The sequence below is a fragment of the Giraffa tippelskirchi genome, chromosome 12 (genome assembly GCF_054371585.1).
Source record: "Giraffa tippelskirchi isolate mGirTip1 chromosome 12, T2T-mGirTip1v1.2.pri, whole genome shotgun sequence".
In the NCBI taxonomy this organism is placed as follows: domain Eukaryota; kingdom Metazoa; phylum Chordata; class Mammalia; order Artiodactyla; family Giraffidae; genus Giraffa; species Giraffa tippelskirchi.
The window spans coordinates 110,709,892-110,854,070 of NC_137286.1; positions in this window are offsets into that span (position 1 = coordinate 110,709,892).

Consider the following 144,179-nt stretch of genomic DNA (forward strand, 5'->3'; position numbering starts at 1 on the left):
ATTCTTTTCTATTAGGAGGATAGATCAAGATCAAAGAATAGTCTTAAGTGGATCTTAACGGACAAGTTTAAAGTGAAGCTTATTGTAACATACAATTTGAAATTCTATCAACTTTCATGTCAGTGTAAAATTCTTCATAAATGGGACAGAAATTGTTACATTATTGAGTTCCTCTTCCACTAAATTTAATTCCACAAATCCCAGCTAGTCCCAGTGAAAGAAACCTCAATCCTCACCAGATTAATATTTCCTCATCACACTACTTCAAATAGCTTGAATGGAAAATAGGTTTGAGAATGAAGTTAAATTAGTTACTTTCAGGCTCATTAATTTCCTGTTGCTGCTCTGACAAATTAACACAAATTTAATGACAACACAGATTTATTATTTTGCAGTTCTGGAAATCAGAACTCTAAAATCAAATTTACTAGTTTAAAGTCAAGGTGTAGAGTAGGGTCAATCCCTTTTGGAGTTTCTGAAAGGGTGAATCTATTTTCTTGGCTGTTTTCGGCTTCTAGGTGAGTTCTTGAATTTTGAGTTGTCTCTACCACGCTCCTCACTTCATCCTGAGCTCTCGCCTGCAGAGATTTTAACATCCATATTCCTACCAACAGTGTATGATGATGATTTTTTTTGCTCTTAGTATCTCAAAACTCTACCACTTTCTACTCATTTTATGATTCCAAAAACACTTCTACATTTTAAAAATATTTTTACATCAGTACTCCACTTTCAGGGGCCAAAGTTTCTTATTGCTGCTATAATAATGATCACAAACATAGTGATTAATAACTTTATAAATTTATTCTCTTGAAGTTCTAGAGGTCAGAAGATTAAAATAAAAATGTCTGCAGGGCTGCATTCTTTCTAGAGGTTTTGGGGAAAAGTTACTTCCTTACTTTTTTCAGTTTCTACAACAGGATCTGCACTACTTAGGTTATGACTTCTTGCCTCCCTCCAGCTTTTTTATTCTATCATCACCTCTTTCACTATTGACTGGTGTTCTTGTCTTTCTGTCATCAGACTTTTGTGATTACACTGGGCCCAGCTGGGGATTATTCCAGGGTAATCTCCCCAGGTCAAGATCTCTAACTTAATTAAATCTGTAACATCCCACTGACCATACAAATTATATACAAAAGTTTCAGGGATTAAGATGTGAGCATTTTGGAGGGACCATTATTTGACCTACCACCAATCTCATGTGAAGAAGATTTTTCAAATTTAGGTAAACTAAGGCAATAGAATTCAATAGTAGTTTTCTGGAACTAGATTGATATATTGGATTAATGAAACATATTAGTGCCTCAAATTAAGAAGCTTAAGCCATACAAAAGGAAAAGATACAATGAGGCAACAGAGAGTAAACAATTTAATATTTAGAACAGATAAAAACAGGAAGTGTGTTAGCAAGGTGAGTAAGAATGGAGAGACTATTTTTATGATTATATGAAGGGAATTGATAATACTTTGGCCCAGAGACCCATGATGAAATAGGATGTCAACAATAAACTGAATGTAAAATTGAGATAATAATACTAATACCTACACTTGTGTTTTCTTGGACTCCACAATCATTGTGAATGATAACTGCAGCCATGAAATTAAGTGCTTGCTTCTTGGAAGGAAAGCTATGACAAACCTAGACAGTGTATTAAAAGGCAGAGATGTCATTTTGCCAACAAAGGTCCATGTAGTCAAGGCTATGGCTTTTCCACTAGTCATGTACAGATGTGAGAGATGGACTATAAAGAAGGCTGAGCACCGAAGACTCTTGAGAGTCCTTTGGACTGAAAGGAGATCGAATGAGTAAATCCAAAAGGAAGTCAACTCTGAATATTCATTGGAAGGACTGATGTTGAAGCTGAAGCTCCAGTACTTTGGCCACCTGATATGAAGAGGTAATTCACTGGAAAAGACCCTGATGCTGAGAAAGATTAAAGGCAAAAGGAGAAGGGGATGGCAGAGGACGAGATGGTTAGATAGCATCATTGACTCAATGGACATGAATCTGAGCAAACTCTGGAAGATAATAAAGGACTACTACTACCATAGTCCATGGGATCACAAAGAGCCAGACATGACTTAGCAACAGAACAAAAACAACTATGTATACATATATGCTAAATGAATTGATACTGTCCCATAGAAATATAAGACTGGATTTTTTTTTAAGTGTTTTCTTCATTCTTAAGATCCAGTTATATTTCCAGGTGTTTACTCAAATTCACTAAACATTTCTGCTGTCCTCCTGAGTCATTATAGCTATTTGCTTAAAGTTTTATTTCAATTACTATAATTTTTAATTTTAAAATTTCCAATTAGTTCACAAAAATCTATACATGAGTATTTAATAACTGAAACCAACCAAGATGTCTCTAAGTAGGTGAATCAATAAATAAGCTGTGTATGTTACATGCAATAGAACATTATTTAGTGAAAAAATGCATGAGCTATCTAGCCACAGAAAGACATGAAGGACCAAAAATTCGTATTGCTAAGTGAAAGAAGCCAGTCTGAAAATAGAACATAATGTATAACTTCATTTATACAACATTCTAGAAAAGCACATACTACAGAGACAGCAAAAATATCAGTGGTTGCCGGGGGTTTGGAGATGTAGTGGAGAAGGCATGAACAGGTCTAATATAGTACAAGGAATTTTAGGGCAGTGAAACTATGCTCTATAAGACTTCAATGGTGGATAGGTTAAATCACATATTTATCAAGAACTGTAATACAAAAAAGGCAAATCTTAATGTAACCAATATATTGTAGTAAAAATAGTGTATCAATATTGATTCAACATTTTTATCAAGTGTACTAAAACAATGCAACACATTGGAAATAAGGAAAACTATGAGAGAGGAGAGGGAGTATATGGAAACTTGGTGTACTATATGCTCAAGTCTTCTACTCTAAATATGTCTGTTAGTAATATAAAAATATTTTCATGTTTTTTATTTAGAGTTTTCATTTTTGTATTGAGTCTAAATGTTTGTTATGAACATAATACACAAGTATTTCTGTATATTTATGGTAGTTTAAATTCATATCAATTTCAGCATTTGGATTATTATGCCATCAGGCTTTTTTTTTTTTTTTACCTTTTCTTTGTCTGTGGGCTTTGATTTGGACATGTCTAATATTTCATTTTATATAAATTATTGAGAATGATGTTCTGTAGAAACACTGGATTTTGTTATCTTCTTCTGAAGAATGTTTTTACTGGCTAAAATGAAACTTATCTTCCTCATGATGGGCGGCAGCTGAAACTGTTCAGTTCTTCCAAAATTCTGACTGTTGCTCTTTTGCCCACATGATTGAAATCTTGCCTATGAATGCACATTTCAGGAGTGTACATTCATCCACATTTAACTAATGGCTATAGAAATGTTTGAATGCAAAGTTCAGAGCATATTCTCTGTGCCTCATTTTCTTGCTGAATTAATTTTCTCAGTTTCTAGGCTGTGACAGTGCCAAATCCCATATTCTGAATCTTCAGTTCTGAATCTTCAAACAAGTAATAATTTGCAGTTTTCTATATCTACTCATCCTATACTACTTGATCTGGAGCATGTCCCTAGGCAAAACATTAAACAAAAAAAAGTTGTAAGAATTTTACTTGGTGTAATTTTTTTTTTTAACTCTTTAAGGTGTGCAAGTGAAAGTGAAAGTCATTTAGTCATGTCCAGCTCTTTGCAACCCTATCAACTATACAGTTCATGGAATTCTCCAGGCCAGAATGCTAGAGTGGGTAGCCTTTCCCTTCTCCAGGGGATCTTTCCAACCCAGAGATCAAACCCAGGTCTCCCGCATTGCAAGCAGATTCTTTACCACCTGAGCCACAGGGGAAGCCATTTATGGTGTACTTCCTTTTGATTTCGCCTGTGTTTATTCACTTAGTTCCTTCCAATAGTTGTTCCTATATTCTATCCAGAACTACAATTGTTTTCTACAGAAGGGTTAGTCAATACAAAATATGCCTCTATTAATAGATGGGGAAACAATGGAAACAGTGGCAGACTTTATTTGGGGGGCTCCAAAATCACTGCAGATGGTGATTGTAGCCATGAAATTAAAACATACTTACTCCTTGGAAAAAAAGCTATGACCAACCTAGACAACATATTAAAAAGCAGAGACATTACTTTACCAACAAAGGTTCATCTAATTAAAGCTGCGGTTTTTCCAGTAGTTATGTATGGATGTGAGAGCTGGACAATAAAGAAAGCTGAATGCTGAAAAATTGATGCTTTTGAACTGTGGTGTTGGAGAAGATTCTTGAGAGTCCCTTGGACTGCAAGGAGATCCAAAAAGTTCATCCTAAAGGAAATTAGTCCTGAATATTCATTGGAAGGACTTATGCTTAAGCCGAAACTTTAATACTTTGGCCACCTGATGCAAAGAACTGACTCATTTGAAAAGACCCTATTGTTGGGGAAGATTGAAGGCAGGAGGAGAAGGACACCACAGAGGATGAGATGGTTGGATGGCATCACTGACTCAATGGACATGAGTTTGAGTAAACTCTGGGAGTTGGTGATGGACAGGGAGGCCTGGCGTGCTACAGTCCATGAGGTCACAAAGAGTTGGACGTGACTGAGTGACTGACCTGAAGTGAACTGAACTGAAGAAATTGAGAGGAGGCAGATGCAAATCCATCTACAAATAATTTAGAGATTAAAATCACAAGTGACATAAAAATGTAGCCTATCAAATCTGCCTCAAAATCATATATTTGAACCCAGATATAATTAAGTTACAACAACTTCACTCCTCAAAGTTTATTTTTTAGTCTTTGAATTTTAACCTGCTACAAATACATCAGTTATGATATGAAAGATGATACCAATGGCTCCATTAGAAGAGATGAAAATATCAACATACTACCTTCTGTTGTGAGAATTTGCTTACTACTTTCTTCATTTAAGTTTTTGGTAACTTCACAATGAAAAGTTTGAGGAAAGCAGAAGTGGGTTTAATAGCAATTATTTCACTAGCTAGCCTCATGATCTTAGAAATATTGATTCCTGTACATCTCAATTTCTTTTGATCAGGAACTTTATGAGAGTAATGTAATATAATTTAAATAAATTCTAAAAAAATATGTGATTAGTCAATAAAGTTTATAGCTTTTTAAGTATTTTGAGTAGTTTCTCACACATAGTAGAAAATATTTACTCTTTTTCTTTCTTCAAAGTGGCAACTGTAAGCAATCCTATACCTTGGAGACTATATTTTTTTCCTATTAACAAAAAATAGAGAACATTGTCAAATAATAGATTTTGCTGAGGACTTGAAATAACTAACGTCATCTTATTTGTACTGCTGTATCCCTTTTCTTTACTAATTTTGGAGAATATAATCTCATAATCTCTTTTTACTGCTTATTTTATTTTAAATTCACTGCCCATAAGCCATTCTGCATCAGCCCTGTAGCGTACACTTTTAGAGCACTGTCTGAGTCTCTGAAACCAGTCTTTGAAGAGATTACTTAAGGGACAGAGTGCAAGAAGACAAGGTAAATAAAGAATACCCAAAAGATCTTCGTGTTAGTCCTTGCTGTTGTTCAGTCGTCCAGTCATGTCTGACTCTTTGTGACCCCACAGAATACAGCACACCAGGCCTCCCTGTCCCTCACCATCTCCTGAAGTTTGCCCAAGTTCAAGTCCTTATCCATTCCTAACTTATATGTTGAACTTTGAAAACTAATTTAACCCTAGTTTGACATCTTTAAAACTTGTCATAAAAGCATCTGTCTCAGATGGTTTACCCATGGTAAAGGAGAATTTACAAACCAGTAAAATTACTGGATCTTTTCTCTTGTGGATGCAAGAAATCATCAAGTATTTTGAGGAAACATCTATCTCATTATCATCGCTTCTCTAATCTTAATATTTTAATGAGTAGTGAATAATATTTAGTTCTATATTGGCAACATAAAATGTTACAATTTTTACAAACCACTCAGTTTTTGGGTTAAGTTTATTTCAATATAATGAAGATATACTAAGAGACGGGCGATAACAGCATTAAAATTTGCAACTGTTTTTTATTTAACCCTGGACAATTTTCATCAGAACAATTAGTTTATATATTTAATTCTGGAAGGAAATAAAGATTATGGAGGATGTAAAATTTTGAAAAAGAGATAAACTAAGAAATCTGGTCAAGATATTATTATTCAATAATCAACACAGGTTAAAATGACTTTCATGTAAGTCAAAAGTAATATTCACAATGTTAAAATGACTGAATTACATTTTAATCCACCTAATTTATTTTCTTCTTCTTTCTCAACTGCCTCAAAATATTTAGATAAATATTCATATCAAATATGGGGGTGTGAACTTGGTTAAACCCAATAATTTCAGAAGACAAATACCATGCTTAATTGATTTTATTCTAATATACTTTTAGTTCATTGTGATGTTATGACCTTCAAATATAGTCTTGTGGCTGCTCCCTATTATCGGTTTGAGGCACTAGATTAAAACATGACCTTTAACAATTACCGAAAGAGATCATCTGTGTTTTCTCTCTTCAAAGAGTTATGGTTTCTTTTAACCTTTTGAATAGAACTTTTATTCATCCGGCGTTATTTAAAAACCCAAATGACTTTTTGTGACCCCTTTAATTCTAAAACTGGGAGATATTTAAAGAAGGACAAGGTAAGTATTCAAATTAAACATTTGGTAATCTGTGTATAGACTCTTGCCTGTGATGTATTCAAAAGTATGTGAATATTCAGTGTTACTGCAAATTAGAGAATCAAAAGCCCTGCAAATCTGCTGAGCTTCTGAATATTACTGAAGAAGCCTCTGGTGAAATGTTCAAATCACAGTCTGTCATAGCGCATAAAAGCAAAATATTTGAAGTTTTACTTTTCACATAAATAATCAGAGACTTTTATTCAACATTTCCAATAGATTAATAAATGGTGAGAGAAAAAATTAGAATACTGAGAACTTGGATTTCATTAGAAATTAAACGAAGAGAATTGTATAACTTTAGTAAGGAGTTAGTCTATGTGGTGGTGATTTAGTTGCTAAGCGATGTCCTACTCTTGTGACCCCATGGGCTGTAGCCTGCCAGGCTCCTCTGCCCATGGGATTCTCCAGGCAAGAATACTGGAGTGGGTAGTCTATATATTTGGGTAAATTTTATCTTGACTGCAATTTAAAGTAGAAAAGGACTGCAGTTTAACAGATAGGAGATGAGTTTCCTATAATAAGATGAAGTATATAAGAAGTATCTTAAAGACCTGGGAGGGAAAATTGTATGAGAAATTACTCCTTATTTTTGCCAACATGTAACACATGAAAGAAACTGTATTAGCTGCCCTAAGTAACATAGCAAAATAAGATTAAGGAATACATTAACATGAAATGAATACAGTTTTAAAATACGTGGATGAGCAAGTTATACAATATTTTGTGAATACAGGAAGAATAACAATATAAGATGTGATGAATTTAATGATAAAAACACTAAATAGTAAAAAAAAAAAAAAATCACTATGCTTTGATAAGAGGTGCAGATTTTGAGGAAATTAAAATGCAAGAAGAAGAGTATATATGAAATGGCAATGAAACTAAATATATAAGATAAAATTAGAAATGCAAGAAAATTTTGGCAAACATTTCTAAAAATTTAAGTGACCCAGCATCCAAAAAGAATTCAACAGTATAATAAAATAATTGTTTTTTTAGTTGCTTTAGAAGAAGTCATTATTGAACAGAAATTTCAACTTGTTTAAAAATACATGGAAGATTTATAATAAATTAATCAGATAATTGTTGTTCAGTCACTCAGTTGTATCCAACACTTTGCAACCGAATGGACTGCAGAACACCAGGCTTTCCTGTCCTTCATCATCTCCCGGAACTTGTTCACATTCATACCCATAGACTCAGGGATGCCATCCAACCATCTCATCCTCTGTCATCATTATCCCCTTATCCTCTTGCCTTCAATCATTTCCAGCATCATGGTCTTTTTCAGTGAGTCAGCTCTTCTCATCAGGTGGTCAAAGTATTGGATCTTTAGTCTCAGCATCAGTCCCTCCAAAGAATATTCAGAATTGATTTCCTCTAGGATTGATTGGTTTGGTATCCTTGCAGTCCAAGGGACTCTCAAGAGTCTTCTCCAACATCTAATCAGATTATTAGATTCCCCCAAAACAAAACAAACTCCACAAGTAGAAAAAATAAAAGGCAATAAAAGAGGAAGAACATTTTTGTCAATAATCTGATGAAAATTCAACAAAAAATTTAAATAACCAAATATAATAGATATCTATAAAAGATACTGACAGAATTCGCCAGAGATAATAGATTTTTAAGAAATCATAAAGTGTGACAATTGGATAGATATGTGGGAGAGAAAATGTACCTTCATTCCACTTCATGCAATATGCACATACACACAAAATAAGATATATAGCCCCCAATATAAAAACAAAACTCTAAACATCTAGAGCAAAATACGTGAGGGAATGTTCACTACCTTGGAGTAGACAAAGAATATTTAGACAGATTAAACATTAACATATAGTAATAATCAATCGAATTATCTTCAAAATGAAAACCACCTCCTCTTCAAAAAGGTACGATTATCAAAAAACAGAAATGCAGGTCACAGACAGGGAGGAACACTCCCAATACATGTATCTATTAAAGGACTTATGTTCCAAATATATAGAAAGAAAGTGAAGTTGCTCAGTCATGTCCGACTCTTTGCAACTCTATGGACCATAGCCTACCAGGCTCCTCTGTCCATGGAATTTTCCAGGCAAGAGTACTGGAGTGGGTTGTCATTTCCTTCGCCAAATATATAAGGAAGTTCTATAACTAAATACAAAGAAATTTAGAAATCTAAGAATGAGTGAAAGACTTGAGTAAACATTATATATATATAGTGTGACACCAGATAGACATGTGGGAAAGAAAATGTACATTCACTCCACTTCACACCACATACACATACACAAAAATTAAGCTATATAGTCCCCAATATAACAACAAAAAACTCTCTTTTTATATATGGACTATATATATATATATATATATATATATATATATATATATATATATATGTATGTATATATATAGAGAGAGACAGAGAACCTGGTGGTATACAGTCCATAGGGTCATAATGAGTCAGCCACAACTGAAGCAACTTAGCACACACACATATTATATATATATATATACAAACACTATATATGAATGACCAACAAGCAAATGAATAAATGTTAAAGATAAAATATCATTTTGGATATTAAAAAGCAATGACGTACCACCCTACTGAGAGAGTGAAGTTGCTCAGTCATGTCCGACTCTTTGCGACCCCATGGACTGTAGCCTACCAGGCTCCTCCTGTCCGTGGGGTTTTCCAGGCAAGTATACTGGAGTGGGTTGCCGTTTCCTCCAGGAGATCTTCCCGACCCAAGGATTGAACCAGGGTCTCCTGCATTATAGGCACACGGTTTACCGTCTGAGCCACCAGGGAGGTTTATCACAGGGGAAATAAAAAGCAATGAGGTACAACCCCACTAGATAGCTAAAATTAAATATATTGATGGTATCGATAGTTTGTCTAGATATGGAACCATTAGAACTTGTCATTGCAAAAAAAAAACAAAACAAAAACAGAAAAGTACAAAATGATATATCTACTTGGGAAAACAGTTTGGCAGATATTACTTAAGAATTATCCTTCTAAGTATTTATTGAAGGAAATGAAAGCTTCTGTCCAAAATATACTTTTTTATAATTATAACAATATTATTTTTTAATAGTAGGACTGATGCTAAAGCTGAAGCTCCAATACTTTGGCCACCTGATATGAAGAGCTGCCTCATTAGAAAAGAACCTGATGCTGGGAAAGATCTAAGGCAGGATGAGAAGGGGATGAAAGAGGATGAGATGGTTTGATGGCATCATGAACTCAATGGACATGAGTTTGAGCAAGCTCTGGGAGTTGGTGAAGGACAGGGAACCAGGCATGCTGCAGTCCATGGGGTCGCAAAGAGTCAGACACGACTGAGCGACTGAACGGCAATAACAATTAAAAAAAAAAATCAAAACAGCAAATACCCATTGAGAGTCAAAGGGATATATACCCTGTTTATTTATAGGATGGAATTGTAATCAGCAAAAAAATATATATAAACTACTGACACATGAAACTGTCTAAAATCAAAAGCAGTATGCTGAGCAAAATAAGCCAAGATGGCTACCATGGGATTCTTTTTACATGAATTTCTGAAAGTAGATATAATTTTATATGGTAGAAATCAGATCAGTGATGAAAAAGCCATGAATTTGTAGACAATAATTCACTACAAAAGAGCACCAAAAACTTTATGGGATAATAGAATACTTTTAAACTTTATTGACAGCTATTCTGATGCATAAATTTTTCCAAAGCCTTTGAACTATTGGGTTCGCCATAAAGTTCATTTGGGTTTTACTGTAAATTGGTACAAAAAGCCAAATGAACTTTTAGCCAACCCAGTACATTGTTGTTGTTTTCAGCTGATAAGTCATGTCCACACCTTTGCGAGTTTGTTCTCAAGTCCATTGTGTTGATGATGCCATCCAACCATCTCATTCTCTGTTGTCCCCTTCTCCTCCTGCCCTCAGTCTTTCCCAGCATCAAGGTCTTTGCCGCTGAGTCAGCTCTTTGTATCAGATGGCCATAATACTGGAGCTTCAGCTTCAACATCAGTCCTTCCTGTGAACATTCAGGAATGATTTCTTTTAGGATTGATTGATTTCATCTTCTTGCTGTCCAAGGGATTCTCAAAAGTCTTCTCCAGCACCCAATTCAAAAGCATCAATTCTTTGGCCATCAGCCTTCTTTACGGTTCAACTCTCATATCTGTACATGACTATTGGAAAAATCATAGTTTTGACTAGACAGATCTTTGTCATCAAAGTGATGTTTCTGCATCTTAATGTGTTTGTCTAGGTTTGTCAAAGATTTCCTTTCAAGGAGCGAGCATCTTTTAATATTATGTCTGCAGTCACTCTTTGCAGTGATTTTGGAGCCCCCAAAAATAAAATCTGTCACTGTTTCCACTTTTTTCCCCATTTATTTTCCATAAATGGTGACCCACTCCAGTAGTCTTGCCTGGAGAATTCCATGTATGGAGGTCATAAAGAGTTGGACACAACTGAGCAACTAATCCAATATACATTATACCTAAAATGTGCAAAGTTTACTTTAGGTAAATTATGACTCTAGAAAGTCAATTAAAATAAATCAAAGTAAATGTAATTTCCTGAATATTATGAAACATTCACATTGTTACAAAGCAGGATATAATTAACTAATATCAAACAGAATTTATTATCAAGGTATAATTTCATTACATAGCTACATATCAGAATATCTATGACTTCAACAAATGAAGATGAAAATTCATGTTAATTGCAATAAACTCTGTAGTATTATTTAAGAAAAATCAACTATCCTAATTATTATCTATGAAAAATATGAATAGAAAACAGAATATTACCTTTTCTAAGATTCAAAAATAGTCATCCTAAAAAGCAAAACTGTAATATGATTGCAAAAATTAGAACTTTAGGAGAATACTTCTAGTCATACTGTTAGTAAACAGTGTCTCAGATATTCTAGAAAATTCAGACAAACTGGAAAAAAATTACCTTGTGCACAAATTAGAAGAAATCATTATTTATACTGACACAATTATGTAAGTAGAAACATATGCACACAATCTTTAGAAGAATATAACAGAACCTTGTGTTTCTACAAGGTATCCTAAACAAAATCCAGACGCTATTGGCAGAACTCAAGTTGCAAACTGCCTTCCTGTGAAGTGGTGGCAGGTGAAATCTGTGTTCAGTTATATTAGCTTTAGCCTTATCTGGGCTTCTTGAAAACTGCCATAAACATATGTGATACTTCCAGATACCTGGGCTGAATTTACCCTTAGATTTTGAGCTGTTCCACTCTCTGTTGCTCCTTTCTGGAATTTTTCCCTCACTTTCTAGCTTCTCCTAGTCTCTTTGGGATACTATAACACAATACCACAAACAGGATAGCTTATAAAAAACAGACTTATTTCTCATAGTTCTGGAGGATGGAGAGTCTAAGATTAGGAGGTCAACAGATTCAGTGTTTTCTGAAGACCCATTTCCTGGACCATGCCTTTTCAATGTATCCTCACATGGTGGAGGGAGCTAGGAAGCTCTGTGGGGTCTCTTTTATAACAGCATTAATACAATCAATCCAAGAGAGCTTCATTCTCATTCCAAAATATCCACCTCCTAATACCACTATATCAGGGAATAGGATTTTGGGGGAGACATACACATTCAGGGGCTTCCCTGATAGCTCAGTTGGTAAAGAATTCACCTGCAATGAGAGGACCCTGGTTCACTTCCTGGGTCAGGAAGATCCGCTGGCAAAGGAATAGGCTACCCACTCCAGTATTCTAGGTCTTCCCTTTTGGCTCAGCTGGTAAAGAATCCACCTGCAACGTGGGGGACCTGGGTTCTATCCCTGAGTTGGGTAGATCCCCTGGAGAAGGGAAAGGTTACACACTCCAGTATTCTGGCCTAGAGAATTCCACGGACTGTATAGTCCATGGGATCGCAAGAAGTCAGCCACAACTGAGTGACTTTCAGTTTCACTTTTCATACACATTGAGATCACAACATTCGATCCCTGGATCACTAAAATTCATGTCCTTCTCACGTGAAAAATATATTCATTCTCTTCCAACAGCCCGGAAGTCTTAATCATGCCCAAATCAACTGAAAAGCTAAAGTCCAAAGTCTCATCTAAATATCAATTCATTTTGAGGCAAATTGTTCTTTAGTAAGAACCTGTGACATTAAATGCTATGTGCTTCTAAAATGCAATGGTAGGATAGACATGGGGTAAATACTTCCATTCCAAATGGGAGAAATAGGAAAGCAAGGGGAGACAGACCGCAAGCAAGTCCAAAACCCAACAGGGAAAACATTAAACCTTAAAACTTCGCTTTTCCTGTTCCTTTCACAGGGGCAGGGATCTTGCCTTATGGACACACTGGGGCATCCTCACCACCAAGTTTTGGCTGGGCACAGTCCATGCATCAACTCTCATGAGTTGGAGTCCCATGCTGTTTTGGGCTGAATTGTATGCTGGTGGCTTTACCTGTTTAAGGTCTCAGGGCAGCCCTACCTCCATTGCTCCACAGAGCATTTTCCTATAGGTAGCCTGGCCCTTATTGTTAAAACTTTCTGCCATATCTCCATAATGCTCCATCCTTCAAAACCTAGGTGGAAGTGGCCATGCCTCCATAGGTCTGCTGGGTAAAGAGTCAGACTCTCATGGCTTTTGGTGATGGTCATTAGATTTGTTGAAACCCAGGCAAAGGCCTCTTTTTTTAAACTAAGGAGGTAGTCCTAATGATCTCTGAATTACTCTTGGGGTCCTTCTTCCCTTAATTTTGAAGAATATCATACATTCTTAACCAAATAACTCTATGGTCACATCCTATAGAACATAAGAAGTCTACAGCCATCTTTCATTCTTTCCTGTATCCTTCCCCTTTGGTTCAAACTGGCTGCTCTTCTGCTAGGGAGATTGATTTAGCCCATGGATCACAAAAAGACTAATCCATTCAGGCTGCTTTAAAACATACACTAGAATAGATAGTTTATAAATAACAAAAACCTAGTTCCCTCACTTCTGAAGGATGGGAAGCAAAGACTGTGAGGCCAGCAGATTTCATGCTTAATGAGGACCCACTTCATAGAACTTCTAGCTGTATTCTCATATGGTGAAACAGCCTAGAGAGTGTTACATTATCTCTTTGTAAGAGGGTTAATCTCATTCATGAGGGATCCATCTTAAGATCTACCTACTTCTCAAATGCTCCACCTCTTAATACTATTGTACTGAACATTAAGATTTCAACATGAACATTCAGACCATACATCTATGATTGCTTCAACTTTGTCTCTAATATTTAAGAAAGACAACAATACATTTTCTATGTAAGATTTAGCCACTCACATGACACACACTGGGACTTGTCCCAAGGGAAAACAGCCATTAACACACACACACACACACACACACACACACACAAATTTATCCAGTGAAATCCCTTTTTTCCAAGTTTCAACTTTCTTCCTTCACCTTATGGCCGTTATTCAGTGCCTTTAGATAGCTGACTTTTTTTTAACCCAGAGTTTCAAGCTGTTATCTACAAAAGGAATAAAGTTGTTTTATTTTGGTGAAGTTTTAATACTACTGACTGGCCAATTTTGGGCATATTAAAGATAAAAAAAAATTGTATAATTATGCATGGTATGCTAAATAATATTTCCTAACCATTTTATGCACCTTGATTTACGTTTGACAATTGTATTTCCTTACTCATTTGTTTTACTCTATTATATTTAACAAAGATAGGAATTGAAAGTTTTAGTTATAACTAAAAAAATCAAAATAAGACTCATAAGAGTGACATGTGTCATGAATATAAATATGTATTTTCTGAATAGTGAGTCAAGCTCTACTAGGGAGGCAGTTTTAAAGTAAATCTATGAGCTGAGAATGCCAGTTATAAGATTAATGTCTCAGTAGGTAGTAATCAGGGATTCCCTGATAGCTCAGTTGGTAAAGAATCCACCTGCAATGCAGGAGACTCCGGTTTGATTCCTGAGTCAGTAAGGCCACTGGAGAAGGGATAGGCTACCCACTCCAGAATTCTTGGGCTTCCCTTGTGGCTCAGCTGATAAAAAAAATATGTCTGCAATGCGGGAGACCTGAGTTTGATCCCTGGATTGGGAAGACTCCCTAGAGAAGGAAAAGGCCACCCACTCCTGTATTCTTTCCTGGAGAATTCCATGGACTGTATAGCCCATGTGGTTGCAAAGAGTTGGGCACAACTGAGTGACTTTCACTTACATGAAGTAATCAAATGTCTTTACATAGTCTCTAAAAAGGTTTAATTTTAAAGAGTAATATATATATGTATATTATATATATATTATTATTATATATATATTATTGACTGTATATTACTTTATCATTTAAAATTTGAATTGTTATGACATTGTACTACAGAGGATAATATAAGAAATAGTGAATATATTGCCTACTGAAAAGAGCAAAATGTTTTGCAGCAAGATCTCAGTGTCCACCTCCTACCTTGTTAAAAAGAAGGTTTAGCCAATGTACAGGCATAGCACCTTGCTTGTGTTGTGGTCAAAAGCACAAAAGATGCTGAATTTGATTTTTTTAAGTTTTAGTTAACTTTGTTGAGGTGATAAAATTTATTGAATGTTGGATGGATTAAATCTTTAAATTTTCTTTTCACATATAACTTTCCTGCAACTTTTCCCACTAGAGGATGGTTGTCTTTTGATTTTAATACCATATAAAATAAGAATATAAGTAGAGATGAGCAGATATCACTTACAGTTGTGTAGACCATGTAATTTATCAGCTAAACTGGGACACTTGAGAAGGAGGCTGTTATTATCAGTCATTGCTCTGGGACACAGGAAAAAGCTAGAGCTATAAGTAAAACAAAGACTCTTGGGCCTGCAGCCATGAAGGCATAAGTATAACTGATTTAAGGATTCTCTAAGTGAGGTACCATTTCTTAATATTACTATCTAAAAGAAATGAGTTTGTTTTTTTTTTTTCATTTAATTATTTTATCCCTTTTTTCCCTCAGTCCAGTCAGAGATAAAAACCCATATAGATTCCAAAATGCACTCTGTTCAAGGACATTCTTTTGGTCTAACTCGCACACTGTGAATATAATGCAGATTTTCTTCAGCTTTTACTGGCATTATTGTTACATGTTCCAAACTTGTCTCCCACTCTTGACCTCTAATGCAATCTCTACACTCTTAAAACTTTTAAATACTTTATTAAAATGCACAGAAAAAGCTCTAGTTACCATGAAATATAAAGCCTTTCCTAGTTTTAATTTTGTCTCTTTTTTTTTTTCATTTCCCTCTTTGGGTTCATGCTTTTGCACTTTGTTCTCCAGAAAAAAACACTCCCCCCATTGTTTCATGTTAAATTTCTGTGTATCACTTGTTTTGCTAGGAATATACTTGCTCTCCTTATTACCTGGTAAACATATATGTCTATTCAAAAGTGTAGTTCAAACTGTGATCCCTCAAACATGATTTTCTTAACTCTTCATGTATGACATGTTTATTCATGGATAAATAAACACTGTATGTTTATTAATGTTTCTTTGATTAACCGTAACACACATAAACATAGCTTTTGAACAGTATTTATATTTATGAATTAGAATCACAAAAACATAAACTTGATATGAAGCATATCTTCATTATTTTGTAAACCTATTATCATTTCCAATACCATTTACTATTTTAAAACATTTATTCTTCCAATTTTATTGAGATATAATTGACATGCAGCATTGTATAAATTTAAGCTGCATGGCATAATGATTTTATTTATACAATCATGAAATGTTCACATCATTTGTAAAATGTTAACATCATGAAGTGTTCACAAATTTAGTGAACATTAATTACCTCATATATGAAAGAAAGTGAAGTATTAGCCACTCAGTTATGTCTGATTCTTTGCAACCCATGGACTGTAGCCCACCAGGCTCTTCTGTCCATGGAATTCTCCAAGCAAGAATACTGAAGTGCCGTTTCTTCTCCAGGGAATGTTCCCGACCCAAGAACTGAACTTGGGTCTCCTGCATTGCAGGCAGATTTTTTTTTTTTCCAGGACTTTTGTACCTCTTAATTTCTGTCACCTAATTCTCTTATCTCCTCACCCACCCTCCCCTCTGGCAACCACCTAAATGTTCTCTGTATCTATGACTGTTTCTATTTGTCCATTGTTTTGATTTATATATCCCACATATAAATGTGTCTGACTTATTTCACTTCACATAATTTCTTCTAGGTGCATCCATGTTGTCGCAAAGGGTGAGATTTTATTCTCTTTTATGGATCAGCAATATTTCATTGCATATATTATACCACATCTTCTTTATTGTTTCATTTATCAATGGGTACCTCGTATGCTTCCATATCTTGGATATTGTAAATAATACTGTAGTGAACATAGGGTTATGCAAATCTTTTCAAAACATCTACTACTGCTTAAGACAACTACCAGAAAAACATCTACTTCTACTTCATTGACTACACTAAAGCTTTGGACTGTGTGGATCACTATTGTGATAACAGTTTAATAACTGCAAATTCTTAAAGAGATGGGAGTACCAGACCACCTTACCTGCCTCCTGTAAAACCTGTATGCAGGTCAAGAAGCAAGTTAGAACAGGACATGGAAAAATGGGCTGGTTCCAAGTTGAGTTAAGAATACATCAAGGCTGTATATTGTCACCCTGCTTATTTATCTTATATGCAGAGTACATCATGTGAAATGCTGAGCTGGATGAAGCACAAGCTGGAATCAAGGTTGCCAGGAGAAATATCAGTAACCTCAGATATTCAGATGACACCACCCTTATGGCAGAAAGCAAAGAGGATCTAAAGAGCCTCTTGATGAAGGTGAAAGAGGAGAATGAAAAAGCTGGCTTAAAACTCAACATTCAAAAGATGAAGGTCATGGCATCCAGTCCCATTACTTCATGACAAATAGATGGGGAAACAATAGAAACAGTGACAGACTTTACTTTGTTGGGCTCCAAAATCACTGCAGATGGTGACTGCAGCCATGAAATTAAAAGATACTTGCTCCTTGGAAGAAAAGCTATGATAAACCTAGACAGTGTATTATAATGCAGAGACATTACTTTGCTCAAAGGTCTGTATGGTCAAAGCTATGGTTTTTCCATTAGTCATGTGTGGATATGAGAGTTGGACCATAAAGAAGGGTGAGTGTCAAAGAATTGATGATTTTGAACTGTGGTGTTAGAGAAGACTCTTTAAAGTCTCTTGGACTGCAAGGAAATGAAACCGGTCAATCCTAAAGGAAATCTGTCCTGAATATTCATTGGAAGGACTGATGCTGAAGCTAAAGCTCCAATACTTTGACCACCTTAAGTGAAGAGCTGACTCATTAGACAATATCCTGATTCTGGGAAAGATTTAAGGCAGGAGGAGAAGGAGATAATAAGGGATGAGATGGTTGGATGGCATCACTGACTCAATGAACATGAGTTTGAGCAAGCTCCAGGAGATAGTGAAGGACAGGAAAGCCTGGCATGTTGCAGTCCAGGGGATCACAAAGAGTCAGACATGACTGAGAGACTGAGCAACAAACATCTTTTCAAATCAGTGTTTTCATTTTCTTCTTAAAATGCCTAGGCGTAGAATTGCTAGATTTTGTGGTGGCTCTATTTTTAATTTTCTGGTAAAGCTTGATATCATTTTCTGTAGTGGCTGTGCCATTTTATATTCCCACCAACAGTGCCTGAGTTTCTATTTTCTCCATAATCTCACAGACATTTGTTAGTTATTGTCTTTGTTTATAATAGTCATTATGATGGGTGTGAGGTGATATCTCAGTGTGGTTTTGTTTTCCATTTCCCTGATGCCTAGTGATGTTGAGCATCTTTTCAAGTGCCAATGTAAATCTTTGGACAAAATGTCAACTTAAGTTCTCTGTTCAATTTTTACTATTATTATTTTTTTGATGTCTGGTTTTAGGCATTCTCTGATTATTTTGACTACAACATCTTATCAAATCTATAAGTTGAAAATATTCAAATATTTTAAATATTCAGAAGTGGCTTTTTTGTTTTATTGATAGTTTCCTTGGCCGTGCAAAAAGTTTTTAATTTTTTGTAGTCTCATTTCCTTAGTTTTACCCTTATTTCCCTTCTATGAATATATATATCCACAAAATATTAATATTTATATCAAAGTGTATGCTGCTTAAGTTTTCTTCCAGATGTTTCATGATTTCAGGGCTTACATTTAATTTTTTAATTCATTTTGAGTTTATGATTTATATGTTGTGGGAAAATAGTCCAGGTTGATTCTTTTGCAAATAGCTGTCCAGTTTTCTCTACACTATTTATTGAAAAAGCTGGTTTCTTTTTTTCTTATTGTATATTCTTGCACTCTTTGTCATAGATTATTTGACTGTATAATCATAAGTTCCTTTCTGGACTCTATTTTGTTCCATCGATCTATCTGTCCACTTTTGCGTCAGTACCATACTCTTTTGGTCATTGTGTCTTTGTAGTACAGTTTGAAATCAGCAGAGTGATACTACTAGCTTTTTTTACTTTCCCAAGACTGTTTTAACTATCTAGGGTCTCTAGTTTTCCATACATATTTTAGAATTATTTATAATGGTTAGTTAAATTTATTCCTAGGTATTTTATTCTTTTAGTCACAATTGTAAATAAAATTGCTTTCTTAATGTCTCTTTTTGTTAGTTCATCATTCGTGCATACAGACATAACAGATTTCTATTATTAATTTTTCATCTTGCAACTTGTCAGAATTTACTGATGAGCTCTAGTAGTTTTCTAGTAGTTTATTCAGAATTTTCTATGTATAGTATCACGTCATCTGCAAACAAGATGGTTTTACTTCTTTCTTTCCAATTGGATTCCTTTTATTTCTTTCTCTTGCCTGATTGATGTGACTAGGACTTCCACAACTTGTTGAATAAATGTGGTGAAATTGGACATCCTTGTATTATTCCTAATCTTAGAGGAAATGCTTTCAGGTTTTTAACATTGACCATGATGTTAGTTTTGGGCTTGTCATTGATGACCTTTATTTTGTTTAGGTACGTTTTCTCCATATCCACTTTATAGAGAGTTTTCAACATGAATAGTTGTTGAGTTTGTTCAAAAGATTTTTTATTGAGATGATTACATTTTTTTATTCTTCAATTTGTTAACTTGGTGCATCACATTGACTGATTTGCAGATATTGCATAAGTGCCACTTGATCATGTTGTCTGATACTTTCAATGTACTGTTAAATTCTGTTTGCTAATATTTTGTTGAGAATTTTTATATATACGTTTATCAGTGATATTGGCCTGTGTGTATTTTTGTGACATCTTTATCTAGTTTTGTTATCAGGATAATGCTGGTCTCATAAAATGAGTTCTGAGGCACTTCTTCCTCTGCAACATTTTGCAATAGTTTGAGAAGAATGGATGTGAACTCTTCTATAAATGATTCATAGAATTCACATGTGAAGCACTGTGGTTGGCTTGGATTCTGTTTGCTGAAAGTTATTTTTATTTCTGATTGAATTTCATTACTGATAATTTGTCTTTTCATATTTCTTATATCTTCTTGATACTGTCTTGGAAGATTGCATATATTTCTAGGAATCATCTATTTTTATAGGTTTTCTATTTTATTGGTGTATAATTATTCAAAATAATCTTCTAGTGTCTGGTGTAAATGTTCCTTTCTTGCTTCTGAGTATATTTATTTGGGACCTATCTCTTTTCTTGATGAATCTAGTTAAAATAATAAAATGCATATAATAAATATATGTATATATATATGTTTTACATATAGCTGTATATATATATATATCTCCATAGCCTAAAATATAGATGTGTTTTATATACATATTTACATATATATGCATATACATTTATATTAAGTTTCTCATCACTCAAGCTTGAATGCATTTCAAGAAACATTCATTCTACTCCCCCACACATGTTAATATTTTTGACATTATAATTTCCATTTTTGTTTTATCTATCCCTATTTATTGTGGATATAAATTATTTTATTACTTTTGTCTTTTAACCTTTCTGCTAGCTTTATGTGTGATTGATCTACTGCTACTGCTGCTGCTGCTGCTGCTGCTGCTGCTTCTAAGCTGCTTCAGTCGTGTCTGACTCTGTGTGACCTCATAGACAGCAGTCCACCAGGCTCCCCTGTCCCTGGGATTCTCCAGGCAAGAACACTGGAGTGCATTGCCATTTTCTTCTCCAATGCATGAAAGTGAAAAGTAAAAGTGAAGTCGCTCAGTCGTGTCCTACTCTTAGTGACCCCATGGACTGCAGCCTACCAGGCTCCTCCGTCCATGGGATTTTCCCAGCAAGAGTACTGGAGTGGGTTGCCACTGCCTTCTCCGGATTGATCTCCTACTTTTATTTTATATTTACCTTTCTCAGGGAAATCATTTTCCTATTGTAATTTTCATATTTCTAGCTGTAGCCTTTTCTGCTTATAAAAATTCTTTTAACATTTCTTATAAAGATCTTATTGTGGTGCTATTTTTTCTTTTTTTTAATCTTTTGAGTTTATGTAAGACTATCTCTCCTCAAATCTGAATGATGGCCTTGATGGTATAGTATTCTTCATAGTAGGTATTTTCCTTTTATCACTTTAAATATATACTACCACTCTCTTCAAAATTGCAGAGTTTCTGCTGAAAAGTCACCTAGGAGACTTATGGAAATGTCCTTGCATATAGCTTGCTGCTTTTCCTTTGTTAATTTTAATATTCTCTCTTCATTTTTAATTGTTCCCATTTTATTTACAGTGTGTCTTGGTGTGGTCCTCTTTGGGTTGGCTATATTTGGGATTCTGTGCTCCTTTGACTTGGATGCCTGTTTCCTTTACCAGGTTGGGAAAGTTTTCTGCTATTATATCTTCAAAAATGTTCTCTGTCCCATTCACTTGGTCTTCTTTTGGGATCCCCCTATAACATGAATGCTAGTACAATTGATATTTTCCAGGAGACTTCTTAAACTGTTCTCATTTAAAATTTTTTTTCTTCTTTTAGCTCATTTTCAGTGATTTCTACTACTCTTTCTTCCAGTTTGCTAATTTGTTTCTTTGTATCATCTAATTTATTCTCAGTTGTTTCTAGTGTATTTTTTTTTTAATTTCAGCTACTGTATTCTTCAGCTTTCTTTCATTCTTCTTTATATTTTCTAGCTTATTGTTAGAAACTTCTAACCTCATCTATTCTTCTCCCAAGTTCTTTGAGCATCATTATGACCATTACCTTTAACTATTTATTAAATAGATTGCTTGTCTCCACTTTACTTAGTTTTTCCTCTGCGATCGTATCTTGTTCCTTCTTTTAGAAAAAATTTGTCAGTCATTTCATGTTGCCTAATTCTTTGTTTTTATTTATAGATATTTGGTAGGTTAATTACATTTCTTTGCCATACTATTTGACATATTGTGAAATCCAGCAGTGCATTAGTTGTAGTTACAAAGGTTCTATATTCTAAGGGTGGCCTCCATGTGGACTGTTTGGGCCCTTCTCTTGTGTTGGGTGGACTAAAGTGAGTGTGTTATTGGATGTAATTAGCCCCTGATCTGGCTTGTGGTCAAGCCCTACTTATTCTAGAGGCTGCCAGTCACTACTGGGTGGAGTTGAGCCTTGACACAGTTGGCACTATGGCGTAGGAAGTCCAAGTCCTGGTACAGACCTGCTGGTGAGCATGGTTTAATAATGAGGAAAGTGGCTACAGAGCCCCAGGAGTTCCTGAGTTAATGCTGGTCCACTTATGGGCAGAATTGTGTCCTGGGGTGACTGGCTACAAGACTACTGGTCTTTGAGTTAGTGCTAACCCACTGGTCACTTGAGCCAAGTCCTGAGCTCTCTGGTGAGTGGAGCAAGGTCCTGGGGCAATCAGTAGTCAAGGGGCTCTTAGGGCAAGTGGTCTACTAGCAAGTGGAACTGTGTCTTTGCCTGGCTAGCCACTTGGCCTGGGGTGTACCAAGACTGATTTTGACGAGTTAGTGGGTAGGGTCAGGTCTTAACACTTAAAAGCTAGCAGAATAATTTCAAAATGGCAATTTCCAGCACCAGTGCCCTTACGACAGCTGCTGTTAGCATTTACTCAGAGTGAGTCCCAGTGCCTTCCTACTTCTCCAGGAAGCTCTCCAAGACCAGAAGGTGTATCTAATCCAGGGTCCTTTCAGATTTCTAACTCTTCTCTGGATCTCAAACATGTAAAATTTTGTGTACTTAATAGTAGGATTTCTATTTATTATAGTCCTTTGACTCTCTTGAAGGTGAGTCCCCTGTGCCTTCAGAAACTGCTTTTATGTAGGCTCATTTCCCAGATGCAGGGCCCTCAGAATAGGGAAACTGATGTGGGGATCAGAGCCCTCACTCTCTGGGAAGAATCGTTACAATGGTAATCATCCTCCTGCTTGTGGATCACCATTCCAAGGGTATGAATCTTGACCTCACTGGGTTTCCACCCACCTACTTGTCTCATTATAGTTCCTTCTTTGTATTTTTATTTGTAGAAGATCTTTTCTGTTAGTCTTCAGGTTGTTCTCATTGATGGTTGCTCTATAAATAGTTGTACTGTGTGCCTGTGGGAGGGGTGAGATCAGTCTTCCTATTCAGTCATTTTGACCACTCCTCTATACTGTACCTTTTAGTAACTGATAATCAACATTTAATGAAATAAGAAACACTGTTGTAAAACTTTATTTCCTTAGTTGCTTATGACTAAATTACCTGTGGTTTTACTTCTTGTCTGTTGTAAAATTTCCAATTCCAAAAAAATTAATTTTGTTATTGAATTTGGTAATTTTGCCTGATACTTCATAAAATTTTGGTGATAATACCTTGGATTTTTCAAATTAGATTTTTTTAATTTTATATGAGCTTTAAAAATTTGTTTAAAATTTTTTTAAGTGTCTGTACTAGTTGCAAATCTGAAATACGTTATTATTTTTTCATCAAAGCCAAAGAATGCAAGTTGCTAAAATTCCTATTATAAAATATGATAATTTTAAAATGCATGATTTTAATGCATATATTAAAGAAGAAAGCAAAACTTTCTTTAATACATGGATTAACTGATTGGTATAATTAACTAATAATGAAAGGATAAATTGCTCTGTGACCTCTCATTATAGTTTTACTTTGAATTTATATAAGATTGCATACAAAGCATTAACCAAAAAAGTTTTTATGAAATGAGATGAAAACAATCCAAAAATAAAATAAGATATTCCTCTTATAAGCAGACACCTCTTGGTTATTTACTTGAATTTTGGCCCATTTGAGTCCTAGAAAAAAAAAAAATAGACACAATTTAAATGGAAATATACATAAGAAAATAGCCAATCAACAAATTTAACAAGAGGATATGTCAAATTACCTAAAAATTATGCTACCCTTTTGCAAGTGCTATCCTAAATGATTTGAGAGCAGAGATGGCATTTAAAAGTAAGGGAGAAATGGAAAGAGAAAACTGTAGGAAGAAAGATGCATTTCCTTTGATGATATTTAACACTACCATTTTTCATAATTACTCTTGACATTTCCCCCATTTCACCCATTATACCATGAGGTCCGTTAAAGCATAATTTTTTTAAAATAGGGAAACTATTTTTCAGAACAAATTGTCCATTGTTGTATTTTAATAAAGTCAAAATATTAATCTTGATCCTACCCATATATAAGCTGATAGCACCAACTCTCTTATAAGCACATGTGTTTATTGCAGTGATGTCTGTAGATGTCAATGCACATTATTGAAGGTACAATTAGTTTCTTAGATTACATGAGGCAGTGAGGCACTTAAAATTACATACTGTTTAGATGCTTATATTATAAATTTTGAATTTTAAAGAACATTAAAATTTATCCAAATTATTGATTAATGTTGAAAAGAGTAAAAATGTCTCACATTACAAGTGTAAAGAGCCTAGTTATAGTCTCCTGTTGCTATTCTCCAAGGAAAACAGTCACTTTTATTACTTTGCTCCTTGTATTTTGTCCTTCATTTGCATGTGCTAATACCAGTCTCTGTATACTCCTAACTGTTCACTGTAATGTCATAGATTTTATATGTGCATTTGATTATATAATAAGCAAAACTGCCTGTGTAATGTAAGCAGAAACTTTACCTTATTCTCTTTTATATACCTTATGTTATAAAGGTATTTTGATTTAAATTGTTCTAACTTAATATGCATAGTCCTATCTAGTACTATATCACCCTTACTAAAGAAAAAAAAAATTAAAATTAAAGTCAAGTAGTTCTTTTGTATATTTAGAAAGCTATGCTTTTTGAAAACTTACTAAGATTTTATAAAACAAACTGATACCGGATTAAGCTGCTATCTAGCTATCTGGGCAAAAAAAAAAAAATGACATACAGATACCTGTCAACACATCTCAAATTTTCACAAGAATAAGGCATAATAGAATGTCTGGAGAAAAGAAATCAACTTTTACCAACTTATTACCAATGCTTATACACTAACACTGCTGAAAGACTAATACCTTTATTTAGGACACAGAAATTAAGATTCTAGCCTAGAGCTAAAAGAGTTACTCTGAGTAATATATTATGTGTCTATCAAACACAAAATAAAAACAAAAAAACTAAAAAAAAAATCTGTAAGTATTAAAAGAAAAATGTCCATTTTTTTTCTAAGATTTTTTCTATATATAGGAAAACCTACTTTTTATTAATTAATAGCTAGTCTTTAAATATCTTTACTCAAACTCATGTCCATTGAGACGGTGATGCCATCCAAACGTCTCATCCTCTTGTCATCCCCTTCTCCTCCCACCTTCAATCTTTCCCAGTATCAGGGTCTTTTCAAATGAGTCAGCTCTTTGCATCAAGTGGCCAAACTACTGGAGATTCAGCTTCAACATCAGTCCTTCCAATGAATATTTAGGACTGATCTCCTTTAGGATGGACTGGTTGGAGCTCCTTGTAGTCCAAGGGACTCTCAAGTGTCTTCTCCAACACCACAGTTCAAAAGCAACAATTCTTTGGTGCTCAGCTTTCTTTATAGTCCAACTCTCACATCCATACGTGACTACTGGAAAAACCATAGCTTTGCCTAGACGGACATTTGATGGCAAAATAATGTCTCTGCTTTTTAATATGCCATCCATGTTGGTCATAACTTTTCTTCCAAGGAGCAAGCATCTTTTAATGTCATGGCTGCAGTATAAGGAAAATACTAACTACTGGAATTGTAATGTTGTTCAGTGGCTCAGTCATGCATGATTCTTTGTGACCCATTGGACTGCAGCACGCCAGACTTCCCTGTCCTTCACCATCTCCAGGAGCTTTCTCAAACTCATGTCCATAGAGTTGGTGATGCCATCCAACCATCTCATCCTCTGTTGTCTGCTTCTCCTCCTGCCTTCAGTCTTTCCCAGCATCAGGGTCTTTTCTAAAGAGTCAACTTTTTGCATCAGGTGATCAAAATATTGGAGCTTCAGCTTCAGCATCAGTCCATAATGGACCTATATAAAACATACAAAACTTTAGAGGAAAATTTGTAAACTTTAAGACTAATACTACTAAAGGAAGAATGAAAATTACTAAGCTATGCATCCATCCAAGAATTTACTTTTAAAAAACAGCAAACTAAATGTTCAAAAAATGTAAGAGGGGGTAATAAAAACAGCCAAAAAATTAATGCATTAAAAATTGGATACAATTGACCTAATCAAAATAATAATTTGATCTTTGGCAAAACCTAGAATTAATTCAACTATAGAAATGCTGATTTTTTTTAATTGGAATATAATCACTTTACAATATTGTGTTAGTTTCTGCTGCCCAATGAAGTGAATCAGCTATGTGCATACATATATCTGCTCCCTCTTGAACTTCTCTCCCACTCATCCTATCCCAATTGCCCCATCCCACCCATCTAGGTCATCATGGAGCACAAAGGTGAGCTCTCTCTTCCCACTAGCTATCTCTTTTACATATGGTAGTGTATATATATGGCAATCCTAATCTCCCAGTTCATCCCACCCTCCTCTACCCACTGTATCTATATGTTCATTCTCTTATGTCTGTGACTCGATCCCTGCCCTGCAAAGAGGTTCACCTAAAAAACCCAGCTGAGAATTACAACTAGCTGTTGAACAACCATTGACAGGAGAACACTAGAACCAACCAAAAAAGATACTCCACATTCAAAGACAAAGAAGAAGCTGTAATGAGATAGAAGGAGGGATCAATCACAATAAAATCAAATACCGTACCCTCTGGATGGGTGGCCCACAAACTGGAGAGCAATAATACCAAAGAAGTTCTCCTGCTGTTGTGAAGCCTTTGAGCCCCAGATTTCTCAGCTTGGGGATCAAACAAAGAGACTGGGAATCCCCAGGAAATCTGACGTTGAAGGCCAGTGGGGTTTGATTATAAGACTTCCACAGGACTTGGGGAAACAGATTCCATTCATAGAGGGCACAAACAAAATCTCACACGCACCAAGACCCAGGGGAAAGGAGAAGTGACCACACAGGGACTGAATCAGACCTACCTGCTAGTGTTGAAGTCTCCTGTCGAAGCATGGATCAGCAGTGGCTTACTGCAGGGATGGGGTCACTGGCAGCAGCAGGCCTGGAAAGGACCCTTTGGAGTAAGTCTTCTTGGAGGTTGCCCCTAACTCTACTATAGAGTCCATAGAAGCCAGAGTTGGGTCATGTCAAGCTAAACAACTAACAGGGAGGGAGCAGAACCTCACCCATCAGCAAACAATTGGATTCAAGTTTTACTGAGCACGAATCTGTCCACCAGAGCAGGACCCAATTTTTCCCATCCCCAGTCCCTCCCATTCAGAAGATTACACAAGACTCATATCCTCCTTCTTCAGAGGGCAGACAGAAGAGCCAAGAAGAAACACCATCCCACAGCAGCTAGACCAAAAACCAGAAAGTTAATCAGGGTGAAAAGGTAGAAAATTATGTCTTAATGAAAGGACAAGATTAAACCCCAGCAAAGCAACTAAATGAAGTGGTTTAGGAAACCTTTCAGAAAAAGAATTCAGAATAATGGTAGTGAAGGATCTCAGGAAAACAATGGAGAAGATGCAAGAAACATTTACAAAAGACCTGAAAGAGCTGAAGAACAAACAAACAGAGATAAATGATATACTAGAAGGAATCAATAGCTGAGTAACTGAGGCAGAAGAAATGATAAACGACCTGGAGGAAAGAACAGTGGAAATCACTACTACAGAACAGAATATAGAAAAAAGAATTAAAAAAAAAAAAAAAAGGAAGAGAGCCTAAGAGACCTCTGAGACAACATTAATCACACCAAAATTCACATTATAGGGGTCCCAGAGGAGGAGAGAGAAAGTACCTGAAAAGAATATCTGAAGAGATAATAGCTGAAAACTTCCCTAACATGGGAAAGCATGGGAAAGGAAATAATCAGCCAAGTCCAGGAAGCACAGAGTCCTAGGCAGGAAAAAACTCAAAGATGAACATGCTGAGACACACAGTAATCAAACTGACAAAAATTAAAGATGAAGATGGAATATTAAAAGCAACAAGGGAAAATAATGAATAACATACAAGGGAACTCCCATAAGGTTCAAGGAAACTCCCATAAGATTATCAGCTGACTTCTCAACAGAAACTCAAGTCATAAGGGAATGGCATGATATTTTAAAGTGATGGAAGAGAATAACCTACAATCAAACATACTCTACCTAACAAAACTCTTGTTCAGATTTGATAGAAATCAAAAGTTTTCCAGACAAGCAAATATTAAGCTTCAGAGCAAATGATAAGGAACTTCTCTAAGCAGGAAACACAAAAGAAGAAAAGAACTACACACAATAAACCAAACACAATTAAGTAAATGGTGATAGCAACATACTTATCAATAATTACTTTAAATATAAATGGATTAAATGCACAAACCAAAAGACAGAATGGCAGGGCAGATAAAAAAACATGTGCATATATGCATTTCCACTTACCATGTCACTCTACATAATTCCTAAAATTGCATGTAATTATTTTATATTGTTAAGTTAATCACATTCCCATCATGATTTGCAATTGTAATGATCTTTTACTTTTTGCCTATTGATTGTGAAAACTGATAAATTCTTATACTCTTGTGGATTTTGCTTAATACAGTAATTGCATCATGATTGATCAACAGAAAATGATAGAATTCTATATTACTAAAGCTGTCATTTAATAGAAAACCCTGTGATCATCTTTTAAAATCCAGATGCATATCAAAATTATCTTGGAAATTTTTGAGATATACAAATGCATTTCATTTTTTTTTTCTTTCTCCAAAGCTCCAGATGGGTTTCTTATGACCAGTCATGTTTAAAAACAACTGGACTACACAATGATCTTTTACTTTTATCTAGTTTGCTTCACTTTTTCTACTTCATATTCAATGCTCTCATTTCATTTAGCTTATGTTTTCCAGTTTCTCCATCTGTCTTTTTGCTGTTGTTGTTGTGCTTTCTCAAGCTTTTATCAAGCATAGTAGAAAATAATATATATATATTATATATATATAATATATATTTTACAAAACTTACAAATTTTGGCTAGCTAAAAAATTTATAGCATTTTAATTCCACTTGTTATACTTAGTATGAATAGAATATTATATTTCTAATATATAGTCACTCAAAATTTCGTTATATTTACATGTATTTTGTCATCTAGCATTACTGCTAAAAGTCTAGAAAGTTTATTATCATAGTGTTTAAAAAAATTGAATGAGGTTGAAACTTCAAATCCAATTTTGAGAATATAAAGAAATATGTTGTTAAAAAAACATATTAGGAAATTAGCATGTGATACAGTATTATTAACTGATACAGTATTATTAACAGTACAGATTTTGTAAAAAACTCACAAAATTTTATGCTAGTGTTCATTACTTGTTTTCATGCCTTATTAAACACTCCACATTGTATTTAATTGTATTGAGCAGCTTCAGCTGCATACAACAGATTCTGGTTAATTCTCTTTTCATTTTTATCTATTACAAATATTTTCTCATTTGTCTGATTATGGCCTTTTAGATACACCCTTCACTTAAAAGTGGACATTTAATTTCCAAATATGTGGGATTTTTTTAATATTAATTTCTCATTTTGATATTATCATTTGAATATTTTCTTCTCTGCAATAACCCTCAGTGTTTTTTCAATCTTTTTACTTTATTGAGGCTTTCAAAGGCTAAGTCAAAGATCTTTCTTGGTAAATGTCATACTGCACTTGAAAATATGTGGGTTATTCAAATGTCTTTTGATATTGATCACTAACATAACTCCACAGTAATAAGAGAACAGACTATGATTTCAATAACTTTAGACCATGAAATTTCTCCACCTGGTCTTATGTCTCTGGATACATCCCAGAGTCTCTTAGTTTTTAACCTGTGGGAACTTGAATAGAATTTTGTATCCTATGGTTGTGTCAAAATTATATAAATCTTAGTCATGTCAAATTTGTTCATAATGCTTTTCAGATCTACTATATTCTACTTTTCTGTACATCCATTCTATTAATTTCTGAGAGTTTGATATTAAAAGTCCAACCAAAATTCTTAATTTATTTACTTAGCATGAACAATTGTAATATATAATGGAACTGTATGTAACTTTGTGCTGTATTTTCCAAGTCTCCTATAAATGTGTTATCATATTTTTGTAATTAAAAAAAAAAAGAAAGTTAAGAAAATAAAAAGACCAGCTGACCAACATCAGTCATAAAAAGAGTTATAGATGCCATAGACACTGAAATATAATAATAATTACAAAAGAACTGCATGTAGTTACATTTGAACTATTAAGTGGCAATGAACAAATTTCTAGAAATAATTATTTTTTGCAAAATTAAATACAGAATGGGTAGCAGAAGTAATTATATAAACAACAATTAAAATACTCCCAGTAAGACTTTAGATCAGGACTACACAATGACTTTTCAATGAATTATTATAAACATAAAAAGCAATAATTAAGTAATAGTAATTTATCAATATTTTATTAATAATATAAAATGTATAATAATGAAATATCACACTCTTCCAAAGAACACAAAAAGAGAGTAATCCTACAGCTCACTTTATAAGTTTAAAAATACCTAGATCTCAAATCTAACAAAGATAATTTTTGTAAGACAATTAACAGGCCAGTTTTGCAAAGGAAACTTGATACAAATGTCTTAAATATTAGTAAACAAAGTCTGATGCATGAAAAATTGGGTTTATTTGTAGTTAACAAAATTGAGTTTGCTGTAAATTAATTGTGGGTTTTTTGTTAATTTGACTTAGTATCAAAGTAATCAACTATCTTAAGAATTTAGAAAAAAAAAAATCCCACAGAATTATTCGGGGTGGAATTCACCAGGAAGCCAAATTTGAGGCAAAGTTGTGTTACAGTGGAAGCCTATTGGCAGCCTTGAAAAATTCTAAATTGTCCTGGATTATACCTCTGCATCAATTCATTACTTGATATGGATTGTGTGCCCTCGGGGGAGGAGCTAAGAATGAGGCCTAGGGGAAGTAGATTTCTGAAGCTGAGGCATCTATGAAGGAGCTGACAGATTAATATTGCTTGCTGACAGGTGCCCACACTTGGTTTTTCCATCAGAGTTGTTCATAAACTACACAGAATATTTTGCTGTTACTTATATTTTTAATATGACAATTACTGTTAGAGTTTAGGAGTTAAGCATCAGTGCGGCTTTTACTGTTGCCTGGACCTATGCAGAGCTTCCCAGGTGGCTCAGTTGTAAAGAATCCACCAACCAATGCAGGAAGCTCAGGAGATGCAGGTTCAATCCCTGGATCAGGAAGATTCCCTGGAGGAGGAAATGACAATCCACTCCAGTATCCTTGTCTGGAGAATTCCATGGACAGAGGGGCCTGGTGGGCTACAGTCCATGGTATTGCAAAGAGTCAGACACAAATGAACAACCGAGCATACATGCACAGGCCTGATGTAGAGTTCTTTCTTTCTCTGGAACTCACACAATGCCAGTAGCTTTTTTTATGGCTCAAAATATTATTTGGAGCAGTATTTCTGGGTGTGGATGTGCCACCTCCAGAACCTAAAGAAGACTATGAGGCATTGTGCTTCCTTTTCACGGTAAGAAGTACAAAATACGCTGGTTTTTTTTGTTTGCTTTTTTGAGGGATGTGTCAACATGCCTCTGACTGCTGATTTCCTAAAAAAAATTACTGATATTTTAAGTGAATCTGCATAGGGTTTATCTCCCATTATCTTTAACTTGTACATAGAGAGGGTCAATGTGATAGTCTATGGGATGACTAGGCAGTTCAGATCCCTTTGGATTTGATTAATACAGAGGGTGAAATAGGATACTTTTAGTATTCTTATATACTATATATTGTGGTCTATTCCATGTGAACATAAAATATTTATGATCTTTTTTTGTTGATAAAGATAGATAAACAAAGAAAACATATTCAACAAAGCTGTGCCAATCTTTTCTAGCAAAGGCTCCATATACTGGCTGCAATTTGAGATACTACTTGGTTATGCTTGTGGCAATCTACTGTTATTCTCCCAGATCTGTCTGGAGAATGAAATAAGATATGACCAAACTGTAACTTTATATTCTGAAAAATGACTATGTATTCTATAATCTCCTGAGAGAAAGATAATAATTTTATTTATTTATTTGCTTCTTAAATTTACTCTCCTGGCTAGGCTGGGGGAACAAATTATAGAGGCTTCCACTTTACCTTTGCCATGATGATAACCCTAATTCCACAGGCCAAGAACCTTGTGCCAGCAAACAGTTATGTCTATTCTAACTACACTATGACTATGGAATGGATTACAGAACTAATGTAGACTGTAGGCATTAGACCTTGGACACAATGCCATTTGTTACATGCACTCCATGTTGAAGGGCTTCCCTGGTGGCTCAGAAGGTGAAGAATCTGCCTGCAATGCAGGAGACCTGGGTTTAATCTCTGGGTGGGGAAGATCCCCTGGAGAAGAGAATGGGTGCATAGTTTAGTATTCTTGCTTGGAGAATTCCGTGGACAAAAGAGCCTGGTGGGCTACAGTCCATGATGTTGCAAAGAGTCAGACATGACTGAGTGACTAACACTTTCTTTCACTTTCAACATACCGAAACTAAGATCCCCCCTAAAATCCAGTTCCCTTCACTGAATTTATAATTAATCTTTTAATACAAAACTTTATTCCCCTTCTTGTCCTCTCTGATCTCAATTCGGTGCTAACTAAACACAAATCAACCAGAGTCAGATGACTAAAATTAGTATCCTTGATAACTTTATTAATGTACTAAAATTGGTATTATAAATATCACCATTATCAGAAAAACTCAGGTTGCTTTCTCCAAACCAGGATGAGCTAAGAGACCTCAGAGCCGTAGATCACCTATCTAGAGAATTGTAAACCAGAAACTTTCTAACTCCAAAAATTATGGTTAAAAAATGTCACAGAAAAGTCATAAGAGGAAGAAACAAACAATGCTTCTTTATTCTTCCCACTTACAAAAAAATATCTAACTCAGAGACAAAGTTTGAATGGATCTGAGGCTTGTCTTTCACTCCCTTGCCTGATACCCTTCAACAGACATTGTATTTTTTTTTTTCCCCACCACAGCCTGGTGCCACCACTTTGGCTTTGCTTTGTGTCCGGTGAGTGGCCTGAGTTTGGTTCAGTAACATGTGTCCAGTTGAAAAAGGGTGCCATTATGATTCTCCGTATCCTTAGATATCAAGGAATTTGGCCCTGTGTCCAGGAATCTTCAAAATATTTGAACCTTTCCCTTTCTCCAGCATCTAACTAACTATCTGATTTGTACACTTACATTAGTATTGTAGGATCCTTCCTGAGATTCAAACTCTTAAAGAATCTAAGTCTAAAAACAGTCTCAAGGCCCAAGAACCTGGAAAGAGATGCTTATTTTTATTAGGCTTATGTCACTTAGCCTCTGGGTTACTCTTTTTTTTTTTTTTTAATGAATGTTAAAAAATGAGTAAGATACTTGTTGTCAGTTAAGTCCCTCAGACGTGTCTGACTCTTTGTGACCCCATGGACTTCAGCACGCCAGGGTCTCCTGTCCATCACCAAATCCCAGAGCTTGCTAAAACTCATGTCCATCAAGTCAGTGATGCCATGCAACCATCTCATCCTCTATCGTCCCCTTCTCCTCCTGCCTTCAATCTTTCCCAGCATCAGGGTCTTTTCCAGTGAGTCAGTCCTTTGCATCAGGTGGCCAAAGTATTGGAACTTCACCTTCAGTATCAGTCCTTCCAATGAATATTCAGGGCTGATTTCATTGAGGATTGACTGGTTTGATCTCCTCGCAGTGCGAGGACTCTCAAGAGTCTTCTCCAGTACAGTTTTTAGGCACTCAGCTTTCTTTATAGTCCAACTCTCACATCCATACATGACTACTGGAAAAACCATAGCCTTAATTAGATGGACCTTTGTTGCCAAAGTAATGTATCAGCTTTTTAGTGTGCTGTCTAGGTTGGTCATAACTTTTCTTCCAAGGAGCAGGCATCTTTTAATTTCATGGCTGCAGTCACCATCTGCCGTGATTTTGGAGCCCCCCAAAATAAAGTCTGCCGCTGTTTCCACTGTTTCCCCATCTATTTACCATGAAGTTATGGGACAGGACCATGATCTTTGTTTTCTGAATGTTGAGCTTTAAGCCAGCTTTTCACTCTCCTCTTTCACTTTAATCAAGAAGCACTTTAGTTCTTCTTCACTTTCTGCCATAAGGGTGATGTCATCTGCATTTCTGAGGTTATTGATATTTCTCGTGGCAATCTTAATTCCAGCTTGTGCTTCCTCCAGCCCAACGTTTCTCATGATGTACTCTGCGTATAAGTTAAATAAGCAGGGTGACAATATACAGCCTTGACATACTCCTTTACCTATTTAGAACCAGTCTGTTGTTCCAAGTCGAGTTCTAACTGTTGTTTTCTGACCTGCATACAGGTTTCTCAAGAGGCACGTCAAGTGGTCTGGTATTCTCAATTCTTTCAGAATTTTCCACAGTTTTTTTGTCATCCACACAGTCAAGGGCTTTGGCATAGTCAATAAAGCAGAAGTATATATTTTGCTGGAAATTTCTTGCTTTTTAGATGATCCATTGGACGTTGGCAATTTGATCTCTGGCTCCTCTGCCTTTTCTAAAACCGGTTTAAACATCTGGAAGTTCACGGTTCACGTATTGTTGAAGCCTGACTTGGAGAATTTTGAGCATTACTTTACTAGTGTGTGAGATGAGTGCAATTGTGCAGTAGATTGAGCATTCTTTAGCATTGCCTTTCATAGGGATTGAAATGAAAACTGAGCTTTTCCAGTCCTGTGGTCACTACTGAATTTTCCAAATTTGCTGGCATGTTGAGTGTCGCTTTTTCATAATGTCATCTTTTAGGATTTGAAATAGCTCAACTGGAATGCCATCTCATCCATTAGCTTTGTTTGTAATGATGCTTCCTAAGGCCCACTTGACTTCACATTGCAAGATGTCTGGCTCTAGGTGAGTGATCACACCATCATAATTATCTGAGTCATGAAGATCTTTTTTGTACAGTTCTTCTGTGTATTCTTGCCACCTCTTCTTAATATCTTCTGCTTCTGTTAAGTCCATACCAGTTTTGTCCTGTATTGAGCCCATCTTTGCATGAAATGTTCCCTTGGTATCTCTAATTTTCTTGAAGAGATCTCTCATCTTTTCTATTCTATTGTTTTCCTGTATTTGTTTGCACTGATCACTGAGGAAGGCTTTCTTCTCTCTCCTTGCTATTCTTTGGAACTCTGCATTCAAATGGGTTTATATTTCTTTTCTTCTTTGCTTTTTTCTTCTCTTCTTTCCCCAGCTATTTGTAAGGCCTCCTCAGAGAGCCATTTTCCTTTTTTTTTTCATTTCTTTTTCTTGGAGATGATCTTGATCCCTGTCTCCTGTACAATGTCATGGACCTCCGTCCATAGTTCATCAGGCACTCTATCAGATCTAATCCCTTAAATATATTTCTCACTTCCACTCTTTAACCTTAAGGGATTTGATTTATGTCATACCTGAATGATCTAGTGGTTTTCCCTACTTTCTTCAACTGAAATCTGAATTTGGCAATAAGGAGTTCATGATCTGAGCCACAGTCAGCTCCTGGTCTTGTTTTTGCTGACTGTATAGAGCTTCTCCATCTTTGGCTGCAAAGATTATAATCAATCTGATTTCGGTGTTGACCATCTGGTGATGTCCATGTGTATAGTCTTCTCTTGTGTTGTTGGAAGAGGGTGTTTGCTATGACCAGTGTATTCTCTTGGCAAAACTCTATTAACCTTTGTCCTGCTTCATTCTGTACTCCAAGGCCAAATTTGACTCTTACTCCAGGTGTTTCTTGACTTCCTACTTTTGCATTCCAGTCCCCTCTAATGAAAAGGATATCTTTTTTAGATGTTAAATCTAGAATAATCATAATCGTCATGGTCATAACTGGCATTTATCGAACACTTGTTGTTGTTTTTGTTCAGTGCTGTGTTGCCAGCTCTTTGTGACCCCATTGAGTGCAGCACACCAGGCTTTTCTGTCCTTTGCTATATCCTGGAGTTTGCTCACACTCATGTCCATTGAGTCTGTGATGTTATCCAACTATTTAATCCTCTGTCATCCCTTTCTCGTCCTGTTCTCAATTTTTCCCAGCATCAGAGTCTTACCATATGACAGCCAAAGCCACAAGTATTTTAAACATAGCAAAAGTTAATTCTCACCAAAAAATTAACTTTATTTAATTATTTACCTTTTGACAAAGTTCCAGAAAATAAATTACATTTTCATATTTTACCTACTGCCCATTCCTTTTGCTACTGCATGATAGAATTGAGAATGTGAAGTGAAGAGGAAAAGCAGTCTTTGAAGAAAGGGATTAATAACAGATATAGTTTTAGATGTCCACTTATCAATAAGTGAAGATACAAAGGATACATAGAATTGCAAAAAATTGTATTTACACATTTCACTACTCATAGTAATATTTATTAATTTGTATTCCTTGACTAAGAAGCTAACTATTCAGAAACAATAGGACTAAAATATAACATACACTATAAAAATAGGTATGTATATTTTGAAATTATTTAAATTTTGACATCATAAACTATTATTTTTAATGCAGTCATCAAGTTATGCAAATAACATATATTTAAGATATATTATCTAAAAGATTTTAGTTAATAACTCTTGTTTTCAATAAATGAGAATCATGAATTTTATATTTGCATAAACATGCACATACTCACATGTAGCTTTCTACAATTCTAACTTTGTCACTAGTTCAAAATTGAGTAAAATTTATTCATGGAATATTCAATATGTTTTTACTTGTAAACAGAGAATATAGACAGAATTTTATAATAACTATAAACTCAGTATGTGTGTGTGGGATCTATAAAAATTTTGCATCACTATGTTTTACACCTGAAACTAATGTAATATTGCAAATCAACTGTACCTTAATTAAAAAAACAAAATAGTTGACTTCTGTAGAGAGTTTCATGGAATATTTAACATATATTTACTTATAAACCAAACATTGGAAGAATTTATAGAGTACTAAGGGATTCTGTATTAATTTGGGGGAAAATTGGATCTTTCTGTTTCACTACTCATTAGAATAAATCTATGTGCAGCTTTTAAAATTTACCTTATTCCTTCATTATTCCCATTCAAGTGTATCAGGCCTGTTAGTTACACTGTAACTTTGTTAGCAAATATAAATGATTATTGGATGTGATTTCCAAATTAAAAAAATATATATATATATACTGTTTTCTCACTCTGCTCTAAAGGAGTTCCTTTAAAATACATTTTGATGCTAATATTATTTCAATTAAAAAATGAAAAGCTGGTAGCTATTATATAGCTAATATAATTTGAGTTTTTTGTGAGTTACTTTTTGAGTTATGAGTTGGGACTAACAGATATTCTAAATAGTAACATACAACCCTGAATACAATTGATCAATTCACTAAACTCAATATATGATAGGATAACGCATTACTTTTTGTGTGTATATGGGTATATAGGAAAACAGAATGAAAAAGCTCAGACACACACACAAGAATATTCTTCATGAGACTCTTTAATCATTATTATAATTTCCTCAATTTATATCAACCACTGCCTTGAAAGAAAAGATGCTTAATTCATTTATTATCCATCATGTTGAAATACAATCAAGTTAAACATTGTATTTCTCATAAGTATGGTTTATTCTTTGGTTGCATGACAGATAACTCAGTGAAGCCATTCAGGAAATAAAGCAATTGTACTAATCATTCACAAAATTTTGGCCAACACTAAGAGTAGAGGATACGAATAAAGAAAAATCAGTTTTGCTTCTGATTAGTGGAAATAAGCTCAAAACCACAATTTTGAAAGCCAACTGTTATGTCAAAATGTAGAAGACATTTGACCACATCGCCTAGAGCCCATTTTTTTTTTTTTTTTGCACTCAGCACTGACCCCAAAGTGCTAAGGTGAGTTAGATAGAAATACCTGATGTCAGTCAAGGGGAATAGCTTGATTGCTCAGCCATCCTTTACAATCTCCCATTGAAACAGGTTGAGGTGAAATGGTGTGTATAGCAAAGTCATGAAGATTGATGGTGCCCGCTGCTTCCAAATGGACCCTATCTGCATGCAAACCACTTGACACATGAACTGATGGAAAACAGAGTGTTTGCCCAGGAAAAATGCTTCAGCAAGCTTAATTTCCATAGCCATTTGCACAGTAAAAGCAAGATCTAATAGGTCCCAGAGAAATCACTAAAGCCATGATAAGAATTCAAAGACACAAACTAAATAAAAAGAGATTATTAGCTACATTGCAGTGAGCAAACAGTAAAGTCTTAAGTGATCAATACTTGACAAGAGACATGCCACAAACTTCATGTATAGGTCAGGCTCACACACCGTTTTTTAAATAAATCGACTGACTCCCGGACAAGGCACATAAAATGTCACTTTTTATCTTTCAGTTGATATTTTCCTCCAAGAGGAAAAATCCTATCTATTCACCTCCCTGAGAGACTTGATCGAAAAGATAGTCACTCCTGATATAAGGTTTAAAGGGGAAAACTGCAATCAAGTGGAAATTTTTGTCAGTACCTTAATCTCTGATTTGTAGAAGGTTTTGCTTTGGGATATTTGGTATGTCTGAGGATTGCCACCAAAGAGCCCTTCTGTTCTTTAATGGCTGCACTAAATCTTAACAAACGTGAGCATGAAAACTATTGTGCTGCACTTGTGAGGTATATATCAAAGTTATATTTTTTTAAAGCTTGGGAAGGCAGTTGAATCATGCATGCTCTTTATGGAGCTCTGATCAGGCTGATAAAGGCAGTTCAGCTTCAATAAATGCTTTTTAAGTGAATGTTTTGGAAAGTGAATAGGAAATTCAAAGCTCAAACTGTTGCCAAACTGCTCCCACAGCACTTTGATCACTTTGGTTCTGACATTTTGTTGAAAATGTCTTGTTTTTATTAAAATGTTGGCATCTGGAGACCAAGGAAGTTAACTGTAGTCACTGAAAATATAATATACAGTAAATCATGGAATGATATGACTTATTAAGTACTTTGTACACATTTCTTAAAAAGAAAGCAATTTCCCTGTGGGGTCACACACAGCATTGCACTTGTCTGAGAAAAAGTACATATTGCTAACAGAAAGACAAGTACAGAAGATAAACCAAATACTAGCACTTCGTCTCAGGTAAAAAGTAAAAGAAGTTATACAGCTTTACTATCCAAAAGAATAGGAATATTATCATATAAAATTAATCAAATTAAATAATCAAGTGTCATGAATTTGTATGCTACTTTCAAATTATGATCACAGAAAATATCGTTAACTTGAAGGACAGAGGAGATAGGATATGGCCCCTTCACATTTTACATGCCAGGAAAGTGCTTCTATAATTAAGATGCAGTTTTCTCTGATCACAGCATCACAGTTTAAAATGTATGCCTTCTGCAGTTTAGGGGTTGAGTTTATCTGAGTAGTAGGTTACTTATGTAAGCCAAGAACAGTGAGTTGAAAGTTACTTAAATAGAGATACACACGTTAGTGTGAAATCAGGAGTATAATTTCTTCATACATTTAGATATATATAAAACACATAGAATAACATTAACTGTTACCATTACTAGCAAAATAATAATGAGAACTTGGAGAGGAATAAGTAGTATTTTTCTTTCTTTCTTATTCTAGTTACAAATATGATATCTTTAACATTTACCTTGTTAGCACTAGCTGCAATTTTGAATAAACTTTTGTTCAAAATTTTCATTCCACTTACTTTTAACTAATAATGTATTCCCCAATCCACTGCATTAATTTGTGTTAATTTTCATAGTTGTCATGTGCTCTGCAGTATCAGGAAACATGAAGTAAGATGATATTTCTGAATAACTGGAGACAAAAAAATATAGGTTAAAGTTTAATCTGTCAAGGAAGTACCAAAGGGGCAATACCAAAGCTTCCCATTAAAAATATCAGAGTATCAGACTGGTGCAAAAATAATTGTCATTAGGCTCAAACACATGTTTATTAATCAAAATATGAGCCATTACAATCAACATATTTTTGGCAATGAAAATAAGTCTGTTTATTTCTGTAACATAAAAATTGGTTCTTCAGGATTTGACAAATTCTTGGAAATAATTTTTTGCCTCCTGCTGATTGTGAAAGTATTTTCCTTGCAAAAATTGTTGCGATGCTAGAAGAAGTGGTAGTCAATTGGCAAAAGGTCAGGTAAATATGGCAGATGAGGCAAAATTTCATACCCAATTTCTTCAACTTTGGAAGCATTGATTGTGGCACATGCAATTGGGAGTTGTCATGGAGAAGAGTGGGCTCTTTTTGTTGATCAGTGATGCCTTCAGGTCTTACTATTTTCAGTACATCAATTTGTTGAATATACTTCTCAGATATAATCTTTTGCTGGGATGCAGAAAGCTGTAGTGGATCAGATGGACAGCAGATTACCAAACAGTCACCATGACCTTTTTTTGGTGCAAAATTGCTTTGGGAATTGATTTGGAGCTTCTTCTGGTCCAAAGACTGAGCTGAGTGTCTCCATTGGGTATAAAATCCACTTTCCACAATCCAATCAAGAAATAGTTTTTTGTTCCTCTTTAGAATAAGAAACTGTCAAATTGAGGCTTAAATTGAAGAAAGTAGGGAAAACCACTAGATCATTCAGATATTATCTAGATCAAATCCCTTATGATTACACAGTGAAAGTGACAAATAGATTCAAAGGATTAGATCTGATAGAGTGCCGGAAGAACTATGGGCAAAGGTTCGTGATATTGTACAGGAGGCATGGATCAAACCATCCTCAAGGGAAAAAAAAAAAAAACTCAAAAAGGCAAAACGGTTCTCTGACAAGGCTTTACAAAGAGCTGAGAAAAGAAGAGAAGCTAAAGGTAACAGAGAAAAGGAGAGATATACCCATTTGAATGCAGAGATCTAAAGAATAGCAAGGAGAGATAAGAAAAGCCTTTCTCAGTGATCAGTGCAAAGAAATAGAGGAAAACAATAGAATGGAAAAGACTAGAGATCTCTTCAAGCAAATTAGAGATACCAAGGAAACAGTTCATGTAAAGATGGGCTCAATAAAGGAAGAAATAATATAGACCTAACAGAAGCAGAAGATATTAAGAAGAGGTGGCAAGAATACACAGAAGAACTATACAAAAAAGACCTTCATGACCAAATAACCATGATGGTGTGATCACTCACCTAGAGCCAGACATCCTGAAACACTAGGTCAAGTGGGCCTTAGGAAGAATCACTACAGACAAAGCTAGTGGAGGGGATGGAATTCCAGTTGAGCTGTTTCAAATCCTAAAAGATGATGCTGTGAAAGTGCTACAATTGATATGCCAGCAAATATGGAAAACTCAGCAGTGGCCACAGGACTGGAAAAGGTCAGTTTTCATTCCAATGTCAAAGAAAGACAATGCAAAAGAATGTTCATACTACCTCACAATTGCGCTCATCTCACAAGCTAGCAAAGCAATGGTCAAAAATCTCCAAACCAGGCTTCAAGAGTATATGTTTTTCTGGAACTCTCTTGCTTTTTCGATGATCCATCGGATGTTGGCAATTTGATCTCTGGTTCCTCTGCCTTTTCTAAAACCAGCTTGAACATCTGGAAGTTCATGGTTCATGTATTGCTGAAGCCTGGCTTGGAGAATTTTAAGCATTGCTTTACTAGCGTGTGAGATGAGTGCAATTGTGCAGTAGTGTGAGCATTCTTTGGCATTGCTTTTCTTTGGGATTGGAATGAAAACTGAACTTTTCCAGTCCTGTGGTCACTGCTGAGTTTCCTATTTGCTGGCATATCGAGTGAAGCAGTTTACCGTAACATCTTTCAGGATTTGAAATAGCTCAACTGGAATTCTATCACCTCCACTAGCTTTGTTCGTAGTGATGCTTCCTAAGGCCCACTTTACTTCACATTCCGGGATGTCTGCTCTAGGTGAGTGATCACACCATCGTGACTGTCTGGGTCATGAAGAACTTTCTGTACAGTTCTTCTGTGTATTCTTGCCACCTCTTCTTAATATCTTCTGCTTATTAGGTCCCTACCTTTTCTGTCTTTTACTGAGCCCATCTTTGCATGAAATGTTCCCTTGGTATCTCTAATTTTCTTGAAAAGATCTCTAGTCTTTCCCATTCTATTTTTTCCTCTATTTCCTCTATTTCTTTGCATTGATCACTGAGGAACACTTTCTTATCTCTCCTTGCTATTCTTTGGAACTCTGCATTCAAATGGATATATGTTTCCTTTCTCCTTTGATTTTCACTTCCCATCTTTTCACAGCTATTTGTAGGGCCTCCTCAGACAGCCATTTTGCTTTTTTGCATTTCTTTTTCTTGGGGGTGGTCTTAATCCCTGTCTCCTGTACAAATTCACAGACCTCCATCCATAGTTCATCAGGCATTCTGTCTATCAGATCTAGTCCTTAAATCTATTTTTCATTTTTACTGTATAATCATAAGGGATTTGATTAGGTCATTCCTGAATTGTCTAGTGGCTTTCTCCACTTTCTTCTATTTCAGTCTGAATTTGGAAATAAGGAGTTCATGATCTGATCCACAGTCAACCCCCAGTCTTGTTTTTGCTGACTGTATAGAGCTTCTCCATCTTTGGCTGCAAATGATATAATCAATCTGATTTCGCTGTCGACCATCTGGTGATGTCCATGTGTAGAGTCTTCTCTTGTGTTGTTGGAAGAGGGTGTTTGCTATGACCAGTGCATTCTCTTGGCAGAACTCTATTAGCCTTTCCCCTGCTTCATTCTGTACTCTAAGGCCAAATTTGCCTGTTACTCCAGGTGTTTCTTGACTTCCTTCTTTTGCATTCCAGTGCCCTATAATGAAAAAGACATCTTTTTTGGGTTTTAGTTCTTGAAGCTCTTGTAGGTCTTCCAAGAATTGTTCGACTTCAGCTTCATCAGCGTTGCTGGTCGGGGCATAGACTTGAATTACCATGGTATTGAATGGTTTGCCTTGGAAACGAACAGAGATCATTCTGTCGTTTTTGAGATTGCATCCAAGTACTGCATTTCAGATTCTTTTGTTGACTATGGTGGCTACTCCATTTCTTCTAAGGGAATCCTGCCCACAGTAGTATATATAATGGTCATCTGAGTTAAATTCACCCAATTCCAGTCCATCTTATTTCACTGATTCCTAGAATGTCGATATTCACTCTTGTCATCTCATTTTTGACCACTTCTAATTTGCCTTGATTCATGGACCTAACATTCCAGGTTCCTCTTTATAGCATCGAACCTTGCTTCTATCACCAGTCTCATTCATAACTGGGTATTGTTTTTGCTTTGGCTCCATCCCTTCATTCTTTCTGGAGTTATTTCTTCACTGATATCCAGTAGCATAGTGGGCATCTACTAACCTGGCGAGTTCATTTTTCAGTGTCCTATCTTTTTGCTTTTTTATACTGTTCATGGGGTTCTCAAGGCAAGAATACTGAAGTGGTTTGCCATGCCCTTCTCCAGTGGACCACATTCTGTCAGACCTCTCCACCATGACCTGTCAGTCTTGGGTGGCCCCACACGGCATGGCTTAGTTTCACTGCATTAGACAAGGCTGTGGTCCATGTGATCAGATTGGCTAGTTGTCTGTGACTGTACTTTCAGCCTGTCTGCCCCTGATCCCCTCTCTCAGTGCCCACCGTCTTGCCTGGGTTTCTCTTACCTTGGATGTGGGGTCTCTCTTCACGGCTGTGCCAACAAAGCGCAGCCACCGCCCCTTACCTCGGACACATGGTAGCTTCTCTCAGCCGTGAAAAATTAAGGACATAAATAAATGAAAGGAAATACTAGATTCATGCATTGGAAGAATTATATTACCCATTGTGATCTACAAATTCAATGAAATTCCCATCAAAATCTCAATTACAAATTTTTTCAAAAAGAGAAAAATTATACCAAAATTTATCGTCGGTTTAGTCAGTATCGACTGCTATAACATAATATCATATACTGGTGGTTTTAACAGCAAATATTTATTTTTCACATCCTAGACTCTGTGTGGAAGGAAGAAATCAGAGTGCCAGCATAATCAATGTCTTGGTAAGAAACCTCTTCCAGATCATGTCCTGACTTGGCTTTCCTTGGTATATGCATTCAGAGAGAGAGCGAAAGACAGACAGACAGAGATTTCAAGTCTCTTCCTTTTTTTATATAAAATCATTAATCCTATCCTGAGGGCCCAACCCTCATGACCTAATCCAGCCAAAATTACCTTCTGATTTCCACAAAATTGAGAATTAGAGAGTCACCATATGGATTTGGAGAAGACATAAACATTTAGTTCACAGCCATATAGAATCTCATGGGACCACAAGTAGCAACTCTCTGTATAGATAAAGTTGAAAGATATACATTTTCTGATTCAAAACTAGCTACAAAGCTAGCATAATCAAAGTCATGTGATAGTAGAATATGCATCAATGGTATAGGGAGAAGGCAATGGCAACCCACTCCAGTACTCTTGCTCGGAAAGTCCCATGGACTGAGGAGCCTGGTGGGCTGCAGTCCATGGGGTCGCTGAGTCTGACTCGACTGAGCGACTTCACTTTCACTTTTCACTTCATTCATTGGAGAAGGAAATGGCAACCCACTCCAGTGTTCTTGCCAGGAGAATCCCAGGGATGGGGGAGCCTGGTGGGCTGCCTTCTATGGGGTCACACAGAGTCAGACACAACTGAAGTGACTTAGCAGCAGCAGCAGCAGCAATGGTATAGAACAGACATTTCTCCCAATAAGATAAATGACCACTAAGCATATGAAAAGATATTAAACATGATGAGTCGTTAGAAAAATGCAAGTCATAATCATGATGGGATGCCACTTCACGTCCATTAGGATGGCTATCATTAAATTTAAAAACAGGAAAGGAACAAATGTCATGGGGCCATTGTGGAAAATAATTATGTGGTTCCTCCAAAAGTTAAACATAGTTAAGCAATTAAACATAATATGGGAGACATTCATATATATATGTGTGTGTGTGTGTGTGTGTGTGTGTGTGTGTGTGTGTGTGTGTGTGTATACACGCAAAGAATTGAGAACAGGGACTGACTTTCATGCCAGAATTATCCACAATAACCAGAGAATGAAAACAACCCAGCTGTCCATTAACAGATAAATAGATAAGCAATGTAATATTCTTCAGCCTTAAAATGAAATAGATATCTAATATATGCTATAACCTAGATGAACTTTGAAAACATGCTATACAAAAAGGTAAATGTTATGCATAATTCCACAGAGAGCTTCATAAAGAATGTGGAATGGGAAAATCCATAAAGACAGAAAGAAGAACTGTGCTTTCAAGATTTTAAAATAGGAGTGGAGTGAAGTGAAGTGAACTGAAGTCGCTCAGTGGTGTCTGACTCTTTGAGATCCCATGGACTGTAGCCTACGAGACTCCTCCGTCCACGAGATTTTCCAGGAAAGAGTACTGGAGTGGGTTACATTTCCTTCTCCAGGGGATCTTCCCAACCCAGAGATCAAACCTGGTCTCCCACATTGCAGAAAGACGCTTTACCATCTGAACCACCAAGGAAGTCCAAAATAGGAGTAATTGGAAATTATTGGTTAATGGTTATGAAGTTTCTGTTTAGATTGATGAAAACATTTTGAAATTAGAAAGTGGTGATGGATACATAAAATTGTATGTACTTAATGCCTCTGAATTGTACATTTCAAAATGGTGCATATGGTAAACTTAATTTCATGTATATTTTACCATATTAAAAAATAAGAACTTTTCTCTAGTTATTTTTTCCATTTGGATTATACTCTGCCTAATATTTGAGGATTCCTAGTGGATTACGTGGTGAAGAATCTACCTTTACCTCTAAATGCAGGAGACCTGGATTTAATCCCTGGGTGGTGGAGATGGGAATGGTTACCCACTCTAGCATTCTTTCCTGGAGAATTTCATAAACAGAGGAGCCTGATGGGCTACAGTCCAAGGGTTGCAAAGAGTCAGAAACAATTGAGCGACTAATACTTTTGCCTAATATTTACTTGGCTAATTCTCTGATGTTTTTCAAGTCTTTGTTAAAACTTTCTTTTTGAAGCCTGTACTTACCACCCTATGTTCAATCTTGAACTCCAACACAACCACATTTCTGATACTCCTTTCATTATTCTATGTTTCCTTTTTTACAAAAATTATTTTCTAATACATATTTTAATCTGATTTTGATGTTTGCTGTTAACCCCACTAGAAATTAAATTTCCCAAGTTAGTAATATTTGTTTTATTCAAATGCAAGCAACAATGCCTAAACATAGATCATGCTCCACAAATATTTGTTAACTTAATGAATTATTTAAGTGTTCTACTAAACAGCAATTTTTAGAAGTATATGAATACAGGTTTTCACTCAGAAATCAAACATGATTATGATAATATAACTGGTTGAGTTTTTTTGCTATTATTCATAATGAAGACATTTTTCATACTAAACTATTGTTAATCATTGCTTGTGTTATCATTACATGATTGACTAACGTAGTAAGTCTTTGAAGTATATACTGTAGTTTCCTTCATTGGAACACTCTTGGAAATGTGTATTATATAAACATATTAGACCAAAGACATTTTATTCTTCATTGCTTTTCTTGTCTTATATTGTCTGTCAGTCCAGCCATGTGGGTTGAAAAACACGAACAGTGATCCAGTTATCTATAGAGTAATCACACATGTTCCACATGTTCAGTAACTTTGGGAATCTGTATTTTTATATATCAGAGGAACCAATATTGTATCAAGGTTAACCTTAAGAAAAGAGACTTGTTTACTGAATCAAAATTAGTCTCTCTGGGTGTTGAATTGAAATCAAATTTCTGTTAAATAGGGCCCCAAGAAATCAATTGTAACCAGCAATTAATGACCAGTTTGCTAACAGCTTGAGGCAAAGCCAAGGGCACTTAACACTCCAACAAATTAGTTGTTAACTGTGCTAATGACAGATTTTGCAGGGATTATTGCTATTATAAACAGCCATCAATCCAGCTTTACCACTGAGTTTAGAAAAGTTTGCAGCCAAAAAATGATTTTCTTGCCCTCAGTTTGAAACTCTGGATTCTAGTTAATATGATAATCTAAAATCATATAATACTAGATTTCTTGCTTTAGCAGGTGTAAAAGTAATCAAAGTTCTTTTGCATTTTCTGTATTTGTAATATAGTTAAATGTATATGTAGATTTCTTATAATCTCTTATGACAATAACAAAATATGATAATAGAAACACGAAATAGATGCTTTCTCACTTTCAGCATATATTCATCATCAATTTGATAAAATATGCATAAGATTATATGCATAATATAAAAGCAATGCTAGTTTCTCATTTATAGCAAAATTTCCAATCAAAAATGAAAAGTAGGAAAAATAAATATATCATATTTATATAGGATCAAACTAAGTTTCAGGAAAGTAAGTCTGATAGTATTTTAATAACAAGATATATAACCTTTTATAAATCAATATCATGGATCCAGTCCCATCACTTCATGGCAAATAGATGGGGAAACAGTGTCAGATTTTATTTTTTTGGGCTCCAAAATCACTGCAGGTGGTGATTGCAGCCATGAAATTAAAACATGTTTACTCTTTGGAAGGAAAGTTATGACAGAATGTTAAAAAGCAGAGACATTACTTTGTCAACAAAAGTCCATCTAGTCAAGGCTATGGTTTTTCCAGTGGTCATGTATGGATGTGAGAGTTGGACTATAAAGAAAGGTGAGCGCAGAAGAACTGATGCTTTTGAACTGTGGTGTTGGAGAAGACTCTTGAGAGCCCCTTGGACTGCTAGGAGATTCAACCAGTCCATCCTAAAGGAGATCAGTCCTGGGTGTTCATTGGAAGGACTGATGTTGAAGCTGAAACTCCAATACTTTGACCACCTGATGCAAAGAGCTGACTCATTTGAAAAGACCCTGATGCTGGGAGAAGGGGATGACAGAGGATGAGATGGTTGGATGGCATCACCGACTCAATGGACATGGGGTTGGGTGGACTTCGGGAGTTGGTGATGGACAGGGAGGCCTGGCTTGCTATGGTTCGTGGGGTTGCAAAGAGTCGGACACGACTGAACAACTGAAATGAACTGAAATCAATATTAATCCTAAATTGTGAATATTATTTTGAAGCAAATTCCTCTTTACTTACTAATAAAAGTAAATGAGATTATCCTTATATTCTGAATGTTTAATGGAAAACATATTAGACTGATTTCTCCTTAAGTTTTACAGTATTTTGAAAACATTTGATAGTATTTTTTTCATTTTGATTAATTGCTTATATTCCTATTTTTTATAAAATATATTTTACCATATGGGTGAATAACATGGTTTAGTCTGTTTTTAATTGTTGATTTTAATTTTAAGTGCAACTGCAGAAGTGTCTTCATGTAAATGTTTTAATATAGTTTCCTTTAAATATTTCACAAATAAGGATATATCCACAGGCAATGACAACAGTATGGTCTTTTTTTGTGTGTTTTAAATATATATTTTATGTAGAGTGCCATATTGACAAGTTGCTAGTAGTTTCACTAGCAACTTGTCAACTTGTAGTTTCACTACAATACTCTCCATAGTCTATGGTTAAAGTTGCATTTCAAACTAAATAATTATTTGGAAAATAAAAACACATTAATCTATTTTTCTTAAATTATGCTAAAAAGAGAATGTGATTACTTTTGTTATCATATACCCTGCATTTCAAAAGATACTTTTCCGTTGAAAGTGAAAGTCACTCAGTCCTGTCTGACTCTTTGCAACTGTATAGTCCATGGGATTCTCCAGGCCAGAATACTGGAATGTGTAGACTTTCCCTTCTCCTAGGATCTTCCCAACCCAGAGATTGAACCCAGGTCTCCCACATTGCAGGAGGATTCTTTACCAAATGAGCTATCAGGGAAACCCATTGGACATTTTCCATTGGACAAAATTAAATACTAAAACTAAATTGATTATATAGAAAGAATGCCTAGGGGTAATCTGTGATATTAAAAAAATAAAAATAAAAAGATCATATCTAATATCCACATAATTAAAAATAATAATAGAATTTATTGAGCAATTATCTTACTCTAATTTTCACATGTGCAAAAAATAAGGGAAATAATATTCACCTTGAATGAATCTATTTTGATTTATTGCTTTTAAATCTGATCTATTTTTTTCTATAATAAAATTGAAACCCAATTTTAAAAGTCATCTGAAGTGTTTTTACAAAGTTTTCATTTATTTCAACATTGCCTCATGTTTTAGGTATATTTCAACATTTCAAGCACTTTTGTGACCTATAAAGCTGCTTGATAGTATGTACATATTGCCCCAAACTCTAAATTTAGTAAGTCTCAACATATTCTTAACTCAATTAATTTTGTAATCTTTGAAGAAAGGAACTTTATTCATTTTATATCCTCAATAAAAAATACTCTAATATCCTTTGCACATGATTAGTTTTTCTTCCAGCTATACTGAGATATAACTAACCCATAAAATTTTGTGAGTTTAAGTTGCACAATGTGATGAATTGATAAATATATATATCATTAAATATTTACCATAATAAAGTTGGTTAACACATTCTTCACCTCACATAATTACCATTTTGCTCTTGTTATGGCAAGAGCATCAAAGCTGTCGTCTCTTAGCAACTTTCAAGTATACAATAGAGTATGGTTACCTATAGTCACTAAACTGTATATTCAGTTCAGTTCAGTCGTTCAGACGCGTCTGACTCTTTGTGACCCCATGAACCGCAGCATGCCAGGCCTCCCTGTCCATCACCAACTCCTGGAGTCCACCCAACCCATGTCCATTGAGTCAGTGATGCCATCCAACCATCTCATCCTCTGTCATCCCCTCCTCCTCCTGCCCTCAATCTTACCCAGCATCAGGGTCTTTTCAAATGAGTCAGCTCTTCGCATCAGGTGGCCAAAGTATTGGAGTTTCAGCTTCAACATCAGTCCTACCAATGACTACCCAGGACTGATCTCCTTTAGGATGAACTGGTTGGATCTCCTTTTAGTCCAAAGGACTCTCAAGAGTCTTCTCTAACAGCCACCTTGGATGGCCTCACACGGCATGGCTTAGTTTCACTGAGTTAGACAAGGCTGTGGTCCATATGATCAGATTGGCTAGTTGTCTGTGATTGTGGTTTCAGTCTGTCTGCCCTCTGATGCCCTCTCTCAGTGCCTACCATCTTACTTGGGTTTCTCTTACCTTGGACGTGGCGTAGCTCTTCTCTGCTGCCGCCCCTGACCTTGGACCTGGGGTAGCTTTTCTCGGCTGCCGCCCCTTAGACTCTTAAAATTTATTAATTTATAACTGAAAGTTTGTACCTTTTGATTATACAGTATTTTTCTTTCTCTGTCTGACTTATTTCCTTTAGCATAATGGCCTCAAGTTCCAGCCACATTATCACAAATGGAAGAATTTCCTGCTTTTATGATTGATTAGTATTCCATTGTATAAATATACACCATATATTCTTTATTCACAGAGAAGACAATGGCAACCCACTCCAGTACTCTTGCCTGGAAAATCACATGGACAGAGGAGCCTTGTAGGCTGCAGTCCATGGGGTTGCGAAGAGTCGGACAGGACTGAAGCGACTTAGCAGCAGCAGCAGCAGCAGCATTCTTTATTCATTCATCCAATTATGGGCATTTAGGTTGTTTCCATGTCTTAGCCAGTGTAACATCACTGCAATGAACATAGGAATGCAGATACCTCTTTGAGACAGTGATTTCTAATTTTGGGGATACATACCCAGTAGTGGGACTGCTGTATTATATGATAATTCTATTTTTAATTGTTTTGAGGAAATATGTAATGTTTTCTGTAGTGGCTGTGCCAATTTCCATTTCCACCAGCAATGAACATACGTTCCTTTTTCTCCATATCTATACCAGCATTTCTGATTTCTTGTCTTTTGGATAATTGTCATTTTAACTGGCATGAGATGGTATTTCATTGTAGTTTTGATTTTCATTTTCTTGATGATTTGTGGTCAACAGCATCTTTTCATTTTATTTTTTTGGCAATTTGTATGTCTTTTTTGGAAAAATATCTTTTCAGTTTTTCTGACCATTTTTATGTTAGATTGTTTGTTCTTTACCTATTAAGTTCATAGATTCCTATGTATTCTTGATATTAAGCTTTTATTAGACACATAGTTTTCAAATATTTTCTTTCATTGCATGAGTGACCTTTTCATATTGTTGATTGTTTCCTTTGCCTTGCAGAAGTTTTTTTTAGTTTGATATAGTATGAACACTAATTTATGCTTTTGCTGCTTTTACATTTGCTTTTGGCTATTATACAGGTAATATCCAAAAAAATTATTGCCAAGGAGAATTCCCAAGAAGGAGATTTGCCTCCATGTTTTCTTCTAGAACTTTTAAAATTTTGAGTCATGACATTTAATTGCTTATTCTAGTTCTAGCTTTTTTTTTTTTTTGTGAGTGATATAAGAAAAGGTTCTACAAATAGCCCAATTTCATCCCTTTTTATGGCTGAGTAATATTCTATTGTTTGGATCATAAAGAAGGCTGAGCACCGAAGAATTGATGTTTTCAAATTGTGGTGCTGGAGAAGACTTTTGAGAATCCCTTGGACTGCAAGGAGATTAAACCAGTCACTCCTGAAGGAAACCAACCCTGAATTCTCATTGGAAGGACTGATTCTGAAGCAGAAGCTCCAATACATTGGCCACCTGATGCAAAGAGGTGACTCATTGGAAAAGACCCTGATGCTGGGAAAGATTGAAGACAAAAGAAGAGGCAGGCAGATGAAGAGATGGTTGGATAGCATCACCAACTCAATGGACATGAACCTTGGCAAACTCCAGGAGATAGTGAGGGACCGGAAGGTCTGGCATGCTGCAGTCCATGGAGTCACAAAGAGTTGGACATGACAAGTGGCTGAACAACAACAACAATATTCTATTGTGTATATGCACCACATATTCTTTGTCCATCCATCTGTCAATAGACATTTAGGTTGCTTCCAGGCCTTGGATATGATAGTGTTGCAATGAACATTAAGTTTTCTCAAGGTATATACTCAGTAGTGGGAATGCTGAGTCATACAGTAGTTCTAATTTTAGTTTTTTAAGAAACCTCCATACTGTTTTCCATAGTTCAGTTCAGTTCAGTCGCTCAGTTGTGTCTGACTCTTTGCAACCCCATGAACCGCAGCACCAGGCCTCCCTGTCCATCACCAACTCCCTGAGTCCACCCAAACCCATGTCCATGGAGTCGGTAATGCCATCCAGCCATCTCATCCTCTGTCGTTTTTCATAGTGGCTGTATCAATTTACATTCCCACTAACAGTGCAAGAGGATTCCCTTTTCTCAATGCCCTCTCAACACCTAGCATTTATTGTTTGTATATTTTTGTTGATGGCCTTTCTGACTGGTGTGAGATGATACCTCATTGTAGTGTGTATTTGTATTTCTCTAATAATTAGTGATGTTGAGCATCTTTTCATGTGCCTCTTGGTCTTCTGTATGTCTTTGGAGAAATGTCTATTTAGGTCTTCTGACCATTTTTTTGATTGGATTGTTGTTTTTGTTTTTGATATTGAGTTGTGTGAGTTGTTTGTATATTTTGGAGATTAATCCTTTGTTCATTGCTTTGTATATAGATATGTAGATCTATATACATAGATCCAGAGTCTGCCATACAGAGTGAAGTAACTCAGAAAGAGAAAAACAAATATTGTATATAATGTGTATATGTGGAATATAGAAAAAAAATGTTACAGTTGAACTTATTTGCAGGGAGGGAATAGAGCCACGGATATAGAGAATGGACATGTTGATATGGAGATGGGAAAGGGGAGGATGGGATGAATTGGAAGATTAGGATTGACATATATACACTATCATGTGTAAAAGAGACAGCTAGTGGGAAGCTGCTGTATAGCACAGGGAGTTTAGCTTGGTTCTCTGTAAATTGGTGGAATGGTGGTGGGGGATGGGAGGAAGTTTCAAGGAGGGGGCATATGTATATATATGGCTGATTCACTTCATTGTACTGAAGAAACTAACATGATGTAAAACAATTATACAAAAAAAAAAACCACCTGGTTTAGTAAAACATCGATGAGCGAGAGGGAAAGAAAACAGTTCTAATTTTATTATTTTACATGTGAATATATGGTTTCACCAGTTATTAAAGAGATGATCGTCTCCACATTGAGTGTTCTTGGCTCCTTTGTCAAATATCATTTGGTTATATACATGTGGATTTATTTCTGGGCTCTCAGTTTATGTTTCATTTTTTTTTCTTTTTATTCTGGTTCTATACTTTTTTGATTATTATAATTTTGTGAAGTAGTTTGAAACTATGAAATATAATGTCTCTTGCTTTGTTCTTTCTCAAGTTTGCTTTTCAGGGTCTTTTGAGGTTCCATAGAATTTTAGTACTGCTTCGATTTATTTGAGAAAAGTTATTGGCATTTTATAGGGAATGCATTGAACACTTTATATGGACATTTTCACAACATTAAATCTACTGATCCATAAACATGACATATCCTTCCATTTATTTGTTCTTCAGATTCTTAAAGTGATATTTTATGGTTTTTGGTTTATAGATCTTTTACTTCTCTGGTCAAATTTATTCTTAAGTATCCTATTATTTTTGATATTACTGTAAATGAGGTTGTTTTCTTTATATCTTTTTCAGATAATTCCATGTTGATGTATAGAACATCAACTGATTTCTGCTTGTTGATTTTGTATCCCCAAAGCTTTACTATATTAGTTTATTAGGTGCAAATTTTTTTGCTGAGGTCTTTAGAACTTTCTATATATATATGGATATTTCAATTTTTTTATGTTCCACTGTATTGCTAAAATTTCTTTAATTGACTCCAGAGTTTTTCCACAGCTGTTTTTCTTTTTTTTTTTTAATAGATTTCTATTTAATTGTTGATCTTTATTTAGGTATGGAGACTGGAGTCTCCTACTCCACCATATTGGTGATGTCATCCCACAGAATGATCAGTTTTACTGCTTAATTCTATTGTTCCCTTTCCTGTTTCACTTTAGTATATGGATAGCTGTTTTCACATTTGGATTTTTCAACACCTATATAGGAAGTAGAAAATATATATGTAACTCTTAAACTCAAAGTTTGTCTTAATATAAAAATTCAAAGCAGCTTTTCTTATCTGGATTTTTGGCTAGCTGCTTTACTCTGGCCTTTAATAATTGCAAAATTTTGTTTTTACTTTGTGCTGTTTAACTCTGATGTTTTAGCTACCTTTTTTTCTCTTTAGACCTCTTGATTTATTATTTTATTCTAATGAAACTTGTTTGCCCTTACCTTCCCACACCTAAATCTCTTAGAACTATTATGTCTTTAGATTGGTTACTTACAGTGCTACTTGTTGCCTATATATAGTTCTTGATACTGAGTTTATGACCTCTCACATGCTCTGTAAATATATATGAGTAAAAAATAAATAATCAGAATAACCTGGCAATGCATGAAGATTTCATAAGCTATTACGGTTTTCTTTTTTTAGTTAAAGAGGCAGTCAAGTTACAGCTTTTATCTCTTCTCATCTGTGATGGCTTAAAAACAACTAGAGGCTTTAAATAAAATTATCTTAATTCCTATATGGGTTTATTTGTGCCCCAGAAGTTATCACTGGGCTTCCCGTGTGGCTCAGCTGGTGAAGAATCAGCCTGCAATGCGGGAGACCTGGGTTTGATTCCTGGGTTGGGAAGATCTCCTGGAGAAGGGAAAGGCTACCCACTTCATTATTCTGGCCTGGAGAATTCCACGGGGTTGTAAAGAGTTGGACACGACTGAGCAACTTACACTTTCACAAATTATCACCGCCAAATGCTATTTATTAAACTTCTCTTTTTTTATTTTGCTTCATTTGCTTTCTTAACTAGTTTTTAAATTTTTGAATATGAGAAATTATTTCATATTTTTTGTATGTCATAGTTTCATTTTGAATATTTTATTTAGTAGAACCTACTTATCTACAGTATAAAATATCATGGATTAAAGGAAAACTCTTACACATATTTTAAGCTACTAAAATTAAATATATAATAAAAATTCTCAAATTGGGGTTTAGAAATTCATGAGAGATTGTCTTTCCCACTCTAACAATGAGTTTTGATAACTTGCAAATTTTCTGAAAACATATTAGCAAGTTAAGAACCTCTAACAAACCTAAATAAACTAAAATCTAGAAAGTGACTGGGCATTCCCAGTGGATACATGATCCATAACTGATTTCCTCCATGGATGACCAGCAGTTTCAAGATGGTCACATATCAATAGGGGTAAGAAAGAATAAGGGCTTCACAGGTGGTGCTAGTGGTAAAGTGCTAGTCTCCTGTCAATGCAAGAGACACAAGAGATGCAAATGTCTTGCATACTAGTTTGGGATCCGTGGGTTGCTATAATCCCCTGGAGGAGGCCATGGCAACCAATTCCAGTATTCTTGCCTGGAGAATCCCATGGAAGAAGGAGACTGGCAGGCTACAGTCCACAGGGTTGCAAAGAGTTGGGCATGACTGAAGTGACTTAACATGCACGTATGCAAGAAGGAATAACCTGGTGTTTTAAATAACTTTAATGAACACATATGAACTAGTGCTGAGTATGAGAAACTTGTGTGGTCCTACTCACACCCCACTAACTCTGTCCCACATTTCTTTACTAAGTTTATGAGGATAGTATATCAAAAGGACCAAAGAGTTCATTTATATCCATACCTATATCTTATCTCTGGAATTCACAAAGTATAAGATTTTAGCTTCTGAAGATGAAGATAGGCAGGTATATGCTGAGTCTCATGTTTTCTCTGTGCAAAACAGTGGTCCACAGAATACAGGGACAATGGTAAGAGAGTTAAAATAAATCATATATATATCATATTTACTATGCAATTGCATTTATTTTATATATGTATAGTACCAGTAGCCTTTAGGCCAGTTTAATGCAAATTATCCAAAATGAACACAAAGATAAAAAACAAACAAAAAAAAAGAGACAAAGAAAAAAAAAAATTAAAAAAGAGACAAAAAAAAAAAAGACAAAAAAGAGACACCCCCCCCTCAAAAAAGACAAAAAAAGAGACAAAGGAAAAGAAAAAAGGGGACAAAGAAATTTGGAGAGATAGTATCCAATAATACTCCCTAAAAGATATCAACTTAATTATATTTTATCTATGTACATGCCTACATGTATATGTGTGTGAAAGTGAAAGTGAAAGTGAAGTCGCTCAGTCGTGTCCAACTCTTTGCCTGCACTGTAGCCTGCACCAGGATCCTCCATCCATGGGATTTTCCAGCCAAGTGTACTGCAGTGGGTTACCATTTCCTCCTCCAGGGGATCTGATCTTACCAACCCAGGGATTGAACCTGGTTCTCCTGCACTGCAGGCAGACGCTTTATCCTCTGAGCCACCAGGGAAGTGCATATATGTGTGTATATATGTTATGCATAAATATAATTCAGTATATATTGTATAATTTTTTTAAAACTTCAAAAAGCATCTGTTCCCAACCTTCCAGAAATTCACTTTATTGCCCCTGTGCTGTGTGCTGTGCTTAGTCGCTCAGTCATGTCTGACTCTTTGCAACTCCATAGACTACAACCTGCAAGCTCCTCTGTCCACGGGGATTCTCCAGGCAAGAGTATTGGAGTGGGCTGCTATGCCCTTCTCCAGGGGATCTTCTCCACCCACAGATCGAACCCAGGTCTCCCACACTGCAGATGAATGCTTTACTGTCTGAGCCACCAGGGAAGCCCCTTAATGCCCCTAAACTAGGTCAACTACTATAGGGACGCTGAGGTACCAACTACTCCTTTTTTATCTGCTCATAACTATTCAGATTTGTGATATTAATTTATATAAAGTACTACTGCCTTTACAATTGTAATTATGTCCATCATTTAGTAGTATTTCTGCAGGAAGGAGCCTCTTAACATGTTAACATGTTCATTTGCTGTGAATATGTGAGATACTATATCATATTGTATAATAATACAGGGACCCCTCCAAGTACATAAATTATTTGACATAATAAACAGAAATTGAATGTGGCTGCACTCTACATTTTTTGAAGATATCTTTTATATCAATCACATTCTCATCAAAGGCATTGAAGATGTACTTTGAGGAAAAGATAAAAGATATCATTGTCTTATTTATTATAAATATATTAAAATAAGAATATGACTTCCTCATTGTCATGTCATCTAATTGTATAAGAGGGATCATTGTCTTCTGTGTATTAAATCTGTTATCTTACTAAAGATTCATTCATGGTATCTTTTTAAAACTTGTCATTTCAGGTACTAATGCATAGATTTGAGCATCTAACATCATATCTTGAAAGGAGCACTGCTGAAATATCAGAACAGATCGGCACTATGGAAAAACGGATTATCTAACCATGTAATACTGACATTCATCTAGATTAGAGGCCTCTTCAGGTGTTCATGAAATAAGAACTAATATTTTCTCCCCGAGACATCAAATATCTAGATTCAGTCAGTTCAGTCGTTCAGTTGTATCCGACTCTTTACGACCCAATGAATCGCAGCACGCCAGGCCTCCCTGTCCATCATCAACTCCCGGAGTTTACACAAAATCATGTCCATCCAGTCAGTGATGCCATCCAGCTATCACATCTTCTGTCGTCCCCTTCTCCTCCTGCCCTCAATCCTTTCCAGCATCAGGGTCTTTTGCAAGGAGTCAACTCTTCGTTTGAGGTGGCCAAAGTATTGGAGTTGCAGCTTCAACATCAGACCTTCCAATGAACACCCAGGGTTGATCTCCTTTAGGATGGACTGGCTGGATCTCCTTGCAGTCCAAGGGACTCTCAAGAGTCTTCTCCAACACCACAGTTCAAAAGCCTCAATTCTTCGGTGCTCAGCCTTCTTGACAGTCCAACTCTCACATCCATACATGACCAAAGGAAAAACCATAGCCTTGACTAGATGGACTTTTCCTGGCAAAATAATGTCTCTGATTTTTAATATGCTATCTAGCTTGGTCATAAGTTTACTTCCAAGGGGTAAACGTCTTTTAATTTCATGGTGGCAGTCACCATCTACAGTGATGTTGAAGCCCCCAAAAATAAAGGCAGCCACTGTTTCTACTGTTTCTTCATCCATTTCTGATGAAGTGATGGGACAAGGTGCCATGATCTTAGTTTTCCGAATGTTGAGCTTTAAGTAACTTTTTCACTCTCCTCTCTCACTTTCTTCAAAAGGCTTTTTAGTTCCTCTTCACTTTCTGCCATAAGGGTGGTGTCATCTGCATATCTGAGGTTGTTGATATTTCTCCCAGCAATCTTGATTCCACCTTGTGCTTCTTCCAGCCCAATGTTTCTCATGATGTACTCTCCATATAAGTTAAATAAGCACGGTGACAATATACAGCCTTGACGTACTCCTTGTCCTATTTGGAACAAGTCTGTTGTTCCATGTCCAGTTCTACCTGTTGCTTCATAACCTGAATACAGGTTTCTCAAGAGACAGGTCAGGTGGTCTGGTATGCCCATCTCTTTCAGAATTCTCCACAGTTTATTGTGATCCACACAGTCAAAGGCTTTGGTATAGTCAATAAAGCAGAAATAGATGTTTTTCTGAACTCTCTTGTTTTTTCAATGATCCATCGGATGTTGGCAATTTGATCTCTGGTTCCTCTGCCTTTTCTAAAACCAGCTGGAACATCTGGAAGTTCACGGTTGATGTATTGCTGAAGCCTGGCTTGGAGAATTTTGAGCAGTACTTTACTAGTATGTGAGATGGGTGCAATTGTGTGGTAGTTTGAGCATTCTTTGGCATTGCCTTTCTTTGGGATTGGAATGAAAACTGACCTTTTCCAGTCCTTTGGCCACTGCTGAGTTTTCCAAATTTGCTGGCATATTGAGTGCAGCACTTTCACAGTGTCATCTTTCAGGATTTGAAATAGCTCAACTGGAATTCCATCACCTCCACTAGCTTTGTTCACAGAGATGCTTCCTAAGGCCCACTTGACTTTGCCTTCCAGGATATCTGGCTCTAGGTGAGTGATCACACCATTATGATTATCTGGGTCCTGGAGATCTTTTTTGTACAGTTCTTCTGTGTATTCTTGCCACTTCTTCTTAGTATCTTCTGCTTCTGTTAGGTCCATACCATTTCTGTCCTTTTTTGAGCCCATCTTTGCATGAAACCTTCCCTTGAAATCTCTAATTTTCTTGAAGAGATCTCTAGTCTGTCCCATTCTGTTGTTTCCCTCTATTTATTTGCATTAATTGCTGAGGAACGCTTTCTTATTTCTCCTCTTCTTTGGAACTCTGCATTCAAATGGGAATATCTTTCCTTTCCTCCTTTGCTTTTCATTTCTCTTCTTTTCACGGATTTTTGTAAGCCATCCTCAGACAGCGATTTTGCTTTTTTGCATTGTTTTTCCATAGGGATGGTCTTGATCCCTGTCTCCTGTATAATGTCAGGAACCTCCGTCCATAGTTCATCAGGCACTCTGTCTATCAGATCTAGTCCCTTAAATCTATTTCTCACTTCCACTGTATAATCATAAGGGATTTGATTTATGTAACACTTCAGGGCAAATAGTTGGGGAAACAGTGGCTGACTTTATTTTTCTGGGATCCAAAATCACTGCAGATGGTGATTGCTATGAAATTAAAAGATGCTTACTCTTTGGAAGGAAAGTTATGAACAACCTAGACAGCATATTAAAAAGCAGAGACATTACTTTGCCAACAAAGGTCCATCTAGTCAAGGCTATGGTTTTTCCAGTGGTCATGTAGGATGTGAGAGTTGTACTATAAAGAAAGCTCAGCACTGAAGAATTGATGCTTTTGAACTGCAGTGTTGGAGAACACTCTTTCGAGTCCATTGTGCTGCAAGGAGATCCAACCAGTCCATCCTAAAAGAGATCAGTTCTGCGTGTTCGTTGGAAGGTCTGATGTTGCAGCTGAAACTCCAATATTTTGGCCACCTGATGCGAAGAGCTGACTCATTTGAAAAGACCCTGATGCTGGGAAAGATTGAGGGCAAGGGGAAAAGGGGACAACGGAGGATGAGATGGTTGGATGGCATCATCAATTCGAAGGACATGGGTTGGGTGGACTCCAGGAGTTTGTGATGGACAGGGAGGCCTGGCATGCGGCAGTTCAGGGGTCACAAAGAGTCAGACATGACTGAGTGACTGGACTGAACTGAACTGAACTGAATGGTCTAGTGGTTTTCACTACAGATATTCCCTGACATTATGTGGTCCGCTTGAGAAGGGAATGGCAAACCACTTCAATATTCTTGCCTTGAGTACCCCATGAACAGTACGAAATGGCAAAATGATAGTATACTGAAAGAGGAACTCCTCAGGTCGGTAGGTGCCCAATATGCTACTGGAGAACAGTGGAGAAATAACTCCAGAAAGAATGAAGAGATGGAGCCAAAGCAAAAACAATACCCAGTTGTGGATGTGACTGGTGACAGAAGCAAGGTCTGATGCTGTAAAGAGCAATATTGCATAGGAACCAGTAATGTTAGGTCCATGAATCAAAGCAAGTTGGAAGTGGTCGAACAAGAGATGGCAAGAATGAACGTCGACATTCTAGGAATCAGCAAGCTAAAATGGACTGGAATGGGTGAATTTAACTCAGATGACCATTATATCTACTACTGTGGGCCAGAATCCCTTAGAAGAAATGGAGTAGCCATCATGGTCAACAAAAGTGTCCGAAATGCAGTACTTGAATGTAATCTCAAAAATGACAGAATGACCTCTGTTCGTTTTCAAAGCAAACCATTCAGTATCACAGTAATCCAAGCCTATGCCTCAACCAATAATGCTGAAGAAGCTGAAGTTGAACAGTTGTATGAAGACCTACAAGACCTTCTAGAACTAACACCCAAAAAAGATGTCCTTTTCATTATAGGGGGCTGAAATGCAAAAGTAGGAAGTCCAGAAACATCTGTAGTAAGAGTCAAATTTTGCCTTCGAGTACAGAATGAAGCAGGACAAATGCTAATGGAGTTCTGCAGAGAGAACACACTGGTCATAGCACACACCCTCTTGCAACAACACAAGAGAAGACTCTACACATGGACGTCACCAGATGGTCGACACTGAAATCAGATTGATTATATTCTTCCCAGCCAAAGATGGAGAAGCCCTATACAGTCAGCAAAACAAGACTGAGAGTTGACTGTGGCTCAGATCATGAAGTCCTTATTGCCAAATTCAGACTTAAATTGAAGAAACATCTAGGTTAAAATGAGGTAAAAAATGACCACTGACTCAGATGCATTTAAAAGTAGATGATTGTAAAAGTTTTACAAAATGCAATATTTCTCCTTGACCAAGAATATTTGTGTTTTTTAAAAATGATTTTATGTTTAGGTTAACTGAGAATTTATCTTTTTATTGATCGTTTTGAATGTTAAGGAATTAAAGTACTATACATTAAGCTGAAATAAAACAATTTTGTTGAAAATAATTGAAGACATATTGAATTATATGCTGCTAAGGACTGATGTTGAAGCTGAAACTCCAATACTTTGGCCACCTCTTGTGAAGAGTTGACTCATTGGAAAAGACCCTAATGCTGGGTAGGATTGGGGGCAGGAGGAGAAGGGGATGACAGCAGATGAGATGGTTGGATGGCATCACCGACTCGATGGACATGAGTTTGGGTAAACTCCGGGAGTTGGTGATGGACAGGGAGGCCTGGCGTGCTGCGATTCACGGGGTTGCAAAGAGTCGGACACGACTGAGCGACTGAACTGAACTGAAGGACACAATACATCATATTCCTCAATATATCATTCCTTATGGCTTCCTTTTGGGTTAATTTTGGATTAAAAATATGGGGTATCAATTTAAAATTGAATGATAATAGATTTGTAAATGATAGCTCAGTATTATCAAACAATATAATATTTGGTATAAAATTGGTATCAGACAAGTGCTTTTAGAGAATACATGAGATTATCAATCAGAATTATTTTGTTTCATTTAGAAAAATAGTTTGATTATCTCAGAAATATTTTTACATACAAGTATCAATTTTATTAATTTTAATTTTCAAAGAAGCTTCTGTAAGTCCAGTCATTTTTTTCAATATCAAATTTTTATGCTCAATATTGTTCAGACATTTTTTGATCAAATTGAGAATTTGTTTCAACCTTTTGTGGTAAAATTGAGATTGGTTTGTACTATTTAACCTCTATATAACTGGTTCCTGGAAGGTAAGACACTGATTTTTCTAAATGTTTAGAATTGGCATTAGTAGGAAAACAGAATATTTTAGTATGTGTAGTTCTTTTTGACCATGCTGTTTGGCATGCAGTATCTTAATTGCCTGAGCAGGGTTCAAACCCTTGTCCCTGGCTGTCTTACCCACTGGACAGCCAAAGAAGTCCCAAGCAGGATATTTCAAAAGTCAGAAATATAAAATCTTTGATCTTTCAGAGCACAACAGCTTAGTTTTATAGAAAACAGATTCACACATATAATGTTTAACCCAGTGTCAATCACCTAGCAGGGGCTCAATAAATATTGATTATTAACTGTTAGTTATTTGCTGTCCTTAACTGATAATTTTCATATGTTAAGAGCATATGTAAAACACTGTGCTAGGAATTCCTGGTGCTGCACACATATCAAGATGATATGTACTCTTCACAAAGAAAAAAGTGTTCTATGTATTTAGTGTTATATCTATATAAATATTGGATTTTCTCTAAACTTACTGTGATTTTCATTGATGATGTGTGTAAGTCAAATAATTATGCTTTAGAATCTAAACTTATACAGTGCTATGTCATTTATATCTCAATAAACCTGGAAACAAAGGGAATACATACAGGGATTGTGTTTTTCTCGATATTGAAACAAAAATAGCTGTTTAATAAAATTTAATGAGTCATGTGAAAATTTTTGAATGTCATATAAAGAGACCAAAAAAGTGAGAAAAATAACATTTCAAGGCATCTTGTCTTAATGATACATGCGTTATTTATTTTTATGCACTATATGTCTACTTTATATTCACTATAGTACTATAGTCTCGAAGTAGTTCAGTATATTAAACTTATGTCCTATAAACAATATAATTAGATAATAAATAACTTGAGCCCTACTTGCATTTTACCCTCTCCTTTTCTCTCACATGGTTTTTCTCCTTGTTCCTTCTTTTCCCTTTCTTCATTTTTTTCTTTAGTGCCATTATGTATTCTCATTACTTCAACATAAGAAAGAAATGTTTGTCTTTTACCACCAGAAAGAATACAAATAAATAATTGTAGGAATTGAAAATACAACCTGTGTTGCACTAGGAAATATTTCAAACGCTCTTGGGAATACTCCTCTTTTAACAATTGAAATCACTTTCTATATGTAATACAATTAGTTCTTATTATTAATATTCAACTAGAAAAGTAGTTTGGGAAACACTATCAATGTTCTAGCATCTAAGTATTGTGCTTTATGTATGTGATTTGGTCAGTGTCATGTATGTATACCACAGTAACAAATTCATCTCTCTTACAAATTATTTATGTGTATGTTTTCCTGTTATCAATATAGTATCATTTTTTCTCAGCATGATCGTATACAGGAGAGTCAGAAATAAAAGAACATTTTACTTTGATTTAGTTTAATTGCTGTTACTTTAGGTGATATTGTGAGATATATTTCTCCCTTTTCTCTATGGTTATATTATACGATCTGATGAAAAGTTATGCATCTCTAGGCACCTATCATTACCAATTATGGGAATGTTATTAATTACAGTCACAAGAAAATCACAGTAATGTATGAACATTTTATTTTGCTTTTCAGATATTGACAATTAACCAAAAAGATAAAAGAGAACTGTATCTCAGTTTTAAAAAAAGTAAAACTCCAATCTGTGATAATATAATATAATTTGATTTATATTATTTATTTCTTTACTTTATTGTAGTTTCAGTAATAGAATTATAAGTCATTAAAATATAAATATATTAAAGTAAATGCATACAATAGCACAAATAGTATTATCTTTTAACCTCCTACTTCTATAACTCGGTGGGAAACAACACTGGGTTGTTGAAACTAAGACATCTATTATTTCCTGTTGAATATAGAATTTTAGAGAAAATCCAAATTTGGTCTCCTAGATCTCCTTACAATATATCTTTGTAAGATTCCTTACAATATATCTTTCCTACCTGCCACTTGCCTTGCTGTTTTGGTTAGATGGTTGTCAGTATTTTTAAAAGAAAAACAAACAAAAAAAAGAGAACGAGAGAAACAAAAATAAATAGCTTACTAACTTTGGTTTAAAAAATATGCCTTGAGAGAACACAATAAAATTCCTTTTAGCAGTACTGTTCTAAAAATATACTAGTTAATTACAAAAAGCACATGCATAAACATTCAGCAGTGACTCTAAACTACTCGGTGTTTCAAAGACAGCCAATTATTTGTTTATGTGCTTTAGAAACCTATTTCTTAATAAATTAAAAAATCTCAATTATCACAAATTGAAGTGAACTGAGCTTAGATTAAAATAATAAGGTAGGATAAAAGTCATCTTATCTGAAAAGACAGCATCCTATGCAAAGGAAGTTGCTGAACCTATGAAGACCTAATCCAAGCAGCATTGGAGCATGACTGCCAGCAGAATCCCCAGCATTGCAGTGATGATTTTTAGATTAATGTCAAGCTCAAGCAGCATACATTTTAGCAACTACCAAATTTAAATTAATTTACTGTATAGTTGAAAATATTTTGTCTATTTATTATCTGTCTATATAATACTTTTATAAACACATTCACATGTAAGTGTGTACAAGAGAGAAAGAAAAATGAAGGTAGCATAATGTCTCATGCTTCTCAAACAATGCTAATAGCTGTAAAACATAACATCAACTTGCTCTAGGAAATAACTGTTCCTAGAAGATAGGCATACAAAATAAATAATATCTTATTTGTCAAGTTTAACAATCTGTTCAAGACTCAAAATGAACCAAGATTCACATCTAGGTTCTTTCTTCTCTGTGATCCTCTATTCAAAGATATTTGGTCAAACTGACCACCTCAAACAATTAATTTCCCTTCATGACTCTCCTTAAAATCATCCAGCATTTAACCTAAAATCCCATAAAGGCTTTTCACTAATTTTCCTATTTTGAAACATTTCCAAAATTGTGTGATAGATGTGATGTGTGCTTCATTTATATATATATACATATATATATATGTATATAGACAAAATGCTCTTTTGAACTATAACTATAAATAAGAGCTGAAAACTATGTCATGTATAGAACGTTTATAAACTGCCACAAAATGTGCCAGGTACATTTGTCCCTTCATTCTGTCATAAAACCTATCAAGGAAGCAATAATGTTACAAATATCTTATAGGTGAGAAAAATCTGAACTTACAGAGGTGAAGTCATGTGCTTACTATACCATAAGTATGTGTAGGAATTTGTGCCCAAGCTTCACAACTCCAGAATCCAATATGCCAAACCACACTTTCAGTGCCATGCAGAGGCATACAGTACCCCAACGCAAAATTTGATTGGAAAATTCAATGTATATCTTTATCTAAAATTTTGATGTTTTGTTAATTGTGCATATTTCATATTAATTTTTACTTTTAAAAATGTTGCATTAAGATATTGATTACTGAGAATTTATTATCCCATTAGAGTTTTTACCCATGGCAACTGTCTCACTCACTTTACTTGCCTGGCTCTATTCCTACCTCTGTGACATATCTATGGGAAAATGAAGAGTTCATTTGAAATTTTTGATTCACTACTCTGATTTAATAAACATGAGAAACATGTAATTTATTCCTCCATCCATGAAATGCAAATTGAATATATGATGCTTTTATGGATATTCAACTAGTGATTTATGAAGATTATTCAAGTGTCATTGTCTTTATTTCAAGGAGATTTACTATAAAATAAAAGATCAATGAAAAAAGGTGGAACTCAGAATCATCAGCCTTTACCTATGAACATTATACTAGAGTTTATAAGCATCTCCAATATGTCAATGAGACAATTTTCATCCTCCAAACAATCATGTTAAGGATACTTGGCAAGCAAATTTATACACAATTTATTACCGAGGAAAACAGAACATCCAAAAGGAATGAAGTTAAGAATGAAATCTTCTCTTTGTCCATTGCTGAATTCTGTCCTTCTTGCTGCTGAGTCCATTATCCAATGAAAATACTGAGATATCTTAAAGGTAAATTGAAATAAACTGGCAACATACTCTGGTCATATAAGATCTTATCATTGAAGGTTGCTAGGTGTAGGATATAAACAAAGTATCTACTACACTTGTGACTTATGTTGAGTTTTAAGCATTTCAGGATTATTTAAAAATATTTTTTAAAAAAATTCTGGAAAATAAACAAAATTAAACAAGTGGGACTTAATTAAACTTAAAAGCTATTGTGTAGCAAAGGATACAATAAATAAGATTAAAAGACAACACTCAGAATGGGAGAAAATCATTACAAATGAAATAACTGGCAAAGAATTATTCTCTAAAAATATAAGCAGCTCAAGCAATTCAATAACAGAAAAACAAAAAACCCAACAAAATAGCAGGCAGAAGGCCTAAATAGACATTTCTCCAAAGAAGACATAAGATGGCCAAAAAATACATGAAAAGATGCTCAACATCATTCATTACTAAAGAAATGCAAATCAAAACTACAGTGAGGTATCATCTCACACCAGTCAGAATGACCATCATTAAAAAAATCTACAAACAATAAATGCTAAAGAGATTGTGCAGATAAAGGAACCCTCTTGCACTATTATGGGAATGTAAATATATATAACCCCTATGGAGAACAATATGAAGATTCCTTTAAAAATTAGAAATAGAATTGCCATATGACCCAACAATCCCTCTACTGGATATAGACCCTGAGAAAACCATAATTGAAAGAGATGCATGTACCCCAGTGTTCATTGCAGAACTTTTTTCAGTAGCTAGGACATGGAAGCAACCTAGATTTCCATCAACAGGTGAATGGATAAAGAAGATATGGTATATATATATATACAATGGAATATTACTCAGCTATAAGAAAGAACACATTTGAGTCAGTCCTGATGAGATGGATAAACCTAGAGCCTACCTTACAGGGTGAAGTAAGTCAGAAAGAGAAATACAAGTGTTTAGCATCTAGAAAGATGGTACTGACGAACCTATTTTCAGGGTAGCAATGGAGACACAGACAGACTTGTGGACAGTCAGGGAAGGAGAGGGTGGGATGAATGGAGAAAGTAGCATACACATTACCCTACATAAAATAGATAACCAGTGGGAATTTACTGTGTGACACAAGGAGCTCAACCCAGTGCTCTGCGACAACCTAGAGGGTGGGATGAGGTGGGCGATGGGAAGGAAGTTCAAGAGGGAGGAACATATGTATACCTGTGACTGATTAATGTTGATCTATGGCAGAAACCAGCATGATATTGTAAAGCAATTATCCACCAGTTAAATAAAAAACTGGGAAAGAACATGGGAGAAAACTACATAGGGAGAGGCAAATGTCACAAACTTCTTCAAATGATTTAAAAAGTATAAAACCTTCATGCACTTATTTGTTCATTTCTCTATTTGAATGATATGAGTTGGGTTTTTGGAGAGCAGGCATCCTTAAAACCTCTTAGAAGGACTCTTCTTCAGAAGAGTAATGAGAATGAAATTAGTTTTTAAAAAGAAGTTTACTGTAGGATAAATGTAATCTACAAGTGGCTACTTAATGCTATATATAATAGAAATTACATTATTATTGATGTCATACTGAGTTATGTACACTTCTTCATGACACCTCAGATTATCTATCCAAATCCATTGTTGTTCAGAAGCTCAGTCATATCCATCTCTTTGCAACCCCATAGACTGCAACACACCAGACTTCCCTGTCCTTCAAACTCTCCTAAAGCTTTCTCAAACTCATGTACATTGAATAGGTGATGCCATCTAACCAACTCATCCTCTGTTGTCCCCAACTCCTCCTGCCTTCAATCTTTCCCAGGATCAGGGTCTTTTCTAATGAGTCTGCTTTTCACATCAGGTGGTCAAAGTACTGGAGCTTCAGCTTGAGCATCAGTCCTTCCAATGAATTTTCAGGGTTGATTTCTGTTAGGATTGACTGGTTTGATCTCCTTGCAATCCAAGGGACTCTCAAGAGCCTTTTCCAATGCTACAGGTCAAAAGCATCAATTCTTCAGTGCTCAGCCTTCTTTATGGTCCAATTCTCACATCCATATATGACTACTGGAAAAACCATAGCTTTGACTAGACAGACCTTTGTTGGCAAAATAATGTCTCTGCTTTTTAATACGCTTTCTAGGTTTGTCATAGCTTTACTTTCTGCCTAAGGGTGGTATCATCTGCATATGCAAGGTTATTGATATTTCTCCTGGCAATCTTGATTCCAGCTTGTGCTTCATGCATCCTGGCATTTTGCATGATGCACTCTGCATATAAGTTAAATAAATGAGGTGACAATATACAGCCTTGACATACTCCTTTCCCAATTTGGAACTAGTTCATTGTTCTACGTCTGGTATTAACTGTTGCTTCTTGACCTGCATACAGTTTTCTCAGGATGCAGGTAAAGAGGTCTGGCATTCCCATCTCTTGAAGAATTTTCCACAGTTTGCTGTGATCCACACAACCAAAGGCTTTGGCATAGTCAATGAAGTAGAAGTTGTTATCTTTCTGGAATCTCTTTGCTTTTTCTATGTTCCAATGAATGTTAGCAAATTGATCTCTGGCTCCTCTTCCTTTTCTACATCCAAGTTGAACATCTGGAAGTTCTTGGTTCATGTAATTTTGAAACCTAGCTTGGAGAATTTTGACCATTACTTTGATAGTGTGTGAAATGAGTGCAAGGGGGCCTTAGAAAGCATCACTACAAACAAAGCTAGTGGAGGTGATGGAATTCCAGTTGAGCTATTTCAAATCCTGAAAGATGACTCTGTGAAAGTGCTGCACTCGATATGCCAGCAAATTTGGAAAACTCAGCAGTGGCCACAGGACTGGAAAATGTCAGTTTTCGTTCCAATCCCAAAGAAAGGCAATGCCAAAGAATGTTCAAACTACCACACAATTGCACTCATCTCACCTGCTAGTAAAGTAATGCTCAAAATTCTCCAAGCCAGGCTTCAGCAATACGTGAACCGTGAAGTTCCAGATGTTCAAGCTGGATTTAGAAAAGGCAGAGGAACCAGAGATCAAATTGCCAATATCTGCTGGATCATCGAAAAAGCAAGAGAGTTCCAGAAAAACATCTATTTCTGCTTTATTGACTATGCCAAAGCCTTTGACTGTGTGGATCACAATAAACTGTGGAAAATTCTGAAAGAGATGAGAAGTTTGTAAGGGTCAGAAGCTGGATTCTCCTCCAGCACCTCCAGAGAAACTCGGCCCTGGACACTTGATTTTAACCCAGTGAGACCCATGGTGAACTTCTGACCTACTAGACAGCAAGATAATAAACTTGTATTGTTTTAAGCCATTAGTGAAAGTGTTAGTCGTTCAGTCTTGTCCAACTCTTTGTGACCCCATGGATTGTGAACCACCAGGCTCCTCTGTCTCTGGAATTCTCTAGGCAAAATTACTGGAGTGTGTAACCATTTCTTTCTCCAGGAGATCTTCCTGACCCAGGTATCAAACCTGGGTTTCCTGCATTGCAGGCAGATTCTTTACCGTTTGAACCACCAGGGAAGCTTTTTAAGCCATTAGGTGTGTGGTATTTGTTACAGCAGCAATAGGAAAATGATACAGTTAAGTTTTGTAGATGTTAATTGTCTTGCTTGATGAAATATGTTTATTTTTAAATAAAACACATTCTGTTTTTAATTTAGTTAATTGTCTTAAGAGAAACTGGCATGTAATATAAGTAAATGATTACAAAGCGTAAAAACAGGTAGAGTTCTAACTCTTCTAAGGGGTCTGACAGCCCTGGGAATGCATGACACATCAGTCAAATAATTTTTTAAAACTGACTATAATCAATAAAAATATACTTATCACTGAGTGGTAAGTCCTAAAGAGTTAGACTCGTCAAAGTATATTTTCCAAAAAGTTAAAAGCATGAGTATCATAGGAATATAGGATAAACATATCCCAAGTATTTTTTCAGCTTGTTGATAATGAGTCAAAAGAAATTTGCAAGATCAGATAATGTATAACTTTACAAACAAATATTAGAAAGAGATTATTAAGTTACATACAAAACTGTTGGTAACACCCTACAGAGCAATACAGCTAAAACTTTTGCTGTTGTTCAGTCGTCCAGTCATGTCCTCGTAACCCCATGGACTGCAGCACACCAGGCTTGTCTGTCCTTCAACATCTCCCAGAGCTTGCTCAAACTCATGTCCACTGAGTCTATGATGGCATCAAACAGTCTCATCCTCTGTCATCTCCTTCTCCTCATGTTTTCAATCTTTCCCAGCATCAGGGTCTTTTCCAGTGAGTTGGCTCTTTGCATCACGTGGTAAGGCATTGAAGCTTCAGCTTCAGCATCAGTCCTTCCAATGAATATTCAGAGTTGATTTCTGTTAGGGTTGACTGGGTTTGATCTCCTTGCAGTCCAAGGGACTCTCAAGAGACTTCTCCAACACCACAGTTCAAAAGCATCAATTCTTTGGTGCTCAACCTTCTTTTATGGTCCAATTCTCGCATGCATACATGATTATTAGAAAAACCATAGCTTTGGCTATGCTGGTCTTTGTTGGCAAAGCGATGTCTCTGATGCTTAATATGCTATCTGGGTTGGTCATAGCTTTTCTTCCATAGAGCAAGTGTCTTTTAATTTCATAGCTGCAGTCACCCTCTGCAGTGATTTTAGAGCCCAAGAAAATAAATTCTGTCACTGGTTTCCTTTGTTTCCCCATCTATTTGCCATGAAGTTATGGGACCAGATCCCATGATCTTTGTTTTTTGAATGTTGAGTTTTAAGCCAGCTTTTTCATTCTCCTCTTTCACTTTCATCAAGAGGCTCTTTAGTTCCTCTTCACTTTCTGCCATAAGGATGGCATCATCAGTATATCTGAGGTTATTGATATTTCTCCTGGTAATCCTGATTCCAGGTTGTGTTTCATCCATCCTGGCATTTTAAATGATGTACTCTGCATATAAGTTAAATAAGCAGGGTGACAATATACAGCCTTGACTCACCCCTTTCCCAATTTTGAACTAGTTGTTGTTCCATGTCTGGTATTAACTGTTGCTTCTTGACCTGCATACAGATTTCTCAGGAGGCCACTAAGGTGGTATGGTAGTCTCACCTCTTTAAGAATTTTCCACAGTTTCTTGTGATCCACACAAAGCCTTTAACATAGTCAATGAAGCAGAAGAAGGTGTTTTTCTGGAATTCTCTTTCTTTTTCTATGATGGATGTTGGCAATTTGATCTCTGGTTCCTTTGCTTTTTCTAAATCCAGCTTGAACATCTGAAAATTCTCAGTTCATGTACTGTTGAAGCCTAGCTTGGAGGATTTTGAGCATTACTTTGCTAACTACAATCTTGAGACTATCTTTTTAAATGAACAGAAATTATCTGTACCTACACCTTTCTACATCTTTTAGTTGGCATGTAAATTCACAGAGTGCTGTTAGTTAATAGGAAATATCAATTTCAAACACAGAACATTCTCCATCCCCTCCAAAAATAAAACAATCAATGAACAGGCTTTTAACAATGATCATAGGGTTCCCTGAAAAGCTTCATACTGTGTTTCAACGTACCATGGAGTATCTTGAAAAGTCTCATTCCTTATATCCAACTTTTGGTTCATTTTTAAATGACAGAGCACCAATTCTCATCATAAAAATGTCCTAAAATTATTCCTGATGACAAAATGCTCATTTTATTATATATTGCCCTGACTATTTACCTAGATGTTACAAGTGATGCCCATTAAATGTGCAAACCCTCCTTGAATGTACAATTCAGACATACCTACTCAACTTTTCCTGAAATGAGTTTTGGCTTAGTGATGAGCTTGTTTTTCATAATTGCAAGTGAATGAACACCTCTCAAATGTCATACTAAATGGAATAACATTTGTTACACAATTGCACACTGCATGTTTCTTATTTTCCCTGTTCAAATAACTATATTGTCAGGAAAACTTACTTGATTTATTAAAAATATTTGATTTTAAATTCTGAATTTTGATGGTAATTAGATTCCATTTAAAAATGTTTTATTTCTATTTGTAAAATGATTGTCCACTACCTTAAGGGTTAAGGACAAAGTAAGAAGAAAGATTGAAGTACTCATATAAATGTGAAAAATTAAAATATTAAGAAATACCAAAACCATTCTAACAACTGCAGTTAAATTTCATTAATAAATGATCCTTACTCCTTTAAGTCTGGCTTCACCAATCAGCTTTCACATAGTTGCCTGCTTCTGAAATGGAGTCCTTGATTTTGTTTTTAAGTACACTCATTAAGAGCTGTCTCAGCGATGTCAGTTTTAAGCTCTCAAACTTGTGTTAATAAATCAATTTCTCGAAGTAGCATTAGTTAAAATTACCTGATATCACTTTTTCCATGAGGGTCAAGACTGTTTTTCTCTGTTGAAAACACAAAATTTAGCCTGTAGTTTGTACAGCTAAGCCTTCAGGTAATCATTAGAAGAAAATGGAAACTTCTTATTTAGTAATTTGGCTAGATGATTGTGATTAATTTGTTTGTTATTGTTTCTCTTTGTTTTTCTTTCATTTGTTTTTCCCAGCTTTATTGACAAATAATTGAAATATAACTTTGTGTTACATTAAAGTGTACAATGTGATGACTCAATGCATGTATATATTGTGAAGTGATCAGACTGTGGTTAATTTTCATCAGTTCAGTTCAGTTCAATCGTTCAGTTGTGTCTGACTCTTTGCCACCCCCATGGACTGCAGCATGCCAGGCTTCCCTGTCCATCACCAGCTCCTGGAGCCTACTCAAACTCACATCCATTGCGTCAGTATTGCCATCCAACCGTCTCATCCTCTGTCGTCCCTTTCTCCTCCCATCTTTCCCAGCATCAGGGTCTTTTCCAATAAGTTGGTTCTTTGCATCAGGTGGCCATAGTATTGGAGTTTCATCTTCAGCATCAGTCCTTCCAATGAATATTCAGGACTGATTTCCTTTAGGATTGCCTGGTTAATTCTTATAGTGTCTAACAATATCTGAATGTAGGATAGTAAAACTTTCTTTTGGATACAGTGATAGTTATTGTATACCAATTTGATTAAATCTTACTTTAAGATAAGAAGTTTTTCTTTATACTGAAGACATTAAGACCTTTTATGAGGTATTTTAATCCAATTTGCCAAGTGCACAATCCCTGAAACATTTATGCTAAAGTATTTTACAGAACTGTCCTTTGATGTGAAAACTCTTCTCATGAAGGGATCACAATTGTGTTGGATTTAGTTGAAAAATATGAAGAATCAAAATAAATCACATAATTTAGAATACTTCTCTTTATACACTGAGAAAATAATTCTTTGAAATTGCCTCAAAGGGTCTCTGAGAGAATTCAAAGAAATTTAAGAGTAAAAGATAATTTTTTTTTTTTTAATTTAGAGCTTGATCTCGGGAGAAAAAATCAAAAGAATTATCAATAGAGACTTGGTCACTTGATTAAGCATAATTACAATCAACAAGAAGCAATAGTTTGATTATTTCTAATCAAAGTGGCAATGCAATATTTTAAGAAAACACAAAAAGTAATACAATGTAGAAAAACTTAGCTTTTTCTCAGTCAGGGACATGGCAAAGTCAGCAGAAAACCAACAATTATTCTTGTTAGACATGAAATCTTCTAACTAAAATGATTGTACAGATGATAGCAACTACATTTTTACTACCACTTGTTAAGATAGAATTAATGAACTCAGATCAATTTATCATTTCTCAGAAAGAAAACTTAATTTTGGTTTTCAATTAATATAATATTTGTCAGTAAAGAATTCACAAGCTCCCTCCTGATTTTTCAATTATCTTGTGAATAAAGGCATGAAACTATGTATAAAAAATGAACACATTATGCTGCTTTTTAGACTTATTATTTGCATTTATAAAAATAAAGGCAAATAATTTCTGAAGCCTATAATTTTCTGTTTATTTAAATATTGTATTTCTCTTTTCTCTCTTATAGTCTAGAAAAAAAAGCAGGCACTACCTTAGGAAAATATTAGGTTTTAGTTGGACAAGGGAGAGGTGTGATATTCATAAAAAATATATATTAACAAAACTCAGAATTTAAAATGAATTGTTTAAAAAATATAATCCAAATAAAGTAGTTTTGTATATTCTTATCCTTAAGTTGTCTTTGGAGTTTGTGTTTCTCTTTGGAAAGCAAATGAGTAATATATAAGTCAAACATGTCCATGGTTAATTGTTACCAATAACTACAGAGTTTCCAATAACTAACAGTTACAATAAACAAACTAATAATAGTTTGTTACCAATAACTACAAAGCAAAAGTCATTAAAATTCTGAACGACATCCATGATTTGTGTTTTGTATGGATAATCCCCCTAAATTTATTATGAAACAGCATCTTCCATATACATATTTTATTTATGTTGTGATTTTGGTGGTAATGGTTCTTTCTTTCTTTTTTTTTTTGCTGTAATTCAAATTAACTTCTTAGTGATAACTAGAAAAACACGCTACTGAAATAAAGCATTTTAGATTTTCTTTTTTCACTATTGCTCTAATTTTGGCCTAAAAAATAGTTTAGAATGCATTAATGCTTGGGTATAATTCTTGGGTAAATGGAATGTCCCTGTCATTCTATTCGTGTTTTTGATATAACCACTTAACTCTCTTACCAAAGTTGATCTATCCTCATTTCTCTCTTTGATTTATGTAGTTGCTGTCTACATTTGATTTCAGTTTTTTAACTATCTATGCTCTATTTGTTAATAGAGCATACTGGTAAAAAGTTATATATATATAATTTTTAATCCATGCCCTGGGTTTAAATCTTGCCTTCATCATGTGACTTAAATTTCTATTCATCAGTTTTCTCATGAGTAAAAAGAGCATTAATAGTAGAAGCTAAGCATGTGAACGTAGAGTTCCAAAGAATAGTAAGGAGAGATAAGAAAGCCTTCTTCAGTGATCAGTGTAAAGAAATACAGGAAAACAATAGAATGGGAAAGACTAGAGATCTCTTCAAGAAAATTGGAGACATCAAGGGAACATTTCATGCAAAGATGAGCTCAATAAAGGACAAAAATGGTATGGACCTAACAGAAGCAGAAGATATTAAGAAGAGGTGGCAAGAATACACAGAAGAGCTATACAAAAAAAGATCTTCATGACTCAGATAATTATGATGGTGTGATCCCTCAGCTAGAGCCAGACATCTTGGAATGTGAAGTCAAGTGGGCCTTAGGAAGTATCACTATGTACAAAGTGTAGGTGATGGAATTCCAGTTGAGCTAATTCAAATCCTAAAAGATGACACTATGAAAGTGCTACACTCAACATGCCAGCAAATATGGAAAACTCAGCTGTGGCCATAGGACTGAAAAGGTTAGTTTTCATTCCAATCTCTACGAAAGACAATGCCAAGGAATGCTCAAACTACCACACAATTGCACTCATCTCACACACTAGTAAAGTAATGCTCAAAATTCTCCAAGCCAGACTTCAAAAGTACATGAAACGTGAACTTCCAGATGTTCAAGTTGGATTTTGAAAAGGCAGAGGAAACAAAGGTCAAATTGCCAACATCGGTTGGATCATTGAAAAAGAAGAGTTCCAGAAAAACATCTACTTCTTCTTTATTGACTCTGCCAAAACATTTGACTGTGTGGATCACAACAAACTGTGGAAAGTTCATAAAGATATGGGAATAACAGACCACCTGACCTGCCTCCTGAAAAATCTGTATGCAGATCAAGAAGGAATAGTTAGAACTGGACGTGGAACAACAGACTGGTTCCAAACTGGGAAAGGAATATGACAAGGCTGTATATTGTCATCGTGCTTATTTAACTTATATGAAGAGTACATCATGAGAAACGTTAGGCTGAATGAATCACAAGCTGGAATCAAGCTTGCCAGGAGAAATATCAATAACCTCAGTTATGCAGAGGACACCACCCATATGGCAGAAAGTGAAGAAGAACTAAAGAGCCCCTTGATGAAAGTGAAAGAGGAGAGTGAAAAAGTTGGCTTAAAGTTCAACATTCAGAAAACTTAGATCATGGCATCCAGTCCCATCACTTCATGACAAATGGATGGGGAAACAGTGCAAATAGTGTCAGACTTTATTTTTTGGGGCTCCAAAATCACTGCAGATGGTGATTGCAGCCAGGAAATTAAAAGACAGTTTCTCCTTGGTAGAAAAGTTATGACCAACCTCGGCAGCATATTAAAAAACAGAGACATTACTTTGCCAAAAAGTGCCCGTCTAGACAAAGCTATGGTTTACCAGTGGTCATGCAAGGATGTGAAAGTTGTATTGTAAAGAAAGCTGAGCACCAAAGAATTGATGCTTTTAAACTTGGTGTTGGAAAAGACTCTTGAGAGTCCCTTGGACTTCAAGGAGATCCAACCAATCATTCCTAAAGGAAATCAGTCCTGAATATTCATTGGAAGGACTGATGTTGAAGCAGAAACTCTAATACTTTGGCCACCTGACGCGAAGAGCTGACTGATTTGAAAAGACCCTGATCCTGAGAAAGATAGAAGGCAGGAGGACAAGGGGATGACAGAGTATGAGATGGTTGCATGGCATTACCTACCCAATGGACATGAGTTTGCGTAAAACCCAGGAGCTGATGATGGATAGGAAGGCCTGGCTTACTGCAGTCCATGGGGTTGCAAAGAATTGGACACAACTGAATTGAACTGAACTTAATAAGGATGCAATAAAAATTAGTTTGTAGTGCACGACATTTAGTAAGAACTTTACTAAGTGTTAGCTACTATTAAGCCGGTATCTTCGAAAGGCTGAACAATGCTCAGTTCAGTTCAGTCGTTCAGTCGTGTCCGACTCTTTGTGACCCCGGAACCACAGCACGCCAGGCCTCCCTGTCCATCACCAACTCCCGGAGTCTACCCAAACCCATGTCAATCGAGTCAGTGATGCCATCCAAGCATCTCATCCTCTGTCATCCCCTTCACCGCCTGCCCTCAATCTTTCCCAGCATCAGGGTCTTTTCAAATGAGTCAGCTCTTCACACCAGGTGGCCAAAGTATTGGAGTTTCAGCTTCAGCATCAGTCCTTCCAATGAATACCTAGGACTGATCTCCTTTAGGATGGGCTGGTTGAATCTCCTTGCAGTCCAAGGGACTTTCAAGAGTCTTCTCCAACATCACAGTTCAAAAGCATCAATTCTTTGGAGCATAGCTTTCTTTATATTCCAGCTCTCACATCCATACATGACCACTGGGAAAACCATAGCCTCAACTAGACAGACCATTGTTGGAAAAGTAATGTCTCTGTTTTTTAATATGCTATCTGGTTGCTCATAACTTTTCTTCCAAGGAGTAAGTGTCTTTTAATCTCATGGCTGCAATCACCACCTGCAGTGATTTTGGAGCCCCCTAAAATAAATTCAGCCACTGTTTCCCCACCTATTTCCCATGAAGTGATGGGACGAGATGCCATGATCTTAGTTTTCTGAGTATTGAGCTTTAGGCCAACTTTTTCACTCTCCTCTTTCACTTCCATCAAGAGGCTCTTTAGTTTTTCTACACTTTCTGCCATATAGGTGGTGTCGTCTGCATATCTGAGGTTATTGATATTCCTCCCGGCAATCTTGATTCCAGCTTGTTCTTCTTCCAGCTCAGCATTCTCATGATGTACTCTGCATATAAGTTAAATAAGCAGGGTGACAATATACAGCTTTGACGTACTCCTTTTTCTATTTGGAACCAGTCTGTTGTTCCATGTCCAGTTCTAACTGTTGCTTCATGAACTGCATACAGGTTTCTCAAAAAGCAGGTCAGATTGTCTGGTATGTCCATCGCTTTCAGAATTTTCCACAGTTTCTTGTGATCCACACAGTCAAAGGCTTTGACATAGTCAATAAAGCAGAAATAGATGTTTTTCTGGAACTCCCTTGTTTTTTCAATGCGCCAGCGGATGTTGGCAATTTGATCTCTCGTTCCTTTGCCTTTTCTAAAACCAACTTGAACATCTGGAATTTCTCAGTTCAGGTATTACTGAAGCCTACATGGAGCATTTTGAGCATTACTTTACTAGCATGTGAGATGAGTACAATTGTGCAATAGTTTGAGCATTCTTTGGCATTGCCTTTCTTTGGGATTGGAATGAAAACTGACGTTTTCCAGTCCTGTGGCCACTGCTGAGTTTTCCAAATTTGCTGGCATATTGAGTGAAGGACTTTCATAATGTCATCTTTCAGGATTTGAAATAGCTCAGTGGAATTCCATCACTTCCACTAACTTTTTTCGTAGTGATGCTTCCTAAGGCGCACTTGTCTTTGCATTCCAGGATGTCTGGCTCTAGGTGAGTGATCACACCATTGTGATTATCTGGGTCGTGAAGATCTTTGTTGTACAGTTCTTCTATGTATTCTTTCCACCTCTTCTTAATATCTTCTGCTTCTGTTAGGTTCCTACCATTTATGCCCTTTGTTGAGCCCATCTTTGCATGAAATATTCCCTCGGTATCTCTAATTTTCTTGAAGAGATCTTTTGTCTTTCCCATTTTATTGTTTTCCTCTTTTTCTTTGCTTTGGTCACTGAGGAAGGCTTTCTTATCTCTCCTTGCTATTCTTTGGAACTCTGCATTCAAATGCATATATCTTTCCTTTTCTCCTTTGCTTTTTACTTCCCTTCTTTTCACAGCTATTTGTAAGGTCTCCTCAGACAGCCATTTTGCTTTTTTGCATTGCTTTTCCATGGGGATATTCTTTTTTTTTTTTCATGGGGATAGTCTTGATTCCTGTCTCCTGTACAATGTCAGGAACCTCCATCCATAGTTCATCAGGCACTCTGTCTATCAGATCTAGTCCCTTAAATCTATCTCTCACTTCCACTGTATAGTCTAAAGGGATTTGATTTAGGTCATACCTGAATGGTCTAGTGGCTTTCTCCACTTTCTTCAATTTCAGTCTGAATTTGGCAATAAGGAGTTCATGATCCGAGCCACAGTCAGCTCCCGCTCTTGTTTTTGCTGACTGTATAGAGTTTCTCCATCTTAGGCTGTAAAGAATATAGCCAATCTGATTTCGGTGTTGGCTGTCTGGTGATGTCCATGTGTAGAGTCTTCTCTTGTGTTGTTGGAAGAGAGTGTTTGCTATGTCCAGTGTGTTCTCTTGGCAGAACTCTGTTAGCCTTTGCCCTGCTTCATTCTGTACTCCAAGGCCAAATTTGCCTGTTACTCCAGGTGTTCCTTGACTTCCTACTTTTGCATTCCAGACCCCTCTAATGAAAAGGACATCTTTTTTGGCTGTTAGTTCTAGAATGTCTTGTAGGTCTTAATACAACTGTTCAACTTCAGCTTCTTCAGCGTTACTAGTCAGGACATAGACTTGGATTACCGTGATATTCAATGACTTGCTTTGGAAACAAACAGAGGTCATTCTGTCTCTTTTGAGATTGCATCCAATTACTGCATTACAGATCTTTTGTTGACTGTGATGGCTACTTCATTTCTTCTAAGGGAGTCCTGCCCGCAGTAGTAGATATAATGGTCATCTGAGTTAAATTCATCCATTCCAGTCCATTTTAATTTGATGATTCCTAGAATGTCGATGTTCACTCTTGTCATCTCCTGTTTGACCACTTCCAATTTGCCTTGATTCATGGACCTAACATTCCAGGTTCCTATGCAATATTGCTCTTTACAGCATCAATCCTTGCTTCTATCACCAGTCCTATCCACTTTGGCTCCATATCCTCATTCTTTTGGAGTTATTTCTCCACTGATCTCCAGCAGCATATTGGGCACCTACCAACCTGGGGAGTTCATCTTTCAGTGTTCTATCTTTTTCCTTTTCATAATGTTCATGGGGTTCTCAAGGCCAGAATATTGAAGTGGTTTGCCATTCCCTTCTCTAGTGGACCACATTCTGTCAGAACTCTCCAAGATATCCCTTACACTATTCTCACACATTGCCCTAAACCCCTTCTTTTACTGATATTTGGCTATTCTGGGATGCTGCTGTTTCCCCAGTGACACACAAGAGCAAGAGATGTTTACTTTTCTGACACAATATCATTTTGGGAAAACGCACAAGAGACCTGCTATCCTTCTCAGAAATACTTATTCCTGGTTTGCAGTCTTCCTATAAAGAAAGCTGAGCGCCGAAGAATTGATGCTTTTGAACTATGGTGTTGGAGAAGACTCTTGAGAGTCCCTTGGACTGCAAGGAGATCCAACCAGTCCATCTTAAAGGAAATCATTCTTGAATATTCATTGGAAGGACTGATGCTGAAGTGAAACTCCAATACTTTGGCCACCTGATGTGAAGAACTGACTCATTTGAAAAGACCCTGATGCTGGGAAACATTGAGGGCAGGAGGAGAAGGGGACGACAGAGGATGAGATGTTTGGATGGCATCACTGATGCATTAGACATGAGTTTGGGTAAACTCTGGGAGTTCATGATGGACAGAGAATACTGGCGTGCTGCAGTCCATAGCGTCACAAAGAGTCGGACACAACTGAGCGACTGAACTGAACTGACCTGGAGTAGGAAATGGAAACTCACTCCAGAATTCTTGCCTGCACAATTCCAAGAACAGAAGAGCCTGACAGGCTATAGTCAATGGGTTTGCAAAGAGCCAGACACTACTGAACAACTAAGCACACGCACAAACACACACACACACACATAAAGCAAGTTCAGTTAGAGCAAAAAATCCCTACATCTTGCTCACCATTCTGTTGCTAGCTAATACCTGATACAGAATCAGAACTTAAGTGATATTTGGAAGTGAATGCATACATGTATCATTTCTGTCTCTTCCAATTTTTGTCTTTCAGATTTTATCTTGCAATCCAAATATCATTCCTCTACAAGTTTCATTTCAAAAATTATTTGATTCAGAAGGTCTTCTTGGCTTTTCTATTCTGAACCATCTTTATTGTTTGCTACATGCTGTGGCATTAATTTACACACAGTGTTTATTTACTCTGTTACTACCCTTGAATGAATGAAATTTCTTAAACGGTTATCTTTATTATGAGATTATTAAGACAAGTGTTATCTGTCACTCTTGTTTTCCTATAGAGTTGCAGTGCTGTTCCCACCTTTCGCCAGTTCTTCAAGATCTTTTACCATCACAGGGATATATATATATATGCATATATATATATATACACATTATTTTTTAAAACAATAACTACTGATATTTCATATTCCTTTCCTGCTTGTGATTTTCTTCACTGCAATTTTTTCATGTAAGAGCAGTTGATTATATTTATCTCTAATATATCTAAATATCAAGTGGATTTTCATTTAGTTACAATATTTAGATAATGATGAAGAGCCTATGTTCCCCAAAATCATTATAGACCCCTTGACTTAACATTTATGTTAGAGATGGTTATTAGTGTCAGAAAGATTATTCTAAATTCAGAAATCAGTAAAGGAGAATACTATGTGTTTTAGCACAATTTTGGAAATGATATGTTATTGTCTATGATTCTATAGTGACAGAAGTTGACTTGTAGACTTGCCATTAGAGATGGAAGTATTTTTCATCCATTGGGATCAATAACAATCTAAAGACAGTGGCTTATGGCCCTGTTGAACATGAATTGATTTTGAAAATAATCCAAAATATTTTTCCAATATTTGCTTGTTAAATTGACTAAGCTTTCAAGTATTTTTTTGGACAAGTTTTAACATCATATTGGTTCTCTCACTAATTGATCAGTTCAATAAAATCATTGACTATCTTTATTTTATAGATTTGCCTAAAGTCATACTATTACATTTATTGAAATTATACTGTAGTATTAGGTACTTTTATTGTAATCATTGTTGATATTAGTGTTTTATTCAAGTTTAAATTAAGTTTAAATACAAGTTTGAATACATGAAAGATCATGAATTTTTTTTAGCAGAAATACAGTGAACAGTAATATAATTTAATAATGGTGCTAAACAGATTTTTTTTTTTCCACAAAATTTGGAAGAGAAAGAAAACCTCCTATTTCAAAAACTGCCAGTAGCATGAGAACATTCACTAAGAAAATCATGCAACTTATCTTTGGGAGTGAATAACTCCTTTGCTTGTAAAAAACTTCATTAAAATCTTTTCATGAAAAATATGCAAAGTATAAATCTTTTGTTGGGAATATTTCAGATGATTCTCTCCCATTTTCCAAATTTTAATATGAAGAAGTTCACTTTGGCACTGTCTGCAATACACAGATTTTTGGTTCTAATTCCAGAAAGCTTGATTAAGTAGTTTTGCCTGAAATAACTTTCATTCAGCATTTTAAGAAAATGGTACCCGATGCTGATTATTCTCCTTTGGCACCTCTCAATTCATATGCTTCATCCTCCTCTCACTTTCTCTGAACCCTGGGAGACTGAGTGCTGTACAGATTGCATAATCTTGGTTTCCCTTCTCTCTGGATACTGGTTAGCTTCAAGCAATGAGGGCATCTAACAGGAGGTCAAATGAAGAAAAACATTGAGATCAGGTTAGCAACCCCCTTACAACTCGGTTTTCATGCAGTTCTGAAATAGCTGCATCCCTTTTGAACTACAACTCCTGACAAGGGACAAAATTCACACTGAGATTCTGTGTTGGAAATGGTTTCTGGTTGTTACTAGTCCTGGAGTTGCTTGAAATCCCCTATAAAACCACTTAATTCCATCTGCTGCTGCTGCTGCTGCTGCTAAGTCGCTTCAGTCGTGTCGGACTCTGTGCGACCCCGTAGACGACAGCCCACCAGGCTCCATCGTCCCTGGGATTCTGCAGGCAAGAACACTGGAGTGGCTTGCCATTTCCTTCTCCAATGCATGAAAGTGAAAAGTGAAAGTGAAGTCGCTCAGTTGTATCCGACTCTTAGCGACCCCATGGACTGCAGCCCACCAGGCCCCTCCGTCCATGGGATTTTCCACGCAAGAGTACTGGAGTGGGGTGCCATTGCCTTCTCCGTAATTCCATCTACAACCCTATAAATAGTTACTTTAATTAAAGTTTTTAAAAATAGAGGTAGAGTGTATTGTATTTTGAGGGAACTATGGTTGATATGAAGATCTGGGCTGCAGGTTGCCCTTGCATTCTTATTCCTAGGAGTGATGCTCTAAAATACCTGTGCATACTTCAGCCAATTTAAAAGAGTTCTTGTCTCTTCACATCCATGTGCTAGAAAGGATTATTGATTAATTTTGAAACCAAGGCTCTATAACCAAAAATTATTTTACATATTACTGGTTCTAGACTTTTGGGGCTTACTATCTTTTATAAGACAATAACCATATATCTTCTCCTCTACTACTGCACACATACAAACAACACAAAGTTTTACATGAAATTCTTAAAGCTGTAGGTACTTCAGATTAAATAGGACTCTTGCCCAGAATACAGACATTCAATCCAGCAGAAAAAAATTTTGGCAGAGCAATGAAACTTTAGATCAATTTTTACATGTGTATATATGAGTTCATTTAATCCCATCAGATTCCTGACATATTTCAATAACTATATTAAAACAAACTTTCATGAACATGCATGATAAGCACTTAGTATATTTCTCGATAAATTGAAAAAGAGATCATAGTACCCATATTTTCAAATTTGTGATTTCTTTTTTAACGAAGATTTTTATGTGTCAGTTCCCTAAAGTTGTCATTCTTACTAAGTTAATATAGCATGAATATTTCATAAGTTCTTTTAAGGCAATAAAACGACATAAGACATTATTGTATAGACATTTCCCTTTTCCTCTGAACTATCAAATCTATATTCAATCACAAAAATACAATAGAAACCAAGAAAACAATATTTTTGTTTCTCTCTTTGCATAAAGTTACTAAACAATTTAAAGTTTTCCTTTTTTGTTTTTAAACAAAACATAATGGTAGTGTTTTGGCTCTGTCTACTCATTTACTTCCTGGGGGCTGTCCCTGGTATACTCTTGGCTGGCATATCTTCCATGCTCACAAAAAAACACAGCACCAATATACTTCAATGCTCCTATATTCACAACTTAAGAAAATTCTTTACTAGCAATTTAAATTAATCTGTTATGTTCCATCCCTGTTGATACAAATATAAAAGTCACTTAGAAAGTATTACTCAATTGTGAAGTAAGACTGGTATCTTGCATATTGTAAAGCAGTCTTAACTGGGAAAAGATGAGACTGGGGATCCAGGTAGCAAATTAGATTGATGTGCAGTCCTCGATATAATGGCATTTTCATTTCAGAGAACCATACCGAGTCCAAAACAAAACCATTTTTTATAGTTGCTCAAAATCTCAAGAGAAATGTGTTCAGGTGTCTCAACTTAGTTTCTCATGTACAAAGGGACACATCAAAAAGCTGTCATAGACTGATAGTAATTTACCACTTTCTCTTTTAAGAAGCCATGGGATTACAAGCATGAAGCAAATAACAGCAAAAGAAGTATTTCTAGAAGCATTTTTTTTTTCCTTTTCCCCTCAGCTAAAAATTTCTATTTTATCAAAGAATGGTCTTACAAAACAAATAAAAATTACACATTTGGTCCTGATATATTGATTGAAATTTTAATTAAATAATCAGCCATTAACATTTAACATAGAAAATTCATGTCATTTCTAAAAATTGTTTACAAATTTTGTAACAGCTAAATAGTGTTATCATACACTTTAGAAACAATATAAATGATACAGACAAATAAAACCTAAATCTAGCTTTTATTTTGAATTATTTTTATTCAGATGGAAGATAGAGATCTCTTTAAATATACAATATTTGCAGATTTGTTCCAAAGATTTTTAATTGTATGTTTCAATAGTTATTGTTAATATAAATAATTACATAAAATTCTACTGATTTTGATGCCTTCAGAAGGGCAATAATGTGACATACAATGGGGGTAAATTATTTTAGATGTTTGCTGTGAGTATTCATCTTTTCATTTACCCTTTAGTGTCTTGTGACACATTGATCTCACCGAAATCTGAAATGTCAACAGTGTGACGGTCAGGAGAAGTCTATCAGTATTTGAATCATTACTGATATGTGGGTCACAGTGTAATTTATTCAGACAGAACACAATGTAATTTATTCAAGTATTATTTGTGTCCTTTCTCAGCTATTGACTGACCAAGAATTATTAAATCAGACAAAAAGTCAGAAGTAGTTTTGATAATTTAAAATCTAAAAGTTAGTACGTTTATTACAGTGATTTTCATTTTGAATACAAGAAATGGAGGGACATAGTCAGATGTCCTTTAAAACAAATTAGAAGAAAGATGGAAAATGTCAGGGCTTGTTAAGAAGCAACATCTATCCTATGATATTGGAAATGTCATAAAAAAGATAATGCAGAAATTAACCCTTGCTAGCTGATATTGAAATAGAAAATTTGAGCAGAGATTCATTATGATTATCAAGCTGATGGAAGTAAATTCCTTTGATCAACAATTGCTATTGTCTTATTAGGAAAAAAAAAGGTATATTAGAGCCAAACTGCAAAATTTGATATTTTATGATATTTTACTTTTTACAAAGCTTTGAGAAATCATTTGGCTAAATGGTTGAACTTGTGTAAAATAAATGAAGTATTAATTCTTCATCTAATAAATATACATTAGAATTAATGTAATATTTCTTTATCCATTATGGAAATTTTATGAATTTTGAATTTTTATCATGTTTTGTTAAGGAATTGTGTTATTTTTATTATTTTTCTCTATGGATAAGTAGCTTTCACACTTTCTGACTGAGAAAATAAACAATTATTTCCATAAGAATATGAACAAAAAAGAGAGTGATGAGCAGATCCAATCTTTTGTTTAAAAATTAGATTAAAAAATTTCCATTTTAATCAACAATCACAAAAATATAGGAAAACTCAAATTCAAGGCAATGAGATAACTTTTTAAATGATTTTTAATATTTGCCAAGTGAAGTTAATAAAACCCCTTTTCATTAAGATGATACACAACTAATATGTTTAAATTGACTTCCCTCACAGTTCAGATGGTAAAAAATCCTCCTGCAATGCTGGGGACCTGGGTTTGATTCCTGAGTTGGGAAGATGTCCTGGAGAAGGGAATGGCAACCCACTCCAGTATTCTTACCTGGGAAATCCCATGGACAGAGGAGCTTGGCAGGCTACCAGTCCATGGGGTCTAAGAATTGGACATGACTTAGTGACTGAACCACCACCACCATGTTCAAACTTCCCTTAACAAGTCTGTGATTGTGAAAAGAACCTCTTCATGAATCCCAGAGAACTAGATGTTGTTGTTGACCCCGGGAAAACTAACTTTTAAAGTCCTGTATAGCCAATATTTTATAGTAATTTTACTTTATATTGCACAATAGCTTATTTATATGTAATATAATCTATAAAAAAATTGAATCAACATGTTGTATACCTGAAACTAGTTTAATAATGTGAGTCAACTATACTTCAATTTCTTAAAAAGGCAATAAAATATAAAATAAAATTCAGTAAAATATTTTCATTTTTAAAACTGATGCCAGAAGTATAAACAAGCACATTATTAAATTTAATATTGTATATGAATTCTTTCTCAAAGTGTCTAAGATGCTTCATTCACTCCATATTTGTCTTTAGATATTATCCCCATCATGATCCAAGCATCTTATGATTATTTTCAAATCTCATTACTTTACCATTTTTGTCCAACTCTTTTAGTCTTAGTATTATAGTCAAGTTTATTTGTCTTGTGTTAAATAAATACAAATTAATTTAGTTGTGAAAATAATTTTGTATGAAATGTAAGGAAGTGTACTGAAGTCAAATCCACATTATTTGACTATCGAGGATCAGAAGCTAACATGGTTTCAATAGTCTCAGTCCAACTCAGCAGGTTGCCACTTTCCAAAGTTTTATTGTAGGAAACAATAGTTTTCAGATAGTACAATTTTGTCTACAGTTTCTGTCCTACCTATACCTTTATCATGTTCTTATTTTAATAGTTTCTATAAGTCATGGCTGAACAAAAAGCCAGTCTTAATGAAATAATTATATGATTTTAATACAGTTATTGACTTTTTGTAAAACTATTCATGAAAGTAACTTTTCAAAAATATGAAACTTAATTGAACTAACCTGTTTTTGTTTTATCGACTATGCCAAAGCCTTTGACTGTGTGGATCACAATAAACTGTGGAAAATTCTGAAAGAGATGGGAATACCAGACCACCTGACCTGCCTCTTGAGAAACCTGTATGCAGGTCAGGAAGCAACAGTGAGAACTGGACATGGAACAACAGACTGGTTCCAAATAGGAAAAGGTGAACGTCAAGGCTGTGTATTGTCACCCTGCTTATTTAACTATATCCAGAGTACATCATGAGAAATGCTGGGCTGGAAGAAACACAAGTGGAATCAAGATTGCTGGGAGAAATGTCAATAACCTCAAAAATGCAGATAACACCTCCCATATGGCAGAAAGTGAAGAGGAACTAAAGAGCCCCTTGATGGAAGTGAAAGAGGAGAGTGAAAAAGTTACTTAAAGCTCAACATTCAGAAAACTAAGATCATGGCATCTGGTTCCATCACTTCATGGCAAATAGATGGGGAAACAGTGGAAACAGTGGCTGACTTTATTTCTCTGGGCTCCAAAATCACTGCAGATGGTGATTGCAGCAATGAAATTAAGACACTTACTCTTTGGAAGGAAAGTTATGACCAATCTAGACAACATATTTAAAAGCAGAGACATTACTTTGTCAACAAAGGTCTGTCTAGTCAAAGCTATGGTTTTTCGATTGGTCATGTGTAGATGTGAGAGTTGGACTATAAAGAAAGCTTAGTGCCAAAGAATTGATGCTTTGGACTGTGGTGTTGGAGAGGACTCTTGAGAGTCCCTTGGACTGGAAGGAAATCCAACCAGTTCATCCTAAAGGAGATCAGTCCTGGGTGTTCATTGGTAGGATTGAGGTTGAAGCTGAAACTCCAATACTTTGGCCACCTGATGTGAAGAGCTGACTTATTTGAAGAGACCCTGATGCTGGGAACAATTGAGGGCAGGAGGAGAAGGGGACGACAGAGGATGAAATGGTTGGGTGGCATCTCCGACTCAATGGACATGGGTTTGAGCAAACTCCGGGAGTTGATGATGGACAGGGAGGCCTGGAGTGCTGCGGTTCACGGGGTCGCAAATAGTCCCACATGACTGAGTGACTGAACTGAACTGAACCTGTTTTTGATTACTTGGTTAATCTGAACCAAAAGAAGATCACATTTATCAATTGTATATTTAGAAACAAAATTATATTAAGTTGTATACAGGATACAGAGGCACATAGGAAAAAAATATTAAGTGCAGTAATATGTCGTTATGAAAGGCTAAAGGTAAGTTCATAGTTGATAATATATAACAAATTAATGATGAAACTGATACTGCTTACAGTAATATAACATAATTGCTTTGAGAAAACTGATATCTACTTTGTCATTAACAGCTATATGCTCCAGGAAATTCTTGCCCAGGGCAATAGAATACAAAGTACAGTATCTTTGCTGTTTGCTTCAGGAAATTTTTACAGACAGTTTATCTTAGCAAAAAAAAAAAAAAAAAATGCTCATTGGACAAGTCGTTTTCTCACAAGACAAATGTTTTTTCACCTGGACGATAAACTCAATTATCAGAACAGTTGTCTTATCTAACTTCGTCTTAAGATCTGCATCTTTCCATGTGAACTAATTCTAATTTATTCTATTGCAAACTTTGCTGACAAATCCCCTGTTTTGGATGACATGTTGAATCCGTCAAACTAATATGCCCCAAGCTCATTAATGCTGCTAAGTCGCTTCAGTCGTGTCCGACTCTGTGCGACCTCATAGACGGCAGCCCACCAGGCTCCGCCGTCCCTGGGATTCTCCAGGCAAGAACACTGGAGTGGGTTGCCATTTCCTTCTCCAATGCACGAAAGGGAAAAGTGGAAGTGAAGTCGCTCAGTCGTGTCCGACTCTTAGCGACCCTATGGACTGAAGCCTACCAGGCTCCTCCGTCCATGGGATTTTCCAGGCAAGAGTACTGGAGTGGGTTGCCATTGCCTTCTCCAAAAACTCATTAATATCTTACCCTTATTTCCTATTTTGAATTATTAAGACTCTACTAAGGTGTAGTTTCCCTGAAAGCTGTAAATTTTTACATTCAGCACCACTTGATCAGTAGGCTTTTTTTGTTTGTGAGTGCTAATTGAAATACTATTGGGTATTCAACAGTGGATGACCTTGAAGATCTTACAAAAAATGACCTTTAAGGCTTATGACTTACAAAAAACTGCATAAACTGAAGCTTCATGAGTCTGTTGCTTGGAATGATTTTCTAACCATGAGGGTGAAGTAGGTCCCACTTTCATGAGTCTGAGCATATATTTCTTTCATCAAGCTCCCAAATTCTAAGATAATTTTGTCTCCTGGAAATAAAAGAATCATTTTAATATAATAGGCAGTGGAAACAGTGGCTGACTTTATTTTTCTGGGCTCCAAAATCACTGCAGATGGTGATTGCAGCAATGAAATTAAAAGACGCTTACTCCTTGGAAGGAAAGTTATGACCAACCTAGACAACATATTGAAAAGCAGAGGCATTACTTTGTCAACAAAGGTCCATCTAGTCAAGGCTGTGGTTTTTCCAGTAGTCATGTATGAATGTGAGAGTTGGACTAAAAGAAGGCTGAACACAGAAGAATTGATGCTTTTGAACTGTGGTGTTGGAGAAGACTCTTGAGAGTCCCTTGGACTGCAAGGAGATCCAACCAGTCCATCCTAAAGGAAAACAGTCCTGAATATTCATTGGAAGGACTGATGCTGAAGCTGAAACTCCAATACTTTGGCCACCTGGTGCGAAGAGCTGACTCATTTGAAAAGACCCTGATGCTGGGAAAGATTTAGGGCGGGAGGAGAAGGGGATAACAGAGGATGAGATGGTTGGATAGCATCACTGACTCAATGGACATGGGTTTGAGTGGACTCTGGGAGTTGGTGATGGACAGGGAGGCCTGGCATACTGCGGTTCATGGGGTCGCAAAGAGTCGGACAGGACTGAGAAACTGAACTGAACTGAACTTCATAAATTTAACAAAGCCTTTTCCTTGGTCTTGTGCAGTGCTTAGGCACTCAGTCATGTTTGACCTTTTGTGGCCCCCAAGAACCATAGCCAAGCTCCTCTGCCCATGAAATTTTCTGGGCAAGAATACTGGAGTAGACTGCCATTTCCTTCACCAGGGAATCTTCCCAACCCAGGTATCAAACCCACATCTCTTATGTCTCCTGCATTGGCCAGGAAGTTTGTTTATCAGTAATGCCACCTGAGAATCCCTTTCCTTGGTGTCAGGTCAGTAAAAATCTGTCATATAACATCACCGTTTATTTCTTGGACTGTCCTTTCCAATTTGTTTCGTTTTCCAGAGAAAGTTCATAAACAAAAGCTAAAAATAGACACAATAAATTTGCCTCAGTCCCAAGGACCAACAAGTCCCAAAGGTCAGACTGGCATCTTTATACTGCAAGTTTTGCCTTTGGCTAACTATCTTTTTAAATAACCACATTTCTCCAAATTACAATGGCTTCTTGGGGAAACTTTTGATCACAGCACGATTATTCATTGATAAATGTCTTAGGGGGAAAATGGACAAAATTTAAGACATCAAATAGTTTATCTTTTTAAAAAAATAAAGAAATTTCTAAAAGAAATTGAAATTACACATTTACTTTTGCAAAGATGTCTTGAAAAAAGAAATTTTAAAAAGTACAAAAGTTAATAGACTTAGTCTTTTATATGTTGTCATTGTTAATTTTATTTGTTAACTTGCCTGGGCCATGGTGGTCAAACATCACTCTGAATATTTCTGCTGCAGTGTTGAGATCAATATTTAAATTGAAGGACTTCAACTAGAATAGGCTGTTCTACATAGTGTGTGTGGGTCACATTCTATTAGCTGAAGTCTTAAATAGAACAACAACAACAAAATATTACTTCCCTTGAGCAAGAGAAAATTCTTCAGTAGACAGCTTTCGTACAGAACTGTAACACTGGCTCTTCCCTGGGTCTCCAACCTGCTGACCACACTGCAGATTTTGAATTCGCTGGCTTTCATAATTACATGAGCCAATCCTTATAGTTAATCTCTTTGTCTATGTAAACACATCCTATATGTTCTGGTTCTCTGTAGAACCCTGACTTATGCAGTTCCTCACAGTTTGAAATTTTTCTATGCCCGATAAGAAGTGGAAAGACAAAAAAAGATAATGTGGATAGAAATGCAGGCACTCTGAGAGGGAATCAAGCACTTAATCCTATTTCTCTCGAACTCTCCAGAAGAACTTTCTCTAAATATGAAAACGCAAACAGAATATTTTTATTGATATACATTCTGCAATGTTAACCTTAAATTCTGGCATTATCAGAGAAACTTAATCTTGTAAAGAATGACGACTCAGGTGATCAGAACTGGTATATTAATAGCAACTTCAGACATTACCATTTATCAGCCAATAAATATCACCAGTGTCTCTTCAATCAAAGAATATTATTTTTTTCTCTTCTGAAACTACACCAGTGAACTTAATAGAAATGCTTTTAGTTTGTGAATAGTTGTTTATGTTCAGTCACTCAGTCTTGTCTGACTCTTTACAACCCCACGGACTGCAGCACACCAGCCTTCCCTGCCATTCAATATCTTCCAGAGTTGGTTCATATTCATCTCCATTGAGTCAGTGATACCATCCAACCAACTCATCTTCTGTTATCACTTTCTCCTCCTGCCTTCAACCTTTCCCAGCATCAGAGTCTTTTCCAATGAGTCAGCTCTTTGCATTGGGTGGTCAAAGTATTGGAGCTTCAACTTCAGCATCATTTCTGCCAATGAATCTTCAGTACTGATTTCCTTTAGGATTTACTGGTTTCATCCCCTTGTCCAAGTGACTCTCAAGAGTCTTCTCCAGCACAATATTTCAAAGGCATCAGTTCTTCAGTGTTCAGCCTTTTTTATTGTCCAGCTCTCACATCCATACATGACTATTGGAAAAAGCCATAGTTTTGACTATACGGACCTTATAGGCAAAGTAATGACTCTGCTTTTTAATATGTTGTTTAGGTTTGCCATTTTCTTTCTTCCAAGGAGCAAGTGTCTTTTAATTTCATGTATGCAGTCACCATCCACCATGATTTTGGAGCCTGAGAAAATAAAATCTGTCATTGTTTCCACATCTATTTGCCATGAAGTGATGGGAACAGATGCCATGATCTCAGTTTTCTGAATGTTGAGTTTTAAGCCAGCTTTTTCACTCTCTTCTTTCACCTTCATCAAGAGGTTCTTTAATTCCTCTTTGTTTTCTGCTGTAATGGTGATGTCATTTGCATCTCCAAGGTTATTGATTTTCTCCTGGCAATCTTAATTTCAGCTTGTGCTTCATCCAGCCCAGCATTTCACATAAAGTACTCTCTGCATATAAGTTAAATAAGCAGGGTGACAATTTTCAGCCTTCACTTACTCCTTTCCCAATTTTGAACAGTTCATTGTTTGTAAATAGAATTACTTCTTAATGTTCTCCTGGAGACTATCTTTCTTCATATAATCAAAGATTCTCTTATTTGTAATCAAGACATAGGTAATTCAAATCCTGATCTATTATTTTGTTTGTGTCTAAATAAAGCCCCAATTGAAGATTTCCAAGAGTTCATGGACTTTTTATGGGCTAAATGTTCTACTGATATTAACAGACTTTTTGTTGTTGTTCAGACACTTAGTCATGTCCAACTCTTTGCAACCCCATGGACTACAGCATGCCAGGCTTCCCTGTCTTTCACTATCTCCTGGAGTTTGTTCAAACTCATGTCCTTTGAATCAGTGATGCCATCCAACCATCTCATCCTCTGTTGCCCTTTTCTCCTTATGCCTTCTATCTTTCCCAGCATCAGGGTCTTTTCCAGTGAGTTAGCTCCTTGTATCAGGTGGCCAAAGTATCACTGATGTTGAATATAATGAAGTTTAGATTGTCTTATATATATATTTACCTAAATTGTAGATTTTCCTCTAAAACAAGAAGATAAAGAAGGACTAAAACTAATCATTTAAAGTTTGGTAGAAAAAGGAATCATACTTTTACCAATCACTGTAATACTCATCTTCCAAGTCACAAAGCATGAAAGAAAAAAGACATTGATTTGTTCAATACCCTAGGGCCATAAAGGAAAGTAGTAATCCTTTGCTTTCTGTGATACTGAATCCAAGTAATATTTTATCTTCAGTGCCACTTAAGCCTGCACATTTTCCAATTTTATATCTGTACTCAGTTTTATATTTTAGTGCTCCCTTCATTAAGCTAATTAAGTACTTATTGGCCTTTTTCTTGGAAAACTGAAATATACCTGCAGAATCATGCCTCAGAATTTTACTAAGACACTTCATTTTTCATGAGACCTTAGTTATGGTAAATTTTCCCATGATTTTCTTGTCCAATATATGAATCCATTTTCATTATGTTCTGTTGATAATATGGTGCGAAGGTTGATTTTACGTATGTAATCAGGTCACAAAGAACATAACTTTTTTAAGAAAAACCTACACTTTGTCAAACAAAAGGTATGACTTATCTAAAGACCTAATATATTCTAAGAATGAAAATCTTTCCCTTATGATAGCTTTGATACCATTAAATTTTTTTTCATTCTGGTCCAGAAGTGATTAGAAGATTCCTTGGTCACATGGATCCAATATAAGCAGGAGGTTCATACTTTTTGAAATCACTATGTATGTGTATAATTTAACCAAGCTTTCAATAACTAAAACTCCAAAGCAGGAGAATACATTTTATGATTTAAAATAAGCCCTTCAATAATTTCTCATCAATTCATAAATAAATAATCTGGACAAGCCTGTGGTGTTCTGACTTGACTTTTGGGGAATGATCAGTTCAGTTCAGTCGCTCAGTTGTGTCCAACTCTTTGAGACCCCATGAACTGCAGCACACCAGGTCTCCCTGTCCATCACCAACTCCCAGAGTCCACTCAAACCCATGTCCATTGAGTCGGTGATGACATCCAACCATCTCATCCTCTGTCATCCCCTTCTCCTCCTGCCCTCAATCTTTCCCAGCATTAGGGTCTTTTGAAATGAGTCAGCCCTTCGCACCAGGTGGCCAAAGTATTGGCATTTCAGCTTCAGCATCAGTCCTTCCAATGAATATGCAGGACTGTTTTCCTTTAGGATGGACTGGCTGAATCTCCTTGCAGTCCAAGGGACTCTCAAGAGTCTTTTCCAACACCACAGTTTAAAAGCATCAATTCTTATGTGTTCAGCCTTCTTTATAGTCCAACTCTCACATCTACACATGACCAGTGGAAAAACCATAGCCTTGACTAGATGGACCTTAGTTGACAAAGTAATGTCTCTGCTTTTCAGTATGTTGTCTAGGTTGGTCATAACTTTCCTTCCAAGGAGTAAGTGTCTTTTAATTTCATTGCTGCAATCACCATCTGTAGTGATTTTGGAGCCCAGAAAACTAAAATCAGCCACTGTTTCCACATCTATTTACACCAATAGTTTATTTCATCATTCTTTTTACTCTGTGGCAAAAGCCTACCTACCCTGTTTCACAGCAATACTAGCTTTTTCTCAAATAATGGAAGCTTCTATGAAGTGGGGTTTAGATAGTCTCTTAAACTTGATGGATCCCCATTCTGAACAATCTTTGTTCTCATCTAAAAGCTCAATATTTATCAGTGAATAAGTATATCACCTATAAAATTCTTATTACTCCTTCACATATTTCCAAGCATCAGTGAAATTTTTCAAATCATGGCACCTTATTTCCATATCTGAATTACAGGAAACAAATAACTGACTGGAATCTGCCAAGAATTATCATTCACACTCTAAACATAGTTATTTTTTTTTAATTCTTATAGAAAATTCATATATAATATTTTTTGTTAATGAGTCTAGTCTTAATCTAGAACAGTAAATTTTCAAGTTTTATTAAAACAGAAGTCAACTTATCCACAGTGTATGACCTTTTACTGGAGACTAAATCAGCCTAGATGGTAGAATATACTGCACAGTCTGGATCTTGACAAATGGCTAGAGATCAGAGAGCTAACATTTATTGTAATAGCAGACATTTTTTGCATATAATATATAATTCTGTACTGCTTTCGAAACAAAACATACATTCTTGATATCACCAGGAATTCCAATTTGGATTATCCAGTAGATTAAAGAACTCTTTATGCTCTGATATTTTTGAAGTAGATAGTCATTATACAATTAGAAGTCTGCACACAAAGAGGTAACTTGAAGGCAAAGGGAAAGGTTTTAGGTAATCACTATGAAAGACAGGAGCTTTAATTAAGATCTTGGCCCTCTTAGCACTCCAAAAAGTTAATTCTTTAAAGAATTTCCAAGAAGCTATATGGTATGCCAGTGGCTGGTAACCACAGTTTAAAAAAAAGAAAAAAAGAAGGAAAAAATAAAGAAAAAAAGGAAAGAAGGAAAAATAAGAAATACTGGGAGAAGTATGGCTTTATATGATATGAAAATAACTTTCTGTTCCCTCAAAAACACTTGCAATGATTTTACATTGACTTTTCTACTACAGCAAAGACAATTAGAGTATTATATCAAGCAATATCAAAGTGTTATTGGTTATATCAATCAATATCAAAGTGTTATCAAACCAAAATCTCTGTGTTATGCCTCCTTTGTTATCACCATTATCCTGGTAAACCTGTAAAGATGGGATACAGAAAAGAATCCTAGGACACCCCAGAGTACATTCAAATGAGTTTCATAATGTATTCCCTGCAATGTATTTTAAATATGTCCTGGTTACTGTTGGCTTGTTTACAAGATAGATTGAAAGTTTTACTTGGTGGGAGACTATCGGTTTCATGTTAATGTTAGCAAAAATATCGCTTTATTCCCCATCAGAGGATTTCCAGTCTCTCTCTCCAGTGAAAGAAGTACCAATTTAGAGTGACTGGTATTATACAGAATTGAAAAGTCTTGTTACATATTCAAAAATTTCAGTGTCCAAATTGTACTCAATCTTCAAAAAAGTTGGAAAGAACAAATGTATTGGGTTGACAAAAAGATCTGTTCAGTTTTTTTTTTTCCCTATAAGATGGATCTAGTAGCACTTAGTTGTCTTTAACTTCATCCAAAACAATTTTGTTAGATCATATTGTGGCAGTGGTCATATGAGAATGCATTTACAAAAATAGAGAAAAAAAAACTTATCAAAAATTGTGCATTTTAGTGTAGTCACTTTAATATTGAGAATGGAAGAAAAAAGCAACATTTTTGGCATATTATGCTTTATTATTTCAAGAAAGGTAAACATGCAACTGAAATGCAAAAAAAAAAAAAAAAAAGCTTTTGAACAAAAAGATTTGTTTCATATATAGAGAAGATTCTATAACTAATTGAACATGTCAAAAGTGGTGAGAACTCTCATGTTGGAGATTTCTTTCTGGATGATGCTCCACGGTGGGGTAGACCGTTGAAGATGATCAAACTGAGACATTAACTGAGAACAATCAACCTTATACCATGTGGGAGATAGCCAACATACTCAAAATATCCAAATAAAGTGTTGAAAATAATTTGTGCCAGTTTGGTTATGTTAATCATAACCACATAATTGATTTTGAATTCCACATAAGTGAAAAAAAACACTTCTTGACCTTATTTCTGGATGTGACTCTACTGAATGAAAATGTTTCATTTTTAATACAAATTATGATGAGTGATGAAAAATGGACAATGTACAATAATGTGGAATGGAAGACATTTCAGAGCAAGTGAAATAAACAACCACCAACCACATCAAAGGCTGGCGATCATGTGCTTCTTCCAGTTAAACTAAATGAATACAGCAGTCGATGAAAAGCATCCAGAATTAGTCAATAGAAATCATCCTCCATCAGAATAACGCAAGACCACATGCTTCATTGATGAGCTGACAAGAACTATTTATAGCTTGGCTGGGAAGTTCTGGTCCAACTGCAATATTCACCAAACCATGCACCTTCATATTTTTATTTATTTCAGTCTTTACAGACTTCTCTTATTAGAAGAAAAATCCAATCCCTGGAAGACTGTAAAAGGCACACAGAATAATTCTTTAGTCAAAAAGACAAAAAGATTTGGTAAGATGGAATTATGAAGTGGCCTGAAAAATGGCAGAAGGTAGTGGAACAAAATGGTGACTGTTGTTGAGTCACTAAGTCATGTCCAACACTATAACCCCATGGACTGCAACGTGTCAAACTTCCTTGTCCTTCACTGTCTCCCAGAGTTTGCTCAAATTCATGTTCATTGAGTCAGTGATACTATCTAACCATCTCATTCTCTTTCACCTCCTTCTTTTGCCTTCAGTCCTTCCCAGCATCATGGTCTTTTCTAAAGTTGGCTATTCACATCAGGTGGCCAATTATTGAAGCTCCAGTTTCAGCATTAGTCCTTGCAATGAATATTCAGGTTGATTTCCTATAGGATTGATTGCTTTGATCTCTTTGCATTCCAAGGGACTCTTAGGAGTCTTCTTCAGCACCACTATTTGAAATTATCAGTTCTTCAGTGTGCAGCCTTCTTGATGGCCCAACTCTCACATCCATTAATGATTACTGGAAAACACATAGCTCTGACTATATGGACCTTTGTATGCAAAGTGATGTCTCTGGCTTTTAATATACTATGTTTGTCATAGCTTTCTTTCCAAAGAACAAGCGTCTTTTAATTTTCTGCCTGCAGTCACCATCTGCAGTGGGTTTTGAGCCTAAGAAAATAAAACCTATAACTGTTACCAATTTTTCCCCTTTTATTTGCCATGAAATGATGGGACAGGATGCCCTGATCTTCATTTTTAGAATGTTGTTTTAAGCCAGGTTTTTTCATTCTCCTCTTTCACCCTCATGAAGAGGCTCTTTGGTTCCTGTTCACTTTTTGCCATTGAGTGGTATCACCTGCATATCTGAGGTTGTGATATTTCTCCTGGTAATCTTGATCCCAGCATGTGACTCATCCAGCCCAGTATTTTGCATGATATACTCTGCATATAAGTTAAATATGAATAAGCAGGGTGACAGTATACAGGCTTGTCACACTCCATTCCCAATTTTGAATGACTCCAATGTTCCATGTCTCGTTCTAACTGTTGCCTCTTGACCTGCATACAGGTTTCTCAGGCAACAGGTAAGGTGGCCTGGTATTCCTATCTCTTTAAGAATTTTCCAGTTTGTTGTGACACACGATCAAAGGCTTTATCATAATCAATGAAGCAGATGTAGATGTTTTTCTGGAATTCTCTTGTGGTGAATACTTTCTTCAATAAAGTTCTTGGTGAAAATGAAAAATATGTCTTTAATTTTTTTCTTAAAAATTTGAAGGAAATTTTTGGCCAACCCAATATTTCAGAAACTAAAATTTGCAAAACACTTAAAAGAATCTTGGTCTTCCACGGCATAAGATTTGTTATTGGTTTTAATGTAAAAAAGTAATAATAATAACACCTGCCATTATTCAGCTTCTCTCAGCTAGTAGATCACTCCAATTATAAACCTGCTCCATTGCAAATAGACATGGCCAACTCCTTCAAAGAACTTGTGCAAAATACCTCTTTTTAATGGGAGTGTAGCCAAACTTTCCACAGCATTGTTTTAACAACCTTCACACAGCTTAAATTCTAAAAATATGATATTCTGGAAGGGAATTTAACGATAAAACTGCTTGCAAATGTCTATGGAAAGAATATTACCAATATGTGAGAAAACTCAATGAGTTAGGTCTTTAGAATCACCACAATTCACTTAAGGGACACAACCATTCTTAGATCAGTGAAAGGAGGCATACTTTAAATCAAGAATTCTTGAAATTTTCCAGAAACAGAAACTTTCAGGCTCATGTGTAAACCAGAAGTTTCTTCCCAAGATCCAGATGACTAAAACAGCAGAGTATCAAGCTTTCAGATCATTTCAGTCGCTCAGTCATGTCTGACTCTTTGCAACTCATGAATCGCAGCACGCCAGGCCTCCCTGTCCGTCACCAACTCCCGGAATCCAATCAAACTCATGTCCATTGAGTTGGTGATGCCATCCAGCCATCTCATGGTCTGTTGTACCCTTCTCCTCCTGCCCCCAATCTTTCCCAGCATCAGGGTCTATTCCAATGAGTCAAATCTTCACATGAGGTGGCCAAAGTATTGGAGTTTCAGCTTCAACATCAGTCCTTCCAATGAACACCCAGGATTGATCTCCTTTAGGATAAACTGGTTGGATCTCCTTGCAGTCTAAGGGACTCTCAAGAGTCTTCTCCAACACCACAGTTCAAAAGCATCAATTCTTCAGTGCTCAAATTTCTTTATAATCCAACTCTCACATCCATACATGACTACTGGAAAAACCATAGCCTTGACTAGACGGGCCTTTGTTGGCAACGTAATGCCTCTGTTTTTTAATATGCTATCTAGGTTGGTCATAACTTTCCTTCAAAAGAGTAACTGTCTTTTAATTTCATTGCTGCAATCACCATCTGCAGTGATTCTGGAGCCCCCCAAAATAAATCTGACACTGTTTCCACTGTTTCCCCATGTATTTGCCATGAAGTGATGGGACCAGATGCCATGATCTTAGTTTTCTGAATGTTGAGCTTTAAGCCAACTTTTTTTCACTCTCCTCTTTCACTTTCATCAAGAGGCTTTTTAGTTCCTCTTCACTTTCTGCCATAACGGTGATGTCATCTGCTTATCTGAGGTTATTGATATTTCTCCTGGCAATCTTGATTCCAGCTTGTGCTTCTTCCAGCCCAGCGTTTCTCATGATGTACTCTGCATAGAAGTTAAATAAGCAGAGTGACAGTATACAGCCCTGACGTACTCCTTTTCCTATTTGGAACCAGTATGATGTTCCATGTCCAGTTCTAACTGTTGCTTCCTAACCTGCATACAGATTTCTGTAGAGGCAGGTCAGATGGTCTGGTATTCCCATCTCTTTCAGAATTTTCTGCAGTTTATTGTGATCCACACAGTCAAAGGCTTTGGCATAGTCAATAAAGCAGAAATAGATGTTCTTCTGGCACTCTGTTGCTTTTTCGATGATCCAGTGGATGTTGGCAATTTGATCTCTGGTTCTTCTGCCTTTTCTAAAACCAGCTTGAACATCTGGAAGTTCACAGTTCACGTATTGCTGAAGCTTGGCTTGGAGAACTTTGAGCATTACTTTGCTAGCATGTGAGATGAGTGCAATTGTGCGGTAGTTCGAGCACTCTTTGGCATTGCCTTTCTTTGGGATTGGAATGAAAACTGACCTTTTCAACTTCTGTGGCCACCATTGAGTTTTCCAAATTTCCTGGAATATTAAGTGCAGCACTTTCACAGCAGCATGTTTTAGGATCTGAAATAGCTCAACTGGAATTCCATCACCTCCACTAACTTTGATTGTAGTGATGCTTTCTAAGGCCCACTTGACTTCACATTCCAGGATGTTTGGCTCTAGGTGAGTGATCACACCATTGTGATTATCTGGGTCATGAAGATCTTTTTTGTACAGTTCTTCTGTGTATTCTTGCTACCTCTTCTTAATATCTTCTGTTTCTGTTAGGTCCATACCATTTCTGTCCTTTATCCAGCTTTAAAGTGCAGTAATAGTCTTTATTCCCATAAATATTTTATTTCTCTTTTATGGTTTAACATTCTGATTTCAACAGACTCTGATTAACTCTTATCCATGATACCCAGGGGGTCTTTTTCTAAATATTGCTTACTGCATTTCTAGTTACTCTCTGATATAAATCTAATATCTGGCTACTGTTTACTTGTAGTTTGGCTAGATCTAAAACACAATCAACATTTTGGTACATATATATATATATATATGTATATATATATATATATATATTTCTCAGAGTGTTATCTAACTCTATGGTAATGGAACAGTAGTTCCAAATTTAACCTTCTAAATTAGCAAACACAATTTTAGAAGCCGACATCCCAAAAAGATAGCTGAATACAATTCTCCCTGTAATACATCATATAAGGAAAAAGTCTGGCTATGTTTTGTAAGAGTTGTTTCTTTAATCAAACTTTCATAAATATTCAACTTGGAAAATAATACAAAATATATTATATATCTATTGAAGCTTTCTCACTTTTATGGCCTTTGAAAGGAAGTCTCGCTATTTATCTAGATTTTATGAGTCAGACTGTCTGGCATCTGACTCCTCTTGTTGAGTAATATTGAAAATGTACAGTACTAGTTAGCTACCTTTAATGGATATTTTGCTAAAAACTAGTCAGGTGGCCCTCAACTACTGGTATTAGATTTTTAGTACCAAAGCCTACAGGTTACTACAAACAATAGACATTTGCCAACATTTCTGATAGTCTCATATTCTAATAAACCCTGGGTCTATTTTTCCATATTTATTTCACCTATCAAAAAACAAAATAAGGGATAGAGATTATATAATAACCTAATTCAAGATGGAAAATATCTAGCCCATCATCTGTGATCCCTGATCCCAAAAAGGAAGGAATTCTGGACTGTATTCTATTCACTTTATTTCATGCTTTACAAAGGGCCCAGAAAGTGAGGAAATATTCTTCCTCTGATGATTTAGATCATGATCAAAGCAAGGCACGATCACTGAGGCCAGAAAACTACTTGACTTAGATATTTATTAGATTTGACAAACACCCCAGCAGAACATCCTTAGATATAATGCTAACTTCTTAAGAAGGAATATGTGTCATCTTAGGGGAAGAATGCTATCAATACTTGGATCCTGACACCTCCTTGTTTTCTACTGTGAAACAAAAGAAGATCTAAGATAACAAATAAATAATTAAGCTAGGTTATTTGCCTAATTCCCTATATCTGTTTCTGTATTCTCTTCAAGATGGATAGAATTTTTTCATTTGTTATAATATGGGCCCTCTTGATTCTCAGTTTACAAGTGAATAAAAGTTGATGGAATTAAGTTCCAAATAGGCCATGACACAAAGCTGAGAGTGAGAACAGAGCCCAGAAGCATCATTACAACTGTTGAGACTCAGATTTGAGAATATCTGTGTCAACATAAGTGACTGCTCAGAGTAATTGTCACCCAGGCAGTAAGGCTATCAATTATGAAAAACTGTACTATTTCTTTTAGGAAATGGTTAGAAACCTTTTTTTTTTTTTAAGCATGCAGTTTGCTCATCTGGGAAAACGAGTATCTAACCATGATAGTCTGTACTTCTGTATAAACAGCTCACTTAAAATTTACAAAAACAGCTCATTAAAACTTGCCTTAGAGCTTTTACCTCACAAACCTAAAGTATTGTGTCATATACTTTGACATAACAAAGCATTTCCGGCCCTAAGACCCCTTTTAAACACTTGGGGTCAGGTCTTAAACTCTTATAAATAAAATTTACTATCTGTTTGCTTTTGCCAAAATCCTTAATATATATTATATATATTTATGATATATTATGGAATATTATTCAGCTTTAAAGAAGTACAAAATCCTGCCATTTGTAACAACTTGGATGAACGTATAGGGTACCATGCTAAGTGAAATAAGCCAGACACAAAAAAATGAATACTGTGTGGTACCACCTATATCTGAAATCTAAAAAGAAATGAAAAAGTTAAACTCATAGATGCAAAGAGTAGACTGATGGTTACCAGGTTTGGAAGAGGGATGGGAATAGGAAGACGTTGGTAAAAGGATACAAATTTTCAGGCATAAGATGAATAAGGTATGAAGATCTAATATATAACACAGTGACTATAGTTGATTATATTATGTATCTGAAATTTTCTAGAAGGGTAGAACTTAAGTGTTCACACACACACACACACACACACACACACGTAAATATGTGATGGTTGTGATAATTAACTTTAAGGGGGAATTCTTAACTTTAAGGGGGATTCTTTTCATAATATTTATGTATATCAAAATACTATGTTGTACACTTCAAATATGTTACAATTTAATTTGTAGTTACACTTCAATAAGGTTTCCCCAGTGGCTCAGGAGTAAAGAATCCACCTACCAATTTGGGAGATGTAGGCTCGGTCCCTGGGTCAGGACGATCCCCTGGAGGAGGAAATGGCAACCCACTTCAGTATTCTTGCCTGGGAAATCTCATGGACAGAGGAGACTATGGGATCTCAAGGAGTCAGACATGACTTGGCAACTGAATAACAACAACAACAACAACAACATACTTCAATAAAGCTAAAGAAAAGAAAATTTTCATAAGAAGCTAGCTTGGAATTAGAGCTGATGTAAAGACATTATATCATCCTACTTACTGCAAGTAGGTAGAAAGTGAGGCCATTAATAAAAATAAAGTAATACAGGAGAAAATGCAGATTTGGAGGGACAATTCTTTTATATTTTGTATCGTCTTTGAAATATCTGCATTGCATACAGTTGGCCACATGAGCTAGGATGTCCAATAGATTGGATGGGAGATAACAAATTGAGAATTGTCAATAAAAAGTTTACTGAGATTGTGAAGGACATGAGAAGTAAAGGAAAATAATATAACATTCTAGGGACAACAGATTGATGACTAGGTACTAAAGGAAAATAATAAATATGTAAATATATTTATATATATATATATATATATATATATATATATATATATATATATGCCATGGAGGAAAAGCTAGAGCAATGAAGATGTAGCAGACTTTGCTCATCAGGCTTCATGCCACAGAAACATATTTAGAACTTACTTGAGAAAAAGTGATGCCTCTTTGCCCTATGATGAGTTTAGGATTGAGTTTGGGGAAAACTAAGCATGCACTTGGAGAAGGCAATGGCAACCCACTCCAGTACTTTTGCTTGGAGAATCCCAGGGACGGTGGACCCTGGTGGACTGCTGTCTATGGGGTCTCACAGAGTCGGACACGACTGACGCAACTTAGCAGCAGCAGCAGCAGCAATCACGCACTACAGCTAGGAGAGATAGTAAGAGAGGCAGGCATTTGGGATGGGAGGCGTGCTGTTTTAACACAGGGAAGCAAAAATGTAGGTCTGCTCTAGAGCAGTGTATAGAAAACTAAGCAGAGATTTGAGCCAGCTTGGTCAGTACAGGAATGTGGTTAAAAATTGATGTTCAATTTACTAAATCTGTATAACCTTATTCCATTTCAAATTTCCCTAATTGTTTCTTCACTATATTTATTTGATTTGCATTATATGTATACATTATATATTTATATATATACATATTCACATTATATTTACTTGATTAACATTATATATATTTAACTTATATTTAATGTATAGTTATATTAAGCTTTCTCTTAGAGTTGAAATAAATTACAGCTTGCAATTTGTTATACTGTAAACAATAAAACCTCATATAAGCACTAGAGTGTATAAAATATTAATATTTAACAAAATTTGCATTAGTAGTAAAATATACAATTAGAGAAAAAATTTTAAGGTGTTCTTGCCATTTCTTGAGTCAACCCCTTGGTGGAGAGGAAGCTGGTAGAATAGTGTGAAGCTATAGGAATGCTAGGTCAGAAATTCAAAATTCAAACCCCCAAAAGAATAAATTTTCACTTTCTCATTTCCTAAATAATAGACAAGAAACAGACAAACTGTGAGACTTTATTTGGAAATACAAGATCTTCAAATCTCTGTGTCTGTCCTGGCTTACTGGCATATTAAAGTTTACTATACATCCAGGAAAGGAATAAAGAAGACATGGTGATAAAATAATAAAAAGGACAAATCCCACCTCTCATTATATTAGTGTACTCAAGAAAAGGGAGAAGCAGCTAGTGGCAAACACAGACTGTAATCTCTTAGGAGAAATTCCAAAAAAAGTTTAATTTCAATTTACTGTGGAGGAAAATTGTTCAGTGGCTTTGGCAGGAGAAGGCAATTGAGGTGACTTTTGTTCTTCATGTCCAGCATGCAGTGTATAGGGAATGTAGTTTCCAATATCTCTAAGGAAACATAGAGGAAGAGAGAGGTTTGTGCTGAAGATACAGGAACATCAAAAGCAGAAGCATGTACTAAGACCTCAGCTGCTAACTTGGTATGAAACGGTATTTTTCCCTAGAGATAGATGTGTCATTCTGAAGCAAAAAGAGGATCCAGAAGACATAGATTTCTTCACCTGATTTCTCTTGCTCCACACCATGATATGTTAGATACACAACCACAGAAGAGTCAGGCATTCACCAACTTGGTTAGGAGCAGCATAAGCTGAGACTAGAAATTATCAGAAATTTGAAATATTTGAAAATATCAGAAATATGCATGACATTGAAACACGGAGTAAATTTCCTAAAGATACCAAGAAAATATTTACCTGTTAGCATTTACCTATGGTGGTGGTTTAGTCGCTAAGTTGGGTCCAACTCTTGCAATTCATGGACTGTAGCTGCCAGGCTCCTCTGTCCATGGAATTCTCTAGGCAAGAATACTGGAGTGGGTTGCCATTTCCTTCTCCAGGGGATCTTTCTGACTCAGGAATAAAACCCAGGGCTCCTGAATTACAAGCAGATTTTTTATTGACTGAGCTATGAGGGAAGCCCAGAAAATATTAAGTGCAACTAAAGTTACTGGTTAGATCTTAGTAATATTTTGGCGTTTTTCTTCAACTATCCTATGTTAGGTAGGAAGTTAGGCATGAGCACCGATGGGTGAACTAGCCAAGAAGGATGTAAGCTGACCTCTATACCGCACCCTAGACATACCCTAATGTGGCCCAGGCGACTTCACAGATATGCTACAAAATAACTGCAATGTGCGTGTGCATGCTAAGTTGCTTCAGTTGTGTCCAACTCTACCGCAGCCTTATGGACTAGAGCCCACCAGGCTCCTCTGTCCATGGAATTCTTCAGGTAAGAATACTGGAGGGGATTGCCATGCCCTCATCCAGGGGATCTTCCTGACCCAGGGTTCGAACCCGCATTTATTAATGTCTCCTGCATTGGCAGGCTAGTGTCACCTGGGAAACCCACAAAGTAACCATAGAGACTTCTCCAACTCCAGCACATGCACCCTTGATACACAGCGCACAGCTGCTGTGTCCTCAAGTGACCTTAGGCAGCCAGGGGCCTATTAAGTGTTCATAAATATTCTGTATATACATACATCTGATTATAATAGACTGAATTATGGGAAAGACATGCATAGTAGAGCCAATTGTTATGTAACATGTGACTGTCAGTCAAAACTATCAGTCCCTGCCTGCTTAAATGAATATGTAAAAGCCGTCTTGAAAATCCCTATATCATTAGGGGGCCAGTGCCTCTCTTTTGCCCTTGAGGGCCCTCTCCCTTGAGGTGCTGTTTCTGTTCTTTCCTTAATAAACTTGTTTACTCCATGGGTAAGACCTCAGAGTTTTCTTTGTATCCTTACCAAGACGAGAGGTCAACAAGAGAGGGTCCTCTTTGACCCTCCCCCTACTTGGTAACATCTGTCTGGTGAAATTCATAATGAAGAACAGACTAACAAATAGGAAGTTATTTTTAAGGAAGGAAATATTTCTTTATAACCTGAGTGGATTGTGAATCCTGCTATATATTTTTCTTCCTTGGTTCTTGCATAATTCAAGCACTTCATAAAATATATTAAAGATACCACTATTTTCACTTTTAGAATAAATTATATCAAGTTCACAAATTGGAAGCAATAAGTAATCAAAATTTTCTTTTGCTTCTACCCAGTGTCAAGGAGAATTCCATATTGTAATTGTGAGTAAATTTATGTTTCTGGCAAATTAATATCTTTCTGAAAAATAGATACAGTGATGTTTCTGTCCACATAGAATTATCTATTTCAGGAATCTGTACTTTAAAGCTAATAATCTGGGAATGGGGCAATGAGAGTAAAAGGTTATAGAATAGAATAACTCTGTGAATTTCAATTGCTCTTTTTTTTTTTTCTATTTCAAAACGAGCAATTTATCCAGGACAGTTTTAGCTAAGCCAGGTTCTATCAATTTCCATTATTGCTAAGGAAGAAACTGTATTTTATTTTAACATGTGAAAAAATATTTGGATATGAAGTCAAACTGCTTTCTTTGCAATTATTCTTCAACATCATCAATCCACTATTTTTTGTCACTGCCATCAGCATGGGATCTGAGGAAACAAGATGATGAGACATTATATTTTTTCATCTAGAAATTTACGTTCACTTTTAAATAATAATAAAATTTTGCTTCTTCTAAAAAGCAAAATTTTCAAAATAAAGAGAAAAAGAAAGAAAGGAATCAAGGAATAAAGGTAGGTCTTAAGTGTTTTAGAGGCGTCTAATTGTGTGACAGTAATGAACTAAGAACACATAGTGTTTACTATTATTTAGGTAATTCATAAGAATGTATTTAAAATCTATATTTATAGAGTCATTCTATTAAATTTTTATAAAGGGTATACTTTGCTCAACTGTCTCTATGTACTTACTGTCAGATTTTGTAGCTAAATAGACACAAATTACCCCACAAATTGTCCCAAGTTAGTTTTGTACAGATATACAGAGGAGAAAATACAGATTGTTATTTTGGAAATATCATTTGTGATGACTAAAAAGAAGGCTTTCATAATTGCTCTAATCTTTGTATTGTAGCATACCCTTCTGTGAGGAACCCATGATACTTTATATGAGACAAAAATTGAATGTTGCCAAGATATCTTACCCTGAAGCTGCCTCCATTTATTTGTATACTTATCTTAAAATACAAATTGTCAGAAACTTCAGAGATAGACCCAAGTGTACTTATGGATGTTTTATTTCCCAAGGAAATTGTTGTGTTTGAAGGGAAAGGTGGGAGAAAAATAGTTGAATGAAACATTTGGTAATGCTAATGAATTAAATCTAGAAATAATGATATGATTGACATAAATATCACCAGTTCCCCATTGTGTTTGTGGACTTTCTGTAAGTATCAGGTAGTAGAAAACACAATTTGGAGAGTCAGAAAGCCTGGGTCTTCAACTTACAATACTGAATTTGTTCCTTATGTTAAATAAGTGGTTTAACACTAGATAATTACGAAAATCTTCAGCTTTGAGATGGTATGACTCAATGGATTTTTCTTCTGTTATTTAATTATGCAACTCTTGCCCCACTTTCAAATATTTTTCAAGTGTAGTGAGAGACTCTTTTAAATGAACCTTGAGATATCAATGTGAAATTTCAAAACTGGGACTCATGATGACAATGCTTCTATTATATTATTACTTAAAGGGCCTTCTTTATATAAACCAAAATAGTTTGAGGTGTTCTTTTAATGTCTTTTGGTGGAAATGAATGTGACTTTGAATGTGTGTGTATGAGTATCTTATCTTGTTTTAGAAAGTTTTTAAGGTAGTTTGATACGATAGAAAGCTTCTCAAAAAGAAAAAAAAGACACCAGCTGAGAATAACGTATTTCAGATGTTACTTCATCTCAAACACTTTAACTGTCTTTTTACTTATTTTATACCAGAGAAAAGTTAATGTCATTGTTAGTCTTATTGGAATAAAATATTGATTCAAACAGTATACACTTTTTTTTCTGCAGGGACTACATTTAGAGAATTGCAAACAATCAAAAGATTGGGAACCCATGAACAGTATGAAAAGGCAAAAAGATAGGACACTGAAAGATGAACTCCCTAGGTCGGTAGATACCCAACATGCTACTGGAGAACAGTGGAGAAATAACTCCAGAAAGAATGAAGAGACAGAACCAAAGCAAAAGCAACATCCAGTTGTGGATGGGACTGGTGATAGAAGCAAAGTCCAATGCTGTAAATAGCAATATTGCATAGGGACATGGAACGTTAAGTCCATGAATCAAGGCAAATTGGACGTGGTCAAACAGGAGATGGCAAGAGTGAACGTCAACATTCTAGAAATCAGTGAACTAAAATGGACTGGAATGGGTGAATTTAACTCAGATGACCATTATATCTAATACTGTGTGCAGGATTCCCTTAGAAGAAATGGAGTAGCCATCATAGTCAACAAAAGAGTCTGAAATGCAGTACTTGGATGCAATCTCAAAAACGACAGAATGATCTCTGTTCATTTCCAAGGCAAGTCATTCAATATCACAGTAATCCAACTCTATGCCCAGACCAGTAATGCTGAAGAAGCTGAAGGTGAATAGTTCTATGAAGATCTACAAGACATTCTAGAACAAACACCCCCAAAAGATGGCCTTTTCATTACAGGGGACTGGAATGCAAAGTAGGAAGTCAAGAACCACCTGGAGTACCAGGCAAATTTGGCCTTGGAGTACAGAATGCAGCAGGGCAAAGGCTAATAGAGTTTTGCCAAGAGAACGCACTGGTCATAGCAAGCACTCTCTTCCAACAACACAAGAGACTACACATGGACATCACCAGATGGCCAACACCAAAATCAGATTGATTATATTCTTTGCAGCCAAATATGGAGAAGCTTTTAACAGCAAAAACAAGAGCGGGAGCTGACAGTGGCTCAGGTCATGAACTCCTTATTGACAAATTCAGGATTCAGTTGAAGAAAGTAGGGAAAATCACTAGACCATTCCGGTATCACCTAAATCAAATCCCTTATGATTATACAGTGGAGGTGGGAAATAGATTTAAGGGACTGGATCTGATAGACAGAGCGCCTGATGAACTATGGACCGAGCTTAGTGACATTCAACAGGAGACAGTGATCAAGAACATCCTCAAGAAAAAGAAATGCAAAAAAGCAAAATGTCTGTCTTAGGAGGACTTCCAAATAGCTATGAAAAGAATAGAAGCAAAAAGCAAAGGTGAAAAGGAAAGATACACCCATGTGAATGTAGAATTCCAAAGAATAGCAAGGAGAGATAGGAAAGCCTTCCTCAGCGATCAATGCAAAGAAATAGAAGAAAACAACAGAATGGGAAAGACTAGAGATCTCTTCAAGAAAATTAGAGATACTAATGGAACATGTCATGAAAAGATGGGCTCAATAAAGGACAGAAATGGTACGGACCTAACAGAAGTGGAAGACATTAAGAAGAGGTGGCAAAAATACACTGAAGAATTGTACAAAAATGATCTTCACGACCCAGATAATCACAATGGTGTGATCACTCATCTAGAGCCAGACATCCTGGAATGTGAAGTCAAGTGGGCCTTAGAAAGCATCACTACGAACAAACCTAGTGGAGGTGATGGAATTCCAGTTGAGCTATTTCAAATCCTAAAACTTGATACTGTGAAAGTGCCAGAAACTTTGGAAAACTCAGCAGTGGCTATAGAAATTGAAAAGGTCAGTTTTCATTCCAGTCCCAAAGAACAGCAATGTCAAAGAATCCTCAAACTATGGCAAATTGCACTCATCTCACATGCTAGTAAAGTAATGCTCAAAATTCTCCAAGCCAGGCTTTAACAATACATGAACTGTGAGCTTTCAGATATTCAAGCTGGTTTTTAAGAAGGCAGAGGATCCAGAGATCAAATTGCCAACATCTGCTGGGTCATAGAAAAAGCAAGAGAGTTCCAGAAAAACATCTATTTCTGGTTTACTGACTATGCCAAAACATTTGACTGTGTGGTTCGTGAGAACCTGTGGAAAATTCTTCAAGAAATGGAAATACCAGACCATCTGACCTGCCTCTTGAGAAATCTGTATGCAGGTCAGGAAGCAACAGTTAGAACTGGACATGGAACAACAGATTGGATCCAAATAGGAAAAGAAATACGTCAGGGCTGTATATTGTCACCCTGCTTATTTAACTTATATGCAGAGTACATCATGAGAAACGCTGGGCTGGATTAATCGCAAGGTGGCATCAAGCTTTCTGGGAGAAATATCAATAACCTCAGATATGCAGATGACACCGCCCTTATGGCAGAAAGTGAAGAAGAACTAAAGAGCCTCTTGATGAAAGTGAAAGAGGAGAGTTAAAAACTTGGCTTAAATCTCAACATTCAGAAAACTAAGATCATGGCATCTGGTCCCATCACTTCACGGCATATAGATGGGGAAATAGCGGAAACTGTGTTTGGCTTTATTTTTCTGGGCTCTAAAATCACTGCAGATGGTGATGATAACCATGAAATTAAAACAGGCTTACTCCTTGGAAGGAAAGTTATGTCTAACCTAAACAGCATATTAAAAAGCAGAGACATTACTTTCCCTACAAAGGTCCGTCTAGTCAAGGTTATGATTTTTCCAGTAGTCATGTATGGATGTGAGAGTGGGATTGTAAAGAAAGGTGAGTGCCAAAGAATTGATGCTTTTGAACTGTGGTGTTGGAAAAGACTCTTGAGAGTCCCTTGGACTGCAAGGAGATCCAACCAGTCCATCCTAAAGGAGATCAGTCCTGGGTGTTCATTGGAAGGACCGATGTTGAAACTAAAGTTCCAATACTCTGGCCACGTGATGCGAAGACCTGACTCATTGTAAAAGACCCTGATTCTGGGAAAGATTGAGGGCAGGAGGAGAAAGGGACGGCAGAGGATGAGATGGTTGGTTGGCATCACTAACTCAATGGAGATGAGTTTGAGTAAACTTCAGGAGTTAGTGATGGACAGGGAGGTCTGGGGTGCTGCTGTCCATGGGGTCGCAAAGAGTTGGACACGACTGAGTGACTGAACTGAACTGAAGAGATTATTAGATCTATTTATTCCAGATAAGCACAAAGATATCAGCAACTTTTAAGGATGCAATGTCAACTTTCCCAAACCCTAAATGTATTGACTTTAACTTTAAATTAATTTTATTTTATTTATTTTGTTTTGTTTTGTTTTGTTTTTGGAGGCAGAAATTGTAATGTTCAAGTTGAATAAAATACCATAAATTATGACATACCATTTGCAGGACTATAATAATGAAATTCATGTCCACTAGGGACATAAAACATCAATATGTTTGCTTTACAGTCATTTATTTTCTCTATATATGTACATATACATTGCAAATATTAATGAGGATTCTTTCTTTCATAATAATTATGATATATGCAAACACATAAACTATACACAAATACATATGTTTATGTGCATTTATAACATATTCCTTTATATTATCCAAATTGTAGCTTATAAGGTACTTGGAAGTTTTTGCTAAAAGCTGGTCAAGACCCATTCAGTCCAGAATTTTTGAAAACCTTCTGAAATTACTTTTAAAATATCAGGCTAAAAGCAAAAGAGAAATTAAGGTGAGAGGAGTAGTAAAAGGAGAAAAAAATTGATTATCATTTTGAAAGTTATTTTCCTTTTGTTAATTACAAATTCTTAGCTATAAAATCAGAACCTATGGTTTGTAACAGTGAAAGAGGTGATTGTAATTGAGTGCTTATTTACTATTAATTATTTAGCTGTGTAGAAATTGAAATGACTCACAACCTTTCAAGTACAGATCAAAATAGTATAATGGCAAGTACAGATTAAAAATCAGTTTTGTTACTGATAAGAATAGAGGACCCAGTCTAGCTACAAAGATACAACCAGTATCTTCCTCTCCAATCTTGATTTTTAGATGGTGCATCTAACGGAATGTTTGGGAGTAGAACACAGAAACATAGACATGCTTCCCACAGACTTCTCACACGGGAAGAGAGAAATTATTTCTCTCTAGATCTTCTTGTAGAATCTATAAAGGTTGGCCACATATCCTCAAAAATAAAACAAGATCTGGAAATATCATCCAACTCTGAATACAGAGAAACAGAGACACAATACAGACACAATACAGAGAAACAAATTAATTGAAGCATCTATGTTGCATTACTTTTCAGTGAATAAGTAAGTCATTCTTCATTCTATGTGAAGAAGAATTTGAAATAATATTTGGAGAATTTTTGAAAGCAAATATCAGAGCACGAAAGGCTCTACAAAAAATGTTCTAGGTTAGTAAGATTGAACAGAAGCAAAATGAGAGGTAAGAGGTAGATCTCCCTGCTAAATATTTTTTATAATGAAATGTCAATCTGGAGTTTTCCACTAAAGTGTTAAATTACAAAATGTTAGATGTCAAAATAAGTTCTAATATTAGATGTCAAAGTAATTTCTAATAGAGACAGTAAAAGTTCTTTACTGCTAGTGCCACCTGAATAAGTCAATAAGTCTAAGTGAGTATTTAAACATTTGTTCAAAATTCTTAAGTACCAGTGATAAATAATGAAGAAAGAGAATATGAGAAGATGTCTTTGGAGATTTACTTAGTGTCTGTACTCCTCCCAATGGGTCTTGAGTTGACTCACTTAGAGAGCTCACTATGTGTTCCTGGATGTTTGCATAGTATATGAGACTAAACTTGACTTCAACTCCTGGTGTTTAGATGAGGGTCAGCAAACATTTTTCTGCAAACAGCTAGAAAATAAATATTTTATATTTTACAAGCCGTATGACCTCAGTCACAACTATTCAATCCTACCTATTTTGTACACGAACAGCCATATACTATTAATACATACAAATGAAAGGACATGTGTACTAATAAAACTTTATTTACACACACAGGTAATTGAATGGATTTGTCCAAACAGCCCTACTTTACTAAGCCTTGACCTAAAGGATAAAACAAAACAAAACAAAACAAAACCAAAAAAACAACTGTATGGTGGAGTAGCCTCTTCTACAGTTTATGGGATCAAAAGTTTTGTGATGCCTGAGAAAAGAGAAATAGACTACATGGGGGAAAACCAACTTGAGTCATTTTGCATCCTGCCAAAGAAACCACTAATATAATATTATTTTGGAGTCTCCAGAGACAGAGAATTGGTATGGATTTAATCACAGGAAAAATCGGTATTTGAAAAGGGAATTGTCAGGTGAAGTGTATCATCAGCATGTACAGAAACTGCAAAATGTGTTAAAATGTCATGAGAGTGAGTCAGCATCAAACACTTGCCATCTCGAAACAGTACTACCAGAGTAAAATCTTTCTTTACCCTTTACTTCTCCTCTAACTCTCACAGAGTCAGAACCATGGTTAGCAACATGGAGGTGGAGGAAAAATACTAGTTGTCAAAAGGAGAAAGTTCACCCAGAACGCTTGGAAAATTCTGTTAAATCTTGTTAGAGTTATGCTCAGCTCCAACTACTTTGGAAATGCTTCCAAATAAACAGTGCAAATTTCAAATAAAATTAATTCTCAATATTTTCAATTCTATAGAGTTTATTAATAAATTAAGTCCTCAGACATTTACTCATTGTTTTTTCACTCTATATTTTGTCCATGCCAGCAACTTTAATTGCAAGAATTTTTGCCTAGTGTAGATTAAGAGCAGTCAATTTAAAGAAGAGAGTGTGGAATGGGATTACAGGGCATGAATCATAAATATTCATATTTTGGCATTGAGGAAGAAGGAACCCCTCAAACAAACAAGTCAGAAGGCAACCTATTATGATGCATTTCAATACAACCTATTATGATACATTTCAATTATAACTGAACTTATTCATTCTTTCTAGAGCTATTTCTCAGTTGTTCTCCGATAGCATCAGTTAAGTTCAATTCAGTCACTCAGTCGTGTTCAACTCTTTGCAACCCCAGGGGGTGCAGCATGCCAGGCTTCCCTGTCCCTCACCATCTCCCAGAGTTTGCCCAAGTTCATGTACACCAACCATCTCATCTTCTGTTGCCCTCTTCTCCTTCTGCCTTCAATCTTTCCCAGCATCAGAATCTTTTCCAATGAGTCAATTGTTAGCATCAAGTGGCCAAAGTATTGGAGCTTCAGATTCAGCATCAGTCCTTCCAAAGAGTATCCAGGGTTGATTGCCCCTGTACTCATAGCTTTTGGAACTCAACTTTGCAAAAAAAAATATGCAATCTTATTATATAAAACTTATAAAAACAATAACTTTAAAAGTTGATTTTTTACATTCAAATTTACAGTACTTTTAAAAAGAAAACTGAGTGAAACAAGCTAAAACTGCTTGTATATTTTTTTATGAATAAAATTACTTTGTTTGCATTTGATAGTCATTGTGTAACTGACTATTCTTTGCTGAAGAGAATAAGCAATGAGCTTATATCTCAATCATATTTGCTATTTAATTGAGTGCATTAGGCGGACACTTTAATAAAGAACTTGCTGGTTAATTTTAAAAGTGCTGAAATGTTCACACAGAAATTAGAAACATTAAAAGATTAGGGCAAAGCTCCAACTTCACTAATCAGTAGATGTTATAAGACCTTCAAATATATTTACAAAGACAGTAAGGGTAATTTTATTGAGTGATGCACAAAAGCAAATTAACCTTGCAATTTAAGTTAGCACATCAGTGGTTTGCAATGTGTTAAAATTTGACAGCATATTTGAGAGTTTTCCTTAATTATCACACTACCAAATGTTAATATTACAAACCAATGTTTTGAAATCTTGAATCACTTCAGTAGGACACAGGGCCTCCAAGGAACAGGTTTGGAAAATAGGGATCCACATTATTGCATCATACAGCCCTTTGGCTTAAAGGAAGCAGTTCCTAGTTGTCCCTGATTTACTCTGGTCTGGCAGGACAGAATACAGGCCAGCTTGGGACAGGAACATGTAATAGAAGAACCAAATGTGAATAACTAAGTTTATCATATGTGAATATTCATAAGGCTCTGACATTTTCCAAGATTTTCAGTCTTTATAAGATAGACTTTGAATGAAAGTGTTGAGGAAACACATTAAATATATAACTAGATGCACAAGCAACTTTGAATACACCAGGTCAAGGAGGCTTGTTAGATATTTGCCACTTGAAAAAACCTTACTTCATCTGAACACACAATATTAATAGAATTTCCCTCTTAGAGGGCAGCTTACTAAAGCTGAGGTCATTATTTGCTATTGTTTTTCAGTCTCTCAGTCATGTCTGACTCTTTGTGACCCCATGGACTGCAACACGTCAGGCTTCCATATCCTTCACCATTGCCCAGAGCTTGCTCATACTCATGTCCATTGAGTTGGTGATACCACCCAACCATCTCATCCTCTGTCATTCCCTTCTCTTCTTACCTTCAATCTTTCCCAGCATCAGGGTCTTTTCTAATGAGTCAGCTCTTCACATCAGGTGGCCAAATTATTGGAGTTTCAGTTTCAGCATCAGTCCTTCTAATGAATATTCAGGATTGGTGTCCTTTAGAATTGACTGGTTTGATCTCCTTGAAGTTCAAGGAACTCTCAAGAGTCTTCAACACCACAGCTCAAAAGCATCAGTTCTTCAATGTTTAGCGTTTTTTAAAGTCCAACTCTCACATCCATACATGACTACTAGTAAAACCATAGATTTAACTATAGGAAACTTTGTTGGCAAAGTAATGTCTCTGCTTTTTAATATGGTCATTATATTTCCCATGAAATAATTTTTAAAATTATAACTAGGAAATAACAAACTGTGAGGTTCTTCATACTTTTTGTGTTGCTATGTATCTTGACAATTTTGTACTTTTTCTACTTTTGTAGTATTTTTCTTAACACGTGGAGAAAGTGTGTCAGTATTTCAAACGAGGGAAAAAAGTATAATTCATCATCTTCCCTGTCAATCATGTAAGGTATAAAAGAAAGCAGGTCATTCTGGGCAAAAAAATGGCAGTGACAATGTTACTTTTACTAGGCTTTATTGTAGTTGAAATTGGACTTCCTTCCCTTTTAAAATAAGGAAGAATTTCCAATTTTGCTACAACCAGTTAAAAAGAAGAAATCTCACAACCAGAAGGTAATGGCTAATTATTCATTATTATTTTAAGTAGACTGCAAACTATTTTTCTAAGAAATTCTGTCTGATAATCTCCTAGAACCCAGAATCTTCTTCCATTGTATTATAAAAGAACCAGTGAATTAATTTGGAGTCAGACTATAGGACACTTCTGAAGTTTTGCTAAAAATTCCTCTTGGCTACCCTATTGTAGTGAGATACAATGATATTTAAAATCCTCATATCTACCTACTGATATCATAGTGATTATATTGTTTAATTAAGACATTTATGTAGTAAATCCCTTAGATTCATAATGACTGAGATTGTTACACAGTTAAAGTTCTGTATACACAGGTTGTTGTTGTTCAGTTCCTAAGTCTTGTCCACCTTTTTGCGACCCCACAAACTGCAGCATACCAGGCTTCCCTATCCTTTACTATCTCCTGGAGCTTGCTAACTCATGTCCATTGAGTTGATGATGCCATCCAACCATCTCATCCTTTGTTGCCCCTTCTCCTCCTGCCTTCATCTTTCCTAGCATCAGGATCTTTTCCAATGAATCAGTTCTTTGCATCAGGGGTCCAAATTATTGGAGCTTCAGCTTCAGCACCAGTACTTCCAATGAATATTCAAGATTAAGTTCCTTTAGGATTGACTGATTTGATCTTCTTTCTGTCCCTTTGATTTGATCTTCTTTCTGTCCAAGGGACTCTCAAGAGTCTCCTTCATTACCACAGTTTGAAAGCCTATTCACATGTAATTTCCAACAGAACTTCAAGAAGAATTCATACTGGAGTAATGTTGATACAATCAAAAGCAAGTTTGCCTCTCTCTCAAGTTTTGTACACCCTGGTGGTCAAGAGTATGCATATATAGAAGGCGCCTGGGAGAGAAAATTTGCTTTAGCATGGGTATGGGCCAAGGGTATATCTGGCAACCACCGCACAACATCAGGAAGTAACACCTGAGGCAGCACGCAGTGCCATTCTGTGATAGAGGTAGTATACCTCTTGTTTATACAAGTATACCAGCAACCAACAAGTATACCAGCTTGTTTTTAAAGTCTCCTCTTTCCCATCCCATCATGCCATTATGCCTAGAAATCAATAATAATATCTATCCCTTATCTTGTTTTCTGATATGAGAAATCAATATGCAAAAATGGACCTTGGTTCATTTGAATATGAGAATATCAATTGTATATCCCTTCTGGAACAATTTCATATTCGCCTTAAGACACTAATTTGGGGGTAGAAGCAGGTACTAATCACAAATTGCTCTAGAGTTCTTGTTAAGGAAGTTGTTCATAGAAATGACAGGACTGTTTACTAGTTTATCAGGAAACACAGCTCATAGACAATGTATTCATAGTACAAGAGTGCTTTTATCACATAATATATATCTCACTCCAAGAAGCAGAGGTACACTGGGGTCAAAATGTGTTCTAAACATTAATGAATAGATTGCATCTCTATCTTAGACCATTTCTCTTTTCAATACTAATGGCATTTGTAGGATTTACTCTTCAATCACAATTTCCACGGTAAGCCAGAACAAAGGCAAGGAAAAGAAAGAAGGAAGGAAGGAAGGGTAAAAATAGTAGTCTGGACTTTGAGTTTATTTGACTCTGATGAAAAAATTTGATAATTATTAATACAAATTAACCTTGAACTTAATTTGAAGTAACCAGGAAGAAACTAGAGACATAATTCTGTTGGAGTGGTACAAAGAAACAGAAATCATTAGGAAAAGAAACCTAACTGGGCAAAAAATATAATAGATGTCCCCTATTTTATCTCTGAAATATGTTTATGACTTAAGTAAGGCAAAATATCACTTAAATATTATTTACATATTTTACTAGTGTTTTTGTTGTTATTGTTCAGTCATTAAGTCTGACTCTTTGCAGCCCCGTGAACTGTAGCTTGCCAGACTTCCCAGTCCTTCACTATCTCCTTGAGTTTGCAAACTCATGTCCATTGAGTTATTGATGCCCTCCAACCAGCTCAACCTCTGTCAGCCCTTTCTCCTCTTGCTCTCTATCTTTCCCAGCATCAGGGTCTTTTCCAGTGAGTTTTCTCTTCACATCATGTGGCCAAAGTATCAGAGCTTCAGTTTCAGCATCAGTCCTACCAATGGATATCTAGTGCTGATTTCTTTTAAGATTGACTGATTTGATCTCCTTGTTGTCCAAAGGACTCTCTCTCTCTCTCTTTTTTTTTTTTTTGGTTATTTAAATAAATATTTATTTATTTAATTTATTTATTTCAGTTGGGAGCTCTTCTCCAGCACCACAGTTCAAAATCATCAATTCTTCAGTGCTCAGTCTTCTTTATGGTCCAAGTCAATTTCTAATAAAATCAATGTTTGAAACATTTCCGTGTTGTAAATAATATAATGATCTTCAGACATTTCTTGGCAAGTTCTATTTTTGCTACATCAGTCAACTGTCAAAAGAAGAATGAAGAAGAAATAGAAAATATTCCTGATTTCAAGAGTTTAAATCTAACTATAAATATTCAAAATATGTTATATGTACTGACAGTGTCTTTGAAGGTACTTAAAGAAAGAAATTCAGACTGGAGTGCTAATATTAGCCTCTCTGAAGGTTATATCACTTGCCTGTGATTCAATACTTTCATCTTAAAACTGGAAATAATCATATCTACCTGATCTTATCCATGTGAAGAAATGCCTGGAAAACTATAAGACAAAATAAAATCTGATGAAAGAATCCACTATTGTGATAGCTTGTTTTCAATGATGACAGTGATGGAATGATTGGCAAGTATATCACATAAAATATAAAAGAAATTGTATAAAAATAAAAAAGCATTATGACTGATCAGCTTAACCAAAGGCAATTATAACTGAAAGTAATTGCTTTAATGGACTCGTTGATTAGACACAGAGCTTTGGGAAGAATAGTGTCTTTTAAAAAACACTAAACCAGTGTTAAATGAACATAGTTGATTGATAGCTTTGATGTTTTTTAACATAAATAATTAATTTGACATCTATTTGACAAGTTTTTGTTGCTACATTAAATGGAAAAGATGCTTTTTGCATGTTCGTTTGTGAAAAATTTATCAGTAGGAAACAAATTTTTGTGAAAGTTTCAACACACAAAGATGCAGTTTTACCAATACAATTTTATTTTAAATTCTTAGTTTTTAGGATGTCTCTTTAGCTAGTGCCTTATACTTAAATTTTAAAAAATGTACAATGCATTCTATCCTTAAAAATTCAGTTAAGAATGAAATAGAAAATGGTGAACTGATCTGATAAATTCCTGAAGTTATTAGTTTTATTACATTCAGTTTCAATTATTCTACTTGATCATTTCTTACATTGCCTTTGAGAACAAACTAGAGATAAATGTGGTTGAATTGCATAGAGATACTGCCTGACTGTATTAGACTTAATGCTGACATCCTTCTTCTGACTATTTTGATGGATTGTGGTATTCAGAAATGTGAAGATTATTGGGTATCCAGTTTTCTAGCTTTCATGAATCATTAGTCATTATTTTTACATTAGTAATTATATTTTTTCACTTTTAATTTTCATTTACTTTTAAACTGATATATGACTAACATATAACACTATATTAAATTTCAGGTGTATGACAATGATTTAATATTTGTATATTTTTCAAAATGTTCATTACAACAAATGTAGTTAACATATATCACCTCATATATTTACAAAATATTTCTACTTGTGATGATAATTTTTAGTATTTACACTCAGCAACTTTCAGATACACAGTAACATTATTAACTGGAATCATCATGCTGTACATTAATTATTAATCACAGCATAATAACAATGATGAATCAGGTCTAGGCAGGAAACAGTAATGAATGCCAACTCTTCAAGCTAAGAGTTAAGAAGCTAAGCAACATTTGTTAAAGGATTATGAAACTTCAATTACACTGCAAGCTAGAGCTTGCAGTATTCTCAGTTTGGAGACATGCTAAAATAGATTTTAACTCAGAAATTCTTTTCAATGTTTTTATTGAGGTATTGTTGAATTACCATATATTAATTCAGGAGTACAGCATAATGATTCAAATGTTCATATATTAGATTCCACGTAAAGTGTAAAAGCTATAAAATGTTCACTATATTCCCTGTCCTACATAATATTGATATATGTATGTAGTGTATTTATTTTATACATAGGTGCTTGTGCTTCTTAATACCTTGTCCCTATCTTGTCCTTCCCTGCTTCCTTCTCCCCACTGGTAACCACAAGCTGATTCTAGGTATTTGTAAATCTATTTCTGTTTTGTTATATTCATGTGTTTATTTTTCAAATTCCACATATAAGTGATGAATACAGTATTTATCTTTCACTGTCCAAAATATTTCATTCAGCAGGACATCCACCCAGTCTATTCATATTGTTACAAATGGCAACATGTCTTTCTTTATTATGGCTGAATAGTATTCCATTGTGTATATATTACCATATCTTCCTTATCTATCCATCTATTGATGGACATTTAGATTGCTTCATTATCTTGGCTATTGTAAAAACTGCTGCTATGAATATTAGGTTAAAACTGTTTTTTCAAACTAATGTTTTTGTTCTCTTTAGATATATACCCAGGAGTGGAATTGTTGGATCATATGTTACTTCTATTTTTAGTTTTTTGAGGAACTTCATTATTGTTCTCCCAATTTGTTAAACTCTAATCCATTCCTTTTAAATATCTTGTGTTATATAATTAAGTAATAAAATATTAATATAATATTTGATATGATATGATTTGATGTTATGTTACTGAGCCATTACTTTTTCTGGACATCTATTTTATTTCTAAGGACTTTTTTCAATGTAAACAATGCTTTGATAAATATGCGTGTTTACTGGCCTATATGCAAAAAACAGTTTTATTTCTGAGCACAGATTCATCAAAAGGGTTTATTTGATCAAAGAGTGATTTTTTTTTAATTGTTTACAGGTACTGAAAAATGCTTTAGTTTTTATTTCTACCACTGATATAAATTCCTGGTAGATTAAACTTATGTTTTTCTTACTTTTAGCCTACTTTAATTAATGTTCTAAATACTAATAAAGTTGAACACTTTTTTCTTATGCTTATTGACAGCTTCTGTACAGCATAATATTCTGACATGTCCATCATGAAATGAATATCAGTTTAAGTATTGTGAATATATGTTATCTCATATAGAACAAAATAAAAAAAAATGATTTGTGAAGAGAACTCTTAGGATTTATTCTCTTAAAAATTTGATGTATAAATTACAGTGGTGTTTTTGTATTTTTAGCATATTATTTGATATGTTACTACTGTGTTTCATATGACATGTAATATTGGTGTATTTTTATCTTCTCCCAGACAACCAGCTGTGTTAACCTTTATTAAATTATTCAACTTTTTCCTACTGAGATAGACTTTCACATTTTCTATTCACTAAATAAATATCTACACTGTAGAATTTATTCCTCAGTTATTTATTGTTTCATTAATCTGGCTATTTACCAACCAAAGTTATCATTGTAATTTTCAGCTATTATGTTATCAATTTTAAACTTTAAAATAAAAGTTATAAGGTAAAAATTGTAAAATAAATTTTCCCAATGGCCGTTTGTTTACTATGCATTTTTTAATTTTTTTTTAATTGGAGGCTAATTGCTTTACAATATTGTAGTGGTTTTTGCCACACATTGACATGGATCAGCCATGGGTGCACATGTATCCCCCATTCTGAACTCCCCTCCCACCTTCCTCCCTATCCCATCCCTTACGGTTGTCACAGTGCACCAGCTTGAGAACCCTGTTTCATGCATTGAACTTGGACTGGTGATCTATTTCAGATACGGTAATATACATGTTTCAATGCTATTCTGTCAAATCGTCCCATCCTTGTCTTCTCCCACAGAGTCCAAAAGTCTGTTCTTTATATCTGTGTCTCTTTTGCTCTCTTGCATATGGGGTCATCATTGTTATATTTCTAAATACCATATATATGTGTTAAGTTACTGTATTTGTGTTTTTCTTTCTGACATTCTTCACTCTGTATAATAGGCTCTACTTTCATCCACCTCATTAGAACTGATTCAAATGTGTTCTTTTTAATAGTTAAGTAATATTCCATGTGTGTATGTACCACAGCTTTCTTATCCATTCATCTGCCAAAGGACATCTAGGTTGCTTCCGTGCACTTATGGTCAATTAATCTATGAAAAAGGATGCAAGACTCTATAATGTTGGAAAGACAGTTTCTTCAACAAGTGGTGATGGGAAAACTGGACAGCAACATGTTAAAAAATTGAAATTAGATCATTCTTTACCGCCATATACAAAATAAGCTCAAAGTAGATTAATAACCTAAATATGAGAACAGACACTATAAAATTGCTAGAGGAAAACATAGGTTGAACCTCTCTAACATAAATTGCATCAACATTTTCCTCTATCCATTTCCTAGAATAATGGAAATAAAAACAAAAATAAACAAGTAGAACCTATTTAAACTGAAAATATTTGTACAGCAAAGGAAAGAGTTAACAAGCAAACAGACAAAAGGAAACACATATATTAGGATAAAATATTGCAAATGATGTGACCAACAAAGAATTCAGTTCAATTCAGTTCAGTTGTTCAGTCATGTCCAACTCTTTGTGACCCCATGAACCTCAGTACGCCAGGCATCCCTGTCTCTCACCAACTCCCTGAGTCCACCCAAACCCATGTCAGTTGAGTCGGTGATGCTGTCCAGCTATCTCATCCTCTGTTGTCCCCTTCTCCTCTTGCCCTCAATCTTTCCCAGCATCAGGGTCTTTTCCAATGAGTCAGCTCTTCGCATGAGGTGGCCAAAGTATTGGAGTTTCAGCTTCAACATCAGTCCTTCCAAAGAACATCCAGGACTAATCTCCTTTAGGATGGAGTGGATGGATCTCCTTGCAGTCCAAGGGACTCTCAAGAGTCTTCTCCAACACCATAGTTCAAAAGTATCAATTCTTCGGCACTCAGCTTTCTTTATAGTCCAACTCTCACATCCATACATGACCACTGGAAAAACCATAGCCTTGGCTAGACGGACCTTTGTTGGCAAAGTAATGTCTCTGCTTTTTAATATACTGTCTAGGTTGGTCATAACTTTCCTTCCAAGGAGTAAGCGTCTTTTAATTTCATGGCTGCAGTCACCATCTGCAGTGATTTTGGAGCCCAGAAAAATAAAGTCAGCTATTGTTTCCACTGTTTTCCCATCTATCTGCCATGAAGTGATGGGACCGGATGACTTCAAAATCTACAAACAGCTCATGAAGCACAACATTACCAAAATAATCCAATCAAAAAATGAGCAGAAGTCTCAAATTGGCATTTTTCCAAAGAAGACACACAGAAGGCCAAGAGGCACATGAAAAGATGGTCAACATTACTAATTACTGCTGCTGCGTCGCTTCAGTCATGTCCGACTCTGTGCAACCCCATAGATGGCAGCTCACCAGGCTCCGCCGTCCCTAGGATTCTCCAGGCAAGAATACTGAAGTGGGTTGCCATTTCCTTCTCCAGTGCATGAAAGGGAAAAGTGAAAGTGAAGTCGCTCAGTCGTGTCTGACTCTCAGCGACCCCATGGACCGTAGCCCACCAGGCTCCTCCATCCATGGGACTCTCCAGGCAAGAGTACTGGAGTGGGGTGCCATTGCCTTCTCCGTACTAATAACTAGAGATACACAAATCAAAAGTACAATGAAATATCAACTCACACCAATCAAAATAGCTATCTTCAGAAAATGTACAAACAATAAATGCTAGAGGGTTTGGAGAAAAGTGAATGCCCTTACACTTTCGGTGAGAATATAAATTGGTACTACCATCATGGAGACAACCTGAATGTTCCTTAAAAATTAAAAATAGATTTAACAAATGATACTATAATCCCACTCCTGGGCATATATTCAGAGAAAAACATGGTGCAAAAGGATACAGGCACCCCAATGTTCATTGCAGCACTATAGAGTAGCCAAGACGTGGAAACAACCTAAACGATCATCAACAAAGGAATGGGTAAAGAAGATGTGGTACGCGTATACAATGGAATATTACTCATCCATTAAAAATAATGAAATAATACTATTTGTAGCAACATGGATGGGCCTAGAGATTGTTATACTTAGTGACATAGGGCAGAAAGAGAAGCATAAACATATGACATCCCTTTTATGAGTAATCTAAAAAACATGACACAAATGAACTTATTTGCAAAATAAAAAGAGACTTGCAGACTCAGAGAACAAACTTATGGTTGCCAGTGCGAAGGAAGGGGAGAAGGTATAGTTAGAAAGTTTGGGATGGACAGGTACATACTGCCATATTTAAAATTGATAACCAACAAGGACCTATTTTATAGCACAGGGACTCTGCTCAGTGCTATGTAGCAACCTGGGTGGGAAATGAGTTTGAAGGAGAATGGATATAGGTGTATGTAACAATGAGTCCCTTAGCTCTCCACCTGAAACTATCACAGCATTGTTAATCATCTAGACCCCAAGATAAAACAAAATATTTTTAAAAAAGATATATGAGGAGTAATTGTAACGCCACTTTCAATATTTATAGCACTTTTTGTAGCTTTTTAAAGAGACCACTATAAATATATGTGTATATAAATGATGTATAAGTGTTTATGAACCTTACCATATAATAATTATGGAGTAATTAACTTACATGCTTATTTCTAAATCTGTAAACATAGAAATAAACATAATTAGGCAAGAACTTTTTAAGGTATTTTTTATTCACTCATCCATTCAACAAATATTTATGAAGTCCTATTTCACTCAAACAACTACAAGAATATGAATATTGAGTAAATTAGACCCTGGAGTTCTTCTTGCTAACACCTGAAGAGAATGAAGAAACACAGGCAGTGAACAAGAAAACACATAGTTTTATAAGATCTTTTTAAATAGCAATGCATGCTTTAAAAAAAAATAAAATTATGTTATTAAAGAGGGGGAATAAGGAATTTCTGATAACATAGTTTTTGAACAGTGGAATAACTGTATTTTTAAAGTAATGAAAATACTCTACTGTTAAGATGAATGAAATCTATTTTTCAAGATCTGATGAGATAAAATTTTGAATAGAAAGATGAGTGAGAAGTAACAGGTAAAGTTTTCAAGATGTTAGTTCATGTGATTATTTTTTCTCGTAAGTCTCTTGACAGCCCATAGTCAGATTTAATTTCAACATGTTAGTTCTTATGATTGACTTTTGAAAGGAAAGTGCTCAGCTCATGTTTTGAGGAATGGAGTCCTTTTCCTCTGTCATGACCATCAAATGAACTGATTTTTTTTCTTCACAAGCTTGCTAAGTTGCTTCAGTTTTGTCCAACTCCTGTGACACTATGGACTGTAGCCCACAAGGCTCCTTTGTCTATGGGGTTCTCCAGGCAAGAATATTGGAGTGGGCTGCCATTTCCTACTCCAGGGGATTTTCCTAACCCAGGGATCAAACCCACATCCTCTATGTCTCCTACATTGGCAGACAGAGTTTTTTACCACTAGCGCCACCTGGGAAGCTCCTTTCTTCTACATATAAACATACAGTATGAAGAGCTAATTCCAATTGTAATGCTTCATATTTGAGTACTGATAAAATTGAAAACAAACCGATATTTTGCTAAATAGCTCTTACACAGCATTTTGACAGATCACAAATTTGTGTAAACAATTTTAGTCTTGTCTTCAAATGTGCCTACAGTATCTTCAGGATGTTCCTGCATGTAGAAGAGTAGGCTGTTAAAATTCTTACAAAACCAAGACACGTTAAAACTTTGTAAGCCTCTGGTTAAGTGTTCCATAACTGAAGAAGGGTATTTACATGTCCTCAACATGCTATGATTAGTTGGGTACAAAAAGGATAAATATTTACAAATAAAAGCATTTTAATATAATACTTACCTTCAACAAATTATCCTGTAAATTCAGTATTTTTAAATCAGCAATATTATCCTAAGAGCACAGGAAAGTAGTTTTTATACATTTGCTAGTAGACTAAGCATATTATTTTGTTAATATATTAACATATTTTCATAATTAACATAAATAAGTTTTGTTATCAAGTCTGTAGTTTATAGCCATTTCTATCTTATTGGATTTAATTAATTTTATTTCAACCTAAAAATACAGAGAAAAATGACTCTTTGTATTTTTCATAGTCAAATGACTGAACTTCACATTTGATTCCTCTAGACTGTCATCTGGGTTGTGGAAAAACAATTTTTAAAAGGAACTTTAAAAACTAATATATTTTAAAATATTGAACTTTTAATATCATAAGAAAGGAAGAAGAACAAATCATCCAGTTAGCTAAAGATTTTGAGTTCATTTTAGGTTCAACCACTGAAGTCAATTGCATTTGGAATTTTTAGATGTAATTCTTTCTGCAAATTTTAGATCCCAGGTGGTATCAAATACAGTATTATAGATCCAAAGCTTTTTGTTATGGAAGACTTGCAGCATTAATAGGTTGACACTGTTTGGATAACCTCAATCATTCATAAACCTTTTAAAATACTTTTTATAACTTCAGAGTCTGATAAACTAACAGAATTCAATTTTCATTTTACTTGAGTCTTTGAATCTCTTACCAGAAGTCTGACATTCATTAGCCATTGTCTGAATTAGGTGACTGCTGTGGTAAAAAAAAATAAGCCATAACAAATTATCTTGTTGCAAATGTAATATACACAACAGCTGGAGATTTTCTTTCTCTTGTTCTCATTCTGATTGACATAAGCTGCTAACTGTAGTTTCTCACTTTCTGAATAATGTTTTTGGCAGGTTCAAAAAGCCATGTGCTTTGCTAAAATCTTTTTTATAATGTTAGGAAATAGAAACCAACAGATTCCCCTCATTTAAGTAGTTTTATTTATTTTTTCTTTTTTGCTTTTGCTCATAATAATCAGTTCAGCCATTCATTTTAATGTCTGTATATGGCATTTCCATGTCATTCTTTATGCTTCACTTAACTTACTTTTAGAAAATGTCAATAAGAAGATGACTTAGGACTGAAAATGACTTTATATGACTTCAAATGATTGTATATTAGACTTTACTTTGTATGATACTTGATGTAAATGCGACTTAAGTTCATAAAACAGACAACTGAGTAAAACTAGCTTAATAGTTGAATGAGAGTAAGAACTGGAAAAATCTAGATGCAAATTATTCATTAATTTCTCTCCTGTTTTATAAAGTAGAGAATTTTTTTAAAAACCTCAGAAAGATTAATATATATTAATATATATATTTCTTTACATCACTATGCACATTTTTTCTTTATCTTTCTGTTAGTATTTTCAAAAAGAGAGCATGATTCAACATTATTTACCATGATGAATATATCTTTATATATATTTTCTTTCTAAGCAATGCTGCCAAGCAGAAAGGAACATGTGTGACCTATTTTAAAATGATGGAGACTACTATTTGCGGAATTACCAAACTATGCATTAAGCACAAGTATCACCGCTCTTTCTCCTTCTCATTCCCCCTCTCCCTTTTCTTTCTCTCTCTCTTCCAATAATGCTCATGATACAATGATCCATGCCTGGAGGGAGTGTCTCACTGACTTAACTAAGAAACTTGAGATATAATCAAGCCACAGAAGACTTAGACTGTCATTGCAGCTTTTCTCTGTAATTGATCCCTCTATACACAATTCAGCCTCAGGAATAAGCATGACATAAGCAGAGGCAAAATAAATCTGTAAGGATTATCAACTGTGGGAATTAGGTAGTGTCTTTTTCTTTTTTTTAATTCATCAATTATTAGGGGTGAGAAAGACGCAAAAATAGATATTTTATTCTTAACTGTGCAATGGCAAAAAAGGAAACAAAGATGGAAAGCAATCACACTGAATAACAAATCAGAAATTGGGAAAATTAAAGACCAATCTTTTACATTTCATTTCTAAAACAATGTATTTTACATTTTTCTACCAATGACTACTTCTTTTCTCTTTGAACTTTAATTTTTATATGTTATTCATATGATAATCCAACTAAACAAATTTAAACATCCTTCTCTCTAGATTGTTTATTTATATTGTCTTCTTTTCTACAAAATGTTCCTTGTTCTCAACAAACACTAAAATACGTATAAGTGTGTGTGTGGTGCAGTCTGGATATACATATGTAATTATATGTGATATGTACCTTTTTAAGCATCTATATCTTTAAAATTTAGTTATATATAAATGATATAAATGTGTATCTGTGTGTAGCATTTTCAGAAGAAAGTTTTAGAAGAGGATGGCTGTAATGACAGAAACTCATCTTGTGATGTTTCTGCTCAACCATATTAACTAGAGAGTAACATAGATTGCCTATTTTCTAACCTAATTTTTATAGAGCAGATGCACTGATAACCATATTTCTGAATCTCAAACTTATTTTAGTTTTTTATTCCATTAATTCAAGGTTTTTGTTTGTTTGCTTGTTTGTTTTTAATTTGGAGTGCCAAGCACTGTGTCAGGCTTTAGGGACACATTAGTGAACAAATGGAAATGACCCCTGTTTTCAGAACACATCAAATACAGCTGTACACTCTGTTTCATCTGAAGCGGAAGCCACACTCGGTTCAACAACCTCTGACATATCAGTTCAGTGATTGGTCTCTTGGGAAAAACATATAACTAACCCTGCATAGAGAAACAAGAAGAAAAATCATCTTAGCTCTATTTCCACTTTTATACTTGTCTCTGTTTTTCTTTTTTTTAAATTAATTTATTTAATTTAATTGGAGGCTAATTACTTTACAATATTGTGGTGTTTTTTGCCGTACATCAACATGAATCAACCATGGGTGTACATGTGTCCCACCATCCTGAACACAGAAAAATCTTAAAGACACCACCAGAAAATTACTAGGGTTAATCAATGAGTATAATAAAGTTGCAGGATACAAAATGAGAGAATTTCTTTTTAAAAATCAAAATTCTGTGCATTTTACAACAAAGTTAAGTAATTGTGATAGTGAATTATTACAAGAAATAACTTCAGAAGCAATGGTGCCTGTGGTTGAATGAAAAAAGATAAAGAAGGTTGAGAGAAGAGGTAACACTATTATCAAAAAGGGCATTTTGAGTAAGTTCTGGATGCAATAAAATTTTTCTGAAAACAGAACAGAATATCTTCTGTGCCTTTCAGACATTCTCCAGTAAACCATGGGAGGGAAGAAGTATCTGCGATGGATTGGCAGGTTGATAAAATAAGAAAAGGAAGAGGCAATCCTGGGACATTTCTATGGTAGATAAGTTTTTGTGGTTTTTTTGTTCTTTTTTGCGGGGGGGGACTACTGCTTTTTCTAAAATTAATTTTTGCTGGAGCATAGTTGCTTTACAATGTTGTGTTAGTTTCTACTGTACAGCAAAATAAATCAGCTATACATATACATATATCCCCCCCTTTTTGGATTTCCTTCCCATTTAAGTGTCATCACAGAGCATTGGCTAGAGTTCCCTGTGCCATATGGCAAGTTCTCATTGGTTATCTATTTTATACATAGTATCAATAGTGTATATATGTCAATCCCAATCCCAGTACATCCCACCCTTCCTTCCCCCTCTTAGTGTCTATACTTGTCTTTTTTTTTTTCCTTGTCTTCTGTTCATATTTTTACAGAATGTAGTAGATCTCACCTGTGTGCACATGCGCACGTACACACACACACACACACACTTTATTCATGCTATTGTACATCAAAAGAAATTTAACAGCTCTTCCTGTGTAGCAGACCTAATGATATTTTTTCCAAATAAGCACTATAGTCTCTGTGTAGGAGACCTAACGATTTCTTCTACCCAAAATCTGTATTTATGGAATGATTACTAATAACATTTATTTTATATGTATGTATACAGACATTATGGTAGTTCAATATACAGCAAGATATACAAGTAATTACTATAATTATGAAATATTTGTATAAAAATGTTTCTTTGTGATTTACATATTCTTCCTGCCTTTATTTCAGTTGCAACTGGACTTTTCATTCTTTATAATTTCCAACATGTTTAACATTGCACATTCTGGTGCAGCATCTGTACATTGCTAATTCCTTCCCTCATAAATCCCTTGTTATAGATGAGAATCTGGAATAAATTGTTTCCACAGGTTATTAGTTATATCCCCTTTTAAAATTTATTCAATCTCTATTATTTAATTTCTTTACCTATATGTCAGGAATAAGGATAATATATATCCTATAGGGTTGTCATGAGAATTAAATGATTCAACATGTAAAACATAAATTCTCCTGGTATACAGGAAATAATATTTAGTGCTAACATCTATTATCATTTTTGAGACTGAAATGGAGCAGGGCCCTGTGGTCCTTACCCTCTTTGTCCTCTACCTGTCTTTTATGCCTGAGAAACTTTAGCCAAAGAAAAAGTGTAATCAGAGAAGAGCGAAAAAGCAGAAGCTAAAGAAAATAGTCCAATAAGAGTAAATAATAATAATCATTAAGCAAAGTCAAGGACCTTTAGTTTCTCCTTAAGGGCTAAAGATACTATTCTGAGTCACACCCTATGAGATGTCTGTTGGCACTGGAACCCCCACTCGGAGAAGGAAGTTAACTACATGATGACCAGACTGTAGACAAGACATGTTGTGTTGTTTATTTGCTAGGTTGTATGTGACTCTTTTACAACCTCATGGGCTGTAGCCATCCAGGCTCCTCTGTCCATAGGATTTCCTAGGCATAAGATGCCACAATTCAGAGAACTGGCCTCAAGAAAACGGGAAAAATGTACCCTGGAACTAAAGACTAATGGTACTTAAATCAATTAGCATGACACTGAGCAGACCACTGCACAAGCAATTTCAAGAGGATTGCCAGAGCTAACTGTGCTGTTCCTGCAGGTAGCTCCCTCCCTCCATCTTTAAAAACTCTTGCCCAGTGATTATCAGTGAGGGGACTCAGCTTTTGGATAGATGCCTACCCCTCCACCCTTGATGGTCAGTATCCAAAATAAAGCCAACTTTCAATCAACCTTGCCTCTTTATTAATTTTTCAGTGATGAACAGCTGGTCTCCACTTTTAATTACAAGACCATCACATGTACCTGCATTCTGAAGGTATTAGAAATATCAAGAATAATAAAATGTGACTCTTCTCCCCAATGTTGCTACTACTTGAAGGCCCAAAGTTAGTACGTGTTTCCAATTTTTCAAAGTTACTGATAAGACATCAGGAAAGCTGGTTGTCATTGTTCTTTCAGCATTCATGTGGTGCCTTTCTGCCTTATCTTTATTAAAATAAGTATCACAACCCAATATTTCAGACTATGGAATGGAGACTCTAAAAATGTGATTGAAAATTCTGGCTTTGATAAATGTCTGACTTGCCAATGCCTCAATTTTCTCACATGTTTAATGGAGGTAACAAGAGTAATTTTCTCATAGGGTTTCTGAAATAAATTAATAAAGACATGGGCATATAAAGGACAGAGCACACCATGAACATATATAAAGGCCCACTATGTCATTATGCTTATCAGCCGTTTCAAGTTCTTGCCATGATTTCATTTCTGTTATCCAACAGAGTGTAGTCAAAAATAATTTAATAAAAATACATTTAAACATATATATCATCATTAAATAACAAATAAATAAATGTACAATCTAGAAGGACAGGAGTATAAAGAGCTACCAAATGCTGCATAATGTGTGCTGTAATTGAGCTATTAAAAATACTGATGAGAACATAGAGGAGAGGATAACAAGTATCTTCCCTAGAGAAGAGAGGGTTTAGAAAAGTTTCCTGGAGGAGATAAAGTTATTTGCACCTTTTAATAATAACTTGTATTTTAATATTATGGAGAATAGGGAAAAGCCTGTTCTAGTCAGAGAAAACTGTAGGAATTAAGAACCTTGTTACTAGCATGCATGAAATTGAGGATTTTCAGTTTCTACAGATGGAATAGAGTATGAGGTATGGGAGACTTGGTGGATGATGAGGGGAAATTTCCAGGGGGAGTGTGGGTTGTTGAAGGACTGGAAGATATAAATTTCAATTAATATTGAATGGAGTACTATCATTTTTCACAAGTCAGAATTTTATCTTGCTTTTAAATCAAACTTTTACTGTGTGATAATTTCTTTAAAGTATAGGTCACCATTCAGTGTTGACCCTCAGTACAATGCACAGAGTTTCTCAGCATCAATATTGATCCAGATAGCTCCTTATCATCATAGGGAATGGCCCTGTGCATTTCCAGGCATTTAGCAGCATCTCTGCCATCAAACCGGAAAGGCCGCTATCACCTCCCACCTCAGTTGTGGCAAACAAAAATGTCTCCAGACATCATTAAATGCCCCCTTTTCTGAAGAAAAACCATTAGGATAAAACTTCTGATGAAAATTTGGAGGTTTTATATAAATATAGCTTTATCACTAGAAAGTTTAACAAATATGTTCATAGAATTTTGTTAATGTCTTCTTTCTGTTTCTCATGGTAAAAGCTATGTTAAAAGTACCTGAGGGGAAATGCAGAAAGTAATATTAGAAATGCCTGTTTAGAAGGATAAATTTGCTAGATGGGATTTTCCTGTCATGCTAAGAAACTTGATAACTTTGTATATTAAAGAGAAAATGGACCTAGCATTTTGAGGACCTTAAGGCTATACTACTATATTAGGAGAGAGGAAGAAGAAAAGAAGAATGATCTCCTGGGAATAACATAAGAGGTTAAGAAGTAGCCCTCAGCAAAGCATGTACTGAATGGCCTACAAAAGATTATGTTTAGGAGTAGTGTTGAGATAAGCAGCAAGCCCCGATATGGTTATATTAAAGAGACATTTTCACAGTAGAGATTTTTTTAAAATCTTTATTTTATTATGAGCTTAATTACTCTCCTCTCAAGGTAACCAGATAAGTTTTCATATGTCTACTAGCTCTTGAAGGGATTTAGTCTTATGAATGTCTATATGGTTTATAATTAGCAATACACATTAAATGTTGAGATGATTAAGCTGAAAGATTTCAATGAAAACACGCCTGGGAACAGGTGGTGGTTATTGTTCAGTCATGCCCAACTCTTTGCAATCCCATGGACTGCAGCATGCCAGGCTCCCCTGTCTTTCACCATCTCCTGGAGCTTGCTCAAACTCATGTCCAACAAGCCACTGATGCCATCCAACCATCTCATCCTCTGTTGCCCCCTTCTCCTCCTGCCCTCAATCTTTCCCAGCATCAGGGTATTTTCCAATGAGTTGGCTCTTTGTATCAGGTAGCCAAAGTATTGGACTTTTGGCCTCAGCATCAGTCCTTCCAATGAATATTTAGGATTGTTTTCTTTAGGATGGACTGGTTTGAGCTCCTTGTTGCCCAAGGGACTCTCAAGAGTCTTCCCCAGCACCACAGTTGGAAAGTATCAATTCTTCAGAGCTCAGCTTTCTTTATGGTCCAACTCACATCCATAATGACTACTGGAAAAACCATAGCTTTGAGTAGATGGATCTTTGTCAGCAAAATAATGTCTCTGCTTTTCAATATGCTGTCTAGGTTTGTCATAGCTTTTCTTTCAAGGAGCAAATGTCTTTTAATTTTTAGGTGCAGTCACTGCAGTAATGTTGGAGTCCTGTGTAACTCAATGAAGCTATGAGCCATGCTGTGGAGGGCCACCCTAGATGGGCAGGTTGTGATGGAGAGTTCTGACAAAACATGGTCCACTGAAGAAGGGAATGGCAAACCACTGAAGCATTCTTGCATTGAGAACCCCTTGAATCATATGCAAAGGAAAAAAATATATGTAACACTGAAAGATGAAGCGCTTAGGTCTGTAGGTATCCAATATGTTACTGGAGATTGGTAAGACTGAGACTGAAGCTGAAACTCCAATACTTTGGCCACATGATGTGAAGAGACAACTTGTTGGAAAAGACCCTGATGCTGGGAAAGATTGAAGGTAGGAGGAGAAGTGGATGACAGAGGATGAGAGGGTTCGATGGCATCACCAGTTCAATGGACATGAGTTTGAGCAAGCTCTAGGAGTTGGTGATAGACAGGGAAGCCTGGTGTGCTGCAGCCCATGGGGTCACAAAGAGTTAGACATGACTGAGTGACGGAACTGAACTGAACTGATGCTATTGGAGAAGAACTGAGAAATAACTCTAGAAAGAATGAATAAGTTCATCCAAAGTGGAAATGACGTCTAGTTGTGGTTGTGTCTGGTGGTGAAAATAACATACGATGCTGTATGGAACATTTTTAGGAATCACCAAACTAAAATGGATGGGAATGGGCAAATTTAATTCAGATGACCATTATATGTGTTACTGTGGGCCAGAATCATTTAGAAGAAGTAGAGTAGCCCTCGTAGTCAACAAAGAAGTCTGAAATGCAGTACCTGAGAAGAGGTAATAGTAATGAATTTAATCTCTCAGAGAATCTGAGATTGTGGGGAATTCTTTGGCTACCATATTGAGCCATTGGCCACCAAACGGCCAGCATATTAATGGGGTTTCAGCCTATCTTACCTAGTGTGAGTTTTTCTGGAGACTCCAGATTACCTGTGAACTATACAAGTCAAAATAGATCACATTGTGTTTGGCATCCTTTGGTATGCCACAAAACAAAATGAGTTGCAAGTAACAAAATAAATGATTGTGTTTAGCTATCTGGGAACTTATGAGTAAAACCTACTTCCTAAACACCTCAAAAACTTCTTTCTTTCTTTCTTTTCCTCCTTTTCCCTTTCCTTCCCTTTCTGTTTTTTTTTTTTTTAATATAAACTCCTAGAGGATTATGTAGTATGCCACATCTTAAGAAAAAAAAGTACTTTGTAGCAGGTTATTTTTAATAACAAGTTATTACTGATTTCAGAATATAGAAAATGTATACCCTATATGTTAATAAGCTTAAATAAAAATTCAAGGTTGTTATGAAGGAAAATGAATATGAATTCTCAAATGATCATTGAATGATCAGGAAGGAGTAGGTCAACTATACTGATTTATTAGACTACATGAGACATCTATTTTCACTTTTAAAATTTAGGATTTTTTATAAAATTCAAATGTAAGTGGCAAAGTGGCATGCAGTGTTGACTATTAGCACATATGTGCCCATCTCATTTCCCAGACCACAGACAATGATTGGTTAGAAGGCAAAAAATGTTCTTTCTTGGTTTGTTCCATTTGTCTACATGTGCTCTTGCATGATTTTTTGAAAACAATAAATTACTCTATTTGTACATAATTCAGCACTTTGAACAAACTGAAAAGTATATGATTTCTGGTCAATATTTAAATTTTCTAGCCTTCATTACCCAGTGTCTCTATCTGGGAGTCATTTCTATGAAAAATTCTTTAGTTATTTTGCTTTTAAGTTCCATTGTTCTTTTCAGCACTCAGTGTATTTCTGTTGTTTTTTTTTTTTTTGCCATGAATTTTCTGTTCTCCAAATGTATGTATGATAAAGGCTCTTGATGCCCCAGGAGACAGTATATTATAAAGTTAGATTGAGAGATGTCTGAGTCTTTTATCAATGTTGATTGGAGGAGAGCTTCTCATAGTCTTCAAGAGAAGAATCTGATATCACACTGCTCATCAGTAACTTTTTTTTTTTCATCTAAGAGATTGGCAAACGGCCAGTGAAACACTCAGTGGAGTTTTCTATTGATTGTCTGGTGGCTTTCAGAAGAGTATATATTTCTATATCTGAAGCAGTATGATTCTGCTGTGAAGAAGGGTAAATCTCCTAAAGACTAATAAATATAAATATAAAAAATGTGATTTTTTTTAAAAATCACAATTGAAGTGATGGGATCATGGTTTACCATCTTAGACAAGAAGAAAGAATTCAATGCAAGTTAGGACTGATAGTGATAATATGGTCCCATATCCTTTATTTAAAAAGATACTTTAAAGGGCATGCTGTTATGGTTATTTGGTTAATGTTTTGTATTTTGGATCTTATATTAAGGAATATCAGCCATTTTCGGAGGTGTGCTTTTCTAGCATGATAGTTTGTTTCTAATTATTGGAAGTTTCCTTAAACCTTCTTCCTTAGAATTCAATTGTAAGGTAGAAAAGTGAGAAAAATATATTAACATGCCCAAAATAATCATAATAATAATTCGATAAGTAGAAATTTGCGAAAAATAAAATTTACAAAAAAAGTAGTGTTTTTATACTTAGCTTTGAACAATCAGATAAAGTAAAAAAATAAGTCTCTGGTTCTTTGTATAAGCTTAATCACAGAAACAATTATCTTTTTAGGCACGCCACTTGAGAGTAAAGCCAGTAAGCATTAGGGCTTTCTCTGAAGAAGAACTATATATATAGGAGTCAGGATGACTTAAGACACCATGTGAAAGTGAAGTCGCTTAGTCGTGTCCGACTCTTTGCAAACCCGTGAACTGTAGCCCACCAGGCTCCTCCGTCCATGGGATTCTCCAGGCAAGAATACTGGACTGTCTTGCCATTTCCTTCTCCAGGGGATCTTCCCAATCCAGAGATCAAACCCAGGTCTCTCACACTGTAGGCAGATGCTTTAACCTCTGAACCACCCACTCTTTATAAAATAATAGCCTAATAATATGAGGATATGAATGTTCAGGTGCAATCTATGTACAGAACTTTGTAGCAGGGTAGGTCTTGGTAATAGAATGCAAACTTCCACTACCGTCCAGAGAGGAAATGGGTAGATATATGGTAGGAGTAAGAAAGGAAATAAGAAAATGAGGATCTCTTTTGTACACCTGTGTTTTAATTCAAGAAAAATGTGTTGTGACATTTGGGGCCCACAGACTGTCTTCTCCACTAATAACATCCAATATTGTTTAAAGCATACTGTTACATATTCATATGGACATGCTTGTCTCCTAATTAGTTAATGCTACTACATGTGGTGGAGAAGGAAATGGCAACCCACTCCAGTGTTCTTGCCTTGAGAATCCCAGGGATGGCAGAGCCTGGTGGGCTGCCATCTATGGGGTCGCACAGAGTCAGACACGACTGAAGTGACTTAGCAGCAGCAGCAGCAGAAGCAACTGCATGTGGGAAGCATAGAGTGGGAAGAAATGAAGGCTGGCCCTCCTGGTGTCCTATATAAATTCACATGTCATTGGAGCTATAAGGCTGTCAGAACTTGTACAGGAGGATTGGACTGACCCAGTCATGTGGGTCATGGACATCACATGCTCTCTTCCCATCCCTTTGAAACATGTTCTTTATTCTCTGGCAGCACATATGAAGTCAGGGTAACCTGTTATTTGATTATTCAATCAGATAAAATGTTCCCTAAATAGCTTATAAACACTGAAATAAAAACAGAAATTGAGGAATCATGTTTAAATTTATTTATTTATTTATTCGGCTTGGTCGAGTCAGTTGTGACATGCAGGATTTTTGTTACACCATGCTGGATCTTTTCAGTGAGGCACACAAACTCTTAATTGTGTGGCACATGTGGCACATGCTTCAGTAGTTGTGGCACGTGGGCACTCTAGTTGTGTCATAGGCTCCAGAGTGTACAGGTTTCAGTAGTTACAGTGTGTGGGGTTAGTTGCTCCATGACATGTGGGATCTTAGTTACCTAACTAGGGATTGAAACAGCAACCCCTGAATTGCAAGGCAAGTTCTTTACCACTGGGCCACCAAGGAAATCTCTGAAGAATTACTTTAAGGTAAGAATCCCTCTATTAAACAGTAATTAAAAAAAAAAATTCTCAGATAAGAACAACATTCATTATAATCAAATGTTGATTGAGGTTTTCTCTTAAAAGCAAAATAAAATAAGTTTAGAATTCATTCTTTCCATCTTAAGAAAGCAGAAGTCTCTGGAATCTTCATTTATGTGACTCATAATGCATTCATAATGAGTGTGATAACACATCAGCTGTACATACCTTCTGGCTAGTGTCAATTCAGAAAGTTTTTCTCTCTGTATTGTGGGAATAAATAAACACCATTACATTATGCAGCTATACAAGAAGACTGGGAACGTCACTGAATTTATTTCTTAGAAGGTCATTAGAGATCACTTATCCCACTTCATTTTATAGGTGAAGATGCTAAAACTTAAAGAAAGCGTAACTGTGTATTCAAAAGAAAACAACTGAGTATTGTATTATACCTCATTCATGTGTCTTTTCTGTTCTTTTTCTAAGAAAAAGACCCTTTTTACCTTTTGTCCACTTCAAACTTCATCCACAAGGTGAAGTTCTATTCCTGAAGGAAGTCAGGGTTGAAATACAATATTTTCTCAGAGGCATATCACAATAAGGGCCCTTGTGACTTCCAAGTGTTCTGGTGCACTCTGAAAAAGTTCAAGTAAATGAAACATCATGTACATGGTATGAATTTTAATGATAGTATTTTCAATTATATTAAAAGAATGTGCTATTTTGTTTTAGGTTTTTACTTTTTCATGCTAATTCAATTGATAGTGTGAATATATGGTTACAACAAAGCTGCACATAAGAATCATTTGGAAGTCAGTGGAGAAATGGTTTGTAAATGTAAAGCTCTGTTAACAGAAACTAGCATGATAGTGGTGGGGTAGTGATTATAGCTCATATTTCACCACTGTTTCTATTGCAACGTTTTCTCAGTGGTTAACCGCACCCCATTTCTCTGTCTAGATACATTTAAAGAGGAGTTTCAATTGTTTCAAGGTCATTTTCAGATTTCTGCATATATTCAATTGAATTCATTTTGTGAATGACAATATGAATTTTGGAATTTTTGTTTATTTTTATTTATCAAGATTAAATTTTATAAAATTTTTAGATTATTGACAGGTCAAATTCAAACCTCCTTTTTCTGTGCACTGCTATTATTTTCTTCTAACCCTAACTACTTCTACATTATCATAGTAAATTAATTACAGTTGTTTACAACAACATCTTATTTTGTCTCAATTAATAGATAAAAGGAGAAAGTTTAAAATACCAAAATGCATTTTTGTGTATCTGTACATTATCAATGAACACAAATAATATGAGTTTTTATACCTCTCACTTTCAAGGCATTAGTTTTAAAACAAAATGAAGAAAAGTTTATTATATCTTTATTGAATATACCTCTGATTGAATACTTTAATACATTAGGAACTTTTTTTTCAAAAACAAATATTTTTAAAACACATTTTTCAATGCTTATTTAATACTGGATCTCAGATTAGAGAAATTAAAAAGCTAGCTTATACTCTGTTGGTAAATTTTACATCAGGGCCTCAAAACGGTACACATAAAAATGCTATTTCAATATGAGAATTTTAAGGTATTCTAATACTTTAGGTATTTTATATAATAACATTAAAATCTAGAATTTGAATAAAATTACAAAGACTCTCTAAAACAATTTCTAGGCTGCAAGGGGAATTATAACTGTCTTGTGGTTTATCTAGGCTAATAATTAAAACCGAGTGACATTTGCATCTCAAAATACATTATTGATTATAACACACATTTACTTAATTAAACAATGTAGTGAAGCATAAAAAGTGTATAGTATGCAGAATCTTTCTTGTTTATATTTCTTTAGGTTCCTTCCTTAAATAAAACTACATGTAATCATATTTACTTATGATTCTATACAGGTTCTGCTTTCATAATAGCAATACTATACCAAAGTCAGAATTGCTTTTTGTTGCAAACTCCAGTTATCTATAAGTTTAAGTCAAAAGATTTTGCAAACATTTTTTTTCAGAAGAAATTTATGCTGAAAATAATTTGAGCTATTTTTACTAGATATAAAAAATACATTGCATTGCAAATATGTGAAACTATTGTGTTACTTTCATAAAAGAGGATGGAGTATTAAGCTGAGAGTTTAGAAATTTACATTTCACTCCCATTTGTGTCACTTCTTAGCTGTGTCTTATTGGATAAATTGCTTCACCTCCACTGACTCTCAGTTTTCTCTTAAATAGCAGGAACTACACTAAATATTCTTTGATATGCTTTCCATTTCTTCATTTACATTTGAAATTATATAAACCAAGTTGTCATATGTGCAAGCAAGAATTTAACTTCAATCATTCTTTGATGGGCTTCCCCTGTAACTCAGTTGGTAAAGAATCTGCCTGCAATGCAGAAGAACTGAGTTTGATCCCGGGGTTGGGAAGATCCCCTGGAGAAGAAGTGGCAACTCCACTCTCATATTCTTGCCTGGAGAATCCCATGGACAGAGGAGCCTGGCAGGTTACAGTCCTTAGGGTCGCAAGTGTCAGACATGACTTTGCGACTAAATCACCACCATTCTTTGATGAGGCTTCCTAGGTGGCGCTAGTGGTAAATAATCTACCTGCCAACGCAGGAAACATAAGAGATGGTGGTTTGATCCCTGGGTCAGAAAGATCCCTTGAAGGAGGGCATGGCAACCACACCAGTATTCTTATCTTTAGAATCCATGGACAGAAGAGCCTGGCTAGCCACAGTCCATAGGGTTGCACAGAGTTTGACATGACTGAAGCGACGTGGCAGGCACACATGCATTCATTGATAACTGCAGAGTATTTGCCATTTTGAACTTTAATTAAATAATTATTTGAACAGCACATTGTGTGTAATATCAAAGTGTGATTTGAACATGGGATGTTATGAAAAATAAAAGTTACTCATCTCAGCTTTTTAAAAATGTCTTACTATAAATAAAAGATTACATTATGAGTTTAAAGGTTTTAAAAATTAATTTAAAAAAGCAGATTAAAAAAAAAAATGGGCAGAAGATCCAAATAGAACTTTTGCAGAAGAAAACATACAGATGCCATGAAAAGATATTTAACATTACTAATCATTAAAGAAATGAAAATCAAAATCACAATTAGTGTCACCTCATATCTGTTAGCAGAGATGGCAATGGCAGCCCACTCCAGTACTCTGGCCTGGAAAACACCATGGACGAGGAGCCTGGTAGGCTGCAGTCCATGTGTTCACTAAGAGTCGGTGACGATTGAGCGACTTCACTTTCACTTTTCACTCTCATGCATTGGAGAAGGAAATTGCAATCTACTCCAGTGTTCTTGCCTGGAGAATCCCAGGGACGGGGGAGCCTGGTGGCCTGCTGTCTCTGGGGTCGCACAGAGTCAGACACGACTGAAGCAACTTAGCAGCAGCAGCATATCTGTTAGAACAACTATCATAGAAAACACAAAAAGTAACAAATGTTGGAAAGGATGTGAAGAAAAGAAAACTCTCATACATTGTTGCTGGGAATGTAAATTGATGCAGCAATTATGGAAAACAGTGTGAAGGTTTTCTAGAAATCTGTAGAAATACGAGAAATAAATTGTGTAGAAATACTAGAAGTATCATATGACTCAGCTATTCCACTTCTAGGTATTTATCCAAAGAATACAAAGACTAATTTGAAGGAATTCATATGTTCACTACAGTATTATTTATTATATCCAAGATACGGAAACAACTAAATACCCATTACTGGTATAATGTATAAAGAAAATGTGATACTTGTAAATAGTGGAATACCTTAGGAAGCATCACTACGAACAAAGCTGGTGGAGGTGATGGAATTCCAGTTGAGCTATTACAAATCCTCAAAAATGATGCTGTGAAAGTGCTGCACTCAAGATGTCAGCAACTTTGGAAAACTCAGCAGTGGCCACAGGACTGGAAAAGGTCAGTTTTCATTCCAATCCCAAAGAAAGGCAATGCCAAAGAATGATCAAATCACCTCACAATTGTACTCATCTCACATACTAGTTAAGTAATGTTTAAAATTCTACAAGCCAAGCTTCAGCAATAAATGAACTGTGAATTTCCAGCTGTTCAAGCTGGTTTTAGAAAAGGCAGAGGAACCAAAGATCAAATTGCCAACATCTGCTGGATCATCAAAAAAACAAGCGATTTCCATAAAAACATCTATTTCTGCTTTATTGACTATGCCAAAGCCATTGACTGTATGGATCACAACAAACTGTGGAAAATTCTGAAAGAGATGGAAATACTAGACTACCTGACTTGCTTCTTGAGAAACCTGTATGCAGGTGAGGCAACAGGTGGAACTGGACATGGAACAACAGACTGGTTCCAAAAAGGAAAAGGAGTATGTCAAGGCTGTATATTGTCACCGTGCTTATTGGACTTATATGCAGAGTTCAGTTCAGTTCAGTTCAGTTACTCAGTTGTGTCCAACACTTTGCAACCCCATGAATCGCAGCATGCCAGGCCTCTCTGTCCATCACCAACTCCTGGAGTTTACCCAACCCCATATCCATCGAGTCGGTGATGCCATCCAACCATCTCATCCTCTGTTGTCCCCGTCTCCTCCTGCCCCCAGTCCTTCCCAGCATTAGGGTATTTTCCAATGAGTCAGCTCTTCGCATGAGGTGGCCAAGTATTGGAGTTTCAGCTTCACATCTGTCCTTCCCATGAACACCCAGGACTGATCTCCTTTAGGATGGACTGGTTGGGTCTCCTTGCAGTCCAAGGGACTCTCAAGAGCCTTCTCCAACACCACAGTTCAAAAGCATCAATTCTTCAGTGCTCAGCTTTCTTCACCATCCAACTCTCACATCCATGCATGACCACTGGAAAAACCATAGCCTTGACTAGACAGACTTTTGTTGGCAAAGTAATGTCTCTGCTTTTAAATATGCTCTCTAGGTTGGTCATAACCTTCCTTCCAAGGAGTAAGTGTCTTTTAATTTCATGGCTCCAATCACCATCAGCAGTGATTTTGGAGCCCAGAAAAATAAAGTCTAACACTGTTTCCACTGTTTTCCCATCTATTTCCCATGAAGTGATGGGAACAGATGCCAGGGTCTTAGTTTTCTGAACGGTGAGCTTTAAGCAAACTTTTTCACTCTCCTGTTTCACTTTCATCAAGAGGTTCTTTAGTTCTTCTTCGCTTTCTGCCATAAGGGTGGTGTCATCTGCATATCTGAGGTTATTGATATTTCTCTCGGCAATCTTGATACCAGCTTGTGCTTCTTCCAGCACAGCATTTCTCTTGATGTACTCTGCATATAAGATAAATAAGCAGGGTGACAGTATACAGCCTTG